Source organism: Xenopus tropicalis, chromosome 1 (genome assembly GCF_000004195.4).
Source record: "Xenopus tropicalis strain Nigerian chromosome 1, UCB_Xtro_10.0, whole genome shotgun sequence".
Lineage (NCBI taxonomy): Eukaryota > Metazoa > Chordata > Amphibia > Anura > Pipidae > Xenopus > Xenopus tropicalis.
The window spans coordinates 37,316,221-37,460,399 of NC_030677.2; the positions used below are offsets into that span (position 1 = coordinate 37,316,221).

Sequence of the window (144,179 nt, forward strand, 5' to 3'; positions counted from 1 at the left end):
CCCAACCCGAACCGGCTTCCTCCCTCTACTTATAGACCCGCGCCTGCCCCGCAATGATGTCACAAAAGGGGCGGGATGTGTCAGGCGCACGCCTATAAATTAGAGAGCCGGAAGAAGAAATCGGCAGTGTAAGGTTGTGGGCGGAGAGGGTGAGCGGAAGTGCGCAACCACTCAATCTGCAATTGATGTGGTGAGGTCAGCCTGAACGCACCCGACCTGCAGGTCCCACTGGTATCGGGCCGGCCCGCACATAAATAACGGAGGCCAAAAAATGATTGCTCTGTGAGGCTAAAATGTTAGAATTATTGATACTTTTTATTGCTTATCTTTCTACGTTGACCCTTCTGTATTCATATTCCTGTCTCTCTTTCAAATCACTGCCTGGTTGCTAGGTTAAATCGGACCCTAGCGACCAGATAGATGTAGAAATTAAGGGCTTAAGGGCTGCTGAACAAAAAGCAAAATAATAAAAAACAAAAACCGGCAGACAATTAAAAAATGAAAATCAATTGCAAATTGCCTCAGAATAACTTTCTACATTATACTAAAAGTTAATTTAAAGGTAAACAACCCCTTTAATGCATTTCTGTAATTTTTTTTTTCTAAAAAAGCAAATGTTTGGATTTTATCCCAGACCTGCGTATCATATTTCTATCTCCTGGGAACTGCACTGTCTTCTTTAAACACTCTAGGTACAAGGTTTTCCCAGGGACTGGTCCAATTAGCCCGCGGGGGTGATGAATGCATTATTTTCCCCTATGAGGATGGAGATGGCTTCAAAAGTTCTGCTTTCCTGCGGATCAGCGAGATCAGGCGTTTCACTTGGACAAAGGGTTAAACGTGACGGACCTCTGTCTTTTCTCAACATAATTAACTGTGTAGGGCAGGGAACCACGGGCGCAGCAGTTTCAATGCATGTTCAGCCTATCCAATGTATATCCCTTTCCTCTGTAAGCCTTACCCTATACCTTAGCTGTACCTCTGAGCATGTTTCAATAACCATATCCACATAATTAGCCATTAAAAACTTTCCCTATGCCTATGTATGGATAGGAAACACAACTTGCACATATTACTGGTTTCTTATGGACAAATTATAGAAACCCCTTCATGTGGGCATTCTGTATTAGTGGCTTGGTGCCACTGCATTCAGGCATCTCTGCTGCTGGGTTATAGAGGGGGCAATTATATACAACATATTTAAGGTATGGAGTACCGGCAGCTGATTGGCACCATGTTGCTATCATACATAGCTATATCCGTATTACAGCACTAGGGCTACTGGGGACATTGGCATGATCAGTGCTGAATCCGTTGCCTAAATGGCAAACATAGTACATTCCGACAACTGCTCATCTTGCACAATAAGCAGCACTGCCAATGGCAGCAGGGCCATTCCTAAGTAACAATATTGTAACTTGGAATATAATAGTGTTCATTTTTAAGGGCACGTGTAAGGGTCTTAAGTTGTGCATACACGGACAGACTTAAGCTGCCAATTGGGCCCCTTCAGATTGAGTTGGCATTTATATGCCCCTGTATTTGGGGCCTCTGATAGGCCTGCCTGACTGCTATCAGGTTTAAAAACCCAGTGGGGGTGAGGAAAGCATTGACTCGCTGATGTGGTACTTATCCCAGTAGCCTGCATTCCTGTAGTTGTGATCAGGGGGCCTGACCTGGTAATGGGCAGTATTTAGTGGCGGTGGAGTAGTGCCAGGGTAGGGACTTAGGCCTTTACCTCAGGTTTTCAAGTGGGCCCTAGGTACACCAGTCTGACACTGGAATTGGCCACAGCCAGTAATGGGTCCTGCCAAACATCTCCCTAAGGACAATGACAGAAGGGACTTTTGGTCTCCCACGATTATTCCTGGCAAAACATCCTGTTTTCTAAAATGCGACTTGCTGCAGTGGAAACATACGCTTGCCTGAAGTTTCCTCACGAGGAGCCTTGGGCTGCTTCAGAAAGTAACTGCGCTGTGTATGTTTCCCCTGGCCCCTTCGCATGTTAGCTGGCCGAGAGAAAACAAGGGATGTTGTCACCCACTGTAGCCAAGATTAATTTGTGGGAGACAAAATGTCCCATCTATCATCGCCCTAAATGATATCAAGTAATCCCTAGTCCCCCTTAAAAAATAAATAAAAGGCAGTAAACAGTTAAAGTATTACTTTAATTTGTTTTAAACAGAGACAAAACATTGAAAAATTCCAGTGTAATACATGCACATTCACCAAATATAAACAAGACAAAACACTGCTTTAAAATGTAAAGTATAAATAAAAAGAAAAACAAAAAAAACCTATAACAATAAAAAAGTTGCAACAGCCCCCATGTTGAATCCTTAAATTTCCAGGTTCACCATGAAACAAGGCCAAATATCAACATGAAAAAGAACTTTTGGGAGGCGGATACCACAACACAATCATCATTCATGCATCTTCACTATTCCACCTTCCAGCAGTGTGAGACATCAGTGCGAGACATCAGTGTGAGACATCAGTGCACAGGAGCATTCAGGGACCTCTCAGCTCTATTGACAACAAGAGAAACATTGGAAACACATATTCCTGTATGGCTTCTAGGGTGAGAGCAACAGAAACACATTCTACTCACAGAAACACAGGGAACTCTAATGTTGGCTGTGGAAGTGCAAAGACAAATATGAGATATTTAACGTGGTTGGATTAAAAAGAAACGCTATGTCCCAACACAGCTCCTATGTAATCCAATGCTCCATGAATAAGACAGGGCCCAAAGCATACAGTACTAGAGTGCAAGCTTGCAAATCAAGAGGAAACCCAGAGATGAGATGAATGTGAACCAAATAGAATCACAAAAGATGAGATTTATTCAATACCAAGTCATGCGGGGGGAGCACAGATACTGGCACCACAGGCACAAAGGGGTTACACTTAGTCACGGGCAATCAGGGCTCTAAAGAAGTGGAGGGACGGCCAAACAGACGCTCACCCCCTGAGCTGGACGGATAGAAACAATATAAAAGCAGCCCAGTCATAGGCGGTGTTTACTTATTGAAATGAGAGGCAATTCAGCAAATAAGTGCTGCAGAGTTCAGGGAATCTGTAACATTCCTTACCGTAATACTCAGCCATGTTTCCGTCACCTTCACTGACCTCCATTATAAATACGCAGAAAAATGAAAAAATACAACCTTAAACCACAGCCAAGTTTTGCATCCATGGTGCTAACGACACCCAAGGCACAAACAACCAATTTGTTTTAAGGAATTTGTCTGTCACTTGATGGTGTACAGACGCCATTTCCTAGTCACAAGCAGTTAAGGAGATATTTACATTTGTGGGGTGCTAATTCATGGTGCCAAAGGGCTGGTGATCCCGTGCCTAAGTGGATATGATGGGTTCTCCTCCAGCGGGGGCACCATTGCATACACACTAGTATTAAAGGGATGTTGTGGCTTCTCTCCAGCCCAACACCATTACACACTATAACAATACAAGTCCTGGAGGCCTATGCCAGGTGGAAAGGAGTTTCTCCCCTTCTCACCAAGTTCTTCTTCTGCCCAGCCAAGCCCAGCTCTCCAAGATGCTAAAAACGTATTGCTTTATGCTCTAACTTTTAACCCATATTTTCAAATCAATAAGCCGCCATAAAGTATGGCAGGGAATACTGAAAAACTGCCCTGGGAGAGGTGCCACTACCCTCTGCATTGCCTAACAATACCTTAGGCCTGAGTACTCCATAGGCATTTTCCCACCTATATGTTTGTACTTGTCACGGGCCTGATTAGCAAACTATTTCTCTCTGTTGTCTGACCTTGTAAAGAAAATGCTTTGGTTCTGGAAACACTTATTCCCATGACTGAGTAACAAAGAGGCAAAGTTTTAAACAACTGCCCAAAAGAAATTCCACTCTCCCCCTAGGTCATTGGTACTAAATATACCTGGAACTATGCCAGACCTTGCCATAACAAAACAATGCTAACCCAAACACATGGTAGAATTTATTCAGAAGTGATCTCAAACTTGTTCAACATGAGGAGAATCCATTCAAATTCACTAATAATTATAGCTCTAAATTGACAGGAAAAAAATAGATCAACTTTCCAGTCTATGACATAAAATTGGAACAACTAAGTTCCAATCTCCAGCTTTCCTACAGGAGACACCCCAGTATGACAGTCCATTCTGAATCAGGAATACATTAGTAAACAGATGCATAAAAAGGGTAAATTAAAAAAGAACAAATATTACTAGTATATTTACGTAAGAAAATATCAGCGTGCGACTGCTCCAATGGTAGGGCTGAAGAAAACGATGGAATGGTGGCCCTTTAGGTGCTTTGGGGAATCAGATTCTCCAGAATACCTAAATACAAGAGACTCTGCATGTCAATCTATTAATACAGCCAATCCGATGAGCTGAAGCTTCTGGACGTATCTGAATAGTTTTTAATGGTTACTTCATCTATTCACATGTAGACTCTTCTAATGGAGTATAATATATACTGACACCTCATTTGGACCAGATGCATTGCATCTGTGTACAGGCACTTAAGGGCATCCAGTAAAATCCAAGGAAACTATCTACACACATTCTTACAACCAGCTCTGACACAGCCTTTGGAGTGTGAAATACAGGCTGTATGCACATTAGTAGCTGTATTACACAGGTTTGCGTTATTGTAAGCTACAAACAGTGGAGTTAGCCTGTCGCCAATCATTTTATATACAATTCCATTTACATAAAAATATATCGACATTCTGCCAGGGGGTAAGGAAATCCCTAATCCTAATCTGGGGCCTTTTATAGCAAAATATTTTTGCCACATGTCATAAAATCTATATATAAATATTGATTAAAACTCACACCTCAATGGTAGAAGGGCCAGTTAATAGCTCTACTCCAATTCCCTTTCAAACTGGAAGTCACTACCACTACAATGCCCATGGGCTTGTCCAGCCTACTGCAGCTTCCATTCTGTATTCTGTACACTGGATGTGTGGCGGAAAGGTTGTAGTTGAAGAGTTTAGGAAGAATGTGCATTTTTTTCTAGACCAATCTCATTTCATTCTGACTGAATTGTGCCTTTAAGGCGACCGAAATGTTGAAATGGTATGGAATGGAGCAAAAACAGAAATAATCATGCAAGTAACATACTGTGGGTGCAAATATAACAAATAGTACCTTCATGGCCATTGATCTTTACAATGAATCTTTAGATGGAGCAAACCTCTCATAAAAGAGCTGATCATGCTGCGGTGCAAGTGGCAAAGTAAATTTGCAGAATACAAATATAACATATAAACATGCACAATTTCAACGTTTTATCTACAGACTTCATTAAAATGGTATCAAATTCAAAAATGTAAATTTATAAAGAATGTTGGTCAAGAGTCATATCAACCCCTCAAGTTTCAAGCACACAATGGACAGATCTGCGGCACAGTTGGTCTATATAGCATTCTAATCCTTCCGAATTCATCCTCCACGATACAGACTAAAACGAACACAACAATTTATATTCTTCACTACAAGCAAGTGCTTTTGTGCAGGAAACAACATTTAAAACAGTACAGAAATGAAGCTTAAATGAACTTAGGGAAAAAAGGCTAGAAATTGGAGTAAAGGGCATACGTTTATATCAATATAAATACCAACCTGTGCCAAACAACTTGACATTAAAAGAATTAAAAGAAAGAAAAGGAATTGCATTTCCTTCTAGTTAACGTATAAGAAGGGAAAGAGCAGAAGACAGGAGAGAAACAGGGCCAGGGTTATGTTCCTTAGCGACACTAACACTCCCATCTCTTTAGACACACACAAGCATATTAATGCATTCACATTTTTACTCTACGAGATTAATAGGGTAGCATGAATAAGGCGCAAGGTGTAAAATGTCACAGATAATAAAAACAAGTGTCATTAAGGTACAAGGATACAAGCTCACGGGGTGTAAGTTTGCCCCGTAGAAGAATTGGAGAATTGAGGAGAATTTGCAGGAAATATCCCCCAATCAGCTGAAAAGATCTTCCAAAGATATCCAGCAGGGAATAACCAGGGCAGGATATGTTTCTTTGGCAAACATTTATATGAAAGTAGTTTGATACTTGACTCTCTCTCCCTCGGATGATGCGGGCAGCTGATTTCACGTAGAATGCTGGTTCTGCAGCTCTAGTTTCACAGACCATCGTTCCGCCACGTTAAATACAGGGGTCTGGTTAGAAAAAGTTGTCCTTCATTTCTAAAGCTGGCAGATCACCCCAGGGCAGCAGGGTGCACTCATACCAGTAATACTGAAATGCTTTATTATTACACTAACTTGCCACACTCTACACTCTCAGGAGAAACATGTGCAACAGTTCTTATACATTAACAGTGCCTTGCTCAACGCTACTTTTTTTTTTTAAATGAAAAAAGAAAAAAAAATGACAAGTCAATTGTTGGACACAGATCTTTTTGAAATCACCAACCACGAGGTTTCTGACCAGATTTCAGGCAAGACCTAGTGAATTAACAAGTGAGGAACAAAGGCGTTCTTGTTCACGTCTACTTCCGTTCACCATTCTTCTGCTCTTTGCTTGGTGGTGTCGTAGGCTCTGATCATATCAGACTGAGAAACAATTCCATTTTCATCTTGGGAAAAGGCATATCCGTCTGAAAAACAGATTCCGCTATGTCAGCCTGTTATATTAACTGTGGCAGCAGCTTTACACTTAGATATAGGGGTATATCTATATATCTATTGTATATTTACAATATAGGGGTATATTTATCATGCTGTGTAAAAAGTTGAGTGAAGCATTACCGGTGATATTGCCCAGGGCAACCAATCAGCAATTAGATTTCAACTGTTAAAAAACAAAAGCAAAGCATCTGATTGGCTGCTATGAGCAACATAACCGGTAATGTTCTACTCCAACTTTTACACAGCATGATAACTATACCCCTTAGTCTATAAAAAGTAATCCATATACAAGAATCACAAAACACGATTACAGTACAGGTATGGGATCTATTATGCAGAATCCAGCGACCTAAAGCTTTTCTGGATAAAGGGTCTTTCAGTAATTTGGATCTCCTTACTTAATGTCTACTAAAAATAATGTAAACATTAAATAAACCCAAAAGAGTTGTTGTGTCCCCAATAAGGATTCATTATATCCTAGTTGGGATCAAGTACAAGGTATTTTATAAAATAAATTCGATTGTTTGTCTGAGCACTTGCAATTTACATTAATCTTCTATTTGTACCAGTTTCTGAGATATTTGCAGTTTAGACTTAAGAAATACCTGCCTGACGACTAAACTGGAAGTAGAACAGGGATACAATGTATTTGAGTTTTTGTGATGGCTTAATCTATTGTCGTATTTAATTTTTTTGAAAGTAAATAAGCAAACATTCAAATCTGATACAACTTCAAGTATATCTGAATCAAAACAAAAAACTTTTAACATTCACAAATTTGAAAATGGATAAATAAATGAATGTAAATTGCAAAGGTGCCTAAAAGAAGCCCCCTACATTACATCAATTCATGGTTTAGATTGGCTTGAAATGTCAGTGTAAAGGGTAATCAGATAAAGAATAAACACTACTTATTAATGGGGCATATTTTTGCTTTAGCTTATTTACAGAGCTTTAAAGGCTTAACTGTCTGGGGTTCAGCCCTTTTGCAATGAAATGCAGTTTACTCTGTAAAGCCCACCTAATCCTACAGTTCCCCCAATGGCGCATATCTAAGAAGCCATATAAACTTTTGCCGCGCGCCACAGGAGAGATGGATGCAACAAATCCGTTGGCTTGCTTTCACCTTCCCCCCGTCAACAACAACACAGAGAAATCGATCTGCTATAGTTAAAGCCCTGTGTAGTAATAGCGCTGCAGGAAAATCAATCCAAGTCTTAAAATGAAACATAAATGTTTATCTACACTTTGACTCTCTTGAGTCTCTTTAATTCAGTTTCATATCATATTACACATATCTGGGGCTCCAGTCTCTAAAACACCCCACTTAACAATCACATAATCTCCATTTGCTATTGCCAATATAAATCAGTCTGTATTAGGAACACATCTTCAGTGCAAACTTACCATGTTATTTTCTACACAACCCAAGGAATATACAGAACCATTACGTGCTGTACAAACAATCCAAGTGACTCTCTGCAGAGCAAGCCAGTCAGCCCTATATACCTTCATGGCGATAATAAAGCAAGATACTTACGCAGAAGGTTTTGCTGTACGGATTCAGAACGGTATAAATTCGCCGTATTCTTTCTAAAGACGTTCTTCAGTAATTGTGCTCTCTCAGTTAAGCTAAAACAAAACACAAAGACAATTTTCCCCATGTTTACCTATAAAGCAGGGAACCATAAAGAACAGAAAATAAGAAAAAAGGAAGAGATTCTAGATAACGCAATAACGTATTTACTAAAATACTGATCATGCCTATTAAACGCATACCAATGTTTTAAAACTTCCCCCTTAGTGGGACATTAAAATATGTGCAAATAATTAACTATTTATGAGAGGCTGCCACTGAGCAAACAATCAAATGTTTTCTTTCAGTGTTGAACCTGTAGCTGACTAAGCTTGGTTACTAGTAGTTACAGGCCATGGGCAAAGTTGCCCAGTGTTAATAAATGACCCCTACTGGGGTATCTCAGTGTAGTATCTCTACACAGAAGTTTGGAAATAGTCAGAGCAGCAAAACAAGCTGGAACTGAGGAAGTGCTGTTTAGCTATAGAAAAATACCAGCCACACTGGGCCCTTATAACACCATACAATGCGGCCCACACAGTATCTGAATGATGCCATGAAGACAGCATCTATATGGATAGTGTACAAGTGACTCTGCATGTACAAGTGACTCTGCATGTACAAGTGACGCCTTCCATTATTCTTTACCTTTAAAGGAGAAGGAAAGGCTAAGTCACTTGGGGGTGCCTAACATTTTGACACCCCCAAGTGACTTAGCCTTTCCTTCTCCTTTAATATCATTTGGGTTTCAGTCAAGGTTACACCATTATTAAGCATTATAATAAAGCAGTTATATTAATAAATAGCCTAACATTTTGGCATCCCCAAGTGACTTAGCCTTTCTTTCTCCTTTAAAGACTCATTTACTAACATGTTACACCAGGCCAGTTACTCAGAGCAACCAATCAGAAATTTGTTTTTAATAGGCCACTACAAGTGGTAGTAGTAATAACTGCAGGTAGTGGTTGTGTGGGTCATGGCAAAATTTAACACCTTTATTGGTGAATTACTCTTACTTATACCTGCATCTGAATCACCCTTCAAATCATTAGTGAAAGTGTTTTTCTTCTACAAAATAAGGGAATTATTCATATGCTGTAAAAAAGGGGTCACTGTTAGCCTCTATTTTTGGCCTATTATTATTATTAAAAAAAATTATTATAACTTTACTGATGCTTATACAGGTATGGGACCCGTTATCCAGAATAATCAGGACCTGGGGTCTTTTGGATAAGGGGTCTTTCTGTAATTTGGTTCTCCATACTTTAAGTATACTAAAAATCATTTAAACATTAATTAAAACAGATAGGATTAAATGTATCTTAGTACAAGTTACTGTTTAATTGTTACAGATAAAAATGTTTTAAAAAATTGAATTAGTTGATTATAATGGAGTCTATGGGAGATGGTAATCTCGTAATTTAGATCCCATACCTGTATCCCATGATTAGGCAATGTTTCAAATGGGCGCTGTTCTAGTCAATAGTTTTCCAATATACAAATTCAAATTTAAATATCATTGTTTTTCTGGTATTTTGTAACCTGAACAGAAGGCAGCTGAAGGAAAGAAGTGAGCGCTATCATTTTAAAAATCTAATGATACACTAATTGAATTGGATTTATTTTTTCTCCAAGATATTTGGAGATTAATCAAAACAAAATGACAAATGGCAACATGCAAGAATTGCTAGCAAATGATTTACTAGGAAGCAAAGCACTATTTTAGTGTTGGTTATATCTAAAAAAGAGATACAAATGGTTTTGTTTTACTGTTACACCAAATAACCATGTTCTGTTTGTTTTTAGTAAATTAACGTGACTGGAAATAAGTTTACAGAGTTTGAATTTACTAAAAACATAGGTTTTTTTTTTTAATAATATTATAAATATTAACTAACCACAAAGCTCAACTATTTTGATTATTTGCAAATTATAACAGGTTATGTATATATACTGGACAGCCCAGTGGTATAGATATCAGTATTCTGCCAAATCCCAATGGAAAAAATATATACAAAAAAATGATTATATATATATATATTATATATATATATATATATATATATATATATATATATATATATATATATATATATATATATATAGCCTTACCTTTTCCCATGTACAACAGCACCAGGATCCTGCGCTTTGGCTTCCAGTTCATGAACTTCATCAACTAAGGTTTTAAAACATGTTCTTTGGACACTAAAATTAAATAAAAAAATAAATAAATAATGTACACGACAGTCCATAGTTTCTAAATGTAGTTATTAAACTCAATTTAATATGACATTTAAAAATTACCACTCCACTGTGCAATACAGGATACATAATAGGAAGATTTCTCAGTTCTAGCTACAGGATACTGATTTCCAGTTTACTACATGCTCCCTTACTAGTAATCCCAAACTTCATTTTACTGATTGACAAGTAGAACTGTAGGTCTCCGTACTTACGCTTTGTACAAAACGTCCAGGAGCAAGGATGTGACGGGGATGAAGAAAAGACCCATCCAGAAAACTCCTGAGCTAAACATCATATCTGCCTAAAAAGGTATACGGCAGTTATTTTAGTCATTCAGTTTTATACATCATTCCGCTGTAACTACAAATAAAATCAAAAATTATTTTGTCACATTCTCATATCTTTATAACTTTTACCCAAATGTGTGTGTGTGTGTTTTTTTTAAATACACTAGGGATAAAAAAAAGGAATGTATAAAAACTCCCCTCAGAGAGGCTGTATGTGTATTATTGGTTGGAGTATAAATCCCTATTTTTATACTAATCCGTATTTACATTAGAAGCCCTAAATGCAAGTTATGAGTTCAGACACATTATTAGAAAGAACATATATGGACATAGATTATAGGGATATAAAATAACATTTTCTTCAATATTTATGAATTTCATTTTGCACAATTGAAAGCTGGGGACAATTGAAAATAATCTGCTTTGCTTTTAAGAAAATAAGTAAAATGTGGTTACGTGAAAGCTCAGTTAAATGTCTTGGTTTGAAATAATACAAATTTAGCACACTGAACATCCAAACTGTCATTTCCATCATTTGTACATTCATAGTTTTATAAGATAAAATAAATATAAAATAAAATTGAATGCATTGCTGAAACAGAAAAAGAGACATCTTAAATAAAAACAACCACAAAATATAAAAATGAACACATGATGATAAAATGAAGGAAATGTTTATACTAACAGGAAATGCAGTTGCTCTAAATGCCACAGAAATAATATTTTGTATAGGAAAGGTATGATTTATAAATACAGGAGCGATGAAGATTTAACAATAATATCATAAATACAGGACGGATGAAGATAACAATTAATATGCTAAAGAGCGGTAAAGCTAAAGTTAAGAGTTTTCTTTTTTTTTGTTAAATTACCTTTGCAATTTGTAGAATAATGTTTTCGAGCTTAAGGCTTTCCCTAGGCACCTTGCTTCTAATTCCTGCAAGTATAATGGAGCAGTAGGAATCATGTAGGCCTTAGGGTCTTAATGCTAACCATTGTAATGCTAACTATGACTGAAGGGACAACTGGAGCAACTATTCAGTCCATCTAGTCTTTGGCTTTGCAAATGAACATGAGTTGGGGGGGGGCTTGGAGGATGGAATTTTTTTTTCTGCGTCATATCTGAAAGCCCGTCAGATTTCTTTTTCAATTGCTGAGTTAATCCAAACCTGAAAGATTTAAAGCTGACATTCACATTTAAGACAGAAGGCCTCTTTGTATATTTTGGATCACGAAGGGGAAAAAGTAAAATCCCACAGAAGCATTTCCTTCCTTTTTTGTTGAAAAAAAAAAAAAAAAAACTAACCCTCACTCTGTAGAAACCATTTTGGTTACTAACTTTTCACATTTTTCTACAGAGAAGCTGGTCAGCTGGGAAATGGCACACCAATCCCTCGCAGACAATGGCAGAAACAGGAGCAGCCTGTTCTAAAGATGGACGCTGTCTGCCGATGACTGTGGTTTACAAATTGTTCCTAAAGTGTGAGATTTGCAGTCCATGCCAAGTTTGCTCTTTCTTATGAAACCAAATGGAATCTGCCACAAAAGTGGACCTCATGGGAATTCATAAGGGCTCGGAAATTAGACTTGAAAAGCCTGGAATAATGAAGGGCTAACAGCCTCTAAACAGGGGCGGGGGGAAGAACTAAGCCATTTCACTTGGTCCAATGGCTTTTTGTATTAAATAAGATGTGGCACCAATGTGACCAGTAGTAGGGCTGCAGAGCGGCAGGTCTCTCAATCCAACATCATTGGGCCGGGGTGCACAGTTATATCTAGCGGCAGGGCATCCCAGCATTCGAGTTACATTTATTATATCGGTCTATCCAGTATACAAAATATTTCTTCAAAATGCAATGTGTTTCCAGCATACTTGTAAGAAGTTTATCAGACTCAGCATCATATGTTCACCTCCACATACCTTCAGTAATATATCAAAATTGCAGCACCCCCATTTCATATTCATAAAATTCTTTATTTCACATAGACACTGCGGTTTTATGAATATGAAATGGGAATGCTGCAATTACTGATTTCTTGTCAGTTTGATCTGTAAATAAAAAATAGATCTCATTTTCATACAAAGTTTTGACCCTTACTGGAGCCTTTGTCTTTTGTTTTTCGTTATCTATTCTCAGCAGGTCATGCATGTGTGTTCTGTATGTAGTGAATACATGTACACGCAGTAAGTATGTTTTCATTGCTGACATCTAGTGAGGATGCATGGCCTGCTGCACACACATATCTAACTACAATTGCTTATGCCTTTTATTATTTATGGCTATTTACTTGGGCTCTGAAACTCACTATCATAGCCCACAATTGTTTAAAACACACGCTCATGGCTTAGCTTCAATTTGCCTGTGAATTTATGAATCCCTTAGGAAAGATAGCAGAAAACAGATGGAGCTTTAGGAACCTTTCCATTCCATGATGGCAGGCCTCATTTACTACGATAGGTTCCCAGATACTAAGCTCCCTGTAGTAACATGTTGAATCATTTTATACCATTATACATAACTTTTATTCAGTAAAGCAAAAGAAACAAAACAGCACAGATAACATGAAAGGAGCAGTGAAAATATGATATGAAGAAATTGGATTCTGAAGAATGATAGCATTTGAGATTATCACTTCTGTTTATAATGTGTTTCAGGTGGAATTAGGGAACAAATCTTCCCTTTCTCACCCTTTGTACCTGATGCCATGCTATTAAGGGCACAGCGAAGAAAGCTTAATAAGGCTAATCAAAAGAAGCTTGTACAACATGTAAAGCAATTGTTAGAATATTCCTTTGCCAGCCATGTTGAACCCTTGCCTTGGGTTAAGTGGCTCCATATGTATCGGTATGGGTTTGGCCAGCTTTATGCAAAGAGGATAACAGTTCATAATACTTAGTATGAGTCCTCTATAGTCACTGCAGTAGGCAAGGCCTTTCTTCCTACTGGGCATCATGTCCCAACTGGGCATCTTACTCTGTCTTTACTGGCCAGAGCTTGTGCAAATGCCTTTACCATTTGTTACCTGCTTGAGAAGCGACAGAGATGAAATTAAACCATCAGGCTTTATACTAACTTGGGGGCTCAGTGCCAAATGCATCAAACTGCCAAATATTTGGACTGTATTAAAGTTATTAGTCTGATGAATATTAAGGGGTTGTGGGTTAATTTTGGCAGAAATCATATTCTGGTCCTGGCTGGGGGTGACTAAGCACTGTAGCCATTGTTTGAAACAGCATACTTGAAGCTACAAAGTGTGTTTGTAAAAACAAAAAATGAGCGTGACCATGCATTTGCACATACATGATCCCAAACACACCGCTTATTTTGTGATTTACATTGTACACAAGCACATGCAATATACTGGTTTCTGTATATATACTGATTCACGAATTTTCCCAATACATGAAAAGAGAACCTTCATGGTCACGACTGAATTGCTTGTTACAGTTATGAAGGCTCTCTATGGTCCATTCAGTGGAGAAAAAAAAACAAAAAAAACCCCACACAAACTAATTCAATTTTACCCTTCCACTCTGACCGTTTTTAAAGGGGGTCAAAAAAGTTTCTCTTATTGAACTGAACATGACTATTATTGGTTTACTTTTGGCTCTCGCTGCATTATGTGATTTAACTTCTTTCATTGCTATGAAAAACTACAGGTAAATGTCTGCTCAATTATAGTTTCATCACAGCAATTAACTTGTGCACAGCAGAAAGCCATTGGCAGTAAAAGAAATATGTCAACCTTAAGTAGGTCTGCCATGCTATAATTTATGAGGGAAAAACATAAGCTGGTTAAGGAACAGTAAATCATGTTTGAAAAGGGCTGTCAAGGTAAGAAGGTAATTAAATTATATGTCACAAATATGTCAAGCAACATTCAACAGAAAACTGAATGGAAATCACTTAAAATTCATCTCCACCCCCCAAAAAAGATGCAATTCTATATAACTTTTCAATATACCTTTTTTAAACATTGCTTATGTTATGCTTACATAAAATTAAAAGCACTTTTTATAATCTGCAATCTGCCTGAAGCCAGCTGGTTACCAGACCTGGAGAGGACTGACTTCTGCTACAGTGTTCCAAGAGTTAGACCCAAAGAGCAGAAACAGACCCTGCTTTCAATTGCAATTAGCTTTCTAACTTTAAAATCATAATAATTTGCTAGGGTGGCCATACAAATTTAGATTTTAGTTGTTTCCGACAAATTGCCAGTCAACTATTGTATGAAAGTTAAGTCCTGGAAATAGATCACCTAAGGATATTGTCAAATAGACAATACATGCATAGGTATTATCCATATCCAACTGAAATCAACTAAATGACTGATCACCTTAGTGATGAAGATAATTCGGAGCCCACACACAATGATTATATTGGTGCGTGTATGGCTAGCAGAGTTTAATTCTATTTGATTGTGCAAAAAAAACCTAGAAATAGAAACTAAGCAGATATACAAGTGAGCAATATGTATAAAATTAACATGATGATTTAGAATATATATATATATATCATAACTTTTTTAGAAATGGGGTTGTGTATTGGATAGATACATATTAGTGTGGGTGAGATATAAAGCAGAGAATTAAACATTTAACTGGCAAACAGCATGGACCGATTGCTTTCTTCTGATTTCGTACATTATAAAAGTTTGGATTTATACAAGTTTAATGCGTATGAATGGAACATACTATGGTGCCATACAGGAACTCATAAAATGCCCATACAGTGCAACCAGCTGAAATAAACTACAGCATAGGTTCAGCCCAATAGATGTGCCTGTCTTTGTAATTATGCCAACGCAAAAACATTTGTGCCTTTCGTGATTGCACTGATATAAAGATATAAACATTAAGACAGAGACTGCCAGCATGCCTGAACTTTCAGAAACAGGAGTGGAAACCATTTTGAAAGAGGTACTTCTGTACTGATTGTAATTGCTCATTTAAAAGATACAAAACTCCACCAATTAATCTCTATTTTGACATTAGTACAAAGATGTTTTTTTTCATAAAGATGGCATGTAACATGCTACAGTGAAGAGATATTTATAAATCAATAGAAAAATCCATACCTCTCCTGACATGTCAGGCGCCAAGGGAATTGCAGGCCACAAAGAAGAATAGATTCCAAAGAAAACAATCCATAGCAGAATGCTCCCCCAGATTGCTATGTGACTGAACTGCACACAAATACAATATTGGTGTAAGTACAACACTGTTCAGAAAATCAATCTTAACATATTGATTAACTGCAGGTACAGGTGTAGGATCCCTTATCCAAAACCCTGTTAGCCTGTGAGTTTTGAATTAAGGAAGAACATCTCCCATATATAAGCAAAATCATTTAAATTATTCTTTCATGTTTTCCTTTTTCACTTGTAATAATAAAACAGTAGCTTGTACTTGATTCTAACTGAACTGTATGAATACATGTTGGTAACAAAACAATCCTATTTGGTTAATTAAATGTTCAATATTTTTTTTGCAGATTTAAGGTTAGGTCATCAAAATTACAGAAAGATTATCCAGAAAACCCCAGGTCCCAAGCATTCAGGATAATAGATCATATACCTGTAAATAATTTTAGCACTTTGGCCATTATAACAATTAGTATAAGTATTTCAAGGTTTCCCTTTTATTGGCTTACTGAGTTAATTAAAAATTACAAAGCTTTCGGAGCACCCAGGCCCCTTCGCCAGGCCTGACAAAGGGGCCTGGGTGCTCAAAAAGCTTGCAGTTAAAAGGTATCATCTAACCTTACATTTACTGCATTTATTCAATGGCTAACATGGTACAACATCTTAAAAACAAGGTTTCCCTTGAAAGCAGTCAGATACTGTGCATCTGATAGGGCTACTCCGTTAAGCCATGACATTAGTTCACATTCCCCAGGGTAGTGTATATGTTCTATCTTTTGGGAAGTAACAAAACTTCCTATCAGAGTGCACAAAGTTGGCTGCTGAGGATAAGACAGAAACCGCCAAGGCATTTTATCGTCTCCAAAGACTTCCCAAACACGTTGCCTCTGGTATGCAGCAAATCAAGCCCCTTGTAGAGTAGCTTTAGAATGATGGGTAGGACCTGAAAACTGCCTGTTTGGTGGGAGTTTGAGAAGCATAAATCCGACACAATATTGAGGGCTCACCGTCTGCATTTCACCACAAAATAAGGGATCTGTATACAGCCTCATAGATTTTCTTGAAAACATGGGAAATAGTTGACCCTCTGTCACTTAATTGGTACCACATACCTTAAAGCTAATTTATTATATGAAAGGGACTGCAAATTGTATTGTTTGGGAGAGTGGATGATTAGGGATTCAACAAATTTCCCCCATTTAAAAATTCCTACATAAAGTAGGAAAGGACATATGCACAAGGTCGGGAAATGCACCAGGTTCAAATTCCTGATATCAGGATGAAATACAGAGAGCATTTTAGAAGTAATTATTAAATTACACTGATCCTGTATGGCAGTAACCCAACCGGCTATTACAAAGGCTCTGCATTCCTGAAAAAGATGTGCATATGGGGGTGCAAAATCAATTAGGATGTGCTACACAGTTGAAGGCAGCTTCTTGTAGCCCCAGATGCATGCTGTACCCTCTGCCCAGGTAAGTAAATGCAAAAATGATGAAAACAGCAGCACGCTGGTTATTTTGAAAAGTGACTTTACTTAAAAATAACCGGTGTGCTGCTGTTATCATCATTTTTGCATATGGCGGTGTGATCTTTTGTGGCATACAAACTGCCAGTGTGTCACTTCCAAAAACCTTCATTTTATTTATGGAGCAGTAGATTGTAACTCACAGTTAGGATTCTAGAGCTGCAAAATATATAAATATTATCATAACTGCACAATACTAATTAGAATCAAACATTTTGCTTTCCATTACTAAAAGCTAAATATCCTAGTACATAAAAAAAAAAAAAAGTTTTAACTCAAATCATAGATTTTACTTACCTTTGTCCAGTGTGATGTTTCTAATCCAGCTTTCAAACATACAGTTATCACCACAAACTAGAAAATGAAAAAAGCACTGTTAAGTTCATACACGAGCAAAGTGAAGGAGTAAGCCTGCTTTGTGTCTTAGTCTATGTGTTTCTAGGTAAATAACTTACAAACCTAATACAACTGATTATTTTATTTACAGGAAGGATAAGCAGCATTACTATTAAATACACAAGATATTATTGTTGAGGACAAACTGATGCTTAGAGTGACATCACTTGATTTATTTGTGTCTATCAAGGATCCAAGCCGCCAGGAACAACAGATTTTAGATTGAGGATAAAAGGGAAATATTGTGACATGTGGGGGTGGCTGAAAAAAACCAGGACACAGCCAAAGGCATTAAGGTTAAACTTCTTCTAACCAGCCTTTTAACCTCTGCCTAAATGGCACATAATGATTGGTGGCAATAATGCTTTGCTATGCTGAGAGTCTAACCTTAACTACCTTGCATAACGGAGTCCCAGCACACTTAAGTGCCTCTCTCCCTTCTTATTGTGTTGAAGGGGTCGTTAAGCAGATGACCTAATAGTTATGCATTCAGAACATTTAGCAACAACTTAACAGAAAACTGCAATCAAGCTCAGATATTTTCTTTTTTTTCTGCCCTCATTATGTTGCTATTCAAAGTGAATAAATTGAAACCACATTCCAGGTTCCTAACTCCACGGACATTGTGTGGGAAAAGAATAGATGAAACTTCTTGCATAAGACTTAAAAAACAAAACACCTCAACACCCCCCCCCCCCCCCCCCCCCCCCATCCTTTCCTCTACTTTTAATTTCCATTGCAAATACTGGACTTTCTTAGAGACTAAGCTACGGAGGATTAAACTAGTAAAGAGAAGATATTATCACTGTCTGATTTCAATGAATGTATTGTGTGACAGTTTATCACAGAGTGTATATTATCACCCCTACCTTGGTATAAAGTTCCTCTAATACTCGCAAAGTAACATATCTGCTAAAGTAACTGTGTAGGAGGAAAAACAGCATTTCTGCTGAACCTCTGGACATCCTGCTACAAATGTTCTTTCTATTTGGCCCCTATAAGTATTAAATAAAACGTACCACTCACTTATACATAATTCTATTTAACTAGACCAGACTAGTTTATGTAGAATTAACTGGGGCAGCCATCCCTGTGACCTGTTATGCCAATATATGTGATCAACTGCTTGTTTCCCCCATAACTGTCCCTGTATAGTCTAGGACCATCCAAGCAAAAAAAACTTACTGTGTACACAATGTTACCAAGCAAAAGATAGTCTGAGGTTTTTCCATTCCCAAAAATGGTATCTGTAGAGGAGAACAAAAGTAATAAAGGAATTTGACATGCAATTGATGGTGAACTTCTAAATAGTCAGGACAGGCATGTTAAGCTGTTACAGGTGTGGGACCTGTTATCCAGAATGTTAAGACCTGGGGTTTTCTGGATAAGTGGTCATTCTGTAATGTGTAATGTGAGTCTACTAAAAAATTAAAACATTAATTAAACCCAATACGATTACTTTGCCTTAAAGAATTGATTATACCTAGTAAGAATTGATCAAGTACAAGGTACTGTTTTATTATTACAGAGAAAAAGGAAATAATTTTTAAACATTTGATTTATTTGATTAACTGGAGTCTATCGGAGATGGAGCTTTCTGGATAACAGGTTTTCGGATAAATGATCCCACATCTGTATAAGTAAATGCAATACATTTTTACCAGTTATAGCTAAAATAAAAGGAACATTTCTGATTTGCATTAAGGTGCAATGTAATTTTTAAAACCATAGGCTGACAAAATAGCAGTGACATACCTAGTTCAGGATGAACTAAAAACCATCCAGGGTATCCCCCAGTATTACTGGCCCAACACTGAAAGGGAACTACATGTTTCTCTAACCATTTGTTAAAACCTAGAGCATCCATCATTCTGCAGCATCGAAAAATGGATGTGGAACACTAGGAGCTGCAGTTCCCAACAGCTGCACACAAGCAAGTTTAACACCCCTCTAACAAAGCAGTTCTGAGCCTAATCTCTGTGTCACATTTTAAGCATACAGAGCAGATCTCACCTTTCCATAATGCTGCTTCTTACACAAATAATTTAGGAGACAAACTACTAAATTGCTTTGCAGTACACAACCAATCTGCATATATTACAGGCATGGGATCTACTATCTGGAATGCCTGAGATCTGGGGCTTTACCCTGGTACCTTAAGTGTAAATGTGAATGGCTCATAGTGTGCTAGATGTACCCTTAAAGTAGTTTACCTTTAGGTTATTTTAAGTATGTTATAGAATGTATATTTAATTCTCTTTTTAAAAGGTTTTGCCTTTCTCTTCTGCCTCTTTTCAGCTTCCAAATGAGGGTCACTGCTCCCAGGACCCCACCCCCCCACCCAAAAAAAAAAAATTAGCTCTGTGTGGTTACAATTTTATGGTTACTTTTCCAGTCTCTTAGGGCTCTGACACATGGGGAGATTAGTCGCCCGCGACAAAACTCCCTGTTCGCGGGCGACTAATCACCCCGAGTTGCCATCACCTGCCATCCCATCGGCGAAAGTGTAAGTCGCCCGTGGGATGGCACACGCGGCGGCGCGATCTCTGCAAATCGCTGAAGTTGCCTCGCGAGCCTTTTTCGGCGATTTCCGGAAATCACACCGCTGCGTGTGCCATCCCACCGGCAACTTACATTTTCGCCGGTGGGATGGCAGGTGATGGCAACTCGGGGAGATTAGTCGCCCGCGAACAGGGAGTTTTGTCGCGGGCAACTAATCTCCCCGTGTGCCAGAGCCCTTATTCACACTTCAGCTTGGTTGCTTAAGTAACTTGTGCCCTAGCAACCACAAATTGGAGAGCTGCTGAACAAAAAGCTAAAAACTACATAGAAAATAAAGAGTCCAACTGCAAATTGTGTCAGAATGTAACTGTCTAAATCATACTAAATGTTCATTTAAAGGTGAACTTCTTCTTTAGGGAAATGTACTCTAACCCTGGGTGATTTTCTTTTGCTAAGTGACAGCATTGCAGTGCTAATATGGAAAGATTGTTTTCTCATTTAAAAAAAGTATTAAAGGAACAGTAATACCAAAAAATGAAAGTATTTTAAAGCAATAACAATACTGTTGCCCTGCAACAACTGGTGTATTTGCTTTAGAAACATTACTATAGTTTAGTCAACAAAGCTGCTGTGTAGCCATGGGGGCAGCCATTCAAAGGAGAAAAGGCACAGGTTACTTAGCAGATAACAGATAAAAGACCATTGTATTGTACAGCGCTTATCTGTTATCTGCAATGTAACCTGTGCCTTTTCTCCTTTTTTCCAGCTTAATGGCTGCCCCTGTGGCTACACAGCAGCTTATTTATGTAACAAACAATTTTTACCAGTGCAGGGCAACAGAGCATTATATTATAACTACCTTAAAACACTTTCATTTTTTGGTGTTACTGTTCCTTTAATAATTCCTACAGATAACTCCTTGTGACATGAAAAAATTGACAATTCAGAAAGCAATCTCTTACCGTGCTGGAGAGCTTTTAATGGAAACCAGAACAGGATAACACTGTGTAAAAGGCCATTCAGACAGTGAACCCAGAAGACCTGAGATAATAAAGAACTGAAAGTGAATGGCTAATAAAGCGTTTGGCCACTGACCCATGGCCACACTTTATCCCTGCTCAGGAAGCACAGCCAGGCACAATATCAGAGAACCTTGCAAAACACATTAGGAAAATAATGAATACATTTATAGCAATCTAAATCATCAGACAAATGATAATGTATATGATGATGCAGCACATACAGGGGAAGGACCTCTACGTCTTGTGAGACAAAGCCTAAAAAACAGGCTCATTTACTTTGTACAAGAACAACCTTGAATTTAATTAAAGCATAGCAAATATAAATGCATTTTTAAACTGGCACCAAACTAGGCACATGAAGGACAGAACAATATTTCATCCAAAAACCCATGCTTACTATAATCTTAATACTACCCTATCTATGAACACACTGCACCATCTACATGTAAAACTGAATGTTAGTGCCTTTTATAGGGATGGGCTAACTTTTTGCACTAGAATTTTGCCATGCGTTTATTTCACTGGAAAAAAAATAATTTTTTTTAGTGTGGAGGAAAAAAGAAAGAAATAAAAGCTCACTGACTGCATTAATGCAAGAGAAAAATGCAGTGAAAACACAGCCACCTATTCCAAAGCATTTGGAAAATGTTGTTTCACCAATTGTTCAAGTGACCCAGTTTTGCTCATGATTGGCACCTAACCATTTAGTTAGAGGTGATAACTCTATATCTATAAAGCAAATCTACTCACAGTATATGGTAACAACGCTCACTGACAGCATTTCACATTTAGCAAGAAAGCCTTTTATGCTTTTCTGTTGCCTTTTAGCCTGCCAAAGATGCCTCAATATACAGCTTATTGTTACACAGTAGGGGCCACAGCAAAGAAACTTATCAGCCAAAAGGATCTGAAGATGAATGAATTCCCTACAATCATTTTTCTTGGATTATATGGTATTCTGTCAACTTCATGCTGAGAAAATACGTTGTCAAGCGTAATAACCTCCCTGTAGTCCCCATGCACTTGGTGCCACTTTGTGTGCTGAATTCATTGTGAGGTGAGCTGTTACCCTTTATTAACCCCTTGTAGAACAGAGCTGTCCAACCCTGCCTTATACAATTGGAAGTCCCAGAGTTTCTATGGCAAATGCACAGGTGGGTGTGAGATGAATTAGATCTGCTCCTCAATATTCCTCAGCAATGCTCATCACATCCTAATCCTATAACCCCTATGGGGCCCTTTTAACCTTTCACCCTCCTTACCATAACAAGCATCTCAAATACCTCACACCCTAAATGAAATGCAAATATTCCCTAACCAATTCGTTTCACGTTAAAAATGAAACACAAATAATGATCCCGAAGAGGAATATGAAATTTCAAAACTTAATCCAGAAAAAACATTTTGAACATCGCCGAGTGGTTTGCTGGAGTTTTGATTAATTGCAGGTTTTCCCACCGGTCAGATTGTCTGACTTGAATCACGTGGACGTTAACTACTTTTTCCTTCTTTTTTACAGCAAGTGTTACTCCCTGGAAAACTCTGATGGCACGAATGCCAAAGTAAACACCGTAATACCTTAATTTTTTCATCATTGCATTCACATGCAGACTACGACGTATAAGGAAGCTCCAGTCTCGGGAAATTTAAGAGACTTTGTTTTATGGCACAATGAAACTGTGACACTGTGTCTGACACAAACAATTCATACACACTGTTGTAAGAGACCAGAAAGCATGATTCTATAATCATTATTATTTTATCTGGATCATTTCTAGACTTAAATTATTTATTTTCAGTTCACAGGAGGCAGGAAATTACAAGCTAACATTCTCCTTCTTGCCTCCTTTTTAAAATGCTGTAGAGAGGATTTGTGTTCACGCTAATTGTTATTCAGAGCTTCTGCGGCTGCTAAAGCGGCTAGCATGAAATTATAATAAAACGCAATTCATTTAGCACAAGGCTGAAGTACTTTCCCTCCTGTGTTGGGGATGATATGCATTACAGAGGAGAAAAATTAAGGACAGAGTTTAACATGCTTTTTGACAACTGCTTTCAGTTCTTTCACGGAATTCTTTAAAGGGGCCAGTAATCCATTTCCACACGGAAAATGGCAAAAACAGAAGGCATGACATCTAAATAGACAAATAACTTTATTAAAGACAGCTTTATTTGACTTGTTTATATGAAATAAGGCCTCCTTGAAGGCTAGTGTAAAATAAGGGAAATTTTGAGTTGTTACAAAAATAAACCAGTTTATTATAAATTGCACCATTACTACATAGCTGTCAATGGGACCCACAGCTCCATATTGCCTGGAGATAACCAAAATAAAATGATGACTGAAGGAGTCATCAGGAGTATCCCTAAAGATACAGCACTTTTTCCAGTTTGGGGACATTATTTTAACTTGCAAAACACTAAAATATTTCAACATTTAAACATTATTGCAGGTGGAAGAAAAAAATACAGTCTGTGACTAATAGGAGAATTGATGGCTCAGTCATTAAAGGAAAGCTAACACTCCCTTTAAGCTGGCCATACACGTGGCGATCCGACGATGTTTCGTACGACCATCGGTCGCACGAAACATCGTCAGATCCGCCACACACCATTCAGGGCTGAATCGGCAGGTAAGGAGGTAGAAACAATAGGATTTCTACCTCCTTCTGCCGATTCAGCTCTGAAGGGAGAATTTTGGTCAGGCGCCTTCTATGGCGCCCGATCAAAATTTTCTAACTTGGCCGATCAGCGAGCCGACCGATTTCAGCAGCTTCCTGCGATATCGGTCGGCTCGCTGACATGCCATACACGCACCGATTATCGTACGAAACGAGGTTTCGTACGATAATATCGGTGCGTGTATGGCCACCTTTAGAAGTTAGTCTCCTAGTGCCTAATGACTTAGCAGTGGTAAAAAGGGAACAATATACAAATATAGTTTTCCTTTTTTTTAAAAAAGAAAATGATTGTACTAAAAGCCCACCCCTTCCTAAACCTAAAAGAAAATATTGTAATGTACTCCATGCAGCAGCCACCTACCTTTGTATTGAAATCAAGGGCCTTTTGAGATGTCTTGTACAACTCTGGGTATTTCAGCATGTTTTCTTTGTGACACGATCGTTCAAATATTCCGAGAGTTAAAGGGGGCATTGCTGTAAACATCTGAAAAGGCAAACAACATTTTTATTAGAAAATAAACATTTAGAGTTTTGAAGAATGAAGCAGACATACATGTACCTACCACATTGTACAGGCCGATGCACCATCTTTCAAAGAGGATCTGCCCAGAGAAACCATTCATAAATGCAAACCAGATCTGTAAAAGAAATAGGCAAAAAGTTGAAATTGTTCTGATGAAGGTTTACGCACGTGCAACTTCCTAAGTAAAATCATTTTCAGATCTTCACCCCAAAAACGGTAAATAAAAAATGACAGTCTGCTTAACAGGAAACACATTGGATTGGTGGAGGGGCTTGGCATTTTAGGGTCAACTTTATGGTGTATGCTAAACTGCCCGGATGCCCTGGATTTCAGGGACAGTGCTCATTTTGAGACTTTGCAGGAATTCAGGGTATTTTCCTAGCTGGCAGCAGAGGATACAGCATGTACACACAATGCAGGAAAATAAGGAGCTAACACAGCACAACTGCTAGGGGCAGCACATTTTTATGGGAGGGGGAGCAGGAGAAGATAGAGAGGAGCAAACTGAGCAGACCCGTGCCAGTGCCCTGAAGTATTTTTCTTACAGCAGAAAGTCTGATCCTGAAGAACGTGTACAAAAAATAAAAAAAATCCTGTGTTTCTTTTGATAGAGGAGTGTTTATGGCTGTATTAACATAGACCTTTCTGATAAAGCTTACTTAGTTTTTACCTTTTCTTTTATCTAAAGAAAAAAGGCAGAGATCGGTGAACTGGAATAAGATTACAGAGATGGCTGAATGACTGCACAAAACTTTTGCTACCCAATGGGAACCATTTAATGATTTTGCTGTAGTGATAAAAGGCAGACAAATAGTTTGTGTCTGTAGCAGACAAAGCAGATTTCCCCACAAATAAATGGTAACTTAAGGGCTCTTACAGACAGGTGTGTTTGACTCCTGTTTGAGTGCACCTAAATGCATAAGCCATTTGATTCCATTACACTTGTTAGTCCTCATGTTATTTTAAAACTGCATATTACTGAAGTGAAGTTTCACATGCTTGACGCATGTTTAAAAGCCAATAGAAGGTCTGCGTTTGGAACACACAGAAAATCACTTGTTGTGTTTAAGAGAAGCATGCCAACTTAATATATCATGCGTTTTGGCACTCTGAAAAAGACTAAAAAAGTTTTTGATGAGATATTGGAAACACTAACTATTGGACATCATCTGTTGCCCCTACCCACATATAGGGTTTTAAACTTTAAAGGATCTGGAGAAAATCAGCTGTGTTACATGGCAAAACACTAGCTTAAAGCCTATAACTGTGGAATTTCTTCATACTACCTGGCTGAAAAACAGCCTAAGCCTCTGTGCCACTGTCCCACTGACACTGCTACTACAATTACTGCCCATTAGAGCATTTTTGTGCCAACATTGCTTTTCCCAGCATTATCGGGTAGTTTACATAAAAGTGAACATTACACATGCCAGTTGTTTGTAAATGTTTCTCCACAAGCTGAAACACACAGGTGAAAAATGTATTTTTTTAATTTAGTGGTGAAAACAACACATTATTTAACACATGAATTAATGGGCAGATTTAGCAGTATCTAAGACATCATCTTTTTTCTCACTTGAACACAAAAGTTTGAAATCTCGATATGAAGTTGTGTAAGAATAGAACAGACTATTATTGAACAGATTTACTAACCCAATTCAGAATTCTTGATTAAGTCCACTGTTCAAATTCATTCATATAATAAATTGTTGGCGAATATATTGGATAGTTCTTAACATTATAAAGTTGCGTGAGATTGCAACAGGCTTCTACTGAATGGATTTATTGAATTGAGTAAGTTCACTATTAAAATTCTTTTATAGAATAAACTGTTGGCATGTTTATTGGATAAAATGGCTCTTGAGCTCCCAAGAAAAAAATGATAAAAAAAAAAAGGGAAAACATCTCAAATAAGTTTTTGGGCTGTGAATGATCTGTGGAGACTTAGCTCCCAAAAGTGTAATCTGTTAGCTGTTGTGCAGTATTCCGAAGCAGCCACTCCATTTTCTACTGGGATGCACAATGTAGAGTAAAGGTGGCCATACACGCACCGATATTATCGTACGAAACCTCGTTTCGTACGATAATCGGTGCGTGTATGGCATGTCGGCGAGTCGACCGATATCGCAGGAAGCTGCCGATATCGGACGACTCGCCGATCGGACAAGTTTGAAAATTTTGATCGGGCGCCATAGAAGGCGCCTGACCAAAATTCTCCCTTCAGAGCTGAATCGGCAGAAGGAGGTAGAAATCCTATTGTTTCTACCTCCTTACCTGCCGATTCAGCCCTGAATGGTGTGTGGCGGATCTTACGATGTTTCGTGCGACCGATGGTCGTACGAAACATCGTCGGATCGCCACGTGTATGGCCACCTTTAGTTCTCACCTATGCACTCCCTGCTCATTAAATCTCCAAGCTACTCATGCTGTTCGTATCTTGTACAGGTACAGCGCCATATTGCAATATTTAACTAGAAGCACCTATTCCTATAAGGAATATTTTGGATCAGAAAATAAATACTCTTCATATAAAGAGGAATCGCACAATACCATGGAAATTAGATGTATAACTATGAAACACCAGTTATAAGAGCAGGGGCTTCACAGGAAAAATTGTTTATCTCCTAAAACAGGTTTAAAAAAGACATTGCAAATTATGTTTTTAAACTTGTAATACACAGTGCTGACTTGATCTACATCTTGTTCAGAACACAGAATCAGGTTGGCGTTTTAAAGGGGGGGGGGTATATTAAAGAAAGTGATCTTTAAAGAAAATTATACAGTTTAATACACATTTACAAAGAGATTAACATTAGTGGCACTACAAAGGGGTCATTATAGTGTACTTCCTAACACAGAGTATATTTGCCCTTTAAAGCACAGAGTTAAAAAAAAAAATAAACACAGCAGCTAGTTTTTATTGATACTGGGAATTGTAGTCTAAAACAGGTGGGTGGAGGGTCACAAGTTTAGCATCCTTATGTTTGGAAATCCTTTAGATAAGCGCTCTCCAACATGGATAGAACCAGGTGTTTTACGTATAAACATGAAAAACGTATTTTACATAAAGTACTTGCTAGTCTTTTCTTGGTAATAAAGCTGTTTAAACCAAACTTATTTCTTCAAATTCCGACTTTTATTGAAGCTGGCCATCTAGCGTGACAGATTTATAGCACATCAACTGACTATTCCATGTAGCTCTCCAAAAACCAAAATCAGGGGAAATATACAAGTGCATCCAGAAACTTTGATCACATTTAAGGCAATCCTTGAGGTTTCCCCTGTTCAGTTTTTATGATCAATTCTGCTTTTTATTATTTTCTGTACAAATATGTTTTATTAAGTAACATTAAGAACACGCAATATTTCATCTAGGGGAAAAAATAAAACAGGGGTCATAGGACTATTCAGAGATGAAAGAATTAGATAATGGGATGAAAATCCCCCCCCCCCCCCCCCCCAAAGTGCATGACACGCAGTACAAATGAATTTTAGAAACAATGTCCCCAGCATTGTAGCCACTAGATGCTTCATTTAACCACATTACAGAAGCATGAACTGCTACAAATTAACCATTTATCAATATGTACCCAAGCAGGTTTCCACAAGACAAACTCCCAGGGAAAAACCTGGTGCTTCAATGGGAAACAAGAAAAGGACTGAAAAAACGGCATGCTATTTAATCTGCAGATTATACGCTACCCTGTGTGGCTTCTCTTCCACTGCAATATGGTTAAAATAAAAAGGCAGCAAGCTTTAATGTAATGGAAAAAGACAAAGAAAACACAAATCAAAGCCTAGTAACATTAAACATAACAAAAACATAGCAAATCCACGGACCAGTGTGGTTGATTGGCTACTCTAGCCTCCCTGATCAATTTCAAAATCAACACAAGAGAAAAAAGGCTGTACGCCTATAATATTGCTGCAACTGGGTTTGGTGTCTTCAAATTTAGCAGCTGGACATGCACAGTTAAGAAACTAACTAAAATTAAACATATTGCATCATTGATATTCCACTATGCATTAGAGTGCTTGGTCCTCTCCCCACACACCCTTAATTTACTTCCACTATATTAATCCACTTAAAGGGAAAATGTACCCCTTTCTGACTAGCTCAGTTGAGGCTAGGAAGGAAAGGTGCTTGAATACTACTCTAAACTCCCAGACAAATATAAATGTATTGTTTTTTACACACACATACCTGGTTCCATAGATTGAAAAGAAACCAAGACAATTTGTCTCTGACTTGTATGAACCATTTCCCAACTCCCCTAAGGCTCAGTGAGTGATTCAATCCCTCCCTCACCATGTTTCATTGTGATGGATTCTGTGACTTGACGTCCATTTGGTTTTCATAGTTGGGAGTGCACAGATTCTCTGGAAAGCAGAGGGGCTTCAAGTCTTAGGATCTATCGCCTCCCAATAGGAAAAAATAAGGGATGGATTGAATGAGACTGTGAGCCTAAGGGGGATTAGGAAATTCCTATGAGTCAGATGGTATAAAGAAATGGAGACTGAACACACAAATTATACCCTGGAGCTAATCCCATTTATTATGCCAGTGAACCACACAACCTCAATGTTTTTGGAGGGGGGGCACTCCCAAAACATTGAGCTTGTGTGGTTCACTGGCATTATAAATGGGGTAAGCTCCCCAGGTATAATTTATGTGTGTGTAGTCTCCATTTCTCTATCCCATGTGCTGTTTTGGACGTGGCAGTGATCCCTAACCAGATGTTGCCCACCAAGCCCTTGGATATTGCTCCCAGGGGCCTACAAGAAGGTGGTTATTTTTACATTTCTGGCTTAAAAGCAAGTTTTGGTTGCATAAAATCCAGACGTAGAGCTAAAAAGCTCTGTAAGCTGCCAGTGGACATAGGGGCTACCAAATAGCCCGTTAGAGCCATTATTTGGCACCACAAGAACTTTTTTTATGCTTCTGTTGCTCCCCAACTCTCTTTATATTTGAATATGGCTCACCAGTAATAAACATTGGGGACCCCTGGTTTAGGGGATCAAGCACCACAACATCATATCCAAGGAACTGTGCGGTTGTATACTTTGTTTGCATTCTGAGTCAGAGAAAAACTATCATATTTTCTTTTTAATCTATGGAACCAGGTATGTTTGTTTAAAATAAATAAATAAATAAATAAACATAAGCCAAACTGAATCAGCTTGTGTAAAATGCTCCACTTCCATAATTTAATTTATTATAAAATAAATATTTCAGTGTTTAGGGTCACTTATAAAGTATTTCATTTTTTATGTAAGCCTTTGACCTTTGTGCTGCCCCAAACAGGAACAGTAGATTTTTTTTTAAGCTCAGTTGACCGTAGGTGTATGCACCTAGACTTTAATCCTTTGCATTTCCCCTTAGCTGTTTGGTGGGTGGGGTAACAAGGGGTATGGTCTCACTGAACGTTGGAGCTATCCCCTATTAATAACAAGCTGAAAGATTAATATAGGTATAGTGTAAATATAATAAGTCTTAAAAATATAGATAACAATACAGATCTAGCCGCAGGATTTATATATAGTGTTTTCAGCAGCCTCAGCAACCTGGTTTCTAAATGTCAGGCTGGAGAACTGTAAAATACAAAGGCCATACAATTTTGTTTTTATATGTACATATATATTATTTTCACCTTGACAAAAGGTTCAAGGAAGACTGAAATTTAGGAATAACAACTAAACTTTATTTCTTTTTCACCATACTTGTAAGTCCTGTGAGTGCCCTGCTTATATATATTTTCTTTAGTTTTTTTTAATTAATTTGGATAGTGGATGAAAGGTGTTAAACTGTATTATTTTCAGAATGCACGGCATAGAACAAAATAAATTACTACTTGTGCATTGGACAGCTATTGGTCTGGTATCTGGGCAGGGAAACTCAATTTACATTGCTCCCTTACCAAAAAGAATAAATAATGCCATCCAGCCTAAAATGCACACGTAGCTAGACATTACTTTCCACTTCTAAAGCTCCAGGGAGGCGTGGTAGTAAAAGCCTCAAAGCCACTTGCCTGGTGCAGCATTTCTGCATATTAAATAGCAGCTTACAAATAGTCAATAACTCCCTGGCCCTTGCTCCCACGCCTGATCAGGACAAAAAGTGAAAAGAGATTCCAAATGGGCAGTTGTTTTTGCTAGACGCATTCCTTGATGCTCTCTCTGCCTTTTCACTTAAAGGAATGGTGTTTTCAAACATCTGCAAAACTTGTTTTCCTTGGCAAAAAGGCCCTATCTGGGAAGTCATCAAAACGCCACAGAATTGCACTAAATCTGTTTTCTTTGCTGCGTTAAAGAAGACGGTGAAAAATAGTCTGCAACTGACAGCCAAAGAGGATAATTTGTTAAATGCCTGTAAATTTGAACTCTAATGAAATACAGGCTGGTGGAAAGTGAATCGCCTTCAGAATATTAATTACCTGTTGAAATTAGTGCATTTCTAAAAGGAAAAAAACGAGGTTGAATTATTAGAACAAAAGAATGTTAACACTTAACATATTCCGGGTTAATCTGTGTGTGAGATTGATTTCACCTGGTGCAGTTTTTAAACAAATGTTGAAGTTAAGAACAGAAAGACTGTCATCAAGGGAACTAATCCTAAATAACAAACTCTAACCATACCTACTTTACTCACGTAAAGACATGTTTAGTAAGGGCCGATACAACAGGTACAAGAGAAAGCAAGGGGATTACATTTGTAATGGGAAGAAAAAAGTACTTTTAGCAAAACCTGCTCAGCATCTTCAACAAAATCAGAAAGGCACATGCTAATGTACTGAATGTGTCTGCGTGTATGTTTTAAAGAACAACTAAAATGTAACAAAGAATTGGGATAGATAAGCTATGCATTATTTTATGAGCTTCTGTACCAGCCCAAGGCAACCACAGCCCTTTACATAGTTACATAGGGTTGGAAAAAAGAGTCCATCAAGTTTAACCCATCCAAGTAACCCAGCACACACAAACCTATACTGACCTATATATACATTCATATACATAAACCTATGCTGATCTATCTATACACTCACATAAACCATATATACAAACATTAATACTACCTGTAGATATTAGTATCAAAATAGCCTTGGATACTATGCTTGTTCAAGAACTCCTCCAGGCCCCTCTTATAGGCATTAACAGAATCTGCCATCACTAGGAAGGGCATTCCCCAACCTCACTGCCCTCACCGTGAAAACCCCCTACGCTGCTTCAAATGGAAGCTCCGTTCCTCTAATCTAAAGGGGGGCCTCTGGTGCGCAGATTGTTTTTATGAGAAAAAGAACAGAGTAATCGAGTCCCCTCGCAAGCGCCTTTTTTCCATAGAAAACAACCCCAACCTCATAGTTTAAATCTTCCATCTCCTTTACCAGTTTAGCTGCATTCTTTGCACTCTCTCCAGCTGGCCCAATTAGAAAATGCATACCTCCCAACATTCGAAAAGTGTAACGAAGGACAAAAAGAAATACGGTGCGTAGCTCGGTGAATTTTTTGACTATGCCCATTTTTGTGACTACACCACCTAAATACCACTCCCATTCTTGTTTATGTATTATTACAGTTTTGCTAAAAAAAAAAACAAACAAAATAACCCCAAAACGTATAATTGCCCTTTAAGCTGCAAGTATCAGTTTTGCCAAAAGACCTATTTAGCTTATTAGTTACAATTGTATCTAAGTTCTGCTGTTTCTTGTTAAATTTTACCACCACTCTTTGTAATCTATCCTTCAGCCAGTTTTCTATCCAATGACAAATATTATGTTCTAGGCCAATATTCCTTAATTTCATCATTAACTGTCTGTGCAGTAATGTATCCAAAGCTTTAGCAAAGTCCAAGTAGATGACATCCACTGCCAGTCCAGAGTCAAGCTTCCTCATAAAAGTCAATTAAATTAGTTTGGCAAGATCTGTTACGCATAAAACCACACCGGCCCCCCTCCGCATCCTCTGTGAAGCTATCAGCTGAGCTTAGGGATCAAATCCCAATATATGGCATTCAAGCAATACTGGCACAAGGCTGATTAGTAATTATTTCAGATTCACATTATACTGCAGCTCAGAAACAAGTACATTGTGCTTCAGAAATCACTAATGATCAGTTCATCTGTAACAAATAGCCTTACTTTCCACTCTCCCTAAACTCAGTTCAGAGCAGCCCAAAAGGCAGTGTAAGTGTCACTTTCACTCAAATATTGCCTAATGCAGTGATCCCCAACCAGTTGGTTATGTGCAACATGTTGCTCCCCAACCCCTTTGGTGTTGCTCCCAGTGGCCTTAAAGCAGGCGGCTAATTTTTTAACTCCTGGCTTGGTGGTAAGTTTTAGTTGAACAAAAACAATATGTGCTATCAAACAAACAATATGTGCTATTAAACAAAGCCTTCTGTAGGTTGATAGTCTGCATAGAGCAGGGATCCCCAACCTTTTTTACCTGTGAGCTACAACTGAAAAAGAGCAACACAAACATAAAAAAGTTCCTTCAGTGCCAAATAAGGGCCAATATTGGTTATTTGGCATTCCCTATTTGGATTGACAGCCTACAGGGGGCTCTGTTTGCCAGTACACCGGGTTTTATTCAACCAAAACTTGCCTCCAAACCAGGAATTCAAAAATAAGGACCTGCTTTGAGACCACTGGGAGCAACATCTAAGAGGCTGATGAGCAACATGTTGCTCACCAGCCAATGGTTGGGGACCACTGGCATAGAGGCTACCAAATATACAATCACAGCCATTATTTGGCACCCCCATGAACTTTTGCGACACTTGTGCTGATAATTTTTAAGAATTGTAATTATTTGCTTAAAATGGAGTCTATGGGAAATGGCCTTCCTGTAATTTGGAACTTTCTGAATAACAGGTTTCCAGATCCCATACCTGTATATATGAATGGGGTATTTAGGAGTCAGTAGGGTGCACATAAAAAGCATAGCATGCAGGTAGTTGTTCAGTGCCAACTGATTCTGACACCCACAGGTTTTCAAATTGGTAATACACATATATAGATATAATTTTATTAGAATGGATAAGCGTAAGGGCACATTTATCAGAACAAGAACAATTTGGAGTTTAAGTCACCAAAATGTTTGCACACAATGCAGAATTTTCCCCCACTATTCCATGTAATTGGGGCAACAAGGTGGTGGTATGTTTGATGCAACTGCACTTGCACTGAAAATCTTTGGAGTTTGAATGATGTCATTCACGTTGCACAGTATCAAAACGATGCCTGTTGGTAATTCTTTAGGCTTATGTTAACTGATACAGGCTGCTGTGGGAACCTTGGATCAGTAGGCGCAGTTACACACATTTTTTTTTAAACAAAAGAAAAATTACACAGAAGTGCAAGGAGTCACTTTAGCCACAAGTAACTTTATTAAAAGGAGTGTATTTGTGTAGCAACTGCAGTAAAATTTACATGACTGCAACTGTGCCCTTTAGTCTTGCTATTTTCTCTATGACAGTGGATCACACACAAGCTTCCTTATAGACCCTATAGGCAAGACATTGAACTAATTTCCTTTTAGGAAATGCCTAAAGAAACAAAATATATATATATATATATATATATATATATATATATATATATATATATATATATATATATATATATATATATATATATATATATATATATATATATATATATATATATATATATATATGTGTGTGTGTGTGTATGTGTGTTATTTACCAAGAACTATTCTGCAGGAAAATGCAGGGATAGAGTGACCCAGATAAAAGAGTCAGAGAAAGAGAGTCAGATAAAATACCTGCCCTGTGGCTTCTAATGCAGATCTAAACCTGAATATTTTCCTAATGCCTGGCAAATATCATGATAATACACTAAGATGAGGCCCCCCAGCATCAAAGAGAGAATCAACTGTTTAAATAAAGCAGCAATGGAAATGTGAATTGTAATAGAGCTAGATCTGATCACTTACCTCAATAATATAGAGCACAATATTCTTATAGAAACAGTACAATATGCACTTTGCTACTCGATTGTAATTCCAAGCACCATGGACCAGAAGTAAGTTCTTCAAATACTTAAACTACAAAAAAGCGAACACAACAGATTATGCAATAGAATACAAAAATGCATTGCTGCAATTGTAGAATACACGGATGCATCTTGCCACAAGTACCTGTGCTATAGAGTAGTCAGAGGAGTTGGCAGCTTGTAGCCCTTCATTCCCACTGATACCAACACCCACATGAGCAGTCTGAATCATACTGACATCATTTGCTCCATCGCCAATAGCAAGGGTGATAACTTTGACTTGTTTTTTCACCATCTCAACAACTTCAGATTTCTGAAGAGGGGATACCCTATCATTTTGAAAAAGCAGAGTTTTGAAATGTGTACAGTGAAAGTGGTTGAAGGAAATAAAAAATCACTTTTGCATTTCTTCTCTTTAAGTAAAGACTGTACAAGTGATTTAGAAACATCCACACAGTAATATTTCCAAAGACACTAATATTCAGTTATATAACTCTGGAGAAGGTCACAGAGAAGCAAGTTTTGTATTTACTGTAGAGAGTTGATCTGTCTGAGCATCATATATAGCTAGCTGAAATGACCATTCATTGCAGTAACACTTAACAAATGAGAAATACCAGTACACTCCTGTTCTGAGAAGTGATCTGGTGTGGGAGTATTGGAACATACTGTATTTGTAATTACAGTACACGGCATAGTCACACATGACAGAATGTACATATAATGCTGTATTGTAACAGAATGTTTCCTATAATGCGCATGGGGAAAAATCTTGGGTGTCCAGATGAAGAGACAAATCTGCAAGGCTAAAGCATAGTTCAGACATTAATTACTTTGGCAAAACATCTGCCTCACATTCATCAACTAAATCTGTTAATTTTGGAAACCAAATTTCTTCTGGGATTTTCAGTTCTAAATGCGGTTTTATACTACACTGGTGGTGAGTTTAAGTTGTATGCGCTATTCCAGCTTTACCCTTGATTAAACCTTTGGGGGAAATTAATGTTTGTGTAGCATAAAGCAGTAAACTTAGAAGCACTAGGTGTACTGTTCTTACTGTATTAGGCATTAGTGCCAAAAGTAGGCTGTAAGTTATCTTTAGAGAAAAACAAATATATTCTGAAGAACCTGTTCCTAAACTGACTAACAGAGCAATAAGGATGGCTGCTATAATTACAGATGAAAAATGTCTGTATTTGCTGGCACAGATCCACCACCTGCGAGATGGTGGCCATTTATGTTCACACATTTACCCCAGTAACCATATCACATTCAAACTCATAACTGCACTAACATTCATATATTCTTCTTCACCCTTAATGAAACACTTTCTCACACTCATTCCTACACACATACCCATGTTAAATTTTATACTAACTCACACCGACATGCACTACTGTATATTAGACTCAAACTACCCCCACATTCACATGGCTACACTCATCAAGTTCACTTGTCACTTAAACACAAAATACACCCTCAGTAACACACAACTTACAAAAAAACATCATATACTTTCATACATGCTCTGACAAAAGAATGTACATTTACTCCCACATGTAATGAAAGGCACTAAGTTGACCTAGGTGCAGTAACCTGTGCCATACAATAAGATTTTTGCTTTTAACAAAGTCACTAGTAAATGCTACCAGCTGTTTGGCTGCACATGGGATAAGCTGGTCATACATGGGCCTATAAATGATACTGACATGGCAGCTTATTGGCTCATATGGGGTGCTCAGACTGCCTGTAAAACAGATATCCAGCAGGTTGGAAAATCCTGTTGGCTAAGAACTACATCGTCCTCACCTGACTGGTCTACATAGGCCCACAGTATTCAACTGTTATGTATTCACTCAGAAACTGCAGCTGAGAAATGAGTAAAGGGCCACCCAGTACATTAAACTGAAGTAAAGAAAACTGTTCTAATTTAGAAATTGCACAATAGTGTTTGTCTTATACTGGCATTCCTACATGTCTTGACGTAACCCTGGTGTTCAAGTAATCATAAAGAAAAGTAAAAAAATCTAGTAAAGCAATATAACAGGAGCAGCCCATACTAAGAAAAACATTCTTAGCTTCTGCTAGCTTGTATGGACACAGTGTCTGTGTATCCGAAATAAAAAAAAAAAAATAATGATGATGACCATGGGGTCTGAGCAAGCTCCATGCACATACTGAGCAACAGCATGCCATATATAAAAGTTCCACAATAACATGCAGCTAATCAGCATTATACAGATAGAAACAATTATCTATGCAGAATTAACATGACAGAATGGTTAGGAGATATGCTCATGTATGGTAGTTACCTGCAACAAATTACAGCTTTACATGAAAGAGCGAGGTCTAAGAAATACTGTCTCACTCCAAATGTCAAGGCATACTTCAGGGACTTGCCATCAATTATCAGAGCAAAGTCATTCTCCTTCCTCAAGGCATCGCCAAGAGTGCTACAGTGATGACTTAAAACTTCTCGTGTTGTCTGTAAAAAAATGAAACTGTCTCAGAACAAACGAATCCAAGGACTACATTTTTCTTTTCTTTTGGAAATATATATATTTCGCTTTGTACACAAGTGACATAAAAATAACATCTAAGGTTCTGGGAAACCATCAGATCCACACCGTGAAAAGAAGTACAATCCTTCCCTGGCTTAAAAACAAATAATACTCACATCAAGGGAGTCTTCATTAATAACAAGTAGTCCCATATTTTTTGTAAGAAGTTTACAAGAATGGCCTGTATTAATAAAAGAAGAAAAAATAATGAATATACATTTAGCTATTGAATTTTTGAAAGGAAAACTATAGCCTCAAACAATGTAGGTCTCTATAAAAATATACCACATAAAACAGCTCATATGTGAAACCCTGCTTTATACATATAAACAATTTTCATAAAAATGTACTTTAGTAGTACAGGTATGGGATCCCTTACCTGGAAACCTGTTATCCAGAAAGCTCCAGAATTACGGAAAGCCCGTCTCCCATAGACCCCATTTTAATCAAATAATTCAGATTATAAAATTGATTTCCTGTTTCTCTGTAAAAATAGAACAGTGCTTTGTATTTGATCCCAACTAAGATATAATTAATACTTACTGGATACAAAACAATCCTATTGGGTTTAATTAATGTTTTATTGATTTTTTAATAGACTTAAGGTATGAAGATCCAAATTATGGAAAGACCCCTTATCCGGAATACCCTTGGCCCCGAGCATTCTGAATAATGGGTCCTATATCTGTAGTATGTTAAGTACTAAGGACCGCCCTGTGGGATCATAGGATTCACGGTGCACACAAACAAACCAAGGGCACACAATTGTTAAGTCACATCAGCCAATTAATGGACAAAGTTCTTCATTTGCTCCCACACTACTTCCTGTTACAGTTAGAGCTGCATTATTTCTTGTCAGCTAATCTCTGAGGGAACACACAGACCCTCACAAAATGGTGGATCAAGGGAAAAAATGTAAAAGGATATTTATTGATATATTCCAGTTTGATAAGATTCTTTAATAGGTCTATGAAGATTTTCATTCATCCAGGTCATGGTATATCTAGTATAAATAAATTTAAATTTATTTATACTAGATATTCTTTAATAGGGCACTTTATATGAGATAAACTGTTGGTTAAGTATTCATTTTGGAGATATAGTTATTGCCATAAATTCCTGAGCTATTTTATCTTTATTAACAAGAAAATGAGAGATTTCACATACAATTTACAATACAAGACATGCTCTGTGTTATTTTCAAGTTCTGTCTACAAAGGAGCTATATACATTTTAAATTCATTCTTTTTTCCTTCCTTTTTGTATGGTTTAGTTCAGTATCATGTTTTCATATATAGGCCCACTTTGAATAGATTAAGATTGCAAAGCTTTTTAGATGACCCTGGAGAGCTAAGGTACAGAAAATGACAAGGCATACTTTTGCAACATATCCATATGTTTGTCATGGAAAAATAAGCATCACTGAGGGCAACAGATTTTGCCCAGTACTACATATTGGTGGGTGTACACCTTCATCTGAAGTTGTATGACCCAAAACAATGGAAAGACCAAAATAAACCTGTTGTGTGCTGGTTTATTATTCTTTCATTTGTGGGTACTGATCCCCCCGAATTATGCACTGGGCTGAACAATATGGAGGTGGACCAGTGAATCTTCCAGATGTGTCTGCTTGGAAGCAGCTGACTGTACACATAGGTGATATGGGGTACTTCCAGTGGTGATTGTTAATCAGTGTGAGGAAGCCTAGGCTTCTAGTACTAGGTATTGGCATACCTCAGCACTGGAAGAAAGTGCTGCTCTATTTCAGCATGAGGTAAAGAAGTAGAGTTCACCTCAAACAGCTGGAGACACATATCCATTATACCTTAATCTTTACAGCAAGTTGCTATGGGAAAGTTCGTCATGCCTCAGTTCTGGGCTTGCTGCCACACAGTATACATTTCTTCGACAGTTTGAACAGCTGTGGGTGACATTTTTAGGGTTATGTACGAAGAGGTGCTAAGGCAAAGTAAGTGCTATGCCACTGGTGCATGTAGCATGTAAATGCTGGGTACATGTCTTAATTCGTCAGTGAATATGACAAACAGCTAGATTTCCAGTTTGCTTGCACTTTGTGCTCCGTTAAAGATTTATTTTGTTACATGCTGAATTCTAAAGTTCCCTTTTATCTGCGTTAGAATGAGAATGTTTTGCACTAAATAAAATTTTATGGTGTTCCAGAAGAGCATGATGTTTGAAGTCCATTAATATTGCAAAGTACTTTTTTCCACAAGAGACAAAAAAAAAAAAAAAAAAAGACAAAGCATTTGACGGAATCATTAAATCATTTCTCAAGTTTCACAAGCCATATTTCTAGAACTTTAAAGATATGGTTGGGAACAAAAGACAAAGTAACCATCTTAAAGGCAATAGCAGTTGAAAGGAAAAGAAACATCCCCTTCAAAGCTATAATAAAACAAGAACCAGCACGGTGAAAGGAACCTGGTAATGTTTGTTAATGTTGCACCTATCTACAGTAGTTATATACAGGTATGGGACCTTTAATCCAGAATGCTTGGGACCTGGGGTTTCCCGATAAGAGGTCTTTCTGTAATTTGGATCTCTATGCCTTAAGTCTACTAAGAAATAATTTAAACATTAAATAAACCCAATAGGATTGGTTTTCCCTTAAATGAGGATTATTTATATCTTATTTGGGATCAAGTACAAATTACTGTTTAATTATTACAAATAAAAAGGATATATGTTTCTACATTTTGATTTGATTAAAACGTAGTCTATGGAAGAAGGCCTTCCCGTAGTTTAAAACTATCTGGATAAGAGCAATATAATGCATCCTCTACCTGTACTTGTGTAATGTTGCATTAGAGTGGCTAATTTGTTTTATGCATCAGCAATCAGAAACAATTGGAGCAGAGGAAGCACAGTTCCTACTGTAAATCAAAATTCAAAGGGCCCTATACCGCTTAATTAGCAGGCTTCCTAGGTGGTAAATGCAAACTAATAACTAAACTAAGAATAAGGCCCCAACGTAAAAAAAATATTATGTTGTGGGTTCTGTACAGCCCAAGGCAATGAGAGCCCTTTAGCAGTGCCACTGACGATGCCTCCAGTAGCTCCCCACCTTCCCACCACATGCTCTGGGGCTGCTGGCAGTTACATGAGCTTAGGGACCAACAATATTATGTATATATAGAATATAAAATGCATGATACAAGGCTAATTAGTAATCTATTTAGATTCTCATTACATAGCCAGTGCAATGTGCATAAGAATTTAATAATCGGCCAAGTAGCATCAGCTTCTATGGTACACTTCATTTTCATACCATTCCATTAAGCATCTCAAGAGCTGCCCAAAATGCCTTACAAAATATGGTGAAAGCTTGTGCCTGGATCATTACTTTTATATGGATGCTGGACCTTTAGGCTGGTACAGCCTAAAGCATTTCTTGCCATGTTTAGTGCACCTTTAACACATTTTCTGTATTTCAACAAGAACTATATTGCTGACACCACACACTACAGTTCTAATGACTGGCACAACCCTATGCAAAATCTGTTAAAGGGATAGGTAACATAATCCCTCATATGGTCCTATAAGGCCTCACCTTGAGTATGCAGTGCAGTTTTGGGCTCCAGTCCTTAAGAAGGATATTAATGAGCTGGAGAGAGTGCAGAGACTGCAACTAAACTGGTAAAGGGGATGGAAGATTTAAATGCTACACTGTCAAGGTTGGGGCGCTAGCAAGGGGACATGATTACTCTGTACAGGTACATTAAAGGAGATTATAGGCAGATGGGGATGTGTTTTTTTCCCATAAAAACGATCAGGCCTGCTGCTATTATATTACTGAAGAGGTGGGGAGTACACAAGTCACAGACATTTGTTTAGACAAATACATTGTTGCACTTTTCTAGGACTCACAATTCCTGTAGAAATAATTACGCACAATGTAATAACCAAAAATAAAGACACGAGTGATTCAACAGTAGTAAAAAGAGATTATGATATGCTCCTTCTGAAGACAGAATACGGAAAGTAAAACATGGTTTTTCCTAAAATAACTTATTAAATAGTGCAATAGGGTACTTCTTTAATGGAAATACACACTTCTAAAATAAAAAATGGCAAAATAACATTTTTGGTAGTTTTTCTGAATATTTAAGTTTAAATACTCTTTTTACTTGATCTACAGAAGCACCATCAGTCAGATAAAATGGTAAGCAACACTGCCACCTACTGGCTGATTTTAAGATAATTTTCTGAATAAGAAAAGCAGCATAACGTATCATACAAGTTATTCTGGGACACAAAAGTTTCTTATTATCCTCATTATAAACCAAGTGTATTACTTTTTATGTAGCCCCTCTCTCTCCTATTTTAATGTTTAATGATCTACAAAAGAAAATCTTTTGAACTCACATTATAGTGCAGAAAAGAGGAGCACTTTAGACTGGATCTACATGTACAAATAACAGCTAACGCCGTGTATGGGAAACACATACCTCACTGGATTTGTAAGGGGCTTTAAATGGATTATGGGAATCACTGTAACCTTTATACAATGGTGGGCTACACTGGAAATAAGTTATTGTACCTATATTAATAGCAGTTTCCTGCTTATCTCCTGTTAGAATCCAGATCCTGATATCTGCCTTGACCAATGTCTCTATTGTTTCTGGCACATTGTCTTGTAGCTTGTCCTCAATGGCTGTGGCTCCAAGTAAATGTAGATTCTACATAAGAAATAAAAAAAAACCAATCAGAAAATATATAAAACACTATCTTGCTGTAGTGCCAAAATTACCAACTGACACTCTATGCAACAATATGTCCCTAGTACACTACATGCAACCAAAAGTAAAATTATGCCTAAATAAATATTACTAGCAAAAAATAACTATAAATATTTGAACACTGAAAATATGGTTCCTGGAGAAAGCAATTGCTGGTGGTTAAAATATCCATTACTTGAGCAGAGCTGTGCTGTGTCCCTTATCAGCCTTTGGCCACCTGAGGGTAACAAAAATCACTGATAACCGTTAATAAAATGAAAATTCACCCAACAACAGTAAATAAATAAGAATAAATAACTTGAAATCTAATCATGACACCTGTACTTGTAAGGTTACATACATGCTTCAGGCCTGCATCTTAAAAACAGCCATCATTTGTCATCTGCAATACCCAGATAGTGCAAAACCACATTATGTCATGAAAGTCATTTGGCGAGAGGTGGATTGTAATGAACTGCCCTGTGATGTGAGGGGGGGACATGTTGGGCAGTAAGTACAGTAGCAACTAGTAGCAGCTACTTGTCACGGCGACTAAAACAGACAATACTGATCATTGCCCCTACATGTGTTTTAGCAGAGGCAATTCTCAGTACTCTCTATAGAATTTTCTGATGTTTAGTAGCCATGACAAGAAACTGCTACAAAGTAGCTCCGTGTATCTTCACCCTAAAGCTGGCCTGGATAACTAATCTGCTATGTAACCTCAACCCAGTGCTTATAAAACAGGTACTGCATCTCATTTAAGACTTGTGCCTTTTATCTTATTTACCATTAGTGTCACCCCAAATTTGTTTAGAATATGACCTGACCCAATGATGAGATAAAACCTATATCTTATCTCTCATTACAGCACATTAATACATGGTAGGATCTCTGATTAAGCTTTCAACATTTGACAAGGCTTTTTTGGTGCAATACATAAAAATCATGTGAAAATGTAGAAGAGCTTTTCTTTATTTTTCCTGGCATTGCCGACTCAGCATAAAGCACTGAGGAAAAGCCCTTTTCCATTTCAGAACTGCAGTTCTTAGCACCTCTCCTCCCGATGATATTGTTACATAGTGCAGGGTACTGAATGAATGTTTAAAATAACACTCGCTGTGCCATGGGATACAGAACTGGCTTCAGCATTACCTAAACCTTACATCAAACATGACATTAAGTCAGCCTTTAGTCGGTAAAGAAAAACACGCACTAAACAGCACATTAAGATTTACTAGTAAAAGTTTATTTTCAATACCATCTGCAGCCAAGGGATAGACTGGGAGGTTTAGGTGTCATTTGCAGGAAACTTTATAAAGAGCTTATAGTTGGGGACAGAAATAGCAGAAGGCACGGTGCAGGGGCACCACATCAAACTGCTATTTTGATATTTCTTTCTAGGTTCCATAAGTAACTACTTCTCCCTTATACACATCTCTACTACAACTGGCTTCTGGCTCAGTCTGTATTGGCTTCCATAGGATGTGTGTGTGGCTGCCCCAAGCTATCCCAATCCACTACATTAGAAAGCAGGCACAAGAACAACACCTTGAAGGAGACAAAAACCTAAGATAGAATATGGCTAGAAATGCTGTATCTTTTATGCTGAACTTACTGTACAGCCTAGACGTTCAGCAGCCCTATAACAACAATGACACAGGCCTTCAAAGTTGTCCACAGCAGCTGCCCATCTTGGACTGTTAGACCATCTTTGCCAGTGACACTACACATGCTGAGTGTACTGCTCTTGAAAAGTTTGTTGTTGCTAGGGTTGTTGCTAATTATGTTAGCAGAAAGCAGGGTCCAACTGGGGGGTGCAGGGCCCACTGAGGCTGCTGCCCCAGCGGCCCCCGCAAGGAGCCCCCGCCCAACCCCCTCCCCTGAGCGCTCGTAAGTTAAGCTTACTTTTATCTCTTATTGGGAGGGAGACCGGCGGCCCAGGGAAGCACCAGAAGGGATCGAGGGGAAAAACACGGTGGGCCCCGGCCCTCATTGGCTCCGCCGCCCAAGTCTGACCCTGGCAGAAATTGAGGTTACATCTGTCTGAGTCTGATGCCACAGGGCTAAATGCTTCTGATGCAGACTGCACTGATTTCTGTTGCCATAAAATGTGAATCTGAATTAAATTACTAATAAGCCTCGCATCATGAATGCTATGTTGTATTTATGTTCAGCCCCTAAACTAAGGTACCTGACAGCAGTTCAGAGCATAAGCTGTGAATATGCATATATAGATACTGCTAGCAGCTGCTGGGGCCACAGATCTTCACTGCTAGGGCATCCTGATAGCTTTGGGCAGGTACAAAAGCTCCATAGCAAAGAAACATCTAAATGAATTCTTTCTTGACCTTCAGTTATTCTTTAAGTGTGTGTATCTAAATGCAGTGTACCCTACTCCGCTATAAGACCGTTAGTGTAAGCATCCTGGGCAGTTGCATCTTTTGAAGGAGAGGAGCACCAGCTCAATGTAGAAGGTAAACATCTAGAATCAATAGGGGTGCTTAACATTTTGGCACCCTCCAGTTATTTTACCTTTACTTCTCATTTACTCAAGTAAGGCAGGGCATACAAGACAAACAGAGTCACTGATACAGCAGATGGTACTGACACGGGGTGAAAGTGCTGTGCAGCCATCATACTGAAAGTTTAAATAACCAATCCTTAGAATTCTTCATTACTTCTTTATTTCTATAGAATAAGAAATTGTTTAATTCATGATATTAACATAGGGACAGATTTAGTAACAGATATAGTTTTTAAAACTGTGACTAGGTAAGATTTATTTATAAGAAAAATTTAGAAAAAAAGAAGATTAAAAAAAGAAACAAAAACTTAAAAATTAAAATTATGCTCCCAAAAACCTGCCAAGATGCCATAAAAGTAAGCTGGAAGTAATTCTTCAGCATTCCAGCAAGTTGATAAGATTATTACGCCAGCTATGATTTCTCAGCTTGTTTGAAAATAAATAAAAATGTAATTTGAGCTATGAGATATTTTACCCAATTTTACCCAATTGTGATTAATCCTTTTTGCAACTTGATAGAGATGTACACAATCACAGAATTACTATTATTTTGCAGTGGGTGACAACTTTATAGCTGTAGTTTGTCATTATTCCTACTGTGTTGATGTTAACTCTTAACAATCATCTTTATGCGTCTTGGGCAAATGCCTTTCAGCATGCCAGTACTGGTTTTATGGCATGGAGATAATGCAGGGATAATCCTTGAGCCATGCAACACCATCTTGTCACTATTTATATTGGCCAGAAAGCAATGGAGAAATAAATGACTTGAATCCAAGGGGAGAAATAAAGCACACAAAGACAAAATCTCCAGCAGGGCTCTGCACACAAGCGCCAAGTGCTCTGAGCAGTTTTGCAAAGGATTTTCTTTTCATCAGGTGCTGCATGTGAATAACGCATACAACAGGAGATATGGCAATGACTTCATTTCATACGCTTGCAGAATCTGGTATTAGCTACTGCTTGCTTTTGAAACTGAAATGCCAGGCAGAGTGAGAATGAAGCCTGTGCCATAATAATGATTCTAAGCCGTCCAGAAATACAGCTGTGCAACACCTGTTAAATCAAAGGTCTATTAGGTGTAAAGATGGCAGTACATCACTGCCACCAATGGAGACTGGAAAAACAAGCAGCACATACTTCCTTTGGCAAACACTCTGCACATCACAAGGAGAGAGAGCACCTGCGCCAGTCACACCAACGCTAGATACAAAGAAATCAATCTAGGCTTGCTGGAAATGCATGTAAATGCCATGCCAGTGCATTGGAGAATTATTAAGATTGAGATTGCTGATATAGCAGTGTTGTATTTATAGAGTATAAGGGCATGTCCCCAGCTTGTAGTAAACAACACATCTCTGCTTGAAATAACCTTAGTATGAATTGAGTAAGTTCTGCAGCAAGGGTACAAGCATATGGAATGCAACTAATGTCTCAGAGCCCTGACACATAGCAGATTCTGATTTGGGTCTTACCCCGCTACAGAGAGGTTAAATTTGTTTTAATTACCCCTTATTCCCCAATGTTGCACCACACACCATTTCCTTCTCTGCATGTACCACTATGGATTCTTTCTCCATTGATATATTACAAAGATCCTATGAAATGTACAAACCTACACACAAACAAACAGGCTGAGATGAAGTCGGGGATTCCTTACTTTTTCTATAAGTTCATAGCATTCCTCCAGTTTCAGTGCTCTGTTCTGTACAGAAGTGGAAGCTCTATGATAGACATCCAACCATTCTTCATATGCACTGTCTTGGATACTAGCAACAGCAAAGCACAAGGTCCGTAAACCTAAATGGAAATACACAGGCATAGGAATAAATATGGTTTATAGGTGCAAGATTGCCAAAAAATGGAAAAGGTAGAAGTGTATAACGGTGTCAACCCACTGCCCTCATATGATTAACAGGGGCAGTTATACGGTAAAAAAGACAAGGCTCCAAGCATCACAGCAGAGTATATTAATTAGTTAAGATATTTTTTGTTTATACATAAGTGATTTCCACCCATACATACTACAACTGTTTAACTAACTTAACTCCAAGCATTCCAGCAACAGCCATCACAAGGGTATGCTTGAAGCTGAAGTTTAACAAAGAAGACTGGACCTTTCTGGTTGTGGCACTTATACAAAGTAGAAGTAGGTAGATAGAAGAAGGTAAAATTCACACAGAGCTTTTTAAGTAACACGCATATTCACATACACAAATTAATGGGGGACTGCTAGCACTCCAAATGTTAAACAAACTACATCTTCCAGTCATTGGGATTCTGAGAGTTGCAGAACAACAACACTTGCTGGGCTACTAGTTGGTCTTACCTGGACACTTAAATATTTATTCTCACTGTTTTATCTTTATTTACTGTACCCCTTTTTGTTTTTATACCTTGTAAAGCCTCAAATTTACTTGTGGTGTATTTAAATACTATACAGTATATAAATATATAGCATCATTTGCACTTTTCTGACCTCTGCTGGTTGGTTTTCAGTACTGCGCTTTTCAAACATGCACCAATGTTACAATGCTGACAAAGTCAAGATGTTATTTCTTTTGCATTACAATTTACAGAGTCATAGAGCAAACTTTGAACATGCCTTGGGAAGTGGTGACTCCAATGTTAATATAATATATATTTGTAATAATGTTTTAAGTTCTTAGTTAGCTACACACTTTTTCCCAGCACTGTCTCACCAGTCATGTCAGGCTTGGGAAAAAATAAATAAGCTGGGGCATGGTTTATGTTTGTTCTCCAGCCTATTAGGTCCTTTTACAACCTCTCAGTCATTGCATGAAACAGAACTGAGAGAAGACATATTGCTGACTGACAATGTAGCTAATTAATTAGTGTGCGGTGGCTGGAGGAGGAAGGGGTTTAGCTTTAGAATATAAAATTAGCACTGGGGAGTTGTGTGAAGTCACAAAGAAAAATTCTACTTAAAACCATGAATATGAAAATTAGCTTCCAGTAGAGTTTATAACTTTAAAACAAAAACACAAAAAAAGTACATTAAATATTTCACCCATGTCATTTTTGCTGAACTACAACTTCCAGCATAAGGTGTTTTAAAATGACACTGGGAGCTGTAGATCAACAAAAGCATTAGGGAATATCCCTATATTTTAAGGCTGATCTAAAGTCTAGATTTGCAAGAAAACAAACAAGCTGTAGCAAACTCACCTTCTGTCGCAAACTGTTCCAAATGTTTCAGTGTAATTTCTTTGTACTTTGAGGTTTCAGCCAGACGGTCATAAATAACAGTATCCTAGATCAGATGAGAAAGTGGCATGTCATATTGTCTTGCTTAAATATGAAAATCCAAGGAGCACATTTTAGTATACAGCGACACATTTTCCATTTTAGAAAGGAGTGGTAAAGCTGAAATGCAAATAAGTAAAGGCTGAAAGTACTGCATGTTAAAGTCTTGTGAAAAGGAATACCCATAGCACTAGTACACCACTGTGGTGCAATGGTGAACATTGCTGCCTTGCAGTGCTGGGTCGTCAGCTTGACTCTAGAGGGTTTATAGGGGCCATTTATGACCACAAGCGCATTTTGCAGTCATACTACATTGTCTGCAGTCGTTGCACAAATAAAACCCATTCATTAAAGGTACTTGCATCAAATGTCGCAACTTACACTTCCAAACTAAGCACACAGAGCACCTTATTTACAGAGGGGAACCGTGGAGCTACTGCAAACTCAGATCTCTTGATATGACACCAACTGGACTGTAAACATTTTCAGTCCAATTGAAGTTGGCTGCAATTGTGTTAGTTACATCACCCCTTTGCGAATGCAATTAAGGTGGAAACACTGCACTGTCAGTATAAAGCATGGTAACTGCATTAGACTGCACTTGCGGGTTGTGGCCCCTTACATGTTCTCCCCATGCTTGTGTGGGTTTCCTTCAGGTACTCTCCAGAAACATACAGGTAGCTTAATTGTCTCCTGATAAAATTAACCCTAATGTGTGTGAATGTGACTAAAGGTGGCCATACACTGTAACATCTGCTTGCTTGACGAGGTTGCCAAGTGAGCGTATCTTTTCCAGATATGACCACTTACGGCAGGCATAGGCACAGTCGGATTAGGGACAACTGACGGTAAAAATCAAACCTGCCTGATCGAGATTTCAGGCCAGATGTCAGTCGGGGAGGCCCATCATTGGTGCCCATACAGGGGACAGATAAGCTGCTGAATTGGTCTAAAGGGCCAATATCGGCACCTAAAATAGGCCTGCGCGTGATCACCTTAAGACTGTAAGCTCCACTGGGGCAGGCAATGATGAACAATCTATGTAAAAGTGCTATGGAATATGTTTATGCTACATAAAAAAGGACAATAATAATAACTTTTTCTTCAGAGGGCTGTGAAGAAAAAATTTAAATAGCAGAAATTTTCACATTCAGCAAATGCTGGAAGCCCAAAAACAAATAACTGATGCAGTTTAAATTGGTTCCCAGGAGTATTTTCAGAGCGATGTGAGCTCTGCACTTTACAGTAATGTTTTTTATTTGATATAAATGACAATATATTTATAAGTATTGCTGCAAAGCATACTGGCGCATGCAGACAGTCATTCTGTATACGTACATGTGTCAATGCTACCAGTTTTTTAATTAAAATGCACAATTTTTTCTTGAACTACATAAAAAAAAAATAAAAACTATACTTAGAATATTTACTGGATCCATATTAGTGCCCTTGTTTTTAAGACTGGGTGGACCTATTTAGATGCTCCATACTACCCTCCCTGAAGATTGTTTGCATCTTCAAACCTGCCTGATAGATATCCAATCAGATCTACGTGATTTGGCCCAGCGTTTAAGTGGTCAATTCAGAATGACTAGATTTGTTTGGCGACCTAAGTAAATAAGTGGTTCTCCACATGTATGGACAGTTTAAGTTGTCTGTTGATACCAACACTTAAGGATACATTAAAAAGATTGTATTCCTTGTGGTTACCTGATAGATAGGATGGCAATTTTAATAAAGATCTAAATGGGGAATCATGCAGGGTTCCTAACAATTCAATCTTGGCAGGATCTTTTCAGATTTATTGAAGACTGACCAAAATGGCTGATCAGGTCAAACAAAATCCTTCTACTTTATATTAGAATGCCATAAACATACTTTTTTAAAGCATTTTTGCGTGTTCAATCAATGTTAAAGGAAACATACACTTCCCTTTTACACTGGATTTACAAAAAAGGAGATTAAAAACTCTGAACTTCCAAAAATAAATATCTAGATTTTTTTTTTTTTTTTTTTTTTTTTTTACAGTGTCATAGCCGATTTATAAGAAACCCCTATAGCCTTTATCTGTGCTTGCTAGTTCCCATAGTGTAACATAGTTCCATTGTGAACAAAAATAAAGGCCGCTATATATTATTTTGTTAAAGTTACCAACTAACACATGTAGAAATAGAAAAGAACATATCCCAGTCAGCTGACAGTATTACAATAGTCCCCAACACATGGATATAAGACTGAATGCAGGGAGAAAGGTATGCTATTCTGGGGACTGTTTAAAGCCTTCTTATGGAATATTAAAATTGCTTACTTATCCTTTAAATAACACTGTACAATTTAAGAGTGCTGCAAAAAAGTAATAAAACACAAATTACTTACTGCCCCTTTACAGTACAGTCTCAGTTTTCCTGCTGAATTTCGAACAATGACAGACATTCGCTTCCGATTACTGTAAAATAAAGGAAATACAAAGATTTAATCACCTTGCTAAAAACATGTTTTATTTTTCTCTCAAAAACTACTTTAGCATATTAATGCAAACATGCCCTTGCTTGTAAGGGTTTAAGAAGAGCTTTGTTGGGCACGCGGACGTATCAGCACAGTAAAATGTACAGCTTTGCATATTTGGTTTCACTGCATCTAAGGCCAGTTCAGTGCAGTTTTTTTTTTTTACTGTATTGCACTGTAGAAATATAGATTTTCCATTAATCATGGAGCAATGTAATAGGGTATATTAGAGCAAATCATATTATAAAAATAAAGAAAGACTATCTTTCAAATCTCTTTTGAAACCAGTTTTAATTAATTCTGCCTGTATTTGGTTATTAAAACAGGTAGGAAATAAAAAGTGACTTACCTTGTAAATTCCAGAACATGCAGCAGCTCAAATCGCTCTTCCTGACCAAGCTATAAAATTCAATTAATTTAATTACACTTATGCCAAAATCATGAATAGCAAAATCAATTTTAAGAATACACCTACATCCGTTAAAGATAATTTTTCTAATCTGCTCAAAACCCAGGAGGAACATGGCAATAACCCAAATACTTTCAGTGGACAGCCTTTGCCAAATGCACAGACCTATAGCAGATTAGTGCATCTTTAAGGGGCCCTGTAAGTGATGAAATCAAAATAGTTGCTACTTGTGCTGATTTATTTTCTGGGCAACCCCCAGTTAACAGTGGCTAACCTGAGACACCAGGCTTTTCCTCCTGTTCCCTGATTATTGCACTGGCCTGGGATACCTTCCATGTGAGCACTGCGCCACCATCTTAATTCATTCCCCAGGTATTCCTTGTTATATTCCAAACTAGAGCGTAGTCAGGTACTTTACTATACTGTGCATCTCATCCTCGAGCACAGAACAGGATGTACCAAAGGTAACTATAGGGCACATTTATTATAGTGTAAGCCCACATGACCGGTGATGTTGCCCATAGCAACCAATCAGATCTTTGCTTTAGTTTTCTAACTTGTAAGTGACCGTTCAAATCAAATTGCTGATTGGTTGCTATGGACAACATCGCCAATGATGTTTGCTTAAAAACTATAATAAATATGTCCCTTAGTGTGCATGAGCAGCCCAGAGAGATCAGATCTGCCAGCCTGGGATCTAAGGCTAGTGACTACATTCACTGGGGGTGCCTAACAAAATGGCACCCCCCCAATAAATAGCACTTTTACAGGTCTTTAAGGGGAATCATTATCATCTTGACAAATAGAGGACTTATTAATTAATTGCCAAACTAGTTAATGTAAACAGATTGAATAAACCTTTGAAAAAAGAAATTATACTTTGGGGGACTTAGGAACTACAGTCCCCTCTTGTTGGCAGTGTGCTTTAGACTAAAGAACGGGGTTTTTGAGATCTTCTAGGTGTATTACATCCTTTGCCTTAAGTGTGATCAGCCCCACAGTGGACTGATGGAGTCTAACCTCTTTTAAAATAGTTTTTTAACCTTTTTCACTCTGTTTGAAAAAATCAGACTTAGGGGCACATTTACTAACCCACGAACGGGCCGAATGCGTCAGATTGCGTTTTTTTCGTAATGATCGGTAATTTTCCGATTTTTTCGTATCTTTTGCGATTTTTTCGTATCTTTTGCGATTTTTTCGGCGTCTTTACGATTTTTGCGTAAAAACGCGAGTTTTTCGTAGCCATTACGAAAGTTGCGCAAAGTCGCGATTTTTTCGTAGCGTTAACACTTGCGTGCAAAGTCGTGCCTTTTTCGTAGCGTTAAAACTTAAAAGGCGCGACGTTTCGCGCAAGTTTTAACGCTACGAAAAAATCGCGACTTTGCGCAACTTTCGTAATGGCTACGAAAAACTCGCGTTTTTACTCAAAAATCGTAAAGACGCCAAAAAAATCGCAAAAAATACGAAAAAATCGCAAAATTACCGAAAAAGTCACAAAATGTTCGTTTCCAATCGGAATTTTTCCAATTCAGATTCGAAATCGTGTCTTAGTAAATCAGCCCCCTAGATAGTGAAGACCTAGTAAAAGCACAAAATAGGATACACAACCAGCGTTAGCAGCAATTTTCATTGAGGAACCAAATATTTCTGACAGGTCTTACTACTGGTAACTGGCACATAACTTATAAGTCTCTCATGATTACTACTTAAGAGATTATTAACACAATTTGATCAAATAACTGAGATATAGGGCATAATGTACTCTGCACAGAAAAAAAAATCTGAAGCCACAGAGGAATTTGTTAAATACTGTACTGTACTACTAAATGTGCAGTTCTGTTGTTGTGGGTTTAGCCAATACATGTGCATTTGACATGTACACACAAATAATCTTCCACAAATGTGCATAATTATATAATAACACAAAACTTACTGATTCTATTATGACAGAATTTGGTGTCCGAGCGGTAAATACAAAACGTAATTGCTTTGCTGCTCTGACTAGAGCACCCTCATCTGTAACAGAATGAACAGCAAAATAAATGCTAGTCTTACACAGAGTTTCATTGCAAAACATATTGGTCAAAATGAATAAATTAAATGTTGCTAAATTCTAGAATCCTTGTATACAAAGATACATGGAAAAATCAAAAGCATGCATAAAGTAGCTAGCGGGACAGATACAGTCCTCCAAATATATGATATAGTGCTTTGCTGCCACTGACTTGAATGAAATGTTTTAATTGACTCACAAATCTGGTGCAACAGATGAGTGTCGATAATTTCTTAAATATTATTTAACATGAAGGTGATGGTTGCCAGCAATACAGGCCAGCAAGAAGGGCCACAGACTAGACCAGGGGTCTCAAACTCGCGGCCCTCGGTACAGTATTTTGTGGCCCGCACCAACGCCTTCTCAAAAGCAATGAATGGATTGCGATTTTTATTGCGATTCAAGGGATAATGCAAGGCACGGCGGGCGGGAGCTGCTGATTGCGGAAATGACGTTATGCCATCATAACAGTTATTATGGGAAGACGTTCTGTGTGCATAATTAGCTGCTAAGGAGCTAATTGTGCACACAGAACGTCTTCCCATAATAACTGTTATGATGGCATAACGTCATTTCCGCAATCAGCAGCTCCCGCCCGCCGTGCCTTGCATTATCCCTTGAAAGCCAATTTTTTGTGAAATCCCTTATGCGGCCCAGCCTCATCCTGACTTTGCCTCCTGCGGCCCCCAGGTAAATTGAGTTTGAGCCCCCTGGACTAGACATTTGTATTTCAGGGAGGCCGAATGCCATATTAGGGTGAAGACGCACATAGCTACTAGTAGCAGCTACTTGTCATGGCTGCCAAAATAGACAATGCTGATCATTTACTGATAACTTTCTCCATGTAAGTTTTAGCAGAGGCAATTCTCAGTATTGTCTATGGCAGGGATTTTCTGGCTTTTAGTAGCCATGACAAGTAGCTGCTACTAAGTAGCTCAGTGTGTCTTTGCCCTTATACCCATTAAACTCTGTTAACTGTTCCAAACAGTTCAGCTGAACAGAAACTCTAAAAGCTAAGCAGTTCTTGCTGACTTGGAGATCATCTCATTCAAGCAATAAGACTTACACCTTCTTAAGATTTACACCTATTTATTTTAACCAAATGCCTTGGTTTGATTGATGTAAAATCAAATCTAACATTATGATATTCAAACAAAGCTCCTATTTTCTCATTAGAATGTGAAACTTCTATCTTCAGCACAGATTCTTTATTAACAGCTAAATACATCTATAGGGATACTACAGTTATCCAATAATGTTAATCCCCACAAGGTCAAAAAAAAGGCAAGTCCTCTGTATACTAATGAGATACAAAAAAAAGTGACTGTTCCAATGCATTCAGTTAATTCAGAACACCATCACCCCAGTGGTCAGGATAAATAAAGAAAAGTATGTAAATGAAAATGCAATAAAAACATAACACTAAAAATTTCATGCAATAAAAACAATTAAATTAAACTTTCTATAATAAAAGAGATGATGCTCTTAAAACAAATGGCATGGGGCACTATGCTAAGATCTAGCCCCCCTTTTCATTTCATAACCTCCATTATCAATATCCATTAGTAACCCAAAAAACTAGTAATGTTAGGACAAGTGGGGGCTAATTGACTGCCACGCCCACCTATGCCAGCCCATAGGCACATCCTGATGGATGGTGTTCCAGGATGACTGAATACATTAGGGAACAGGTTTATTATGATGTGTAAAACAGCAACAAAATTCAACAGGCTTCAGCGCATAAAAAACGGTGTAAAATCAGCATACATTTTTTATGCGGTTTTTCTTGGGCTGGAACTTACGTAAAATAATGGCATAAAATCTGGCGTTTGAGCGGCGAACTTCTCCATTTACTCTATACAGCTTTTTTTTCCTGACAAATTTTATTTTACAGAGCATAATAAATAGGCCCCTAGGTCTTTAAGGAGTCATGTCCTAATTTCTCTATTATTACTATATTTAAAGCTACCTTTATAAAGAATTGTATTTAAAAACAAAAGAGCTATGATAGTATAACCTCATCTTGGAAAAATATCTGGCAATGAGGAAATCCAGATCATGAAAATCTTACCAGGTGAAGATGCCTGATAAATGATCTGATCTCCATCTCGCTCCGGCACAGCAGTATGACATATCGCCATCATGGTAAGAAACTCACATATCACTGGTGCAGTCGGCTAAAAATAATGCAAATGTTTGAATTTGTTTGCTTATTTGAAAACAGAGAATTACAATATATAGCTTATTATAAGGCACAGAATGATCATGCAGCAGAGTATATGGACTTTTGGGCGCATCATAAGTTGGGTCTCATACAGAGAACAGTCTTTTTTTTTTACAGAGATTAGAACTTTTAATGTTTGTTTTAGAAATATATGAGTGTGCATGAGGCATCAGGCTTCATGCAGCATTTTATTTTAAAAACCTGTCACAGAGACATTTGGCATCGATCTCACTTTGTTTACAATTTTTTTTTATTTTCCAAATAAAACCAACAAATGTATTTTTTTTAGTTTTAATATTGGTGTGTAAGGGCCATCTCAGTGCATTGTGCCCGAGTCTGAGCTTTCAGAAGGAACCAGCGCTACACAGTAGAACAGCTTTCAGATAACCTATTGTTTCTCCTACTCCCATGTAACTGGAGGAGTCCCAAGCCGGACTTCTTACTATTAAGTGCTATTCTTATACCTACTGGGAACTGTTATCTTGCTGCTGATCAGCTGTTGGGAGGGGGAGGGGGGGTGATATCACTCCAACTTGCAGCTCAGCAGTAAAGTGTGACTGAAGTTCATCAGTACACAGGTCACATGGTTGTGGAACCCTGGGAAATGAAAAATATAGCTAGCCCCGTGTTAAATTTTTAAAATTAAATATAAAAACTCTGTTTGTGTTTTTAAAAAATGGGTTTTAATGCAGGATTCTGCTGGAGTAGCTCTATGAACTGATGCATTTTGAAAGAAAACATGTTTACCCATGACAGTATTCCTTTAACCATGTTACCATTCTGTAAGCTGTTTACGTATTGATTAAATGGTACTTCTAATTATATAGCTTATTTGCTAGCTGCTGAACGAAAGCCCTCAGAAGCACTTCTGCTGGCCCAGAGGCCTGCCTTATTACAATTAATTATACTGTTATTGCAAAACATCAGATGACATGTCCCTGTGTGCCCAATTTAATTTGTACCAGCCACATAGTCTTTATTATGTTTGGAGTAACAACTGTATTCTTCTGTAGCCCAAGCTACCCTTAGGGCATTTTATATTTACAGATGTCACAAGCAAGCCATGAATCAGATGCTAAACATCCAGAGGTCAAAAGAAAAAAGCAGATATTTAGAAATATTTTTTTCTCATTGTATCAGTATTTTGGCTTAACTTACTACAAGGACATCAGTTCCAAAAAGTGATCTGTTATTAGTATTCTTAGCCGTTATTTATATAGCACCATGTTATGCATTCCTCAGGGAGGTTACTTTCAAAGTTCCTTGCTGCATTCACACAAACAAACTAGGGTTGGTTCCATTAGGGGCTAATTATCCTACCTGCATATATTGATGATAGACAGTCTTAATGTCTTTCTACCCTATCCAATACCTCTTAAAAATATATGCTATGCAGCACATTGTCAAAATAATAGTGGTTTATACAACCAAATAGAGTAGTGGGCCCCCAACCTTTTTAACCTGTGAGCCACACTGAATTATAAAAAGAGTTGGGGAGCAGCACAATCACAAAAAAGTTTCTGGGGTATATTTGGTAGCCCTTATGCATTCTTACAGTCAAAAGGAAGCTCTGTTTGGCAGTACATCTGGTTTTATGCAACCAAAACTTGTCAAGTCAACTGAGTACCTAACTGCAAGACTTTAGCAACTTTGAAGAATTCCTCAACAGCACAAAAGGGCATTTAAAAAAACTCAAACAGATGTCTATAACTAAGTCGTAAAAGCATGGGTATCCATCAGTTTTTTGCTGGGATAAGTGGGATCTGCTGTAGATAATATTTTATTTCATTCAAAATGAACAATAAAAGGAATGATTACATGATTGTTTTCCAGATTTTCCATCAAAGATGGATCTTGGAAGTCACGGCCTTCTTCACTATGCGAATAATGCCTAAAGAAACAGAAGAAAGGGGTTACTGCTGACACAAAATAACAAACAACCATTTGTAAAGCATAGTGATGCATTGGTGACTTGTCTAAAACAATATGTTTAAGGCATGTAACAAGAAAGGCTTATCCCTGCTGATAGGTGCTTTTCATTTTGTGTTGAGAATTTATCTTAGGGAGAACATCCTATGGTGTATGCCACTCCCTATTTGCAGACAGAAAAACAGCATTCCTACTGCTTTGCTGCAAATGTTATCATACTCGCTGAAAACTTTATAGGCCCAATATTCATCTTTTATGCTATTTAATGCTGGTATCCAGGGATTGTGATCAACAAATATAAATATTCAGTCTGGGGGCATGTCTAGTAATATTGAATGAAAGACATTTCTACCAAGTGAGAGAATGCTCAAGACAAAACCTACAAATTGTCTAGTGCCAGAGCCATTCTGGAAATAGAATCACATTTTCATTAGCCTATAAAACCCTATAAAGCAAATACTCACATGCTTTGTTTTTAAAGCCTAGTAAGTTTATATGAATGGTAGGAATACAGAGCCTATAACAAGCATTTAGCCCTGTGAAAGTTTTCATGTTTTACGGTCATAATCTTTGGAATCACAGTAGATTTGTTGTGTGTTTTTTTTTTATATCAACTGAAATATTCTTTCATGTCTTTTATATTGTACGTTATTTTAGACTGTAAACTCTTTTGGGCAGGACCCTCTCTACCTCTTGTATAAGTGATTGCAGTTTTTTCGTATGTAACCTGTATGTTCAATGCATACGTCCATCTATTGTATATCACTGCAGAATATGTTGGCAGTGTATAATTACTTGTTAATGATAATATCAAAGTGAAGCCTGCAAAGTAAATAAAAAAAAAACCCAACAAAACTCTAAATTTCCAAAGTTACAAATGAAATCCTCTTTGATGTGATGTCATATGAAAATGAAACATGAAAATGTCCAAAGAGTGAAATATTTTTTATAGGCATAATATTAGAACCTGAGTAACAATTAGGATAATAATCTGCTGGGTTTAGGATTTCTCAGTTGGGGCTGCCTGTCACCCCCACATCTGCCTTAGGCAACACATTTACAATCTATCACTTTGGAATGGGGTTGCAGGAACAGGGGCATTCTGACTGCTGCTGTTTTTGACCTGATTAGATGGTGGTCAAAATGCCCCTTGTGTTGCATTGCAGCCTTATTTGCTATATAAGGAGTGTTAGAACTTCTGTATCAAATGCAGAAAATTACAAGAATGAGGTCAACAGTGCATTATTAATAAAGGGCTTTCAGCACAGGAAATTAAGAAACCTGATATGTATTAACATGTAATGATCACTTAGTCTCTTTGCAGAGTTTTGGGGCTAGGTGATGGATACATGTTATTTAAGGCTCCAAAGAGTACAATTAACTGAATGGGGTCTGTTTTGACAAAAGATAAAAGGTGACTGAACACAGCAGAGCAAACTGTAAACTTAAGGGTAATGTCACAAAGGGTGTTTTGGAGTGACATTAGTAACCTAAAGAGACCAAAACTGAACTGGCACAAAAGGTGCTTACCAACCATCGTCTGAATACCTGTCCTCTTCTGGCTCTGGGCAATGGCTACAAGCAAAGCAAGGGGAAAGCAGAAAAGTGCAAAATACTGTGAGCAAGAGAAAGAAAAATTAGGAAAGCAGAAATAAGAGAGTATAACTGGAAAAAGAGCATAACCGAAAACTTCCAATTACATTCAGATACTTTGGGGAGAACCTCATAATTAAGTCTAGAGCGGTGGGGGGCAGATAAATGTAGAGGGCAAATCAGGCAAAGAGCAGAGGGCACACAGAAGTAGGGACTGCATTCTGGCACAGGTCGCTCACTTTGTGCTATCAGGACAAATAGCAGAAGCAATGCGGAGGATGTAAGCAGGTCAGTACAAATATATAGGTGCACCACTTAAAGAGAGGCTATATGCAGCAATTAATTCAAAAAGTTTTAAGAAATTGCAAAGCAGACTTACTTGAGGACTCTGCTAACAAACAACCATGATCACACACACACACGGGGAAAAAGCAGAGGGTGATTTTAAATGCTTTTCAGCAGTCTAAAAATAACCTTGGTTGCCATAATGAGGTTTGTTGGACAGCATGATCTATAGTCCTAACCAAGCATGACAGGTAAACTAGATCTAAATAACTTACATTTTTCTTAAGATGGCTCTACTATAAGGGTCATAAGACAACTTTCTTACAGTGTTTAAATGAACTAAAAATGCAGTCCATTGCCACAGTGGTTGCTGCCAGCCCCACCAGTAAGTTTTACAAACAAAAGAGAGGTTGTTTCTAACGTGCCAACAAACTTGGTGGCACCCCTTTCTTGTTAAATCTAAATAAAAAAACATAAAAAAAACAATACACATATACACAATACACTATAGCCCATGTGAAGTACTCAAACAGAACCTCATGAGCGACATTCATAAGGATTAAAAAAAATAAAGGGGCTGTAAATCATCTTGTCTTTTGAAACTTACAAATGCCTTGAAGGGGGTAGCTCACCTTTGAATTTGAAAGTGATAAATGAAGACAAATGCAAATGGGATTTAATTTTTTTATCTTCTTGCTGTGAGGAAGCTCAGAGCAGATAAGCACCAAGATAAAAGATGAGGTAAAGCTACACTGACCAAAAAAAATAATTATAACACTAAACATTATTTTTGTTATGTTTGATTAGTTTATATGATAAGTGATTCCCTGGAATGAACAGGTAAGGAAGTACACTTGCCACACTGATTAAACATCTGTGATGATCCATGACGACAGTAAATACATGAGGATACATTATACAGAACTATACCTCGCTTAGACCGTATAGCTTAAAATATAGTATTTTTTACATATAGTACTGAATAAAAACAGAGCCTACTACACACATCTGAAATTAAACTTACCCATAGGCATTTCCTGCTATAGTGCACTTCTTAAATTGCATTACGTTGCAAGTCAAGGTCCCAGTTTTGTCAGAAAATATGTACTTTACCTATTAAAAATAACAAAATTAATTTAAGATTCAAAAAGCATTACATTTGCTCTTTAAGGATGCTATAACCCCAAATGTTGTGCCTATTCGACCCAGAGTAGCTCAAAGCAGAGAGTGGGGGCATAGTTGAGGTACATGCTTATCTACCTCACTGTAAACTTCTTAATGACGTTTTTAGAAAATGTCTGTAACCTTGCAATGAATTGGGGGGTGGGGGTTGTACCATTTTTGTACCACAATGGCAGTTCGAGCCAGGAAAAGTCTAAATAATCTTTATGTGATGGTCAAAACCTCTTATTTTTGGCTTTAAGGAATGCTTTGTGTGTAGCAATGGGAATGTTATGCTATAAGAAGGTTACTGCATTTGCTGCATAACAAAAGGGTTCCTTTAAGCCAGTGATCCCCAACTAGTGGCTAGTGAATAACATGTTGCTCCCCAATTCCTTGGATGTTGCTCCTAGTGGCCTCAAAGTAGGTGCTCATTTTTGAATTCCTGGCTTGGAGGCAAGTTTAAAAACCTAATATAATGCCAAACAGAGCTTAGTGTAGGCTGACAGTCCACATAGGGGCAATTAAATAGCCAATTATTGCTCTTATTGTCACCATCAGGAACCATTTTTAATGCTTGTGTTGCTCCCCAGCACTTTTTCCATTTGAATGTGGCTCATGGGTATAAAGGGTTGGGATCCCTGCTTTAAGCTGTCCTTACATACAAGGGAAGTTGTAGTTCTGTATGCAATTTCATAAGGTTGCCTAAACTTTTACTGGATTAGAACAACACTTACCTGCCCTAGCTCTTCATTAAGATTTGAAGTTCGGGCCATAGCAGCAGTATCTGTAGGTTCATAGAGCATATCTACATCCTGAAAAAAACATGAAAGAAACATCTTAGTTATAATCCTTTTCAAAATATCAGATGCAGAGGCAACATGTTGTGTGCAAATCTACTTATTTGGTTTTCTTAAATATTAATTTTGTAATCACTTATAATACAAAGTCTTGCTGTACTCTACCATATATTATGAAACATGAGATACAATGCTGATACCTACCCAGTTTATGAAATACGCCTGGATAAATTTCACCACCTCCAAAGTAACCAGCAAACTGATAGGTATGAGATTGTTGAAGAGAATGATGAATGTTAAAAAATTCAGTCCAAAGTTGCTAGCTCCTCCATCTGTTTAGGGGTTATAAATAAAGGAGAGTCAGATTTGCTTCCTTTGATAGAACAATGCTTTGCTTCTCATGGAAACATTAATGCTTGTCAAAAATACACAATTAATTGTTCTATGGCTCTAATGAATACAACGCACACTTAAATCACATAAAATATTGTTTTTTTTCCACACAGTGTCAACTCTTTCCCACCAGGCCCATTTTTTAAAGGAACTCTAAATGGAACATTCAACTGCTTTATTATTACTGTGACTTCACAAAATATAGGTACAAAGGGTTTCATAAATGAAACTAAATGCAATTTAGATAGATAATGCATATAAAACCAGTGGCTGGTCACGCACGGGTCATACTAGCCCAAAATCTTCCTTGTGTAGGTGTAACGCTTTACAAAAGTCCAATACCGAAACTTAAAAACTGAAACACTACATGATGGCATGTTCATTGCTAGAGTAATGCCTATACAGAATTTAGTTATTATGGCAGCAACCGCTGGAAGCAGAACCCTGCCTTTGCATGGATTAATGGCAGAGACCCTGCAGCACACCTGACTCACCACCCCCAAAGAATGGCTCAGAAAAACAGGGAGGGATGAGTAAAAAGAATAATTATTAGAGAAAAGAGGGCTTGCAAAAATTGTAACAAGGAAATGTCAGACCAAGCATTTTTTTACATGAAGCACATTTAAAGAAGAAAAAAAAAAAGGTTTCTTACAGTTCAAACTTAGATACCAGTCTTTATCACCATGCCTGGAATTCCATATAGAGCAGCCAATGGAGCAGACTAAAGATATCGCGATTAGTGTGCCAAACAGAAGCAGTATCTGGATGTTGGTTATACGTTCCACATTTGACAGTTTCAGAGGTGGCCTTGTGGAATTCTAATGAAAACCAAAAATTAATTTTGCTATCTCATATTTAGTCCAGATATAGGTAGAACAACTTTTACCAGTTCCACAGTGAAAAACATAGAGGAACATACAATATATCAGTGTTTCAATGCATTATACAGTATTTTGTAATATAAGAATTTGTGCAGCAACAAAATATCACATTTTTCCATATTGCCATAAGTGACTTGCTTGTGGATTACATAGAAATCCAAACCAGGTTGCTCCGAGCCAGTGAGTCTAGTGATTTTACAACAGAGAATATCTTTCTAGTGATTTTACAACAGAGAATATCTTTCTTTCTTATTTAAAAATCTATTGGAACAAAATCTGTGCTTGAACCTTTCAGAAAAAATTCCCACAGGAGGGTAATTTAACTGGAAGTGGGATGTTTCTCGATATGTGAAAGCCTTCCACCATGCTCACATAGCTCTTCTGAGACAATTTTATGACAAATAAAGTTCTAAAGTATAATTTGGCTACAAAATGGAATAATGTACAATTCTTACAAAAATTATGCTGTGCATGATGTATTTCAGATGCTTAAAGGGAACCTGTCACCCAAAGAAATAATTCAAAATCGTTTTTCATCACGTTAGTGGAGCAATATAAACTTTACATACTCCATATAAAGAATTAAAGGAATACAGTCATGGGAAAACATGTTTTTTTTCAGTTTTTTTCAGTTTTAATGTTTAATTTTCACATGGGGCTAGCCATATTCTTCATTTCCCAGGGTGCCACAGCCATGTGACCTGTGCTCTGATAAACTTCAGTCACACTTTAATGCTGCAAGTTGGAGTGATATTACACCCCCCTCCTAGCAGCTGATCAGCAGAACAATGGGAAGGGAGCAGGATAGCAGCTCCCAGCAGGTATCAGAATAGCACTCAATAGTAAGGAATCCAAGTCCGGCTTGGGACTCCTCCAGTTACATGGGAGTAGGAGAAACAATAAGTAACCTGAAAGCAGTTGTAATGTGTAGGCTCTTTCTGGCAGCTCAGACTCAGGCACAATGCACTGGCGCCTACACACCAATATTACAACAATAAAAAAAAATACATTTGTTGGTTCAAGAATCCAATTTGAAATGGTAGAGCGAATTATTTGCTATGTAATCAGTGTAATTTAGAAATAAAAAGCACACCACAAAATAACAAAATTCTTTTTAATTCTTTTGTGGGCACTGTTATTAAGGCAAGTTTTGTATAAGGCATGAAGGCAGGGCAGGCAATATTGTATTGACAGCTCAAATTTTTAAATACATTTATAACAGGTATGGATGTTTTAATAATAAAAATAATTTGGGTTCTGTGTTTACTTTGAAAAGGGCTGTTATTATACAGCTTTTTATGTCTGGGTGACAGGTCCCCTTTAAAGGGAAGCATTATAAAACTCATCCCTAACTTCATGGTTATCTGTAAATGACACAACTTTTATATGCAACACCTAAGGGAGAAATATAAAGTGGACAAGAGGATAAAGGGAGAAATGCCATTTCATTTCTCTCGTCCCAAGTATATTGCTCCCATTATGGCAACAGGCAGGCAATTCTATCCCATTATTTTGAATGGACAGTATTATAAAGATAATTGTAAGACTGCAATATAGTCTATCATTACCTACTTAGGGAGTGACAACAGTTAATACACATATAGTGATTGTCTTTTATTTACAAAAAAAAAAAAAAGGAAATTAAGGTCACACCATATTACTGGGCACCACAAGCTTTCAGATCAGCTCAACAATGACGCGCAAATGTCAGGTAAATAATAATTTAAGTCTGTTAGAATATACATTAAAGAAACACTTATACCCTTGTGAGGGTCAGTGAGCACATCACTCTTGGGATCAAGTTTGAGCTAAAGGATAATCTATAATTTAAGAGCAAGAACTGACACAAGGGCTCAGGAGAATAGAAAACTTGGCCATTTCACCTACACAAAACATGTTTTCGGTAATATAGCAAAAATAATGACTGTTTAAAAAATATGAACAAATAAAACCCAATACACAACAGTACCTGCATGAGCTTAGTATCATGGCCGGTATAGACAACAATTCCATGCACCCACTGTGTGTTTCTCAACTGAGCCCCTCGTAACAGAATCTGATCTGGGCCCAGTGGGACGAGCCTGCACAAACAAGAATTATGAAGCACAATTTTTAACATCTATTAAATGAATACTTACAGAAATAAAAAACTGCTGGGTTATTCCTAGATTTTCTCGAAACAACTGTAAAATATTTTTGAGCGTTGTATTTATTCTGCTAGCTACAGAATAAATATAAAACCAAACATATTACTTTGAATATGTTCTGGTTAAGATTTAAAGGAGCAAAGACTGTCTATATCTACCTTTATTCATAATACTGCAACCTTTCCCAAATATCTTGGATTTGCTGATACATCAACATTTTATGTTTACAGAACTCTTAATTGACTTAATGAGTTTTTCTGTTCTGTTTATGTACACGCTCAGTTTTAACTGCTATGGCAAATTTAATGATAACACCAAATTCTCTAATGAAGCAAATCCACCTATAGAGGAAATTAACAAGCATGTATTTTGGCTGTTGTTTGGAACACTGCAACCGAAGCATACACAGATGGTCCTGTTATACTACACATGCACCCATTGTATAGAAACCAGGTAGCCCCTACTGCCCCTCCAGATTAAGCAGCAAGTATCCAACAATGGGCCATGGGGTATTTCCCCTGTGAATTTTTATGCTTACCATTGCTACACCAAAAAGCTTTATTTGAACTCTCTAACTGAGATAAAGAGTTTTTTTTAACAAAAGTATGTATTTTGGCTGTTAATCCATTTAGTGCTGTAAGAAGGGCTGTATTTCGGGCTTTTGCTGCCATAGGTCCCTTCCATAAGTGATCAATGCATGCACAGATGGTCCGGTTGTACTACACATGCACCAAGCATTGATTTTTCTACTTGGTGTGTAGTAGAAAAATCAATGATTGGTGCATGTGTAGTACAAAAAAAGTACTATTTAAAAAGGTATCCCCTAACCTTCACCACCAGATTAAGCTACAAGTTTTTTTCCCATGAACTTTTATTTTTAGCATATTTACAACAAAAAGTTTTCTTTACATTGTCAAAGGGAACTAAAGCAGATCCCTCTCTTTCTACATTCTTAACTTTTTGCACCACATACCTGTCCTAAAGAGGTGAGTAGAAACACACCTCTTCAAAACACAGCAAGCAGAAAAATCAGTTGTCTCTCTGGGTATTAGAGGAATCAAACGTTTAGTTTGCTTAAACCACTTTTTTTTTCATAGCAAAATTAACAGCCCTATCTTTTCCTTTAAATTGCTTACTGAAAGCAATTGCCCTTTAGAGGCTGATAGGCAAACCAGGTAATACCAAGACTGGCTAATGGACAGCTTACATTCATGGTTTCAGAGGAGATAGAGGAAAACTCTTCAGTTATTTATGTTTGCCCTACATTTGTATGTATCAGTGTGACACAAGGAATAAAACAAAACACACAGAGCAGAGTTCTTGACAGCAGGTCAAAGCAAGTGAAAGTGTTTATCTGATCTATATTGTAACAGGGCATGGAAAAAACACAAAATGTAGATGCTAGAATATCAGAACAGAAAAATGTTTCTGTACATATAACAATCTAAGAAAGAGAATTGGTAATGCCATAATATGTGGCTATTGATGTCTGATAAATGGAAGAGAAATGTTGCAAGTCACACAAGCCATTTTTATGCAAGTTGTGCAAATGTACTTACATGTCCTGGACATGCTAACTACAACCCCCCCCCCCTCCCCACCAAACTAAATAACCCCTCCTTGCTTTACTTGCACAGTTTGTTACAATGTCCCATTAAAGGACAAGGAAAGGTTAATATAAATTGAAAGTAAGTCTAAAGACTTACTTTTAATATCTAAATTCCCAGATCCCTGCTACACATACCCACGAGCCAATCAGAAGCGGATCTGCGGGGGGGGGGGGGGGGGGGATGAAACACATGTGCAGTATGAAGCAAGGAGGGAAAGGAAGGGAGAATACCTTTTTAAAGATAGCTGCCTGTTCAAGAAAACAGACAGAAAATGTGAAGTAAGTGTGACTGAGTAAATATTTGATTAGGTGAGCCAAAAGTGTGGCGTTTTTACTAAACAATAGGAGAACTATTGGGCAGTATGCTTTTTAAATTTTGATTTGCATTCTCCTTTAAGGATGACCTAGTTTATTCAGTAAAGTTTACACTATCACTTAGGTAAATTAGGTAAATTTCAAAAGGCAACATGGAGAAGCTCACAGATTAAATCTGTCATCTAGTTACGTGGAGCATTCGCTATAAAGCAAGGAAAATGGAAAATGCAGCTTAGTGTCTTATCTGCGCTGCTAATGTAATTTTTCTGCATTATGGGACCATTTTAAATATGCACAAGTACAAGTAACCCATTCTCTCACTTGAAATCCCCTTTGTTCATTAACACAAAGTGTGGTTTGTGCTGATGAAGCCATGTTACTAAGGAATGCAATGTAGACATTCTCACAATCATTTACAGTATGTGGATGATACTCCGTGGGAATGTGTTCATGTTAGTGACACCATCTTGCCCTGCTTTGTTCGTCTTAAAAACACCTGTTCAACAGTCTGTTGTAGCTTTAAAACTAAAGCCCAGTGCAAGTGTTAATACATAATGCATAGCTTCACAGATGTGTGGTCACCCACTTTCCCTGCAGGGAACTTGATACAAGCACAAGTTTGCATGAGTAACCCCTTTAAACACTTTCCCTGTTTAAGAGAGCTGCCGTTTAGTTGTATTATGATGTATTATGAATTAGTTTTGTTTCATAATTGCATGTATGTATGAGTGTTTATTTGTATCTATATATTAGTGCATGTATATTATAAATACATATTATACATATATGCATGTATTTACAGAGACACGAGCAAAGCTACCAGATTTTCTTTTTATTTCTTATTGTGGGCTGGTCATGTCGGTGGATCATGCACAAGGGTTGTGCTTGAAGGTTATCTTTTAAACCCAGGTTAACTATGTAACTACGAACAGTTATAAATGGTTTTATACCATACAGACCTTTAAACCTGGAAACCATAAAGGTGCAAGTTTTACAAAAGCGTTGGATGCACGGTGCATTTAAAAATGCTAAACTGTAAATACTGTCTTTTTGGATATTGGAAACTGCAATAGATTTAAGTGACATTAACAGCTTAAAGGAGAACTAAACCCTAAGAATAAATATGGTTAGAAATGTCATATTTTATATACTAAACTTATTGCATCAGCCTAAAGGTTCAGCATATCTACAGTAGTAATGATTCAGTACTTCAATGTTGTCACAGGGGATCACCATACTGGAATCTGTTAAAGTGACAGTGACACTCCCATGCTCAATGTGCTCTGGGCAGCTGTTGAGAAGCTGAGCTTAGGGGTCGTAGCAAATTATCAAGCACAAAAAAAAAAAGTTAATCTGTAATAAAGGGTGATGCTACAGGGCTGATTATTTTTAAAAAGTGCTAATTGCACTGGTTTCAGAGCTGCCATACACTAACAATCTGTATTATTTAATAATCAGCCTTACATTGTGACATTTATACTCTATATATACAGTATTTTGTGAATCAATCCCTAAGCACAAGTAAAGGTCCCCATACACGAGTAGATCCGACTTATGGGTGGGCGATATCGGGGAGTGTTTAGGTAAAAAAAATAAAATAATTAGATCGTTTGGCCCTGGGGCCAAACGATCAGATTATGTGGGCGGCAATGGGGCAGTCGGTTCGGGGACCGCATCAACAAGCCGATGCGGTCCCCGATCAGACTGAATTTTCTTACCTGGCCGATCGATATCTGGCCAATTTTAGGCCAGATATCGGTCAGCCATGCCCCTCGGTTCTGCCCCTACACGGGCCGATAAGCTGCCGAATCGGTCCAAGGGACCGATATCGCCAGCTACTATCGGCCCGTGTATGGGGACCTTTAGAGACAGCAGCACAAAGCATGCACAGGGAATCATCCGAAAAGATGATGGGGAACTACTGGGTGGCATCTTTAAAAGGTACAAATCTTCTCTGCTAAAGGGGCTGTGGTTGCCTTGGACTGCTGCAGAAGTCCAAATTACATGTACACACAATTAACACGTACCCCATTTCAAGCCCACCTCTTTTGTTAAGCTTTAGTTCTCCTTTAAATGATCACAAACAGTGTTGAACTGCGGGCCACTGAATTATATGACTACTACCCTGATTGCCACCACCACCTCAAGCCCACACCCTGAAGTTCTGAACTTGATTTTCACAGGAGAAGCCAGTGGCATTAGGAGAGGGGACAGCCCAGCAACCTGAATTGGTAACAACTGGCAGGTAGGATTTTTTCTGGTACCGTAGTGGGCTAGTGCAACCCTGATCTCAGCCCAATAGAAAAGCTATGTTATACCGCCGAGGGCTGAGTGGTAGATCCTGAAACATAGGTTATTGGAATCCTAAAATGTTTACCAACCCATGGCCATCCAGTCTGATGTTTCCATTAAAATCATATAAATGTCTGTTAGGACTTTCACATTCAATTTTGCCAGAGAGGCTCATCAGTGTATCTATGTCCTTCATTTCTGCGGTTACCGACAAACCCTGCAATAAAATAAAAAGACATAACGAATAAACTGCAGATAAATAAATGAGCTGCTGTGTTTTAAAATCAACTTTACAATAAAAGTGAAGAAACAACTTCCAGCTCTACAGAGCAGGAAGTGAGGAGTAGAAAAATAAGCCCTCTGTAGTTACAGTGCTACTTGTAGCCTTCTAACCTACTAAAACTGGATATATTTAGAGTTTGTTTTGTTTTTATGAGCTTGAGAGTTCTGGCCTTGTAGTTGTTGACAGGCAAGCATTCACCCCAAGGGGTAACTCCCAGGATATTCCTGACCCTCCCTAGAACAGATTTCAGCTGTGTGGTGTGCCATACAAGTTGTGAAGCTTGCAGAGGGCCTTGGAGAACTGGTATGCTAGGAAAACAGCTAGACACACCCCAACACAAACTGTAGCCTCATCAAAGGAACAGAATATACTTTTCATAAATGAAGGTTTCTTTACAGGTAAAATCTTTAGCGTAATAATAGAACATCTGCAACAAAAAAAAACGCATGTGTTTACCTGTCGTATTTTAAGATTGGTTTCTCCATCTAGATTTGAGGTTTCAATGTAGCACATTGCTTGAGGTTCACTAACATATGAGAGAAAAGTATTATTTTCTTACAAGCATGGTTGATTAAAAAACAGTAGTAACAAGAATAGTTTAGGAAACAAGAAATAACTGACCCATAAAAAATACAAACACAAATTAAACGTTGGCTGGTAATCACTGAAGATACTAACAATATTTGAAGAATAGAGAGTTCTAATTCTATTGTTAGCTTCAGAGGGCAAGTTTGGGATGGCCTCAATTATATTTTGCAGCAGCTTTGACTAAAACTATTCATTTTTAGAGTTCTGGTGAGATGCTGGCTACATACGTATTGCCCTGCATCTCAGCAATAAGAATAATTTAAGACTTGGTAATAAACTGAACAAACAGTTGAACGATAATTGTAGGGTAACCACTCACCACATAAAATGGTAATGGTGAAAAACGGAGAAAACGTTTTAGCAAAGCTTCTACTGCACTATAACAGTGCCATGGTACATGGACTGCATTTTCTATCGGCAAAGCCCACGCACCTAGGGAAGGCTCACACTGTTAGCTTGCTGCATGCAAGAACATGTTTCTTTAATCAGCTCAGGAAAAAAAGCAATATTCAAGGCAATGTGTAAATCACACTTCACCTTTTGTCAGACACTTAGCAAAGAAACATAACAAGGATATAACAAGCAGAATATAAACACACGAGGAAGACAGAAAAAAAAGAAAAATTGAGGCTAATAAACAGCAGGTGAATTCAGCCCAGCAAGAGATCTGTAGCGCAAATGCTGCACATGCAGTTACTAGTGCCAGAGAGTGGAATTAAAAACATCCGTGGGCATGCTACAGATTGTGAGAGCAGTTTCTGGGCTTGTGCAAGGGATCCTCTTTAAGTCAAATAAAAGTTTTGTTATTTTGTTTTAAGTGAAGGATACCTTTGATAACCTTTACCTGACTGGCAGCTTTCTGCGGCTTTGGTTATAATAAATACGGCCACATTTGCCATTTCATAAATGCTAGAATGCTTCCAGTTATATCTTCATATCTCTGCAATTTAGTATTCCATAAATATGAATCTGGGTATTCTCATAATCGAAGAAAAGTCAAAGAATTCACCGTAATTAATCCATGAATTTAGAAACACCAACTGTATTATATTTAACAATAATTTCTTCGGGGTGCTCAGGTCTATAGTGATAATAACCTCACATTGTAGTTCTAATTTATGTGACAGAGAACTAGTTTGGCCAAATGTTATAAACACGTGAATGAAAAAAAAAAACGTTTAACACTATTATTTAATGTGAAGCAAAAGTGGGTTAAATACATTAATACACATGCTACAATGCTGCATATGTTGTTGGTCAGGTCTGACACTGCAGACCTTTTAAATGTCTCTCTAATAGTAGTTATGTTTGTTATATTTTCTAATTAATCCTAAATAAGTGCTATCCAAAGCTTGCATGTATTTGAATTTTTAGGAATACCATTGTTACCTTAAGACATATTTCATATAACAACTGATTACTACCACATGTGGATTCCCTTTATAGATATATATGTATTTTTACTTTATTTATGCTGTATATATCCATTTATATTGTATATATAATATGGAAATTCCATTCCAATCTGCTCCCCCAGAGGTGATTATGCTACAACATCCTGGAATCCACAAAAGCCAGACTGTAGATCAAGAGCAGATAAAGTAAAGTCGTCTCTACATCTTACTAGCTGAATTATTTTCCTATATCTATAGGAGGATAGGAAAACCTTTGTTTGTTAGTTTATTTGTTAAATCAAGACTTTATGCCCCAAATACTTCAACACCACTTAACCCACTGCAGAAAATTGGGTTAAATTATTATTTTTTGTTTATTTTTTAACAAAAACAAGAGGATCCCGGTTGCACATGTCCTGCACATCCAGTTTTCTGACCTTGATGACAGACTGATGAGATCAGCTGGGAGATGCTCCCCATTGGTCACTTTCACTATTTCCCCTACAGACACCTATATATCCCAATGTGAAAAATTATCAGGAAAAAAAAAATGAGAACATAAGGGAAACAGAAACAGACAGACATACATGTAGAGAATAAGTACAAAGGTAAAAACAGATTTATAAGATACTAGCTGCAATTTTCAAGATCTATTTTTAATCTGGCCATAAAAATGCGACCATATGATGCTTGACAAATTTAGGAGTATGTCAGCAGAAGAGGAGGACAATGTGTGTCACTTGCTGTTTACAAATTGAAGAAAACTATATTTTTAATTACTAGGTTATAGTTTACAATAAAAAAATGGTTGAATTTTCTAAGCACAGCGGCTAAATTGGGAATTTTTTTTATTAGTGAGCATTTACTTTGATGCTTAACTCCAGTACAAACCTAAGAAAAATAGATAGTGAAAATCTGCATTACCATGTGGGTGGACTTAATATTTTCCAAGGAAATAATGATGAACTTTGGTTTTTAACATAATAACAGCTGGAAGACCAGATATAGGCAATCTCCTGTTCTGTATATGTTATTTACTACCCCAAACCCCCCTGATCTCGACATGTTACCTACTACTCCCAGCCCCCATATCTTTCAGCTCTCAGTGGGAGTCTGGAAGCTTTAGTTTAATAGAGAGATGCTGGCTGCCCTATGAGGAACATCCAAACAAAAAGTGAAATAATTATGAATTGTGCTGAAAATGTGGCACAGCATTAGGTTTGTGTTAAAAGTTAACTTTTTTTAAACACAGTTTGGCTTAAAATATGAACATATATGAACCAGCTCCACCCTTATTTCCTTGAGACAAATAATATTATAGTAGGGGTCTCCAAACGTCGATCTTCCAGCTGCTGTTGAACTTCTAGCATCCTGTGAGTTTACCAACAGGTGGAGAGCGGCAGGTTGGAGGCCTCTGCATTGCAGGGTAGAGAAACCAGACTTTAAAGAGTTTGCAGCAATAGGCATCTCTACCTTGATGAGAGAAGTATAATGTCAGCAGGTATATATTCTGTGCCAATTATTTTAACTACATCTCCAACCTCTGTCTGCAAGAAAACTGGGAACTGGTTAATAATCTGCAAATAGAAACCTTTAGATATGCATACATTCCAACATACATGACTGAATGCCAGAGTTGATACCTCCTTTGTGCTAAATAAGAGTGCTGTATTTGCTGGCATCCATGGCAAACATGCATATATTGTGACAAAAGCTAAAACATGTGATACCCTATGCAGTGCTGTCCAACTGGCGGCCCTCGACCCCCCTCTCTGTGCCCCCCCCCCCTGTCTGGCTGCTTTGATGGCTTACCTTTGAGTAAACTTTAAATGGTATCAGTACTGAGATTAACTGGCCCCCTGAATGGTAATCACCTCAGATTCAGGCTATAATCCCTCTGTATTGTTTAAAAATGTAATCCCCTGTGTTGTTCACACCTTTTAATCTCTGCATTGTTCACCCCCTGCAATGTTCACACCTCAGGCTCAGGCTGTAATCACCCCTATTGTTCACCTCTTCACACCTCAGGCATTTTATGTACTGTGTGTATAGGCAGCATAGGGTAGGCAGAGTATGGCACATAGGCAGCATAGGGCAGGCAGAGTATGGCACACACAGGCAGGGTAGGGCAGGCAGAGTATGGCACACACAGGCAGCATAGGACAGGCAGAGTATGGCACCCACAGGCAAAAAATAGGACAGGCAGAGTGCTGCCTGTGTGTGCCATACTCTGCCTGCCCTACCCTGCCTGTGTGTGCCATACTCTGCCTGTCCTATGCTGCCTGTGGGAGGTGAACCTGGCAGGGGTTTGTTCTGGGAGTTTGTGCCATACTCTACCTGCCCTATGCTGCCTGTGTGTGCCATACTCTGCCTGTCCTATGCTGCCTGTGGGAGGTGAACCTGGCAGGGGTTTGTTCTGGGAGTTTGTTAGCAGTTTGAAATAGCCATTAAATGGTCCCTAAGGTGTGTAATTATATGCTGGGAGTTGCTGTGCTATCCACAGGGGAGGAAGAGGCATATGGATTTAAGGATGTGTCTTAATATGACATAATATAATTCTTTAACATATGAATGATGGTTGATATCCCTGCAGCGACCATTGTGATAAAATGGGTGTGGTTTGAAGTGGGTGTGGTTTAAAATGGGGGAGTGGCCAAAACTGGCTTCCATTAGCGGCCCTCCACCATGTATACGAGAGAAATTCCGGCCCTCGGCACCGCAGAAGTTGGACAGCACTGCCCTATGGGTTTGATTTTGGAGGCTGATGGGGGCAAAACATTATTCTCATCACTTCATTGACAATGGCACAGAGGGGCTTTACTTTATGAAACCCTTCTTTCTCATTTTGATGACCAAAATTATATCTCACTATCAAGATTCCTGCTGATGATGCATGAAGTGCCAAAATTATCCCTTGTTACCTCCCACTGACTTGAATGGCCCCCAAATGCTTGACATTAATGGGGAAAAAGCCTGACAGTGCCAGTACTAGAGGTATTTTTTTTAGGTATATAAAGCTAAAGATTTTGATATTGACACGTTCACTGAAGGTCCAAAGGGCTGTAGGACTTTAGGTGTCTGTGTTATACCTTAAGCATAATACCCAAAATCAAAAATAAAGAAAATCAAACAGCTCCAAGCAGTATAAATGAACTGCAAGTGTTTTTATTGGCAGTGTAAGATCACTGATTTTTTTCTTTTTGATTTTCAGTTATATATTCAGCTATTTCTCATTAAAGTTAAAGGGATGTTGCAGGGCAATTCTGGGTGCTTTGGGCTCTATACGATCTGCCAATCACTGCCAATTTTTTTTTTTCTTCAAATATTCAGTTTATATAGCCCCTTTTAACATTAAAGGCTTAGGGCTCTGGTACACGGGGAGATTAGTCGCCCGCGGCAAAACTCCCTGCTCGCGGGCGACTAATCTCCCCGAGTTGCCTTCCCTCTGCCATCCCACCGGCGAACATGTAAGTCGCCGGCGGGATGGCAGACGCGGCGGCGCGATTTCGCGCAAATCGCCAAAAAAGACTCGCGAGGCTTTTTCGGCGATTTCCCGAAATCGCCTCGCCGCGTCTGCCATCCCGCCGGCGACTTACATGTTCGCCGGTGGGATGGCAGAGGGAAGGCAACTCGGGGAGATTAGTCGCCCGCGAGCAGGGAGTTTTGCCGCGGGCGACTAATCTCCCCGTGTACCAGAGCCCTTATGGCACATGGGGAGATATGTTGCGAGGAAACTTCCAGCAGGAAAGCATTCTGGGGAGATTTGTTGCCCACAGTAACAACAGTAGAAGAAATTTTACGTGACACATAATTGATGAATATTTGTGGGGCAGAGTTAAAGTTGCGGTAAATTTGCTGAGACATGTAATCTGATGGTACAGTATGCTGTAAATGAGATATGTCTAAAAGCAATACATTTGTATGTCACAATCCCAATAGTCACACAGATTCTCAGTGTCAACTGGTACTTAACTCCTGCCCTGTACAATAAGCTTTAGCTTGCCAGTGACATTCTTAGGATCCTGCCAGCTGTATTCATGGCCACGGCCTGTGTACAACTGCTGTTGGATTAGCCCTAGTATTCCTTGCATGCTTATTTACATGCCTATTAAAAAGTGAATTTCTAATAAGCTGTTTTTAATAATCCCCTAAAACATAGAACTAGTAACCCTCTCTTTTGCCAAGAATGGAAGCAGCTTGCATTGCGGTTAGCAGGCCAAGTATGAGGTCCAACCTGAATAAATATCAGGCATGCCCAACAGAATGCCTAAGGTACTAACAACCTTTCTTAGGTGTTGATTTATTAATGTAACCATCTATTAATCAGGACTTTAAGTGACAAAACTACTCCATATGCATCAGGTTAAATCAAGGAATATACATTTTCAATGAAAATTCCAATCCACACTACCAAGCATAATTGTATGAAGATTGTATAAACAAACGTTGCCAAGCTATTTCAGCATTTTTTAGTGCTAAAAAAAAGTCAGAAAAAAAGTTGCAACTTTTTTGGGATTTACCTCTCAACAAAATGAAAATCCAAATCAGACAATTCACCAGCTAAAACTTGTTAAGATCATGTAGAAATCAATCACAAATGTTTCTTCCCTTCCCTGGAGCATCCTTCTTTGCTTTGAAACTTTTGAGGTACAGGTATGGGATCCCTTATCCGGAAACCCGTTATCCAGAAAGCTCCGAATTACAGAAAGCCTGTCTCCTATAGACTCTATTTTAATCAAATAATTCAGAATTTTAAAACTGATTTCCTTTTTCTCTGTAGTAATAAAACGGCACCTTATAATTGATCCCAACTAAGTTATAAATAATCCTTACTGGATGCAAAAAATCCTATTGGTTTTAATTAATGATTTATTGATTTTTTTAGTAGACTTAAGGTATGGAGATCCAAATAACGGAAAGACCCCTTATCCAGAATACCCTTGGTCCCGAGCATTCTGGATAACGGGTCCTACACCTGTATTTGGATTTTTGATGCTGGTTCTTTGTGCGACAACTCAAAAAGGTTGCAGTTTTGTGCCTTTTCTGCAAATTTTTCAGTTCAGGCTATTTAGTAAATGTCAGTAAATGTATTTCATTTTTTGGTGTTACTGTTCCTTTAAAGACTGGGAGGATTTACTTGATGAAGTATGGTCCTACTGCAAATACTTCAGGACTTGTCTTGGATTGCATTTTTTAATAAAGACTATAGCTGTTCTAAAGGCAAAGGGTAGGATGACTATATGGTTCATTAACATCCACAAGTGTAGTAAGCAAAGTGCTTTTTTGAGCAACATTACAGTGTTTTTTCCAACAATGATTTTCTCAGAATTCCAGCATCATTGCAAAAGCAAAGGGGCTTTAAATCCGACGCAAATGCACTGCGTCCGGTGCAACTGTGCCTGATTTGCCAAAATTAAAAACCACAGTGGCGCAGACTATTTTCAAAGTCAGTCTAGCCTCATTTCTTCACATTCACAGAAGCCTGACATGGAATGGAGGGCAGGAACGCTGGCAACAGGTACAACTACATGGATGTGCAGCTACCTTTAATGTGCTTGCAGTCATAAATCCCTTATATATAAGTCTTTATATATCTATATATAACAGGGCAATGCTGATGCAGGCATAAACAAGAAAGCATCATGCAGGTGAAAGAGCTTAGTTTCAGTGGGACAGTAACCTGCAATTAAAAGGGCAGGATGAGCCTTTGCATTTAGCCAGCTGAGCCCTATCAAAGTCCTATTCACTTTTTACACAAAGCGTATATGGGAGACTGTAGAAGGCTGAATTCCTTCTATCTAGGGCAGTGCTGCCCAACCTCTTAGAGAAAAGGGGGCACATATTGTTCAACAAATGTCAGAGGGCCAACTATGTTAAGTTTCAGCTGAAAGGCCACTTCACTTTTCCCAGCCACACCTGTTTTTCTTATTAACAAACGCATCCACAGTAAGCACTCCTCATATTTATTCGGGAATCAGAGGGATACAAGTTTAAGTGGTTTTTTTTTTACGTCTCTCTTTTGCTGCCCTCACCTGACCCCTTTTGTCCTTCTTTCATCCCTTCCCACAATGTAATACAGTAATCTCAACTGCTTCTCTTTTAAACTTTTCTTTTTGTTTTCTTCTCTCTTCAATTTCTTGTCTGCACATTTGAAGGGGTAGATCACCTTTAAGTTGACATTTAGTAAATTATAGAATGGCCAATTCTAACCAACTTTTTAATTGGTCTTCATTATTTATTTTGTATATTTTTTTTTATTATTTATTTGCTGCCTTCTTCTAACTCTTCTAAGCTTTTAAAGAGGGGTCAATGGCCCCGGCAGCCAATAAAATATTGCTCTGTGAGGCTACAGTTTTATTGTTACTTTTTATAACGTATTTTTCTATTCTGGTACTCTCCTATTCATATACCAGTCTCTCATTTAAACCACTACCTGGTTGCTAAGGTAATTTGGATCCTAGCAACATGATCGTTGATAAAATTCCAAACAGGAGAGCTGCTAAACAAAAAGCTTAATAATTCAAAAACCACAGATAATAAAAAATGAAAACCAAATGCAGATTGTGTCAGAATAACACTCTCTACAACACACTAAAAGTTAACTCAAAGGTGAACAACCCCTTTAACGTTTTCACTCTTCTCTTCCTTTCCTCTTGCATCCCACATTCATAAGTTTTCTCCTATATGTAGCTTCTGATTAGCCATCATTCCTGTTTTCCTAAGCTTTTAACTCCTCATTTTGTTAATTCCCTTAGTCCCACTGTGGTTTCCCATTCCTGTATTTCACACTTTGCCCATCTTTTTGTATTTTCATCTACTAATAGCCCCATGTTCTCTATTCCTTAATTTATTATTTATCCAAATTAATCTTCTGCTCCCCCAACCTATACCTAAACCTCTTCATTTTTTGTTTGTGCCCTATGCACTTACATGTTCCCATTAAATACTTTTACTTTTCTTTTATCAGGCTCCCCTTCTATCTTTCCTTTTCAATATATTTTTTTGATCTCACCCCCTTTTGTCTTACTTTCCCTCTGCATCTTTTTTTGCATGTTTTACTCCCCAACCAGTCTTACTACACTGGTAGTTTGGGATAGAGGCACAGCCGCTAGACACTGAGTGAGCTGCACACCACAACTGGTGCATCTAAGAGTTGCATGATGTCGGTGTGCCACCAGCTGAACAGCCATCACTTACAGAAAGAAATCTTCTCCAATATAAATCAGGACTGTTGCTGCCATAGAAAGAAATGAATTTGGTGGTGCCAAAGAGATACTGCCTGTTGCAGTATACAACATGCAGTATATGTATGCAGAAAAAGAAGCCCAATGTATATATTAGAATGATACATATGTTGGCTGCTCTCTAAAAGAAGACCAACAAAAAAAAAAAGGGATCAAAGCACGCAATGAAAAAAGCCTAAATAGTTAATTGTCATTACGATCAATTATTTCCACTTAGTGAAGTTAGAAAAACACATTAAAGATTTATAACACACTACCATTAACATAACTGCATTACGATCAGTTTCCCTTTCTCAGTTCGTTTCCTAGCACTCCCATTCTAAGAAATAAACACCAAGGAATTCAAGTATGCCACTGAAGGCACCACGTGTGCTTTAAAGTACCAGAAAATAAAAATGGACAATCATATAAAAAAGAAGAAATAAACTTCCATTAATGATATTGGTCAATAACGGTATCATTATCACATCCTTTTAGTTATATACCACCAACTTACTGCAGCACTTTATAAAGATTATATGCTATGAGTGTCTGCCCAAGTGGCAACCTTAGATTGTAATCACATTCAATTGCTATGAACATTTTATTCATTAGGAAATAAACCTTTCTGTAAGTTTTGGAAGTGGAAGGAAACATATGCAGACATGGGGAAGAGCATATAGAAGGTATTCAAATCCTACTCTGGTTCTAATCTAATTAGATGGCCACAACAACTATATGATATGGTGTCTATAAATGCAAGAAAAAAAACCCCCAGCTGTGGTGCTATTAATGCAAAAGTAAATGACTGGCCTTAAGAATATGGTTGGTTATTTAACTTCTTTTTCCTTCTCTCATTTACCCCTTGTATAATAAACCTCTCATTATTCATTATGCCGGAGACTACTGCCAGCACAAAAGAATAGAGAAACGCTCATTCATTTTCTTTGTTTGTCCTGATACAGACAGTGAAAGGAAAGCAGCATAAAACAATAATAATGCATGCAACATCTGCGCGGTTTCATTAAATATATAGATTTAAGTTAAAAGTCAAACAACATTTTCAATACACGTGATGATTATTAGATCAAAGTTGAACACAGAAATACAGCTTATTGCTTATTTAGTATGTTACACAGCTCATGGGTTTTTCTGGGTTATTGTGACACATTTCCATGCAGTAAATAATTATATATTAAATGCACTTGGTCATACGTGCATTGTGAACGGTATACCTATGTTTTACATGCACATTTGAAAACAACAAAAGGCATAATATGGGCAACAGTATTATATTCTCTAGCATTTTTCTTTAATGCTTTGGATGATCTAGCATATTAACTTGTTGTGGGATATTTTAGGCAGTGCCGTGCTGCTATACACAACTTGGAGGAATACGGTCACGGGAAACCATGTTTTTTTTTTTTTTTTAAAAGACATCAGTTAATAGAATCCTGCATTGAAATCCATTTTTCAAAAACACAAATAGATTTTTTTTATATTTAATTTCAAAATTTCACATGGGGCTAGCTATATATTTTTTTTCTTATTTTATTTCCACCCCCCCCACCCCAGCAGCCGATCAGCAGAACAATAGGAAGGGGGCAAGAACCCCTAGTAGATACCAGAATAGCACTCAATAGAAAGAAATCCACGTCCAGCTTGGGACTCCTCCAGTTACATGGGAGTAGGAGAAACAATAGGTTACCTGAAAGCAGTTCTAATGTGTAGCGCTGGCTCCTTCTGAAAGCTCAGACTCAGGCACAATGCACTGAGATGGCGCCTACACACCAATATTACAGCTAAAAAATAAATTTGTTGGTTCAAGAATAAAGTTTTAAATGGAGTGAATTATTTGCTATGTTAACAGTGTAATTTAGAAATAAAAAGTATACCATAAAAATCATGACAGTATCCCATTAACAGTTGTTAAATATATAAACCAGAATTTGTGACTGTCAAAATGATAAAAATACATGTTTTACTTAATGTTATGTATTGAAGAAATCAATATTTTCATACTGTAGCCAGAGAAGCTTGAAAATTGTCAGCTCTGACAATGAATCCCATTATACAATCATGTTCTCTTTATCAAATGGCTTCATAAGCACTGCCAGGGTTTGACGCCAAATAAGCACTTGTCGTTCACAATACTGCTATTATAAGGTTTTTACAGATTAATAACCATAGGCTCCAGTGGAGGGAAAAACACATTAAAGTATTTTCAGATGTAAAAGAACTGTATATTCAGATTTCTATTTTCTTGCTTTTCATCGCTCTCCAGTATTACTTCCTCATATAATTTGACAGCCATTTTTTTTAGATTTTCCCTGCTTCATCATTTATACCAATTTCTGCATCACTCGCTCCATAAAAATCCTTCTTTTCTTTAACATTAGTCCTCTTATATTTTCAGTTATTGTTATAGTCATGTGAATTTCTACTCCGCTCACTAATCACATGCACAGAATTCTGCTTGAAGTTCCTATTTGCTTAAAGGAACAGTAACACCAAAAAATTAAAGTGTATAAAAGTAACTAAAATATAATGTGCTGCTGCCCTGCACTGGTAAAAGTTGTGTGTTTACTTCAGAAAGTCTACTATAATTTATATAAATAAGCCGCTATGTAGCCATGGAGGCAGCCATTCAAAGGAGAAAAGGCACAGGCACATAGCAGATAACAGATAAAACACTATTGTATTCTACAGAGCTTATCTGTTATCTGCTGTGTAACCTGTGCCTTTTTCCTTTTTCCCAGCTTGAATGGCTGCCCCCATGGCTACACAGCAGCTTATTATATAAATTATAGTAGTGTTACTGTAGCAAACACACCAGTTTTACCAGTGCAGGGCAACAGTGCATTATATTTTTATTACTTTAAAGCTCTTTCATTTTTTGGTGTTACTGTTCCTTTAACCCATGGTTTTGTCTTCTATTCCACTAATCATTTCTGCCTCTGCATTATTTCCTCTACAGATAAGAACTACAATGTTATTCTCCCCTCCTTCAGTCCAATATCCACAGCTGACCTCCCATGAAAGCTAAAATTTTGGAGACTTAATATCAAAGATGGTTATATTAATGGAATTATGTATCCAAAAATGAGTATTTGTTCAATTTCATTGAACTGTATAGCATGTATGCCTGATTTGTGTAATTTAACAATAGCCAGAGTGCCAAAGGACACAGACATACCTACTCTAGGACAGCTTTCAAGTTTTGGGCCATAAGGCACCAAAATGATTTACTTGAGCTGGAACATTTAAGACAATAAAATATACCAAAGGCCTCTTTGTGAAAATAAGAGACACTAAGGGGCAGATTTACTAAAACTCTAATATTTCCCTTTTTTTTTTTCATTTTTTAAAAATTCAACTAAACACATTTCCACAAATGTCTGCCATTTACAAAAAAATCCCAACTGAAAAAGTCAGTGCAGGAAAAAGTCACAGAAACTGCGCGTTTTTGTAACTGTCGCTCTAATTTTTCCAATTGTTGCACAAAAACCAGCCTCAAATATCCAAAACATCTAAAGTTTTGAGGTAATTGAAGGACCTTTCAAGAAAAGGGAAGGGGCATCTGCTATTGACTTCTACAGGATCTCAGCACGTTTTAGCTGGTGAATTGTCAGATTTGGATTTTTTAGCCGTTTTATCACGCAGTAATTCTAGAAAAAGTTGCAACTTTTAGTGCTAAAAATCTGAATCAGGGGAAAAAGTACAATTTAGACAGTTAGTAAATGGCCCCCTAAACCTTCATTTTTTAATACTGGTTTGATATGTCCAGGGAAACTATAATTCTTATCCTTTTTCTTTTGCCTCTATGATAGTGTTACTGGCTCAGGTTGCAGTTTAAATGGTTAGTTCACCTTAAAATTACATTTTGAATTTTGACAGCAATATGCAACTACGGTGTTTGAAATATTCCCTTTTTTTGTTATGCTGTTCTCAGGCTTGGAATTTCAACTGCTATTTGGTTGCTAGGGCTTGATTATGCTAGCAGTTGAACAGAAAATTAAAAATAATGAACAATAATAAAATTAAACGCTCACAATTAATCAATGTCAATTTTGTTGTGTGGTCAGCAGCAACCCCAAAGACCAGATAGCTTTTTTCAGTTACAGGCTGGTAATAGGGAGAATCAGGATGGTAATAATTTAAAAACCATACAAGAAAAACTATAAAGACTAACTTAAAACTTGTTAATAGTCCCATCTATAAAAGTTAATATAAAAGTAAACATTTTGTTTAAGCCATTCCTAAGGAATCTTGCCTGACTCAGCAGTGTTAACTTTATTAGCACTTCTACTGTGTTATAAAAAATCCAAGAGAGAGTGTGGCATACCAGTCCAGGGGGGAGTGGGTGACATTATTAGAGCACAGTCATATGAATGGTGCTGCATTCCACATACCAGGGGCTTTTGAAATTTTTCAGTTCAGACCCACTCTACATGGTCAAACAATTAGTCAAGGATCTCCTTAGCTCATATGAAGATTACAGAAACTGTATATGGAAATGGTGTTTCAGCCACTCAGCCATCATGTCAAGAACATGTTGGCAAGCATATAAGAGTACCCCCCAAAAGACATTCAATTTGCAACTCTAGAAGGATCAAGAAGAGCAAATGATCACCTTCAATGCCCTTCACATTGGGCCACATTGTTGCCAATTTACACAAATTAATTGGTAACATCAACATAAACTTCATTGTTGCATGTAAGTACAATAAACTGAATATATATATACTGAAAAATGATAAATATATACTGAAAATCTCTTCTTTCTGTCGTTTCAAGATTACATAGCAACATGTTCCCTTTCACACTAAAGCTGAAACTGTAGGACCTAGTTATTTGACCTGTTCATCTAATAACCAGTTCCACCTACCAAACTAATAAATACCCAGGGAAGAAGATTTGAATTTCATAATTTCCCATTTCTAGTGAACTCCTCCCTAATCTTTAGTTCCATTTGTACTGCCTGAGTTATCAGGTAAGAAAAACAAAGGGATTTCACTAGAAAGAAGTCCCCTATTTTAGAATTAAACACTAATATATAATATCATTAACTGCCAAGAAAACAAACCAACAATATTTACCCTAAAAAAACTGTTAGATCATAGAAACACCACTCTGTAAGAACAGATTAAACTTATTTATTAATACTATTATTGTTATTAAGTTTTTTTTAAAAACATGTACAAAATATACCTTTTCCCAGTGCACAATCTCCCAAGCACCATTTCGCAATACTGAAAGAAAAAGAATATTGTTTAGAACTGTTTCATCTTTAACAAACGGATAGTCATATATTGCATTATGAAAAGCAGATCACAAAAGGAGGCTTCCCCACAAAAGGAGCAACCAAAAGGGTTGTCAAGTGACATACAAGAGTCACAGCTAGAAATGGCTACTCTTCCGTACATCATGGGAGGGAAGGGGGCATGTCACATAAAGGTATAATCTTCTTATTCACCGAATAAACAAAATCCTAGGTTATAATTAACAATAGTTTGTATTATGGCACAAGGGCTGCTAGGAGCCCTATGTTTGTAAGGTACATCCACACTGCCTTCTTTTCTGTGTTTAAAAAGGACAGGAGAAGGAACCCAGGTGGAAACCCTTCTAGAAGCTGGTCTGTACCTTACCATGCGAAGGGCTGCTAACTGTAAAAAGGACACACAGCTAATCTATACCTTCAAACAATCTTTTACAACTCAATTTTAAATAGGGGACTTCACTCTGCTTGGTATATTTTGTAATGTCAAGTTCTAATACATTGCTTCATTTTTAAAACGGGTAAAGCTCTCCTGACTCCCTCCAGGGTACACCATGTGCACTGAGCACCTAATGTGAGCTGCTAGCACATTCCTTTCCTGAAACTGACACCTATTAAAAATATTACAGCAGACTGCAATTCAAGAAAGTGAGCAAGATGAAGCTTACCTTGAGTTTTCTTCTTGTTTACAAAATTATCAGCTTTATGCCTTTTCTGTCAAAACACAAAATGAAGAGCTGATGTAAGTCCTGCCAGTAAATGCTAAACAGCACACAAAGAGGTCCTCCCCTTGTTGTTCTATATTGCATATATTTCCTACAGTTCTATACAGAATCATATACAAAACTGGCATGTTTCCTTTTGCTAATACTAACAATTGTTTTTTATAGGTATAGGATCTTTGCATAATTTGGGTCAGCATACCCATGGTGAACATACAGAGTACTCTGAAGTGGTATACATTCATTTTTTTCACTTTATTGTATGCCAAACAACTGATACTTTGGTTATAAACTAAAACCTTTTTTAAGACATGTTGCCAGTTGTGGCAATAAATCTGGAAAAGGTTTGAGATTATAACTGAAATGTCAATTGTTTGCTGTACAATAGAGTAATTAAATATGACTGCACCATCTCCAAATACTTTCGTTCTGCACCTGGAATTGCCACATAACAGTTTGAGGAATTTGAAAGGCATACTCAGGGATACAAATACTTATATGTCCGCATTTGCAGGCTAAACACCCTTGAATTTTGCCCTATTCTGTCATATACTGAATCATAATAGGGTTAGTGCAAACATTTATCTGCATATCTGGCTGATCGCCAGCCTGTCAAGCAGGTTGTTGGTTTGGCTACTATGCACATTTGGTAAGTTGCCAACTTGGTCTGGCGTCAGCAGAAAATGTCTCTCAGCTGTAGTGTGCAGAAAAAGAAAAAGAAAGCAAGTAAAGCACAAGTAGCAGCCTTGGTAAAGAAATTTTAAACAGAGCAGCATGATAGGAGGCCTCTCTCATCCATATGTAGAACTCCAAATAATAAAGTATACTGTGTGAACATAATAAGCCACAATGTTTTATGTACATAATAAACTTTAAATAATGTATATTTTCACAGTAATTCATTTACAAGTAATACTTACATTTTATTGTCCCAGCCAAAAAGTCAAATATTGTGTTTATGTATTAAAAACCTTAATTCTAAATGTCAGTCTTTCTAATGGCTTTAGCACAACTAAATCTTAGGCTATGGAACCAACAATATGCAGATGCAAGGAAGATTACTAAATTATTTATTGAAAGCAGGGCAAACTGTGAAAGAAATGAAATGCAGAAAGATGCAGCTGGGTCAGCTTAATTACAGATGACTTTACAAATCAATTTCTAAATCAGAATATAAATACAGTATAGTTATAGTACAGTATTTAGGAGACGTGGCTTTTGGAGCAGTGATTTTGAATAATGGCATACATTATAGGTAACTATACATATACAAAACAAGACTAAAACAGTGTACAAATTACCATTTATATAGAGTCATCATTCCCCACAGTACTTTACAGTGAAAAGGGATCTGATGTTTTATTTACCAGTAGATCCTTTCAGCAGAGGCAAGGGTATCCATTTAGATTTTAAGAAAGGATTTTGGGGTCGGGATGGGAACTCTTGGGATGGGAAATTCTTTTCCCAAAGCCGCTGTACTTGCAGATGCATTATCTAATCTGATTAAAGGCTTGGATGGCTTTTTAGAGTATTATCCAGAATGCTTGGGACCCGGCTAAGAAAGCCGGGCAGGGGTGATGTCATGGGGGGGAAGTCTAGATGTTGCAGGGCGGAGGCAAGGCCATGATGTCACAGGGGGGGTTGATCAGTGATTGGCCAAACGCCGCGTCAATGTTACCGAGTCCTGCCCAGTTTTCCTAATTAGGGAAACCGGGCAGGAGTATTTGTAGTGTAGTTACCATCAGGTACAAGGTGTTGCTTTATTAATACAAAGAAAAGGGAAATAATATTTAAAAAACAGAATAAATAGCATACCGTGGGCTCTATGGGAGATGGGTTTTCTGCAAGTCTGAGCTTTCTGGGTAACAGGTTTTCAGATAAGGTATCGCATACCTGTACAAAGTAGCTCAAGGACAGAATTTTTTTCTTTTACCTTTGAAGCAATTTGAACCTGCAGGGTTTCACTTAGACTAAAAGGTTAAACTTTACAGGCACAAATCTTTTTTTCATCCTTCTAAAAGGAGTTTGAGTGTGTGCAATGTTTGTTTGCACTAAGCATTTACATTTGAATGTACAATAATGAATGGAAATAGAACAAAGAGTGAGTATGCCATTTCTGTATGGAAATGTCACACAATGAGAATCAAGTTTCAGTAAGGGGAACTGCATTTAAGCCGCCAGATAACACTTCTCTCATTTTTTTTTTATTTTTTTTTAACGAAAATGCCACTGCAAAGCTAATAACACTTTGTTTTGCCGAGTTTTAATCTTATACAAACACTCTTCATAATCACTGAATTTATTTGGAATATTTTTTCATTCTGTACCATGGGCACATTTGTATCATAGCACATTTAACTCCTTGTAGAAAGATAAAAGATAAAGTTAACAAGATAAATAAACAATCTAAGAGGTCCTGTAGTTAAGGATGCATGTAATCATCCAGACTTATATAAACATGGCCTAGTTAAAAAAAAACCAAACCTCTAATTATGTATTGATTATCTCGGATCTATTAAGGCACTCTAGAAACTACTCAGAGACAGCTGCATGACTGCAGGCATAGCACTGACCCCCACCAACAGAAATGGAACTACAATGCTGCTCTCAGGGCCTGCCCACGAGGCATGTTTTCTACACCCAAAAGAACATAGACAGCTCTGTTAATAGACCGGGAACTCAGATTAATTTGTGCTCTACTACAGTCTTTAGAAACCTGTTTTTTTTGCCTGTTTAAAATAAAACAAACAAAAAAAAAAACAGGTTTTAAATGGAACAAAGATAGTTCTTTTGGGTTCAAGTTTCAAACTGCAGCCCAGAATTTAGTCAGAACCAGATGGTCTTATAGTAAAACTAAATTTGTCCAAAATGGCAGATGAACGCAATGAGGGACAGTAGCCAACAATTCAATTATGTTGCATGGTCCCAAGATGTGTGCAACAGTCATTCTCTTTATCCCCCCCATCTATTCTGTTTACCTTTACAATCTTAAAGAAAATATATGTACACTTGATCTTATGAGATCTACATTGAACCGTTGTAGGCAAAGTTAAAGCTGTGTGAAATTAAATAAAATCTGATTGCTTCATTAATATGCTATCCTTCTGTTGCGGCACCATGCAACATCATAAGTGTAGTAGGTTGGAAGATAAGCTGTGGATATTGCACAAAGTGTTTCCTCCCTTTCGACTCACTGGCACATTCATTTCAAGCACACATCCGGCCAGCCAGGAAGGAAGCTGAGGGATCATCAAAGAAAAGGAAGAGCCAGTCCAGAGGATTCCGTAAGTACCTTAGACCACAATTGCTTCATTGACTGACTGGCAGGTCATTTTTTAGAATGATATTGTTGTAATGAGTCCCCTGACAAACATTAAGCAAATGATAGCTCTAGATATATGTTAGCTATAAATTTACATCAAATTAACACTGTGGCTCACACCCTAGTAGAACTAATATCCAAACAATGGTGCTCAAATGTAATTCAGATGTAATTTAGGAAATAACAAATACACTTAGAAGGGAAATCATAATAGTTAGGCTTAGTAGAATGGCGCGCATGAGTTTTTGATTCCATTCCCAAATAATATTTCAGCGCCAGTCTAGACCGATGTGTCTGGTACACAGAAACATTACTGTCCTCTATATTCCTAATCTTTTGGTAATTCATTATTAAAGCAGGAGTTGCAAGACAAGAAACTTCAATGTTCTGTACCAAATATCCTTTCTGGTTATGGTTATTCTGGTTCTTATTTCTATTCTCAGACAAACAATGAGCCTGATTTTGAAGATGGATGAAAGATCTTGCATAATTTAAATAATCAAAATCCTAAGAAGGTTACTGTACTATCGCTACAAAATGCATGCTCAGCATTTTCAAAGGTCTCTAGCATGTTTATACCCAAAAATTTTTGCAAAATTCCAGAAGCTCCCTTAAAATTGCAAATTTTATAGGAACTTACATGAGCTTTTCTGACCGCTTAAAAAAAACGCCAGCAGATGGTATACCTCATGTGCCACAGGCCTTAGAGCAACACCCCTGGTTGATACCATTGCTTTTAGTTGAGACTGGTGATAGAAGACTCTGTCTATGGCAAACAGTGGTGTTACAATGTCTTTCAAACTGAATTAGCAGTAGGCAATAGTTTTCCCTTACTCTAAGGTGGTCAAAATGCCATGTGTTCCAAAGGCTTTATTTGTTATTTTTGGCTATTACAAGGCACCTCTAAGTGATTCTAGTGACTTACTTCCTTACCCTCTTCAAAATATGCACTGGCCCCAGGTACTGTTTCTCTGAATGGCACAACACCAGGCATCCCCTTATATAAGCTGGGCATATGCACAGTACAGATACTGCTGAACAAGCTCTGCACTGGGTTCGCATTCACTCGGGGCTGTGGAGTGTATGCCCCAAAAGCCTGGAACAATATGGGCGTGAAGCATTTAGAGTGCATCAGTCTGGGGTAGGAAGTAAGCAACAAGAATCACTAAGGGGTGCATAACAACTTGGCACTCCCCCCAGTAATTCAACCTTTTATTTTCCTTTAAATATTTATATAATATGACTTTTTTGAACAGCTGTTATGCTAATCCCTGTTTATCAGGGTCCTCAGATGCTGCTCGTCTACAACCCTCAAAACTGAAGATTCTGGAAGCTGTAATCTAACAACACATCATTAAAACAGTATAATCTTTAAACAAATGTATTACAGTCAGATGTCCAGCAGTTTAATGTAACATGATTTAAAGGACTGGCATCTTGTTTGGTTTTAAGATAGTATTTCACTATAAATGAAGGTTCCAAAAGGCTAAGATTTGACCAAATTCAATATTTGGTGCCCTACCAATTTTAAATACAGTAGGAAGAATACAGCAGGTGATAAGCAAAGTTGTTCCCAATTAACCAAGAGAAAAAACATACAAAAAAACAGCAACCCAGAAACAGAAAATATATGTTAGGCAAGGGGTAAAAGTTAAATTTTTCAAAATAATGCTAATGTTAATAATACTGCATTGTAATCAGTGTTATATCTGCTACATATCCATAGGTGGCAGAACTATTATAGTGCTGATCTCTAAATTACGATACATTTTTTAACTTAGCACCCAGAACTGGCAGCCCAATTAGCTGGCTTAGCTCCACAATATGTGTAATTTTATACTTGTTTTTTTAAAGAAAGGACTTAAAAAAAAAAACTATTCAGTACAGAGAAAAAAAATTTGATATCAAACACCATATTCTTCCCTTTGGTTTATGACATGTACTTTTATATACTGCTGTATAAAGCAAAGATGTCTGCTGGTAGGCAGGAATCACTAGGGAATGTGAATAGCAGCATTTGCAAGCAATAAATGTCTACCAGAAATGTTTAATGGGGGTTATGTAACATAAGGCATTGAGATTGCCCAGGAGCAGTAACCCATAGCAACCAGCAGGTAGCATTTACTGGTCACCAGTTTAAAAGCAAACATCTTATTGGATGCTATGGGTTACTGCTCCTGGGCAAACTTTTTGCCTTTTATTACATATGGGAGTAAGTGTCTAAAATAGATACCATGCTTGTCAATGGAGACAGGCATTTAGACTGGCATGGTCTTATGAGCGGATCTTGGAAATGAATAGCCATCTTGACTGAGAGGATTTTGGCAATCACCAATAAATGTGCAGGGGGGGGAACATAATAGTAGAATGTATTGACCTATTCTGCTACTTGCAGTGTTTATTGCAATTAACTGTCATAAAGTAAACATTTTGGCCAGGGGTCCAAGGAAAAAGAAAAAAATCCCCACCAGTGTTCATATATCAACATAAGGACAGAAACACTACCCAGAAGTCCTTTTTTTAGTCACAAATTTAGTCAGCCCCAATTGAAGATGTTGTTAAGGAGGTTATAAATTCCTGCTTTTATGGAAGTCATTGAACACTTTGGCGCAGTCTAGATGCAGTTTTAGTGGAAAGTCGCAACTGATAGGAAGACAGCTGGGGAGCATCCAGATCAGTGATCCCCAACCAGTGGCTCGTGAGCAACATGTTGCTCTCCAACTCCTTGGATGTTGCTCCCAGTGGCCTCAAAGCAGGGGCTTATTTTTGAATTTTTGGTAAGGAGACAAGTTTTGGTGCCATAAAAACCCAGTATAATGCCAAACAGACCCTTCTATAGGCTGCAGTCCACATAGGGGCTATTAAGTAGCCAATTATAGCTCTTATTGTCACCCCAGGAACCTTTTTCATGCTTGTGTTGCTCCCCAACACTTTTTACATTTGAATGTGGCTCACGGGTATAAAAGGTTGGGGATCCCTGATCCAGATTATAAAGCAAACGTGGGTAAACAAAAGGGTTATTAAAAATACATAAAGAAAAAGACAAACCGCTTTAGCAATAAAGAAGTTTAGTATTTGTTGAAGTGCTTATCAGTGTGCTGACTTGCTGCTTTATTGCCATCATATACAGTAGCAGTTTCAGTAAAGTGAGCAACACTATTCAGAGCTCACGTAGGCCATACTTGTTGCCTGGCAACACTTGAATTTTGTCAGTAACCAAACAAGAGAACGAAGAACAGCTTAACAAAGCTGTAAAAACCATGTTACAGTGATAAAGCATGCCTTATGCAAAAATATACTTACAATATCTTCTATAATTTCTTTGATTGCTGCCACAGTTAAAATAAACAAGAGAGGAACCAGTGTTGTATAGCGACCTGTTGGTGACACATCTGGAATTTGCTGCAAATTAAAAGCAGAATTAGAGTTTACAAATTGACTATATATTAAACTATACAAATGAACATTATAGGATGATTACATCTGCTATCTAAAGGAATTGAACACAAGATAAAAGTTATGTTTGCAAGTTAGTAATGGAAAAAGAGTTGAAAACGGTAAAATTTATTTCTGTAAAAGTGATGTATCCCAATCAAATCACTTGCCAGCTTCAATTATATGGTAGAACCAACAATATTGTATAAAATACTTCTCGGAAAAGAAATATCTAATTGATAAGAGAAAACATTCTTACCTTACACTCAACAACATTATTTACCTAACACACTAATTATATGAATACTAAACTGGAAAGAATTATTCACTGGAATTCATTACCCTACGATCAAGCTATAGGCCATTCTGACATTGGAACACAGGTTGGCCCATGGTGCTTCCCATATCAAATGAAAGATTATTAGTGCAGGCTAAACATAAATGCTGTGTGTGCATTAGCCCTTGTTGTGAAAGGTAATACACTAAAAGGAAGAGTTTAAAATATGTAAAAAGCACATACAATAAAATAAAACCATCTGAATGGTTTAGTAATACTTATTACCCATGTGTGCTTTTCCCCACTGTTAAGCTCTATTTATTTACATAGCTAATAGTGGTATAAGCTTCACAGTTTTTGAGAGACCATTTGGTAGCCAGCAGGCTTAGGTATGTGAAAGCAGAAGCAATATAGCACTATTTTTAAAAGCAATACTGTCTGTAACATATTTTCTTTATATGTAACTAAATACAGGTATGGGATCCCTTATCCGGAAACCCATTATCCAGAAAGTTCCGAATTACAAAAAGGCCATCTCCCATAGACCCCATTATAAGCAAATAACTGTAATTTTTTTAAAATGATTTCCTTTTTCTCTGTAATAACAAAACTGTACCTTGTACTTGAACCTAACTAATATATAATTAATCCTTATTGGATGCAGAACAATCCTATTGGGTTTATTTAATGTTTAAATGATTTTTTAGTAGATTTAAGGTATGGAGATCCAAATTACAGAAAGATCGCTTATCAGAAAAACCCCAGGTCCCGAGCATTCTGGATCGAAATGAATTGCAGATTACAAAGGAAGAGAATTCTGAAGTGTACATGCCAGGATTATGGTCAGCATGGCTTGTAATTCTTGACCATCACAAAGCACATAAGAAGTAAAAGACAGCACACCCCAGGGAGCCTCATGCCTAAATTGCTTTTGAAGAAAATTAATCCTATTGATTGAATTAATTGAAAGGGTTGGGAGAAAGTAGATGCCTATTTGCAAAGTATTACATGTGGACAACAGATTCTAAGAAGAGTGAAAAGACAGATCTACATTGTTGTGCAAACCCTAATGTGTGCTGTAGCCCCTGTAAATAGTGAGCAATCGCACTGTGTACAACATATTTTAAGCAGAATGTAAACATTTGTTTTAATTACACTGAACAATATTTAATTTGCACCTATTTAGTCATGGTAAGTGGCTGACATATTAGCCATAGCTCTTGTGAAGTAGCAGCCTGCTGGGAAAGAGTTCAGCAACTGGACAGCTCCCAGTGAGTTAGAGCAGCTCTGAGCACTGTAAGGCCTGTGAAATGATTACAGTTATAATGTTTCCTTGCACAAACAGCCTTTTTACATCAACAATAGTAAAATGTGTGACTTGCAGCTTAGACTGTGCTGCTTTAATAATTCTCAACAGACTGGCTTTATAAAAACAAATACCATGTCCCTTTTTATGCTGTGTATGCAATAAGGACCTCTACGATCATGTTAGGTGGCAACTATTTCTATGTAGTATAGAGGTGTAGTGGGCTATCTAGTGGGCGAGGTTGCCAAACAAGCAGATCTTTCCCCCAATATGCCCACCTTAAGGTGGCCAATGTCTGACTGATCCGATCATTCAGCCCCCCAGATCACATTGACGTTGATGGGATTTTTAAACCTGCCAAATCGACATCTGGTTAATTTTTAACCAGATATCAGTCAGGTAGGTCCATCTGAGGGTCCCATACACTGGCCAATAAGCTGCTTCTGACAGCTTTTATATGACCACCTGTGTGATGGCAGCCCACTGTGTCACACAGGGAAGGTCATTTCCCAATGATGACAAAGTGCAGAAAAAAGCATTTTTGCACAATTACCTGACACACAACATGGAAAGTGTGTTATATGCGATTTTCATTCATTATGGGAAAAAGGTGTTTTCAGGCAGTAGTTTTTGGTAGGGTTGCACCGAATCCAGTATTTGGTTGGGATTTGGCCTTTTTTTGGCTGGATTCTAATCTGACTGGATCCAAGTGCCTTACCAAACCAAGTCCTTAAAGGAGAAGGAAAGGCAAAGCCACTTGGGGGTGCCAAAATGTTAGGCACCCCAAGTGACTTAAATCGCTTACCTTGTACCCTGGGCTGGTGCCCCTGTTGGGAGAGAACAGCACCAGCCCGGGGTTCCTGTAGCGCTTCCTTCTTCCTGATTCGCTCGCGCGCATGCGCAGTAAAGTGAAAGAGCCGAACTTTAACAGAGAAGTCGGCTTTTCACTGTACTGCGCAAGCGTCGATCACTGGCATTTGCCAGAAAAGGAATCGCTGCAGCTACCCCAGGCTGGTGCTGTTTTCTCCTAACAGGGGCACCAGCCCGGTGTACAAGGTAGGCGATTAAAGTCACTTGGGGCGATTAAAGTCACCTAACATTTTGGCACCCCCAAGTGACTTTGTCTTTCATTCTCCTTTAAAATCACGTGACTTTTGTTCATATGAACACATAAGTAATTTAAGCCCTCAGTTACCTAATTTGCATATACAGATTCGGTTCAGTATTCGGCCAAATCTTTTAAAAAGGATTTGGGGTTCTGCCAAACCCAAAGATAATTCATTTCGGTGCATCAAGGACTCCAAATGATAAGGCTGGCCCAGTTGTTAGGCCCAAAACACTTAGTTACTGTAGGGCTATGGAAACCCGTTGAGCAAGGACTGCACCAACAAGCCAATGTGGTTCGCACCCAACATGATATTCAAATCTGCCTGAAATTTGAACAATTTTCACCCTGGTATCCTTTGAATGCCCCCATACACAGGCAAATAGCCTGCTGAGCTGGAGAGACCGAGTCACCAGCTTTTATCAGCTTATCTGTGGCCAGCTTTAGCTTCAGGGAAGATTATCAATATTTGACTTTTAACCTGATCTAAATGTTAAACTTGGTTGATACAAATCCTGCCAGTATCCACCAAGCAACATAACTCATATAACATGTCTCTCCTTGCGGAACTGACAGCACAATTACTGTCAAGATCCCTTCAGCGACCTGCAGCTGCTCAACCCCCATCAGCAACCCCCTAAGCACACACTCATTCTGCAGAATTGTCATTAACCCATTATTTATTTCCTATAGGTTTTGAATTAGTTTTCATATTCTGCCTGTTTCCAGCCTGCAACTGAGAATGCTCTCTGGTTGTCAGAATCACACAGATTGGCTGTGAGGGTTCACATATATTGTAATTTTTAACAGATTATCTTTGTATTCATGCTATCTCCTATTGATTATTTAACCACTAGCAGCCAGACAGCATTTCAAACACTATGCCGCAGAGTTGCATAGTAAGTTAAACTACACCTTTAATGTGAAAAGGTGGCTGAAACACCAATCCTAGCACTATTCTTACTACTGCATGTGGCTCTTGGATTCTGTAACCCATTGCACTCTAGTTATTGTTGCTCTACAACTCCTAACATCCCATGGCAGCTTTTTGAAGTTGGGCTCTGATGCATTCTGGTTGTAATGATTGGCCAGTGCCTTAGTCTTCTTTAAAAGGGACCTGTTACCAAGACATAAAAGGCTGTATAATAAATGTCCTTTTCAAATTAAACATGAACCCCAAATTCTTTTTGGTATTAAAACATCCAAACCTAGTATAAAAGGTATTTAAAAATTTCAGCTGCCAATCATATATTGCCTGCCCTGCATCTATGCCACAGGCATAAAGGCGGGCTGGCAATCACTTTCACTTCTCATTCTGCACTCCCTAAATGCCAATGCACTTCAGCCTCCCCCTCCCTCCTCACCATCTATATCTGTGTAGCCTGTGCACAGGCATGTGCATTAAATGCCAGATTCTGGCCACAATATGGCACCTCCCAGTTTGCGGTGATTGTAAATTGAAAGACTGAAGCAAACAAGATTTAAATAATTTATATAGTGTAAGTTTGTTTTGACTGACAAACACAATAGAAAAGAATGTTATCTAATTTCTTAGGGTGACGGGTCCCCTGTAACGAACAATTAATCTATTCTTATGTCAAAGTAGCAGACATGCCCACAAGCTGCAAGCCATACTGTACCAATGTATCTTTGTGTTTATATTACACAGCAGCTCAAGTCATTAAATGAGCCAATGTTGCCCCTGGCAAATTTGCATTGCTTCAGTGACCACATGTCATTGTCTGACTAACATTCTATTGCTGCCGACACATTAGCATTAGGCACTATAGACATTATAACCTTTTCTCTATTAGCTGTGCAGAATTATCGGCAGTTTAACATATGGTCCCAGAAATTATATTAGAATTCACTATTATATCCTTTACCCATTGCAAAAGAGGTACGAGCTACATACCCCATGGACTCCACACTGTGCTACCCACTGCAGCCAATGAGAATCAGTCTTCAGAACTTTTCAGATTTAGTGGTTGTTCTGACACTTTCTGCTTTTTTGTTCCTATAAACAAGGTAAAAACAAAGCAGCAATCTACTAAAAACCCTTCTGGAAAATAAGCTTCAGGTCCTTTTTACCTAAGAATCTTACAGTCTGCAAATGGGGAAAAGAGAAGGGTTCTTTTTTTTTTATATAAAGAAGGCTTTTTAGTAGACTGCTAATTTATTTTGACCATTTTCAGATTTTTTTTCTTTTGTTTAGTGCAAAAAATAACAAAAACCTTAGATGTTTCTTTATTTCAAAAATAGTCAAAATGAAGATATTGCAGTAGTCCTATTCACTGAGCTAATGTTGAAAAAGGGGGTACACTGCCTCTTTAAAGGGCCCCTATCACCCTCAAATTGTTTCCCCCACCAAAGGTGCAGGCCAATAGAGCCCACACTTCAGTTGGGGGAGACAATAGTTTTTGGTTTTTATTTTTTTTTTTACACAAGTGTGGGGAATAACAAAATGAGTGAGTGGGGAGCTACGCTCATTACGCGCATGTGCGGCAAGCAACATGGCTAGGTGTGGGCAGCCTAGCAATGGTGGAGCTGTATTTTTTTTAAAAAAATATTGTTTTCCCCAAGTGGAATGCTATTAGCCTGCACCTCTGGTATGGGAAACACTTGGAGGGTGATAGGTACACTGAAAGTTAAATACAGTCATATGAAAAAGTAATTTACCAGGTTTCACCACAAGAACTACTAATTGCAAAACAATTGGTATAGTGGTGGGCAGCTCACCATCACAGAATCCAGTTTCATTTTACCAGAGGGTGCTTGAGGATAATATCAGACAATCTGTCAGAAGTTTAAAGCTCAGCTAATAGTGGACCTTGCAACAACAATGACCTCATACATTCCAGTAAATCCACAAAATGGCTGTAAAAAAGTAATTGAGGATTCTGGAATGGCCACGCCAAAGCCCAGATCTAAATCCCAAAGAGATACTGTGGAGAAAATTGAAACAGGCCATGCAAGAAACTCCCCAAACAAAAAATGTCTTCTAGTTGAAGAGAGACTGGTAGACAATTATAAGAAACACCTATTTGATGTCTGTTCTGCCATGGGGGCAATACCAAGTTTTTGTACAGATAAAAAAGAAACAAAAAAATCACCTAGAGGTTTACAGTGTGCAGCCAGCCTATATATTTCAATGATCAACCCTGCAGCTAGCAAACTGGTAAAAAGCAAGCACACCAGGACAGTGCCTCAGAGCATAAAGGTTATTTCAAACAAATACGTGCAAACACTACTTAATGGGGAACTTGGCAGGCAGTAAGTCAGTACTGTATGCTTGTGCTGGATTTTCAGCCACTGAAAGGTATAAGATACACACAATCAGGAATGGAGTGAATAAAATCAGATCTTGCTAAACAGAATATGAACAAGTGGTTTAAGAAACAGTTCAAGTTGAACATATTAGTTTTATAAGAAATGTATAGCTCACCTGAAGTAGCGCTATAAACAGAAAAAAAGCGTTGGCAGCTCTTCTGAACTGAGAATAGAGAAATCTTGGCAGGAACGTGATGGGATTGTACTTTGCAGTGCTTGAAAATAAAAAGGGCAGCAGGGTTTTAATGACAATGTCGATTTCTTTTTGGAAACATGAACATATTTGAAGAGATTACTCCTTTTACAAACCTACACTAGCCACTGGTTATATTGCTGCACAAAAAAAGCCAATTCATTGTGTGAACTGGCTGCTCAAATAATGTAAAACATTATTCTTTGTCTGATTGGTCAAGTGACATAACAAATATCACTTTATAGAGTAAAGTGGAAATGAGAAATCAGAGATTACCATCTGGTTCAGTTTGGGTTTAGGTGACAGATATGGTTAAACTCTGCAGATCAGTGCAGGTATAAACTGAAAAAGGTCCAGCTCACATTAAAATGTTTTTTCTACAAACATTCATTGCTAAACTAGCCTCTCACTGCTTACATTGTTATAGTTATGAATAGTACTCCATAAACCACATTTCTTACCTAACATGGTTGTTGCAGAACTTTGTTAGCTGTGGCTGGTTGATAAAAATTATTCGCATCTCTTCTTGATCTGCAAGTGAGGTCTTTTCAGATACATCATCTGTCTTCTCGTAGCCTAAAGAGAAAAGGATACATTGAATATTGTATATTATATATTGTACAATATATATTGTATATCATGCACAGTAGCAAGAGTGTTGGACAAGATTAACAGCAATTGTCTAGAAGAAGCCCCACACTTGAAGGGCCGATATACATAATTGTGTGTGTGCTGCATACCTTGCAACCCCTTAACCACACAAAGGCTAAGCTTTAAGAAGCCAGCAAGCCTGTCACTCAGAGTGTGAACATTGAGATGATGGACACAAACATTAAAGTCTATAGAAAAAAGGATCTATGACTACACTGCTGAGTTTGAAATGTGTATCTGCACAATAGTATCTGTATTCCTTTTTATTCAAGCATTTTAACCTTAACAGAAATGGCAAGTGAAGGTAACATAAGTATTGCAAGACATGGGAAAATTAAAGACTACCACGGCATGGAGACAATTCAGTCATTTTACACCAAGCATTCCTATAATGCCATCATCTTTAGTAGACCGTAGTAACCAACACATCAGCAAGGTAAGAAAAAACATTTGAATTCTTTAACACATTTTATAGCATTGAATACTTTTTTTTGTTTGCTCGTGATTGCTTTTTTCACAATTTCCACAAGTTGTGTTTCTGAAAGAGGTTGAGGCTAGTTATCATCCTCTGCCCAGATATACTTCAACTCATTATACTTTAAAGTCTCCTTTTAAATGGGCCTAAGTAGCAGTGATCAAGATGGTGTGAATCACATAATCTGTGTTGCCTCGTTGAAAGAATTAGTTATATTTCCACATCTTTTTAATGTTAAATAGCTGCAACCTATTTAGCTTATAAAACCTACCTTTCGTATGTGCTACAGCACCATAGCAGTTTAAATGGTGCCAAAGGAGGACATACCCCATTATACAGCTGATCCTGTTTATTTCACTAGCAGAAGGTTGTGTCAGTGTGTCATAAGCCTAATTAAAGTATTTCTCCATGTCAGTGTGTTATTTTGTTCCCAGGGGAACAGTTAGTATGCCTGCAGAACTAGGTAACAATGCATAGCTATTCTTTGCCAAGAACTAATCATGTGGCTTTGTTTTGGGGGGTATGAAGGTGTTTTCGGGTGTTGCGCAAACTTGCAAGTACAGTAAACAACTAAACTGAACTGATATGACAGTATTGTTTATGGAGGATTAAACAAAGAGCTAAAATTGATGGAATAGTGCCAAACAAGAGAATAAAATCATTAAACCAATGTATATCAGTGGATTAATGTAAAAATGATGTACCCTAAGGAGTGCTGAAAGAGTGTTTAGGCACTGATTGTGCTTATTATGCTTTTATGGGATGAAGTAGATGCTTAGTGGGAATGTGCGAGTGCCACAGAACAATGCCTGACAACCTTACCAGGAGGGCTAAAGCAAGATTTGGAACTTTGATGCAGGAACTCCAACCCCATAAACCAGGGGGCTCAAACTCAATTTACCTGGGGGCCGCAGGAGGCAAAGTCAGGATGAGGCTAGGCCGCATAAGGGATTTCACAAAAAATTGGCTTTCAAGGGATAATGCAAGGCACGGCGGGTGGGAGCTGCTGATTGCGGAAATGACGTTATGCCATCATAACAGTTATTATGGGAAGACGTTCTGTGTGCACAATTAGCTCCTTAGCAGCTAATTGTGCACACAGAACGTCTTCCCATATTAACTGTTATGATGGCATAACGTCATTTCCGCAATCAGCAGCTCCCACCCGCCGTGCCTTGCATTATCCCTTGAATCGCAATAAAAATCGCGATCCATTCATTTCTTTTGAGAAGGCGTTGGTGCGGGCCACAAAATATTGTACCGAGGGCCGCAAATGGCCCGCGGGCCGCGAGTTTGAGACCCCTGCCATAAACATATTTTATTCACAGTGTAACCCTTTGCAGGGATAAGACTGTATTTTTCATGTATGTCTTTAGAAAAAATTGGAAAGGGACATCGGTAATGTTTCAACATAACGTTGCCTACACTCAGTCAAGAGTTAGCACTAGATTATAGGCTTTCCTATAGAAAATTTGTCTTGAGAAACAAAACAAAAAAAAAACTATTATTATTACAATTGGTTACCCGAGGAATGTCTAAATCTTACAATTAGAGATTTGCCAGTTGGGAACATCCAATCTCACTGGGAAGATGTTGAGAAAGGATTTCAACACCCAGCCGTGATAAACCCTACAGTATATGGAGATTTCAGCGATTATGTACAGACAATGTCAATTATGCTTCATCTTGAGTGTTTTTTTTTTTTTTTATATATTAACCAATGCAAGGCTGTATAACTTGAGTCCTGTGGGTCAGATATGGCCTCTAACAGATTCTTGGTGTTATTTGCCCTTTAAGTTGGCAATGAAGAATCCTGTTACAAAGAAACCTGCAAGAAAGAACTATGAAAGCCATACGGAAGCAGGATAAATGGGAATTTTCTTCTCATTTTAGAATGACACCTCTGGTACCTCTGTTTTCCTCCTACAGAACCAAAAAGGAAGAGGCTGTTATTTTGGTTGTGTTGTGCTGTGCTGTTTTTTAATGTGTTTTTAGAAGTTTCAGTGCTTAAGGACAAGGAAAGTCGTATTCACAAAGAATGGAGGGGGGAGTCCATTTTTATACCCTCCATGAACATAACCACTAATCTAAGTCCCCGGCACCCAGTACAGTAAAACATCCAACTTCACTCTGCTGAACATGGGCCAGTACTGGATAATCACAAGAAACCCCTGGCGACGCAGTACACAGATAGAATGTACTTTGGGCTGGCACATAGCGATTACATTAACTGGGAGGAGGCTCCTAACAAATTGGCATCCCCTAAGTGAATATTTCTTTTTGTGCCCTTAAAAAATCTACAGGTATATGATCTGTTATCTGGAATGCTTAAGATCTGAGATTTTCAAGATAAGAGATCTTTCTGTAATTTGGATCTTCATACCTTAAGTCTGCTACACATCATTTAAAACGTGAAATAAACCCAAAAGGATTGTTTTGTCACCAATATGGATCCATAGAGAAATCCGAAGAGATCCCATTAAAAGGGGTAGTTCACCTCACAAAAATATAGTTTTCAACTAGCATACCAAAAATAATGACTTTTAAATTTTCTTTTTTTCTAAAATGTAGGTTTTCAGAAATGTTAAAAAATTAAACCTGCCAAATTAGAGTGCTACATGCAAACAGGAGACAATGAGAAAAAGGATATACCTATATAATTATATATCAATAAATATCTTGAGAACAATGTTCTGCTTACTCTAAAATAAAAGGATATTAAGTCACCTAGGAGTTCTGTGACAGTATAAAAGGTACAACATAGTGTACAGGTATAGGATCAGTTATCCGGAAACCCATTATTCTGAAAGCTCCAATTTACGGGAGGCCCATCTCCCATAGACTCCATTTTAATCAAATAATTTAGATTTTTTTTGTTGTAATGATTTCCTTTATATCTATCATAATAAAACAGTAGCTTGTACTTGATCACAACGAAGATAGAATTAAACCTTATCGGAGTGGGTTTATTTAATGTTTAAATGAATTTTTAGTAGAATTAAAGTATGGAGATCCAAATTATAGTTCCTAGCATTCTGGATAACAGATTCCATACCTGTACAGCATTACAAGGGCATAAAATAACTGTAGTTGTGCCAGTTATGAAGACAACCACAGTTCTACTGTTAAAAGCACAGTAACAATATATACAGGTATGGGATCCGTTATCTGGAAACATGATATCCAGAAAGCTCCAAATTACAGAAAGGCTGTCTCCCACAGACCATTTTAATCAAATAATTAAATTTTTTAAAATTGATTTCCTTTTTCTCTGTAAAAATAAAACAGTACTTTGTATTTGATCTCAACTAAGATATAATTAATCCTTACTGGATGCAAAATAATCCTATTGGGTTTAATTAATGTTTTATTGATTTTTTTTGTAGACTTACAAAAACTTGTAGAATTTGGAGATCCAAATTACGGAAAGATCCCTTATCTGGAATACCCTTGGTCCTGAGCATTCTGGATAACGAGTCCTATACCTGTAATAGGAATTCTCACACCAGACTACACCTGAACCATAACAAGTACCTTAATATAGAGATCACTTTTGTCACTATAACTCTCTCTTTTTCCAGGTAGGTTTGATGGAATATATAGTTTTCAACAAGGAGCATTGAACAAAAGGAAAAATGTATGATATCCTACATCACTAAATATAGTTAGAATGTGTGATTTTATTAAACACAGTTATAAAGATATATTTTACAGGTTATTCATTAAAAAAACAAAACAAGCAAAACAAAGATATCAACTGCAGACATTTGCTGAGCGACACATCTTTTGGCTTTTTTGTGAGGGGGATGGAGGCTTGACATAAGTGCAATGGTACCTATTATGAGGAGAACTATGGTTCTAATGATAACAGCACAGCAAAAACTTAAAGCACAAATTCTCAGAAAAGCCAGACACTGTACCATTACACTGAAACTACCCTGAAGCTTAACAAGTATATTTAATACATACTCACTATAATGACATAGAATCCTGTCTTTTCCAGAGAAGTTTGGTGTAATATACTATTAAAAGTTTCAAATTAGAAACATTTGACAAAAAGAAAAAAGCATAACAGTTTTATCTACATTGACAGCCCAGCCAGTGACCTACATATTATATATATATATATATCCTAGAGATTGTATGGATACTTTATTAAACAGTTTCAAGTACAGGTATAGGACCCGTTATCCAGAATGCTCGGGACCAAGGGTATTCCGGATAAGGGGTCTTTCCGTAATCTGGATCTCCAAATCAAATCTCTACTAAGAAATCAATAAAACATTAATTAAACCCAATAGGATTGTTTTGCATCCAATAAGGATTATTTATATCTTCGTTGGGATCAATTACAAGGTACTCTTTTATTATTACAGGAAAGCAGGTTTCAAAATCTGAATTATTCGATTAAAATGGAGTCTATGGGAGATGGGCTTTCCGTAATTCGGAGCTTCCTGGTTAACAGGTTTCTGGATAAGGGATCCCATACCTGTACAGGTATAGGACCCATTATCCAGAATGCTCTGGACCAAGGATCTTCATACCTTAGGTCTACTAAAAAAACCAATAAAACATTACTTAAATCCAACAGAATTGTTTTTCCCCCCATAAGGAGTAATTATACCTTAGTTGGGATAAATTACAAGGTACTGTTTTATTAATACAGAGAAAAAGGAAATACATTTTAAAAATCTGAATTATTTTAATAAGATAAGTAATTAGTTGTACTGCATCTAAGTAAGTAGCAAGTACAAGCAGTGTACTAGTAGATGTATTAGGTAACTTCAGACAATTAATTTACATGATATAACCGCAATACTTTTATAATAAGTATATAAGACAGGACTATAAGATATTTTATATATATATATCTTTTTTTTTGAACATTGATCGTCTGAACGCATACTCACACCTGTCATCTTTGTTGGGGGATGAGTGGGTGTAATCGATAATGAATTTGTTTGCCAGCCTATGCACCAATTGTATTAGCACACACCTTTCGCTTGCATTGCTAACTAATTAATCCTACACAAGCTGTAAAGCAAACATTCAAATCTTCATTCTGTGTTGACAAAAAAATCCATGCTCTGATTCTAAGTGAACAGAAACCTTCCTTTCGCTACAGAAACAAACTGTATACAGTACAGTACTGTATATTTGTATACAGTTTTGTCAATATATACAAAAATCATTGCTCCGAATGAGAGCCTTTTTTTTTTCAACAAAAACTAAAGACCTTTTTTGACCATCTGCTTCATATGTTGTACTGTACCATAGGTACTCAAATTAATACATTGGTGGCATTATGGAATTAAACGTATGAGGGTCATGTTTACTAAGGCTGATCTCACATGCAACACTTTTCAGACAAGCGTATTTCCCCAGAAAAGCTTTTTAAACATATGGACACCCCATATAATATTAGCCTTAGGCTGATGGCCAACAGGGAGATCAGTGTCCTGTGGTTGAATCTCAGCTACCGCGGGCAACTAATCTCCTCAAAATGCCTTTCCACCAGCAATAAAGTGAATCACCGGTAGCAAAAATGTACTTATTAAATATCAACCCCCACTAAGAAATCTCTAAAACTTGCAAAATATAGCAAGCTGCTTAGATAAAGGATACTTTTTATATTTGTTGACATAGGCAGCAGCTCAGGGCTAGAACAGAACTGTACTTTGCACACTATAAGAGTGATATGATAAGGCTAGCCTGGAATGAACCTAGGGAATGCGGATATATGCCATAGACAGTCACTAATTAGTGGGCTGGGGGGGAGCTGTTTGGGCCTCTGTGTACTTCCAGGGCCAGTGTTTTATCAAACAGACTAGCCCACAAACCAGGTTGGCTTTTGTTCCTGGTTGAAAATTAGCCGCCTGCAGCTAGCTCACCTCTGCTGCCCTGCAAAATCTAGATCCTAAGTTTAATTCTAAACATGGTGTGGTGTCACCCAGGCATCTGCAAATCCTTCCTGTGTCTGTGTGGATACCCCAGTTTCTTTCTACACTCCAAAAATAAATACGCATGTTAATTGGCTCCTGATGAAATTGACCATTGTGTAAATGTGCAAGGAATTTTTTTTTTTAAATGTTTTTATTTTCCTTTTTTCCAAACAAATAAAACAAATATAAGAGAGGGAATGTGCAAGGAATTTTAGACTGCAAATGTCACAAGGGTAGAGAATGATGCACATCCTATTTGACAAATTTGGAAAGAAATGTGTGTTCTTTAGAGTTCTGCACTGAACCAATTTTTGAAACCCAGACCCGGACACGTGGCCTGCAACCCGCAACTTAAAGCCCCAACCCACATTTTATCCTGCTTGGACTCACAACTGCTGTATCCACAACCCGATCCGCTGACCACCATTAAACAGAAAGGGCTGTTGCTGCAGACTGGAAGTGCTGTCATCAGAAGTCAGCAGGGGTAGAAAAAACATTTAAAAAGTGTTTAAAGGAGTAAAATATAGATAATAAAAGAAAAATAGATAAGACTGCAACTCGACCTGCGACCCGTATATGCACTGCTCTGCATCTATACCTGCATCTGAAAATCCTACTTTTCCTTTTTTGATGGGCAACCTGACCTGATGCAGGATTTCCAGCTGAACTGAGGCAAAGGAAGCAGCGAACTGGGTCTGCCAAAAAAACTACCTCCCTAGGAGCAAAAGTGCTGCAGCTTTGGTACAGTATATATCAGACAGACTGTCTGTATGGCAAGGTTTTGTTAACCTTTTTTATTGGTACAGCTCTTTGTATTTGAGACCAATTGAGCTTTAAGCTGGCCATACACGTGGCGATCTCACGATGTTTCGTACGACCGTCGGTCGCACGAAACATCGTCAGATCCGCCACACACCATTCAGGGCTGAATCGGCAGGTAAGGAGGTAGAAACAATAGGATTTCTACCTCCTTCTGCCGATTCAGCTCTGAAGGGAGAATTTTGGTCAGGCGCCTTCTATGGCGCCCGATCAAAATTTTCTAACTTGGCCGATCGGCGAGCCGACCGATTTCAGCAGCTTCCTGCGATATCGGTCGGCTCGCTGACATGCCATACACGCACCGATTATCGTACGAAACGAGGTTTCGTACGATAATATCGGTGCGTGTATGGCCACCTTTACAGATACTAAAGTCACGCCTCTACTCATACTAAAGAATTGTGTCTGACTGGTTTGTTTGCTTTCTGCAATAACCTTGCCAAGATTGGCACACTTAAAAGGGATAGATTGCTAAATTGTAAAACCTCCTCCCCTTTATCAAGTGCAATAGACGTGCTGGCAGACACATCAGAAAGACTTCTTTACCTAGCAGTGAGTAGTGTCGGGATTGAGAGCTCATAAACAGGATTATTCACTGGAACCAAAAAAAAATGCTGTGCCAGCTGCGTCTGTAGGAAATGTATTTAAGTATAATAATGAATATATACAAAAGGACAAAAGTGGTTGCTTCCTATATGCTTTTGTGCACAGTCACAAGTAGTACTAAAACTGGGGAAGCATAAGCTCTTAAAATACCTAAGTGAGTAGACAAAAGTAAACACACTTTATTATTAATAAAGCACTCACAGGGCACTCTTATGTAATTACATCAATGCTTCTTTCTGCACAGAGGCCTTCACCCAAATAATTTACAGATTTTTAGATCTAAAGAAAAGATATGAAGTATGCATATATTGTATTTATAAAAAGTGCTGTAACAAACCGAAAATTATTTTTATTGAATGTAAGCACTAATTAGGATTGAAGTTGATGAGTTATGTAAAATTTACCAAAAAAAAGGTCACCAGATGATTTAGCACTTCACTCAAGGCCTATAAATATTTATGGGCTAGGTTACACAAGGAAAATTTTGAGTTCTTCCAACAAAAAGTACCCAAACACACCGCAGCAATGTACCCAAACTGCCTGTTCTGATTAGTATGGAATAGTCTCAATGCATTTTTGGTGACAATCATCCGGCAAGCACTGGCACAATGGCTTTGGGGCGATTCTCACACACAAGTCAATGTGGGTGATTTCAGATGCCTTGGGAAGCATGTAAAGCAGTGATCCCCAACCAGTGGCTCATGAGCAACATGTTGCTCCCCAACCCCTTGGATGTTGCTCCCAGTGGCCTCAAAGCAGGTGCTTATTTTTGAATTCCTGACTTGGGGGCAAGTTTTGGTTGCATAAAAACCCCAGTATAATCCCAAACAGAGTCTTCTGTAGATTGCCAATCCACATAGGGGCTATTAAATAGGCAGTTATAGCTCTTATTGGCACCCCCAGGAACCTTTTTCATGGTTGTGTTGCTCTCCAATACTTTTTCCACTTGAATGTGGCTCACGGGTATAAAAGGTTGGGGATCTCTGATGTAAAGAGAGCAAAACTGCCTATGCTTGCAGTGCCAGCTATACCACTTGCAAATCTTTAACCAACTGATTGAACAACAGCCTCTAATAATTCAACAACCACATTTCCAACTCTCTTCCTTAAAGAGAACACCATTTATTAAAAGTATATTATATATATATATATATATATATATATATATAGACAAGAACAAACAGGAGCACACCCTTCAAGCAAATGCCCTCGGTGCTGGTCAAAAAATTCAATAGACAGACAGAGTACCGCACACATAGGGACTTTATGAAAAAACAAAAAGGGTTTATTGAAAAAGATCCGACGTTTCGAGCACCAAACTGTGCTCTTCTCTCTCTATATATATATATATATATATATATATATATATATACCAAATCAAACACAACCAGCACCAAGGGTCCTGTGGTTCAAACAAACACTAGTGTATTATAATTGCATGTACAACAGACGTTTCGGTCCCTTTTGGGAAAAAGGTCCCAAAAGGGACCGAAACGTCGGTTGTACATGCAATTATAATACACTAGTGTTTGTTTGAACCACAGGACCCTTGGTGCTGGTTGTGTTTGATTTGGTGTCTGTTTGGTATTCCGTGCACAGGGGCAGCTGCATTGCGGCAACTTTCGGAGTGTGGTGCTGTCGTGTGGACTGTGGTCACTGTTGAACCAATGTATTATGTACTATCTTGCTACAGCTGAATTAAAACACACATCCACCTTATGGGGCCCAACAGTACAATAATGTTTGCAACACCTTTCAGCCCAAAGGCAGTATCTTTTTAAACTTGACAGCTTTTATTAATGGCAAGACAAGCACAGTGTACATAAACCAATCTATCATTTTAATATTTTCATAAAAGCAACCCATTGGCTTATTGGCCTAGGCTATATACTCTGATGGGAAGACCTTACAAAACCCAGTAACTGAAACAAGAATTAATGAACATTATAGGCTTGTGTGAGTTTTGGTCATCACCACAGCAAAGACTGAATAGAAAAATAGAAAGGCAAATCATTTATATATCAAAATTCATCTCTTCATCATACTAAATGTATATTCAAACATAAATCACATTCTTAATGGGCGACACATTTATATTCCGACCTACACCCTAGGTATTATCACTGTAACGCATCTTTTGTAGATATTACTGAAGCCAGTGTCATATCATATGTGGCAGATATTAAGCTCTCTGAAGAATAAAAACTAGACAAGAACTGCATTCAGTACAGTTCATGTCTTTGAACAGAAAGGATTATGAATTGCAAGGCTGTCCAACTAATGTGCTTTAGCAAGCCATGTATTAGGTTTACCCCGCTGAGACAGTGGAAAGGCTGACGCAGTACTGACTGATTGTGGAATATATCTATCTATGCACAGAAAGGCAACCAAGGCCTAGAGAAAGCCTTGCAATAGGTATACTGGTTTGTGTTTCTATAAAAAAAAAAAAATACTGTTATATCAAATAGGCAACTTTTCTGAAATCCTTCAACCCCTCCAATCTGTACTGAAACAAATCTGCACTTCATAGATGCCACTGCAATCCCATCCTCACATGCCCCCTTCTTTGTCATGGTCTATAATGGCATAGCTTGGGCATCGGTTCCCCCATTTTGACATATACACACACAAAATTTGGAAGTGATACAAAACTTGCCCTAATAATAGTGCCCACAAAATGGCGCCTGCCTGCCTTGCTGCAATTGTGAATTGCAAGACTGGAGGAAAAAATGTAATTATCTATACAGTGTAAGTAAAGTTTATTTTGCTTCATTAACATGATAAAAAAAATGATTTGGAATGATTTTTTTAGGGTTAGAAAATTATTTCGAAATAAAAATTAATCTCTCGTTCTGATTTGTTGAAATCCATTATAACTTAAGGCCAACATTTTTTGCAAACCAAATTCTATTATGTCAGCGGCAATTTATTATGACTGTCTATTAAAAGTTTCACAAGGAAGAACATTTTTATTCACCCTTTTTGGAACATGGAAATAAATGGAAAGGGTTGAAAATTTTTCTCCAGTCATTCTACATTTAAATTTTACACAGAGAGATAAAAGCTTAATGTCATTCTGATTTGTAAATTAAGATGACTGCAGAGCAATATTACACATTAAATCCTCAAAAGTGAAGCCCTTAGCCAAGTTTATAAATGATCCCTGTATAACATAGCTGTTCCAAACACCAAGTGTTGCTTTAAATAGGTTGCTTACTTCCGTAACAGCTATTAATATCTGCTGGTACAATGACAAAATTGAAGGGACAGACTTAACAAGACATAAAACCAGTTGTAAACAAACAAGACAAGAAAACCATTATAAAATGTATAACTTATAGGAAATCTACAGCAGAAGTATTCTCTGACCTCTAAAACACATTGGACATTAAGCTGGATATGCTTGATTAAACATTTAACATTTCTCATTTTTTTAAAATATTTTAAAATTAGAATATACTCGTTGGGGGCCTGCTTGGGGCCTGGGGTTTTTCCCAGATAAGTCTGGAATTGGATATCCAAAACTTATTTATTTCCTGTTATTTATATAATGCCACATATTGCTGCAGGACTTTACAGAGATTATACATCATTCATGTCAGTTCCTGCCCCAGAGGAGCTTACAATATAACATCCCTATCAAATTCACACACACTGTGGTTAGTTTTAGTCAGAAGTCAGTTAACCTGCCTGTATGTTTTTGGAGTGTGGGAGCAATCCGGAGTACCCGGTGGAATCCCATGCAGACACGGGAAAAAACAAACAAACTCCTTGCAGATATTGTCCTGGCTGGGATTGAACTTGGGACCCTAGAGCTGCAAAGCAGAAGTGCTACTTACACTTAAGACTAGTTAAAAACATTTAAACATTAAATAAACCCAATATAAAATGTTCTGGGTTTTTTTTTTTTTTTTTAAATGTAGTCTTTGTGTTGTGGGACACTGGCTTTGACCCCGAGTGTACATGCTGAATAAAGCAAAGAATGACTGCTGCTGGCCAGAACAGAAGTTAAAAAATACTAATGAGTGCCAGGAAATGGATTCCTCCATGCAAGAAGATATGGTTACAAAAATATCCCCCAAAAACTATACTACAAAATATTAAACAATGTTTGCTGGCAAAACAAATACTTACTTCATACTTAATCTCTGAGACACAAAAAGGATCAAATATGTGTATTTTTGTCCATCAGTCGGGGCATTCAATTTCAATATAAAACATGATCAGATGGCTTAATGACGAATAATTTGCACACACTATGCTTACACGTGTACAGTTATTTGCAGTTTAGAAGTAGCCATTCTTCACAAAACCACATAGTGTTCGGTCTCTAGCCAAGAGTTTATCATATATTTCTGGCGCAGAGAGGGAAACCTGAATCATATCCTATGTATTGCCTGTGGCATAAGATCTATTGAATTTCTATTATAAATTCTCCTGTTGTAATTGCCAGCCGGATAATCTGTTTTAATAACATAAGGGAGTGTGTAAGTTTGCTATATAATTGTGTAGTATAAAAGATAGAGGTTTAACTCTCTGTGCCAGATATATACAATATAACTTGTCCAGATACAGAAACCTATATGGTTTTCCGATGGATGGCTACTAGCTAATATACAAGATTCCTTTTCAACAGACTATGGTAGACATACATGTAACAATACTGTTGTGCATTCTGGCTTTGATTTTGGACCAAAGGTGCAATTTGCCATGACTGTAATAGCCTGGAAACACAACTAAACACAGTAAATGGATGTGAGCCCTTAGTACTTGAACTTACAATGTTTAAAGTAGAACTAAAAATAAATATGTTTAGAAATGCTGTATTTTAAATGCTGAACTTATGGAACCAGCAGAGAGGTTCACAGTTATGATTCAGGAGCTCAGCATCTTGTTAGGCCATCTTTTGTGTGTCAGTGACACTGCTCATGGTCAGTGTACTTTAGGCTGCTCTTAGGCCATAGAGGCTGATACTACAGGGCTGATTATTAAATTCTGATACAGAATGCACTGGTTTCTAAGCTGCCAGGTATTGTACATCTAAGTAAATTACTTATTAACCTTGTATAGTGACTTCAGATCAGCAGAAGGAAGTACGGGTTTTGATCATTAAGCATTAAATGCAAATATGCAGCAGAAGTTCAAAAGAAGACATTAGCAGCAAGAGTCTGAGAAACTGGGCTAAAAACCAAAACAACAATAAAAAGTGTCTAGGAGACAGCAACAAAAAATAGTGATAACAATTTTCCATCTCTCATTCTGCCCTACTTTAACACAGTCTAAAGCTCTGAAACACTATTCAACAAGTCATTACAAGGCTTTTTAAAAAAATCTAGCTGCAGGGAAACCAAAAAGGGTAGCTTGTGTGCACCCCATGCAAACTGTTATAGGAGAAGTATAGCACATCAAAGAATTAGGGCTTCTTGCCGTCTGTTTTGAGCTTCTGTACCAGCCCAAAGCTACCAAACACCTATAGCAATAAAGATCTGTGTGTCCACAGTAGCTTTCGGTAGCACCCTTTTTTCTTTTTGCAGCCTAGTTAACCGAGTTTAGGGACCAACTCACAATAAACAGTACATATACAAAATAAGATTTTACAAGTTGGTAGATAAGAAATTCAGGTTCAGGTTCCATAACAGAATAGAAAACAAAGCACCCTGTATCAGACAAAGCCATCTTATATTTAGTCATCCAGCATCAGCTTCTATGATAAAAGTAACCTTCTTTTCTACTTACATTTTTATGATTTCTGATGACCCCCTAAACTTAGAGCAACTGAGCATGGACAGTGTCACAGAGACTCAAAAGACAACAGAAAAATATATCCAAGATTGGGAGTTGCTGTGGTCAAATTTAGGGCAAGGATTATTACTGTTATAGGGCTGCTAAACCTCTTGGTTGAAAGGTATGTTCAGCATATAAAACAGAGCTGTGGAGTCGGAGTCGAGGAGTCGGAGGCAATTTTGGGTACCTGGAGTAGGAGTCGGAAAAAAATTAACCGACTCCTACTAAATTTAAATGGGAATAAAAAAAATAAAAAATAAAGCAAGTTTAAATGTCCCAATTCACAAACAGTCATAATTAATGACTTCTCTGCTATAAGAATAAAGCCCAATGCACGCAGTGCATAAACGAACACGTTGAGTGACCATGAAGCTTTTCATTGGCTGTATGCTTCACTAAATGGGACGTAACGCACAGTTAAGGTGCGGCAGCTCCACTGCATCGGGTTCCTCTGTTACAGGGAACCCAATGCCCACTGGGAACCTAGCCTAACTCTCACTGTTAACTAATTAAGTAAAAAAAATTGGCAGGACTAGAAATACTTGTATACGTGAAGGGAATGGATAGTCAATAGTTTAAGACTGAAGCTTTAAAACATTTGAAAAACTGCTGTAATGTTAGCTTAAACTTTAAAGGAACAGTAACACCAAAAAATGAAAGTGTATAAAAGAAATTCCAATATAATGTACTGCTGCTCTGCACTGGTACAACTGGTGTGTTTGCCTCCACTACTATGGTTTATATAAAGAATGCAGCTGTGTAGCCATGGGGGCAGCCATTCAAAGGAGAAAAGGCACAGGCACTTAGATAACAGATAAAACACTATTGTATTCTACAGAGCTTATCAGTTATCTGCTATGTAACCTGTGCCTTTTCTCCTTTTTTCCAGCTTGAATGGCTGCCCCCAGGGCTACACAGCAGCTTATTTGTATAAACTATAGTAGTGTTTCTGTAGCAAACACCCCAGCTGTACCGGTTCAGGAATGGCTGCCCCCGGGGCTACACAGCGGGGTATTTATATAAACTATAGTAGGGTTTCTGTAGCAAACAAACCAGCTGTACCAGTGCAGGAATGGCTGCCCCCAGGGCTACACAGCAGCTTATTTATATAAACTATAGTAGGGTTTCTGTAGCAAACACTCCAGCTGTACCGGTTCAGGCAGGGCCGGATTTCACTTGGCGGCGCCCCGAGGCCGCCCCCGCGAGTGCGTATGTGCAATCGCACGGCGCCCTCTCCCCCTGAGTGTGCATGCGCGATCAATGCGCATTCGCGCATTTAAACTCCCATACGGAGCACTGGGGAGAGGTCCCGACTGCTCCGTATGGGAGAAACTTGTGCCGCCCTAGGCCCGGCCTTTGTGGCCTTTCCACAAATCTGGGCCTGGGTTCAGGAATGGCTGCCCCCGGGGCTACACAGCGGGGTATTTATATAAACTATAGTAGGGTTTCTGTAGCAAACACCCCAGCTGTACCAGTGCAGGAATGGCTGCCCCCGGGGCTACACAGCAGGGTATTTATATAAACTATAGTAGGGTTTCTGTAGCAAACACCCCAGCTGTACCAGTGCAGGAATGGCTGCCCCCGGGGCTACACAACGGGGTATTTATATAAACTATAGTAGGGTTTCTGTAGCAAACACACCAGCTGTACCAGTGCAGGAATGGCTGCCCCCACGGCTACACAGCAGGGTATTTATATAAACTATAGTAGAGTTACTGTAGCAATCACACAACTTTTACCAGTGCAGGGCAACAGTACACAATATTTCTTTTACTTTAAAACTCTTTAATGTTTTGGTGTTACTGTTCCTTTAAACATGACTATGGGATTCTAGGGAAATCATTAGAAGTAGAAGTATAGATAAAATTGTCTATCAGTTTATTATCAGTTCAGTTGTGTTTAAAGTGCCCCTTCCCCCCTGCTCCTTCCTGGATGTATAAAATACATTAGCATATTAAAAACAGAGGAGTCGGAGTCGTGGAGTCGGAAGTATCAGAAACTGAGGAGTTGGAGTCGGAGAATTTATCTACCGATTCCACAGCCCTGATATAAAATACAAAATTTTTAGGCACATTTGTTTTTAGACTTCGAAAAGGAATTTAATGTATAGGGCTTATCTGACCTAATTGGGGATATTAAAGCTACTCCATGTTTGGTCCTTGAGAGGTAGATAATTAGTTTAGCAGTGCACAGTTGAAGAGTAAGGGCTCTGGCACACGGGGGAGATTAGTCGCCGGCGATTAACTCCCTGTTCGCGGGCGACTAATCTCCCCGAGTTGCCTACCCCTGCCATTCCACAGGCGAACATGTAAGTCGCCGGCGGGATGGCAGACGCGGCGGCGCGATTTCGCGCAAATCGCCGAAAAAGCATTTCCGCAAATCGCCCCGCCGCGTCTGCCATCCCGCCGGCGACTTACATGTTCGCCGGTGGGATGGCAGGGGTAGGCAACTCGGGGAGATTAGTCGCCCGCGAACAGGGAGTTAATCGCGGGCGACTAATCTCCCCCGTGTGCCAGAGCCCTAAAGGTGGCCATACACGGGCCGACTATAGCTGCCGATATCGGTCCCTTGGACCGATTCGGCAGCTAATCGGCCCGTGTATGGGGAGAGCAGAGCGGCCTGGCCGACCGATATCTGGCCTGAAATTGGCCAGATCTCGATCGGCCAGGTTAGAAAATCTGGTCGGATCGGGGACCGCATCGGCTCGTTGATGCGGTCCCCGATCAGACTGCCCCATTGCCGCCCACATAATCCGATCGTCTGGCCCCAGGGCCAAACGATCGGATTATTATTTTTTTTACCTAAATGGTCCCAGATATCGCCCACCCGTAGGTGGGGATATCGGGGGAAGATCCGCTCGCTTGGCGACATCGCCAAGCGAGCGGATCTGCTCGTGTATGGCCACCTTAATTTATTATGCAGGGGGAATTATTTACCTTGCAGGGACCAAACATGGAGTAGCTTCAATCTCCTGTTTAGCTCAAAAAGAAACATATAATTTTCATGATTAAAACAATATGCAAAAATTATTCTCAGACAAATTGACATAAATTGACAAGCAGATATCAGGCACTTTGGAATAGTAAAAATGACAACCTAACCAGTGGTTCTGTATGAATTACAACTGATGTGTTTAACTCTTAACATGCAATACAAGATGTAATTCACCACTGTTATGTGTGAGAACTAAAAAGGGCATATTTTCAAAGTGAAAGTAATATTGATCAGGCAGGGTGGAATATTTTTGCATGTGGCACTACGCTGACTGTCCAGTATTGCCTTTGATGTGGCTGTTGGTACAAGGAGCAAATAATCCACCTGTCTGATATACCTAAGAAAAATAAATTCAAACATTTTTAAATTACCAACACAGAGCACAAAAAAAAACTTTAAAAAACACAAATTAATAATATTCATATTAACATATTATGTCCTTGCGTTCTACAGTAAATTCCAAACGTCGGAGTGCACCATATGTGTGTTAATCAACACCTAGTGGTATTCAACACTTTTCTCATCCTCTATGTAAGTTTCTAATTATACTTGCTAGGTGTGATGCATAATTCCCGCAGTGTTAAAAAGTATTAAATCTCTGAATTATTTCAAGATAATATGAGTACATTAAGAATACATAAAGCAAATCTGGAAACTTGTGATATATGAAAGTGCAAATCATCATTCCAGCAAACCATCTCTTCCCAAAGAGAACTAGAGGTTATTTTACAAGCAGGAAGAGAAACTTGCATTCAATCCCAAACTCAAGAAAAAAAAAAACCAGAACTATACAATATATGTACTTTGACCTGATTTAAAAAGGCCTCTATGTGCAGCTGTTCCTGCACTGCGACAAACAATTGGACATAAATTAACGCATTATGTGAACTCTGTACCACCTACCATGCAAGATACGTTCGTAACGTAATTACATGCAAGGGAAGGAAATTACAATAGCTCTAGTATTCTTTTTTTGCTTTCAGCATAGCAGTTCCTCTAAACATCACAAGCCCCTGAATTTCAGTTAGGGTTAAACACTACATGTATTTCAGTTTAACAATCTGTACCAATGTTGTATCAGAGTGAAACACATTAGTATTTAGAAATACTGTAACATTCAAATAAATTAATATGACAGAAGGGAACATTTCTAACCTTAAATAAATACTTTATATGTATGTATATCTTTATTTATAAAGCGCTACTTATGTACACAGCGCTGTACAGTAGAATAGATTAATACAAACAGGGGTTTATTAAAATAATAATAGATAAACACAAAGTATAACAATAAATACAAGATACAGTTGCAATAAGTTAAGAGTCAAAGACACAAGAGGATGGAGATCCCTGCCCTGTAGAGCTAACAATCTATATGGGAGGGTAACTTACAGGCACAAATAGGCAAGTTAAGAGAAGGAGTGTATAAGACAGGGGTCCCCAACCTTTTTTACTTGTGAGCCACAGTCAAATGTAAATGACTTGGAGAGGTACACAAGCATAATAAAAGTTCATGGAGGTGCCAAATAAGGGCTAAGATTGGCTATTAGACAGCCTCTATGCACACTATCAGCTTACAGGGGCTTTATTTGGAAGTAAATCTTGCTTTTATCCAACAAAAACGTGCCACCAAGTCAGGAATTTAAAAATAACTACATGGTTTGGGGGCACTGAGAGCAACATGTTGCCCGCAAGCCACTGGTTGGGGATCACTGGTGTAAGATATTCTTTGTTTAATGGGAAGCCACGATAAGGACTTTAGCAGTGGAAGGGCCCGAACTCTCCTGGATGAGAGGAGGAGACTTCTGGCAGCAGTATTTAATATAGACTGTAGTAGTGCTGGGCGGTATACCGGTTTAACCGGTATACCGGTTTTTTAAAAAAAAACGGTATGGGTTTTAAACATACCGCTATACCGGTATGCGCGCCTCCTGCTGTTTTTCTCCAATCACATCCGGGTTGCGCCCATGCGTACGTGACGTCGGCGCGCATGTGACGTCAGCGCGCACGCAACGTCGCTAGGACGCATCGCTGGAGCTGGAGGAACCACAAGTTGGGTAAGTTCTGCTGGGGGGTTGTGGCTGGGGTTGTGGCTGGGGTTGGGGGGGCTGGCTGGGGGGGTTGTGGCTGGGGTTGGGGGGGTTGTGGCTGGGGTTGTTGGGGGGGGGCTGGGGTTGTTGGGGGGGGCTGGGGTTGTTGGGGTTGTTGGGGGGGGGTGGGGGGCCACCAATATTTATTATTTATTTTTTATTTATATACCGTCAAATACCGTGATACCGATAAAATTTGGAAAAATACCGTGATATAAATTTTTGGTCATACCGCCCAGCTCTAGACTGTAGGGGGGAGAGATGTGAGTGTAGGGAGGCCGGTTAGTAGCAGGATACAGTAGTCATCTGGATAGGATGAGAGCATGCATGAGCAGCCTAGCTATAGCAGTAGAAAGAAAGGGACGGATTTTGGCAATATTGCGTAAGAAAAAGTGACAGGTTTTGACAGTTAATATGGTCAGAGAAGGAGAGAGAGAAAAGATCATCCCCAAACAATGTGCTGTGTTGACTGGGATGATGAGCATGCCATCGATAGAGATAGTAAGGGGGGGGGGGGGGTAGGCTTAGGCGGAAAGATTATTAGTTCAGTTTTTGTTAGGTTCTGTTTGAGGTGGCGTTGTTTCATCCAACTGGAGAGAGCTAGGAGGCAGTTAGAGATTTGAGTCTCAGTTTCAACAGTTAATGAATACTATATATAAACAGAATTGAGTGTTTACAGTTTCAGCCACAACTTTCTTTGAGGTAAAAAATAAAGTAACACACTAGAAAGAATTGCAAAAAATGAAGTATCATAACTGCAGATATATACCACTAGGTTAGAAAAGACCCTAGTGGTCATTTCTACCGTAGATTCTCTACTTTTGCTTCCAATTTTAGTTGTAAAGGAGTTTTCAGGTGATCAGAGATGTACAGATACAGCTATCATTATCCCAACTTTAATGATGTTATCTTGAGCCATTTCGCTGAAGATAGCATACAAATGTAGCAATAACTACATGGAACAGGATGGCATGTAACTTTGGGATACTCCTAGCTACATCTGTATGAGGAAAAAGCAAATCAATGCTGCCTTTAAAAGCATTCTGAAGAGCTAATTTTAAGATGCAACACAGCACTCACCTTCAGCTCTCGTACGCATATCGGACACTGTGGTTTGTACAGTTGACATGTTGCGTGAAGTGGTCCCTTTCCTCTTCTTTAAGTAGAACTTCTAAGATCCCCAAAAAAGATGAATCAGAAACCGAAAGGAGTTGAAATAATAAGGAACATGGCGTTTATGTGCAGTTGTCAACTAAAAGCCTAACCATCTATACTAGGTGAAGACATGTGACCAAATATACTATCAGAGATATAATGATGGAGAAGCAAGTATACTGAAACCTCTGGATCTCAAGTGGTTTTTGAAGTATAACTCATAGAACCCTCTAAAGGGTGAAGCAGGGAGCTGCAGGTATGACATTACTGCTGCAAAATATATTCCAGTGGAATTAATGTACCTACAGTAAAGGGCTGGCTACAATCGGTAAATGATAAAAAAAAAATATGTCATACTGTAATAATTATAATGTGACAGTGCAAGGAGGAGGTTGGGATAGGCCCTCACGAGATGGTGGGCACTAGTCCTTATAAAGAATCAGGTTTGTTTCTTCTAATTACCAAGTGTACTGAAACAACTAGTGTTAATCCACCTCCTTGTCACGGTGAGAAAAGACTTGCATGGTCAGAGAGCATTTTGTTTGAAATCTGTCTTCATCAACGGTTCAAGAGAACATTGTGTGGAGGCTCCAGACAGGAGATATATTCACTGGCAGGCACATGCTGAAAAACGTAGAGCTGAATGAGGTAATGGTATAGAGCAGATGGGATGAGAATCACATCAACCGCAAAATAGCTATTAAACAGACCGGATCTCCAGAATGCTTTGAAATGTTGACAAAAGTAAAATGAGGTTGAATTATAATGATAGTGTGGGGGCGGATGTCAGATTTTTTTCAGTTCAAATTCAATAGAAATGATAAATTGATTGCAAGCAATAAGGAATGGCAGGGAAGAGGGGAGGTAACCAGGTACCAGCTCCCTACATCACCCGAAAGCCAAAGGTGCTGAGAGTTCTACTTCAAAAGCAACAGGTTGGGCACCTATGTGTTAAAACCAATGAGCTGGAAAAAGCTAAAGTGGGGCAGAGAGGGCAGTGTATGGGTGGCAGCTGGGGGGGGGGGGGGCAAAAAGAAGCCACAGGGTTCCCCTAAGGGGCCAAAACTGGGTAACATGCTGTCACTGATGACAGAAAGTTGCTGCTCCCATACATTTGTACAATTAATGTATCTTCATGGCTGCAGCATATTGTCAAAATGATGTGACACATAGAAGCACAGAAGTGACAACACACGAGTATGTGGCTATTGCCCAACCATTAACTATCCCCAGAGCCGGGTCAAGGGGATTATGGGAGTTGTAGTATAATCCCAGCAGTAGCTGACGAATGAAGACAATGTGAGGGGATGCCCGGCAGAGGCTGACAGCTATGGGGGCTGGGGGGGGGGTGTATACTACCGGGAGCGCAGATATATGAGGCAGTGCCTGGGCAGCAGTCTCTCAGCTCACCGCTCCCAAGCGCTCAAGCAAAAGTCCATCAGCACCAGCCTCACGGACGCTTCCTTTCTGCGACTGATAGTTTGTAATTCCCTTTCCCTCTTTAGGCAGGTGTATGTCATGAGGTGAGTAATCCACAGACGCGACCCCGACCCCTATACACTCTCCACACCGAGACCCACACACACCTCTTCCCAGCTCCCTTCTCAGCAAATCTGAAGAACTGGCAGCCCGGCCCGCTCGCACTCAACCTGGAACCTACCACCAAACCTGGAGGAGGCACTGCATTAAATTTAACCAAATACTGTCCATCCACCAGGTGCGAAGCTACCGTTATAAAGGCCTTCACGTCTATTACTACCATTGCCACTTACCCTCACCAGCTAAACACAGCCAAAATGAAACGGAAACGAAGCCGCTTTCACGTCTCCCCCCCAGTTGTTTTTGCTAGTTGGAACCGCCCACAGTCGAGTTCCTTGTAGCTGCTGCGGGCTCACAGAGGCGGTAGAGTGAATGACAGGTTCAGGGAAGCCCTTTGCGTCAGTTGCATTATTCCCCTTATTGGGTTTTTATTCTCTCACAGGGCCGCTGTCATACAGAGCGTCGTCACTGAATGAATATGGGCGCTCAGCAATATCAGCAGCGTTATTACTCTGTCATTAATGTTACTCAAACCGGAAATCAAATCGCTACTGTATGTGCCAGTGCATTTTTATTAGGGACCGTGTAGTCCACAGTGCTCTAAATTGGCTTGGGCAGGGTGATTACACAAATACAAAAGTTAATGGGGCATTATGGGGACGTACAGTCTGGGAATAGTGGGTTGAAGAAAAGGATTTTTGACTCCCTGAAATATGTGTATTATAAAAATAATCTGCCCCTTTGTAAAAGTATGGGGCTGTCGGAAGTCATTTGGTCTGTGGTGCTTTTATATAGACAGGGGATGCCTGAACCAGTTCTAATAGCCTTGGCTTTTACACTAGGTGATTTATTATTCCCTGGATAAAACCCACACTCAAGCTGCTATGTGTGGTGGTTGAGCCAAATGGACAGACTCTTTACAAGGGGTCATACAGGGGTATGGTTGCCTTTCAGGGCCGCTGCTGGCCAAATGGGTGCCCTAAGCAGAAATTTACTTTTGTGCCCCCTCCTCCAAATATTACAGAAGTAAAAATAAAATAAAAAAAACACCTACTATAGGGGCCCCACACACAGTGCCCCCAATTGCCCCCATAGACAATGCCCCCATAGTAAGTGCCCCCAATAGCCCCCATAGATTGATTGAACTATCCGGGACAGCGGGATGCGCTATAAAAACCGGAGGGACAGTGTTGGGGGGTATGTTATAATATATAAAAAAGGGGTTTTTTTGGAGCAGCTGGGATGGTGCCCCCCTGGGAGTTGGTGCCCTATGCAGACTGAGTACTCTGCTTATAGGGAGCGGCGGCCCTGTTGCCTTTGAATTGTTCCATTTGGTCTGAACATCAGGAAGTTGAGCCTCTGAGTTGCAGCTTCTCATCACTTCCTTCCAGCCGACTAATGGGAATTTGCTTTCCTGGTTGACAATCTTCTAACCAACTAGGAAAACAGGATTATCATTCAGAATTATTATTATTTATTTATAAAGCGCCAACATATTCCGCAGCGCTGTCAGAATTACCCTTCTCTTACATGCCCGGATGGTTAGGCGGTTTGGTAGAAATTGGGCAAACCTACCAACCAAATCTGGGTGTGTATTGCCAAGTGTTAGCATTTTAAAAATGACAGTAACATTCAGAATTCTTATTTTGTTAATGGGAAAAAAAACATTACTTTTTCACCATTTATTATGCTTTAAAAACTAAAACTATGCCAAAAGTTAAAATATGCAATCTAAAAGCTGTTGAGGCAATGTAGAAGTCAATGGCAGCTGTTCGTTTTACAACTGGCAGATCTTTCTTTGATACCTTCATTTGTGCAATAAATTGCTTTTTTGTTCATACTTTTTTTTAAAAGGCTGTTTAAATAAATCACTTGGCATTCATTGTTTTAGAGTAAATGAGTTTTTTTGTGGTTTCAACAACCTCTTAAACTATGAAACTGAGAATGTCGATAATTGTGCCTCTTATTGTCCACACCACTAGCAAATGGAAATGGAATCAAGTGGGGTCACTTGATTCTGAAACGTCATAAAAAATTTTTCTACTTTAGTAAATTTTTACATGACATTATCTTTTCTCCAAACGGGCCCTTAGGGCTCTGGCACACGGGGAGATTAGTCTCCCGCGACAAAACTCCCTGTTCGCGGGCGACTAATCTCCCCGAGTTGCCATCACCTGCCATCCCACCGGCGAAAATGTAAGTCGCTGGTGGGATGGCACACGTGGCAGCGCGATTTCGGGAAATCGCCGAAGTTGCCTCGCAAGGCTTTTTTGGCGATTTCCAGAAATCGCGCCGCCGTGTGTGCCATCCCACCGGTGACTTACATTTTCGCCGGTGGGATGGCAGGTGATGGCATCTCGGGGAGATTAGTCGCCCGCGAACAGGGTGTTTTGTCGCAAGCGACTAATCTCCCCATGTGCCAGAGCCCTAATGGGGGCTTCATGTGTAATTTGATGTCCATATTGTTCCTGCCCATACTCATTAACAAGCACCTTTAACTACTTCACCCCAACTGTAATTGACATATTCCCAGATGCATTAACATGGACTTGCCTACCTAACTTACTTTTGTATCTATATATCAATATTTTTCTTACTGCTGTACAGCTCTGCATACATAAGTTGCGCTATATGTATAAAAATATATATATCTTTTATATTTATTTCAAATAACATTTCTGTCAGTATATCTACAATAATAGTAGGCTGCATAGTGATGTGGTGCATACAGCATAATCACTTCATACACATAAAATATTGCTAGAATTACTGTCACATTATCCCTTCCCCCAGTGGTCTGAGCAGCCTGCCCTTTGTGTGAGATGTTTGTGCTGGAGACAGCTCTGTGAATAGCTTGTGTAATTTACATAGTTATTACAGAGAGTGTTATAAGAAGGGAATGAAAGGGATAAGCTCAGTTACTGGAGATAGCAGTAACATTTCTGTTTAACTACAGTAAGGGCACAGCTGGGGTTACAGTCACGTTCAATTATGCATGGAGATTTCACCTTGTAAGTGTAAAAGAGTGACAGGAAAAGTAATGGTGGGCCAAACTGAGCTATGGCTCCCATCTTACTCGGTAGTGGACTGAATTGAGCTGTAGCTACCATTTGCTGCTCTGTTTCTCCTCTTTTAATAATGCATCTGCATTGACATACAGGTATGGAACCTGTTATCCAGATTGTTTGGAACCTGGGGTCTTCCGGATAAGGGCTCTTTGCATAATTTGGATCTCCATGTTTTGTCTACTAAAAAAATTAAATGCATTAAATAAACACTATAGGATTGTTTTGCCTCCAATAAGGATTCATTATGTTTTTAGTTGGGATTATTATGCATACCTTCTGTGGCTGGGGGAAGTACAGCTGGGGAGGGGGAATTTTATAAACCATTTCCTCTATAGTTACGCCAGTGGCATTTAACTTGTAGATGAAACAAGGTGTTAAGTTGGAATGAGCCTTCATTAGTTGTTTTGATTATCTTGCTGCTAGAGTCAGTGAAGGGATATTCTATTATCAGCTTTTATTCTATCTTTTTATTTTATCTCCTCCTAGACTGTACTCTTATTTATCCTTTGTTTTGACATTTAGACAAATGCCTGGTAACTAGGGTCTTGTCCATAACAACCATATAGAAGTTTATTTACCAAAATGGAAAACTGCTGAACCAAAAAAAAGAAAACAAAATGCAAATTGTATTTAAAGATTATTGCCTTATCATGCAGGTATGCTAAAAATTCTGGATAAGGGGTCTACACTTATCTATACACCTCCATGATATGGAACTTCATGTCTTGCTTTTTTACAGTATAGTGTTAAATATCTTTGTAAAATGTAGGTGCAACTTCAGGTTCCTGATGAATTCACAACACCCATAACCTTAGCTCTTATTTAACACAACAATTAACGCCTCTTATAATGCACACCTCTTTTCTTGGAAATCATTCTCCCTTGTATAATACATTTCTGGTACTGGTGCAGTTGCCTATGGCAACCAGTCAGATCTTTGTTTTTATATTCTAACTGGAAGTAGACTGATCCAAACTAAATGGTTAGGTTGCTATTTCCCATTCACTCTATACCATTACCTCCTTCAGAGCTACATTTATCAACCATGTACCTGCCACTGATATTTGCTATGTTCTATGTAAAGCAGGCGATTGCAGAAGCTGCCCAGATTACGCATTAACAGCATATTTATGTGCAACCTTTCTAGCTTTATACAGGTATTGTGGCCATTCAAAAGCTACAATAAAGTGTGAATACAGTATAGACTGTACCAAATAGTTTGCAGTCTAATGGGGTTAAGACACATGGCACATTGGATGATATAAGGTAAGATTGTACACACAGAATATCTATAATGCCATTTGTCATATGGATCACAATCCACTGGTCAGTCACATTATCACACAGCAAAAATGTGTCTTCTGGAGGAAATAGCACCATCTAGGGTTGCTTAGCATTAATACACATGTTAGATCCAAAGAGTTGCTATTTTGACAATTTATCATTTATTTGACAATTTTAGTCTAAAGGATTTGTCTATTTCTACCAATCAGTGTTTCTCTGGGTTAACGAAAAGCAGAGTCACTCTACAGAGCAGAAGAAATTAGGATCACTATTTCTTTAAGTAGGTGGAAAACATTTTATCTTATGTGATGTTTTTATTTTTGCTACAAATCAGCTGTAGTTCTCATGAGAGATAAGGAGTCTTTGGAATAATCACAATTCTCGCTGGAAATGTGGGACTGAGAGTTTAAGAAGTCTTCGTTTTACTGTCATTCTATTTTCTTCTTGCATTCAGCTGAGATGATTCCAATAGACCAACATCGTGGTGAGTCTCATGAGATGCACGGGGACAGAAAGGTATGCAAATTTTTACCTCTATGAATAAATCAGCAGGTCTAAATATTTCTCTGTTGTGCAATATGGTTAAAAATAACTTTACCTGGCAAGCAAAAAAGACATATCGTTATCCAGACAGAGAACAAGCTTGTTTCTAAGAATAGTTATTTAAAAATAATACTTGCACATTGAATACAAACATTTTTTGAGACCTGGAGATTTATAATATGAGGTGTTTGTAAGTATAAGTGGAATAAGTGCTAGCATGCAGGAACCTCAGGCCACCCACTCATACCTAGGCAGAGCTATCTGCTCTCAGATTTAATTGTTTGCCAGCACACTACTCTGCAGGTTGCTAACGCAATCAATGGAGAACAGTTGTTCTACAGTCCTATTCTGAACTGGTAGAACTGTAGTATGGGTCAACAAAGTAGAAAAACTATAATGAAGCAGACCTGGACGTTAGGACTAAAATAAGGCATAAACAGTTGTACATGTGTGGGAGAATGGTACATGTATGAGATCCATTATCTGGAAACCTGATATTGAGTATTAATTATAGGAGAACCTTCTTCCATAGAGCCCCTTTTAAGAAAATCTACATTTTTTATTGATTTTCTTTTTCTCTGTAATAATACAACAGTACCTTGTAATCTGCATAAATCCATATTGGGGACAAACATTCCTATTGGGTTTATTTAATGTTCAAATGTTTTTTTGTAGCCTTAAGGTATAATGATGCAGTTTACAAGAAAAAAACCTAATCTAGAAAACCCCAGGTCCCAAGCTTGATCTTATATTTGTATCATCATTATATGTAAAAAAAAAAAATTAAAAAAATAATCCTTACCCAAAAGGTCTTATGCATTTCTTTCCTTACCAGCACTAAGCCATTCCTACTTTTAAGTGCTGTTAAGTCATGAAATGAGTAAGGCTTTTTTTAATGATTTTTTTTTAAATCATCTTAAAAATGTTTATTTTAGAGCAGCGTTTTTCAACCACTGTTCCGCGGCACACTAGTGTGCCGCGAGATGTTGCCTGGTGTGCCGTAGGCAGGGCCGCAATTTTTACTTTCAAAGGGGGCCCGGCGATGCTACAGTTTTTCTTAGTAGCTCGGGCCCCCTTTAATAAAATCCGGGCCGTCATTGGTTGCGCCCCGTGTGTACGGGTGACGTCAGTACGCACGGGGCGCAACGTTATAAAAGGGCCTGTGTGCGGTCACGTGTAGGCAGAAGTGCAGAGGCGGCGCGCGTGAGGGGAAGATGCTGCTGAAGCCGCCGAAGAGCAGAAGTAAAATGCTGCTGGGCACCAATGTATTAGGGGGGGCCACGGGGCACACTGACTTATGGGGGCACTGCTGCTGGGCACCAATGTACTAGGGGGGCTGGCTCTTGGCACCAATGTACTGGGGGGCACTGCTGCTGGGCACCAATGTACTAGGGGGGCACTGCTCTTGGCACCAATGTACTGGGGGGCACTGCTGCTGGGCACCAATGTACTAGGGGGGCACTGCTGCTGGGCACAGAGTTAAATTTTTTAACATTTTCTAATGGTGGTGTGCCTCGTGATTTTTTTCATGAAACAAGTGTGCCTTTGCCCAAAAAAGGTTGAAAAACACTGTTTTAGAGTATGTCCCTATATTCTATCATGCTAAGATTATATTTTCATAAAAGTGTAGCATTAACAAAATTAAAAGGGATGTACAGGTATAGGATCCCTTATCCAGAAACCCGTTATCCAGAAAGCTCCGAATTACACAAAGCCTGTCTCCCTTAGACTCCATTTTAATCAAATAATTCAGAATTTTAAAACTGATTTCCTTTTTCTCTGTAGTAATAAAACAGTACCTTGTAATTGATCCCAACTAAGATATAAATAATGCTTATTGGGTGCAAAACAATCCTATTGGGTTTAATTAATGTTTTATTTATTTTTTAGTAGACTTATTGTATGGAGATCCAGATTACAGAAAGACCCCTTATCCGAAATACCCTTGGTCCTGAGCATTCTGGATAATGGGTCCTATACCTGTACTCTATTTAAAACAGGAATTTGTTTTACCTGGTTTTCTATGTGGATAGTATAATATGAAATATAATCTTTATTTATAATTTGATATCAGAGGCTAAATTATCAGTATCATGTTAGTATCAGTTAGTATCAATATTATGTTAGAATTCTGGTAAGTAATCATTTGGAAGAAAGTTTACTCAGAAAAAAGGACATACACGTTTTCTCTTGGTTTTAGTAGTGTAATGCACCTTTAATGACATATTTATTAAGTTCCCTTTAAGAAGAAACGTTGAAAATACAAATTTGAAAATAACCAATTAGGAGAAATTTACATAGGATTTCATAAAATGTTTTATTTACGGGTAATTGATAAACTTTGAAAGAAAATTGACAGTACTAAAGCAATCACATTACTTAGGGGTATATTTATCATAGTGTGTAAAAAGTGGAGTAAAACATCACAGGTGATTTTACTCATAGCAGCCAATCAGATGCTTTGCTTTGATTTTCTAACTGTTGAAATCTAATTGTGGATTGGTTGCCCTGGGCAACATCACTGGTAATGCTTCACTCCACTTTTTACACAGCATGATAAATATACCCCTAAATGTACTGTGTGGAGAATGTGTCATTCTACCAAAAGTTCTTTACTGAAAGAAAAAAGCTTTATAGTTTACTGCAAAATTAACAAATATTTCGAACCGATGACTGGTATTTTCAGGAAAATGTAATGCCCTAGCTGAAATAATACAGGAAATTGGTTTTAAAACAACTTGAGTAATTTTACTTTGCTCTGTTTGGGGGATTTTTAACATTTTGTTTCCTCCTTTGTTGTTTTGCTTCTTCAGCATTTTACAAAATACTCTTTCATGTAACAGAACCATTGCTTTTTGTTACCTGTTTGGTATCCGAAAATATGTTTGTTTTTACTCAGTATCTCCCAGTACCATTTCTCTTTCAGCAGCTTGTGAGGATGCAAACACAACCTGGGAAACATGCCTTACCAACTTTGACTGCAATGGATCCTTTTTCACGCTGAACAATATGGGATTGAATTTCTGCTCTAAAATCCACCCACATCATTGGTGCCAGTTCTTGTTTTTCCCATAAAAAAGTCAGTTTCCATTGTTCCCACTGGAGTTCCTGTTGACCAAAACAAAAACAGAAGAATACGAGGCAGCCCTAAGGCAACTACAGAGGGCTGACTGCATGGAACTGCATGAACTTCAGTAAATAAATATAAGTATACGGTAGACAGAATTACATTTTTGACAAGAATGAGATAAAGCATTACTGCAAGGAAATACTTGTCTTCAATCAAAAAGGAACATTTTGATGTTAATTACCCTTTAATGCATAATTTGAGAAGAAGGAGTAATCAATTCACACACTAAGCTGTGCCCTCGTGCCTTTTTGTCTGTTTAAGGAAAAGTAAATAGATGATAAACCCAGTGTACATAAATGGAGCAGGTTTTCCCTTTAGCTCAATTGTTTTAGTCTCACGGTTAAAAAGGGAACTGGGTTTTCAACACTGTAAATTCTTGAGATAAGGATTCTGACAGCCTGTGGTTTAATTATGTCATCATATGCATATTTGTACCACATCTGATAATATATCATAGTGTTAGAAAATGTTTTTCTTTCTTTCTTGAATTGGCATATTAATTTGGGTGCATTTAGTGGCTAAACAAAAAAAGGGCATTCTAGTAATCCAAAAACAGGCCATTCCAATAGTTAAAAGGGAAAAACCTTTATTATACCCTCATCTCATAAAGCCTGACGTGTTTCGTGTCCATCTGACACGTAATCATAGGCTTAAATGTACATACAGCAGCATCAGTATTTAAAAGGCTGAACACCAACAGGAATCAAGATACTGGGAAGAGGAGGAGGGAACCAAACATCAGTAAAGAGATTAAGAGAGTAAGAGAAAAATCCAAATCAATATGTTGATATTATTATATGATGTATATTTGGGTACATTGGTATGTTTCTTCATACTTATTCAAGTGTATTTTCTACATGCCCTGCCTCTTACATATGTGCTGTTCCTTTCAATTCTTTACTCTGACAAATACCTGTATTTCCTGAACAACCTGTATTTGAAAGCACAATATGTATATGTATATATAGATTGCTTTTAAAGCACCTAAAACTAATCAAAGTGGAAAAGCCAATAAAATCAAATAGTCATAAGGTTTTTTCAATGCAAACATGTTCATATAAAATCCAAGAAAGGAAAGACATCCATGTCAATGTGGTCCTTCCACCCAATCCCATGTCTTTAGTACTAATCCTTTTTATTATTTACATATGTAACCCTTTCTTGGCACACTCGCTTCTTTGGGCTGTATACTTGCTTACACAGGAGATTTAGCTCTCTTTGCAATGTGAAAGATACTAGGAACTGGGATTTTAGCGCAGTGCCGCCACCTAGTGAACACTGAGGAGCACACTAGGAAAAATAATTAACACACACTTTGCGGCAAGGATAACTTTTGAAAAAGAATAAAGAACAACTTTATGGATAACTGATTATCCTGCCCTGAGGAACCTTTTCAGTCTATCCACTCCTGGCACAGTATTTTTGGTGCCCAACACACACAAATATATTCCACAGAGGACTTTGTAATCACAAGCAGACATCTGTCTCTATACTATAAACACACAGTAAGTGATACTGGCTACTTACTCTGGATCTCTCTTCCCAAAAGCTGACAAAACAAAAGGGGCTCCCTTTATAAACTGCTTGGCCTGCCCCTGATTTTTGGCTCCAAACCTAGGCACCCCTCCTCTCTCCCAACAGTGTACTGGGGCATCCAGCCAATCATTTCTCCCCTACACATACTGTGTTGTGACCTGGCCATGCAGGAAGGGCATTACAAAATAAATCTTTGTACCATGAATGCCTTATACAAAAATGCTTCTGAAACCCAGTGAACCTTTCAAAGGAAGAAGTACCTAAGTATATTGTTTTACAGTTTCTGTACACATACAACATTCTGTACTGCAGGCAGTGTACTGCCACTGGCTTACCTTTACCTTCCACAATACACATGGTTCTGTCTATAGCTACTAGAACACCGCCTTCTGCCAAGCAGCATCCTAATGCAGACCCCCATCCTGGTTTTTTATTTGTAATTAGTTCAGTCATGGTGACCCAGTAAAAGCTTTTACTTGTACCAAGAAACAAAACTTTAATACCATGTTAAGAAGTAATTTATTTTAACAAAGGCGTATGGAAAAACTGAAGCACACACCTTGCCCTAAATAGATTGTCCTATCTTTAATGAAACATTATGCACCTGTAGTTTCTGGTTAAATTATTTAATTTCAAATTATTTATTATTTTCCACTACAGAGATTTGAGTTTTGTATTGCTTTTGTCCAAAAATAAAAATGAAATTTCTCCCACAAATAGTAAACCTCTCATCTATTTCCTAAAAAAAAACAAGTTCATTTTTAGGAAATTAGTCACCTGCAGTAGTTCAGATATATCACGGGCATCTAATCTCCCCGTGTGCCATCTGCCTTATGCTTTGGATTCAACTTCTGCTCCCAATGTTTATTTTCTACTTTAAATTTGTTTCCATAAGTTCAGGGGAGTACAGAGATGCAGAAAGAGCCATTGCCAGATCAGCTGAATCCTGCAGCAAAGAGTTGGACAGTGTCCTGCTGGAGAGTCTTCAGAGAGTTTATGTGGATATTAAGTCTCCAACATTAACTCTTTTGTATCATTGGCAAGTTAAAGAAAATCATTCTCTTAATGCACTTTTTGGCAGAAAAGTTTGACAAGAGATAAAATTTAAAGTTGCATTGTAATTCTCCATACAGGATAGTCTGCACTGGAGACTGGTAATAGCAATGCTGCGAAATACCACAACCAAAATGAATATCAGAACCTCTGATTCTACTGTTATAACTGTGGTTTAAAATGCAAATATGTAATAGGGCTCATGTACATTTGCAAGTGCAACTGCAGTCCCTGCAATTTCCCAGCAGTCAGTTGCACATAAATCTATTTTAATTACTTGCATCAAAATGTGCTCCTTGTACTTCTGTATAGTTGCTCTTGGTGCTGCTCACTCCTTTCTGCCTTTCATTCTGAATCAAGTGTTGCTATACCTATTGATGTGGGGTGGTAGTTCCAGGTTTCCCTTCAAGCTCAGCATCAATAGGCACAGCACACTTGCACCTAAAGAATGGGGAACAGACTTGCATGCCAAACACTGGAAGTTATGCCAGATGGACCTCTGCGCAATTAAGTCCGATTTGCAACAAAATGTACATGCAGTTGCAAACAAAACTGTGGTAGGCTCAGCACAATTGCGCAAAGAGCCCTGTCACTTTGCAATGATGCTGGAATTCTGGGGGAAAAAATAGTGATTGTGCTCAAGAGTGCACTTTGCTTACTGCACTTGCGGACACACGTTCCCTATTATATGTATATAGTTATATTTACTTCTTCAGGGATAATCTCTAAGTTAGCACAAGGCAATTACAAATACAGTTAAGGTAAAATACAGTTAATGCTGTCATCATCTTTTTATCTTTTTTTATTATTTTCAACTGTTGGGCAAATGTTTTTTGTAGCTTGGGTAAAAGTGCAAAAATGGGCACAAAGTACAAACACATTCAGGAGAATTTACATATCCATCAGCTATGAAAAATGTGTACCTTCATTAACATTGTCAAGTGTTGATAAGTCAAGTGTTGGGAAAAACATGAAACTGCTCAGAATCCTTTGTAGTTTTTGAATCTGCCTCTTAGTATTGAGTCAGCATTTACAAGCACTGGGTAGGCTGAATTGTGGATATCATTTTAAGTGTAGAGGTAAATTGCACAGTGTAAAGAAAAAGATATCTGCTTCACATTAATAACACAGGAACTTTGCAAGGTCTGCTAAACTGACATTACTAATGTTAATTAAAACTCCTGCCCATCAACCCACAACCTGACTTTGGGCTAAAAATGACCCTGCATTCACACAAGCAACGACAGGCTTCAGTTTCCTATCAGGTCAGCTAAACTACAGTGCAGTGTGCTGAGTGCCGCCGGCTCCCCTGCACAGCCACGGAAAGGAGGCAGCAGAAGCTGGTGCAAATTTTCAAAGTAGACATATTGGATCCTATAAGTTCACTGTCCCTGTTTCAAATGAAAGGTGGGCGTGTCCTTACAGTCCCTGCCAGAAGCACAGCAGGAAGGGGATAGCCAATCACTGCCTTGCACTCACACAAGCAAAGACAGGCTTTAGTTCCCTATTAGGCCAGCTTAGCTGCTGATTGCTTTCCGCCGGCTCCCCTGCACATCCAGAGAATTCAGCCAACATGAAGTGGAACAGATGGGTGGGACTAGTGGGGTTTTCAAAGAATTTCTCAATAAACCAGTCCGAAACAACTTTTTTTAAGCACAATCTTTCTATATTTAGAGCTGTATAATTTACTGATACATTCTTAATTTTTATATGATATGTCTCTTTTTTTTTTTTTTTTTTTTTTTTATATTTTGTTTTTATTTTGCATCATCTTACATATCAGTTACATTTTTGTTATCGTTTTTGTCTTACATTTGCGTCTTATAAACAATATGTATTCATGAATAAATCTGGTTTAACATTTGTAATAACTTTTAAACTTTAACTTTCAGCTCATACCTTTTATTTTCCTGGGCCTTGTGGGAGTAGGTTTTCACTGATAACATGTTGCCAGCATTCTATTTGTTTGTTGACTCCTGGGGGATCCGTGACTTTGTTGATCAAGTTCTTGGTTTTGTATGTTTTGGAGATATTGGGATGCTTCAACTATAAGTGGGTGTTCTCTAAGTGTTTCCATATCATACCATGCGGTTTGTCTAAATGTGTTGACTATGAGGTGTCTGATTGTTTGGGGTAAGGAGGATATATAAATGAGCCACGTGTCAAAGAATTTTGCGGCATTTTGTTCTTTTTTGGTTGTTGCCTCCAACCAATCCATGTAAAAGATTTGGTGTAGTTTTTGTTTTGCTAGTGCTGTGGATGGAGTGTCAGTTGTTAGCCACTGGTGAAGTATTGTTTTCCGGGCTGCCGCCGACAGTCTCCCCGCCAACATTTTTTCGGGTTTTGTTAGGTGTGTATAGATCTTAGTTGTACTGAACAGTGCCCATTCTAGTTTTATTTGGAGAGGTTTTCCGGTTACCTGTGTCCAATATGAAGCTATTTCTTTCCAAAAATTTTGCGTTTTGGGACATAACCATAGGTTATGTATTAAATTAGCTTTTGGAGAGCGGCATCTGAGGCATTCGTCTGAGGGTAGGCTGCCAATTTTATGTCTTCTTTCTGGTGTGAGATAGGAATTGTGGAGTATTTGTAGTGACATGTCTTGGTATTTGCTAACGGGGATCAGCTTCATTGCCTCCGTATGTAATTTTAAAATGTCAGATGTGTTCGTGTTGGGGATGTCATTCGTCCATTTAAAGGTATGTGACTTTTCGTTGTCTGGGTTGATTAAGGTTCTAATGGTTTTGTATATAGCTGATGTGTTTTTCATTGTTTTCCTGTCTTTCCAGATTTGGTTGATCGGATTATTTTTGTCTCCGTCTGTTAGTTGTTTTGTGATGTGAGTTGCGTAGTGGGCTATTTGCATACGGAGGTATATGTGTGGGGTTGTAAATGGATACTTTTTGGACATTTCGGTCTGCGATATTATTTTTAGGTCTTTTCCTTGCAAGTCGTAGATATTATGTAGTCCGTTTTTGCTCCATTGAAGCAGTGTGGTATTATGGATACCTGTGGGAAAGTTTTTATTTCCTATCCATGACAAGTATGGAGAGATGTTGAGTGATATGTCATGCCTTCGTTTCACGGAATACCATGCTTTATGAGTGTCTATGAATAGAGGGTTGTTTCGTGCGGTGTGTGGGAGTTGTATTGAGGGTATGTGTAGGAGATAATTAATAGAATAGTCCCCCGTTAGATATTGATCTAGTGATGTTGTTGTATAGTGGTCTCTGTTTAATAGCCAGTCTCCTACATATCTGAGAAGTGTCGCTTCGTTGTATTCTTTGATGTTTGGGAGGTTAAGTCCCCCTAAGTGTTTGGGTTGTTCCAGTTTAGTGAGACTTATTCTGGGGCGTTTTTTATTCCAGATAAAGGTTCTAAGAATGTTGTTCAGCTGTTTTAAGTCTGTTGCTTTTATGTAGTATGGTAACATTTGCATGGGGTATAGCAGTTTTGGAAAAAGGAACATTTTTATGAAATGTATTTTGCCAGAGAAGGTTAGATTAGCGTGTTTCCATTCTTGTGTTTCTTGTTGTAGAATGTCTATTGTTTTCCTTATATTTAGCGTGTATGTTTTCCTATGGTTTGAAGGTATAGTTATACCTAGATATTTAATGGTTTGTTTTGCCTTTTTAAAGGGGAAATGTTTGGGCCATGGTGTGGGTGTCGGTTGCGTGAGTTGTAGTGCTTCTGATTTGTCCAAGTTTATTTGGAATCCTGCTACTTTTCCAAATCTTTGTATTATCTTCAGGATTGTGGGTGTTTCTGTTTGGGGTTGACTGAGAAATAATAGGATATCGTCTGCAAATGCTGTCACTTTAAGGGTCGTTTGGCCTATGTGGATTCCTTTCAGATTCGGTGAGTTTAGTATATGTCTTAGTAGGGGATCTATGGCTAGGTTGAATAGGAGAGGGGATAGGGGGCAGCCTTGACGCGTTCCTCTGCCGATGGTAAATCTACTTGAGTTGCAGTTATTGACTGTTATGTATGTGGAGGGTGAGTTGTATAGGTTTTTATATAGATTAAGTGTTTGTATACCGAAGTGTTGGAATTTTAATAAGCGACGTAGGTGTGCATGTGATATCCTATCAAACGCTTTGTCTGCATCTAGGTTTATTAACATTTCTTGTTTCCTATTCTCTAGGTTGCTTTGGTAAACTACTGCTAGTATTTTCCTGAGGGCTTGGACGGGGTGGCGTCGTCTAAGGAATCCAGTTTGTTGCTCGGTAAGTATTTTTGGTAAAATCTGTTGTAGTCTGTCAGCCATTATTTTAGATATTATTTTATGTCTTGATTTAATAGCGAAATAGGTCTGTATGAACTTGGTTCTGTTATATCTCTGCCTTCTTTGGGGATTAATATGATTCTAGCAACATTGGCTTCATGCCATAGTGGGTGTCCCTGTAGAGTTTCATTGTAAAGTGTTTCTAATGTTGGGGTTATGTCAGGGGCTAGTTGTTTGTAAAATTCGGCTGGAAGGCCGTCTGGTCCTGGCGTTTTATTGTTTTTTAGTTTTTTGATTGTTTCTAATATTTCTGATTTTGTTATAGGTGCGTCAAGGATGTCGCGGTCTTGTACTGAGAGTTTGTGAAGTCCAGCTTCTCGCAAGAATTGCAAGCCGTCTTGGGGGTTGTCCTCTACTGTTTGATATAGTTTTTTAAAATGTTCGGTAATAATATTTATGATTTGATTTGGGTCTTGTGTACATCCATCTGATGATTTAAGTTTTTGAATGAATGTGTTCCTTGTCTGTCTTTTCGCTAAAAGTGCTAAGAGTTTTCCTGATTTGTTTCCATGTCTATAAAATTTATGTGTTGTATAGCTCAATGTTTGATATGCTTTCTCCGTCAATAAAGTATCAAAAAGCTGTTTTGTGTCTGTGTATTTGTTTTTGTCTTCTTGTGAATTAGTAAGTTTGAAGGCTGTGTAGTGTGTCGTTAGTTGCTTATGCAGAAGGTTATATTTTTCATTGTATTGTTTTTTTTTCCTAATTATATATGAGGTTATGTGACCTCTCAGGACCGGTTTTGCCGCTGCCCATAATAGCTGTGGGTTGTCCCAATGAGTAATATTATCGTCAATGTAGTTTGCCCAACTAGATTTTAGATATGTTTGGAAGTCTCCATTGGAACACAGGTATGTCGGGAATCTCCAGTTGTATGAGCGTGGTTGGGGTGTCTGTAGTTTTAACTTAATGGAAACTTGGGCGTGATCTGATATATCAATATTTCCTATGTTGGCTGTTGAGACCGCCGGCAACAATGCCCAGGAAACGAAAATGTAATCTATTCTCGAGTGGGATTTATGTACTCCCGAGTAGAATGTATAATCTTTGGCTATAGGATGTAAGTATCGGTATGTATCATGTAGTTGTAGGATGTCACATAGATTATGTAAGGGTCTTGCTCTGTTTTTGGAGTGTGTGGTGGCTTTACCTGATTTATCCATGAAGTCATCCCAAGTCACGTTCATGTCACCTCCTATTATGATGTTAGTGGTCCCCCAGGAGTCAATCTTTTGTAGTACACCTGTAAAGAAAGATTTGTTTTCATTATTAGGCGCGTATATGTTAACTATTGTGTATTTGACACCATATATCTCTAGATCTACTAGTAGGTAGCGGCCATTTTTGTCTTTATGGGTTTTTAAGAGGGTACATGGTAGGTCTTTGCTTATTAATATTGCTACCCCTCTAGATTTGGTTTTGTAAGATGCTTCTTGCACAATTTGTAACCATTTATCTTTAAGTGTTTGCTTATCTTTTCGGCGCCAGTGAGTTTCCTGTAAGAGGATAACTTGGGCTTTTTCCCTGCGTAATCGGTCTAGTATTTTTTTCCTTTTAATTGGGGTGTTCAGACCACCTACATTCCAGGAAAGTACCTTAAATTCAGTGATGTTTTGGGCCGGCATATTGGGTGTTTCAGTGGTATTTACCATCTAAATGGTGGGAAGGGGCAAGGTTTTACCCTATGCCCTTCTTTGGGTATTTAATTGCGGTTGTATAGGTTGTTTGGGGGGTTAGCCTGTCCCAGCGAGCAAGCTTACCACTCCGGTTTTTGTTCCCACAAGGCCAGGGAATGGTTTGTTTGTAGTGAGTTATCTTGCTAGAGGTATGAGCAAATATAATTAACTGTAGTTGTATTTGTGTCTTAATAATCATAAACAGAATCATTATGTTACACAGGTAAGAAAAAAAATAAAATATAAGAAGCATTTCTAATTGCCTGTTCTTTCTATATAAACATTATGAACAATAGTTTTAAAGAGGGGAGGGGACGTTGAAGCTAGCACAGCTTGTAAAGGGGGGGAAGGAAATAGATGGGAGGGAGGGGAGGTGGGGAGTGGGAAGGAATGGGTAGGGGTGGAGGGGGAGTATCTGGTTCAGGATTGTCGGTTAAGGTTCCGACCAGTCCTTGAGGGAGTTGTTGTTATTTGTATTGTTATATAAAAAGTTCTATGTTGAGGGATGTTTTGATTTTCCAGGTCTTCGCTAGAATAATGGTAATCTTGTTACTTTATGTCCAGTTAGTTTTCGTTGTTTCAGGTTGTCTGATTTTGTTCATCTTCTCTTGAAGTTGTTGTTTTGTAGTATTCCATGGCTTGTTTGGGGTTTTCGATAAAGATGTTTTTCCCATTGGTTCTGTCCACTATCTTGAGTTTTGCAGGAAATAATAAGGAAAATCGGTGTCCTGAAGCATATAGGAGTTTGCATACTGGTGCGAATTCTTTGCGTTTCGCTGTTACAGCGGCTGAAAAGTCTTGAAAAAGTAGAATTCGTTGCCCTTGGTAGTTAAGGTCTTTAATTTTCCTATATGCTGCTAGAATGTTCATTTTGTCAGCGTAATTAAGTAGTTTGAAGATCACTTGTCTTGGTCTATTTGAGTCTTGAGGTGGTGGGGGTCCAATTCTGTGGTGTCTTTCTATTACGTAGTGGAGATGTGGCTCTTCCATTTTGAGCATTTTTGGGAGTTCTGTGGTTAGAAGTTGCTCGAGGTCTGGCCCTTTTATGGATTCTGGAATTCCTACCAGCCGTAAATTGTTTCGTCTGCTCCTGTTTTCTAGGTCGTCTAGTTTGTCTGCCATTATGGTGATCTCGCGCTGTTGCAGATCTATTGATTTCTGGGCTTTGTCGAGTTCGTCTTCTAGTGTAGAGATTCGTGTTTCGGCCTCAGTCATTCTTTGTGTTTGATTGGTGACTTGTTGTAAAATTTCTGTCATCGACTCTTTTATGCTCGCAAGTTTTTGGTCCAGGAGTGGGCCAAGTAACTGTGCTAGATCTTGGGCCTGGGTGGTTTGTGGTTGTTGGCTATTTGTGGTGGTGTCTGTATCCATTTGTTCTGGGTCTTGTGTTGTTTTCTTTTCTTTTGTTTTTTTTGTTTGTCTTTGTGGCATTGTGGTAGTAGAACCCAGGTATTTTTCCATTCCTGGTAGGTTGAAATGTTTTAGCGATGTATCCTCTGATTTGGTGGGTAGAATTGTTTCGTACTTAGGTTAAGCTGGGTTAGGTTTATTCTTGTCAGGTAGATGTGTCCCCTCTGGTTAGGCAATTAGAGTTACTGGGTTTTTACATTTGTCTTGTTTTTGTGGTTGTTTCCATTCGGAAGAGTAGAGTTTTTCTTTCAATAGAGAGTAATGTTTTAGCACACTTGAGTATAATAGTAGATTTTCTTATCTTAGAGTAGGTAGGATCAGATTTCCTACCTGTGATTGGTTGAGTTATTGTTACAGTTCTACTGTGGTGCTATATTGGGCCTTATGTCAGGATTTGTTCAGGGTACAGAGTCTCAGCCTATGTTTATCCTGTTTGGATTTATTTTAGGCAGATATGAATTTTGTGCCTGTTTCCAGCAGGATATGTTGCTGCCTGGGTTATAATGTTGTCGCCAGCGTTTTTGTGGTGTTTCTGTGCTGGTTTAATTTCGTGAGGCAGATTTAGTGCTGGGCGTAGCTGTGACTTATTGTGCGTGTGGGGTTCGTGTTATTAGATAACCTTTTTGCACTTTAGTCACAGTGGTTTATTGTATCCTTGGCACAGGCGGATCGGGGGTTCTGCTAGGTGATTAGTGCAAAAGGCGCTTGCAGTTTTGCTGCGCAGTCAGTTTTGAAGGCCTTCGGCCTGTACTTCCTGTTATGCGGTTTTTACCGCTGTCCCAATCTTATCGCCCTCCCGTGGCCGGACTTACTGCTTTTGAAGGTAGGATTTACCGGTGCGTGTTGGTCTGTCACCGTTCTGTCCTGCTGTATTTAGTCAGGTTTTATGGTGCTTTGGCGCGGCTGTGTCCGGTCCGGGTCCGCGAGGTGGGTGCGCTATTCTCCGGGGTAGCAAGGGAGGGAAGAGCTGGGCGGTGGTATTTGCCCTTACCCCTCTTTATCCTCTCACCAGGCTTTTTAGTGTGGGTTATTATTGCGCTCTGATAGGAGATATAACGAGCGTTATGGGTCCTGGTTTGGGAGCTCTCTTAAAACGCGGCCATCTACTGGGTCCGCCCCCCGGAAGTCGATATGTCTCTTTTAAATAAATTAGGCCAAAAGACAACATTTCTCAACATCTTTTCTGGCACACAATATGTCTTCTTTGAAAATGCTACAGATAGTTATCACATGTAATAACAGCCCTGTTCTGTAGGATAACATTTTTTTCTTGTGCCCTCCTTGGAGTATATATTTTCTAGTACCTAAAACTCTCTATTGCTATTCATTAGAAGCTAAGATAAAACCACAAATGATGGACTGCACTTTGTCCATTGCCTTGGAAGTTGTAAATGGCCCCTTTTATCTCCCTGTATAACACTTACATTAGCTTTTTAACATGCCTCCCAGGCCTATATCCCCTCTTTCTGTGTTACTGTTCAGTTCTGGGCTTATTTTTAAATTTGCTGTGTCCATGGAATTGTGAATAACATGAATAATTCAGTGTTTGGACAGGAACTTTCTATAAATGTCTTCTGTGAAGTAGAAAAGAAAAAGAAGATGGATTGGCATAAGGCTGATTTGGCAGGATGGGGTTATTAAAGGAAAAATATAAACCCCCTAATCTTGTGAGCAATAATAATACTATATGGTGCTGGTTTTATTCTGGGCTAAAAATCTAATTTTTGGAGCTTCCTGTGAACCTGCTATAATCCCTGTCTGTGTTTCATATTAGTGGTCGGCGTGTCCTAATAGTTCCAGGACTAGTAGGTTTTTTGGAGAAATGTTTAACATATTAGCCTAAAACACAACTTTTTAAAGCACATTTTTTCTGTATTTATAAGAGTATGATGCACTGGTACATTCTTGTTTTTTTGCACAATATGTCCCCTTAAGCAAGGGGATAATATAGTTGGAACTCCAAGGCACAGCTGACATATAGACTGCAAACATTTTTTCTCACCTTTTTTGTGTAGTAATATTGGCCCTGGTTAGAGGCCTCTGGCAGCATGGGTCCCTTTGGAAAGGCAAGGCAATATGGGCCCTAGCGATGTTAATAAAGGCCCTTCTGTGCTGGTCTTGGGAGGGGGGCCCCTAAACTGTTAAGTGTTTCTGATGGCTGCCCTGCTGTTAAGTACACAGGGGAGCTCATATTGGCCACAAAGGGCACTGGTATTCCACTGGTATTATTGCCTTTATTATATTGATCAAAGAATATGATTAGCACACAAATCACAAATCTATATGTTATAGGTTAATGTACCGACAAACATTTTTATGTTGTGATATTTGAGTGGTGATAATAAAAAGGTACAATTTTAGAACATGAACTACATAACTGTCTATCTTCTAGAAGTTGCAGGCGGAATGCATCCCTTTTATAAATGTTTTTGGATTTATATAGACTGCCAAACGGTACAGTATTTTTCCTTTGGTCACATGGCCATTTTGGGGGTTAAAAAGCATGGTCCAAGCAAGTGCACTACAATGCATGATAGTCACAGCCTGTTTAACTTTATAGTATGACTTTTTAACTTTATAAAACTGCTGAATCAAACTGTGGTGTATTCAATTATAATTCAAGCTGTGCTGTGTACAATTTTAATTCTATTGCTGGCCACACAAGGGCCAGCTTTAAGACAGAATTGTAGTAGGAGATATGTTTGTTCAGTTTAACCCAAACCCAAAGTCACCTAATTTTAAAACCCTGACAGGGGTTTATTCAGAGAATAACAGCATGGGAGAGGCTCAACAGGACTTCACTGGGGTGTATGGTGAGCGTGGCCAAAAATGACCCAGACCTGGTAACCAAACACAGTCAATTTTCACTGACCTTACTGAATCCTGCTCAGTTTTAGGTTGATCATGGTGTTAGCCATTTTTAGATTAGAATTTTACCAAACTGTATGGAAAATTGGTGCTTCTGGGTGTCCAAACCTTCCTGGCACTTCCTACTGAATACAGAGAAATACATCTTTTTACTTCTTGTATACTGTAGATAAAGCTCATTCTGCCAGTCACGAGTGATATTCATGTGTCCTTTGAAACCGTTCATACCTGTGATCAATAGATGATACCATTGTGATGCTATTATCTTCAGTTTCCCAGAGTGCTAACTTCACATGATAACATTAACTTATCCAGTAAGTAAATACATTTTACCCAGAATAATATTTTCTGGCTCTTTCAGTTCCTTGTTATATATTTTCTGTGCAGGTTAATCCAATGAGCTACAGAAATGTGTACTCCGAGTTTTGACAGTATGCTCAGAATGGACATTTAGCCTATCAGCTGCATAGCAGTTTCACTATATGAAACATATTTAGTTACCATAAAACTACATGATTAGTGAAGAGCGAATCTGTCCCGTTTTGCTTTGCAGAAAAATTTGCGACTTTTTTTGAAACAGCAAAATTTTCACACGCAAAAAATTTTTGATGCAGACGACCAATTTTTCCGACGCGAATTTTGTCGCCCGTTTCACGAAAAAATCCACCAATGCTGAAACTCAGAAATTTGCCATGAATCCATGCCTGGTCTGCTATTCCAGGCCAAGACCACCACAGGCCATTAGCAGTGAAGATCTGAGCTTAGGGACTAACCCAATATATATTTACATTGGCTTGTTATTAAAGGTGGTTGTTCAAATAAAGACCAATTGCAAATTGCAGATTAGGTTCTACATAATAATAAAAGTTAATTTAAAAGGAGACCAAACTTTTTAATTCACAGTACATGCCATCACATAACAGTGCAATCTGAATCAGAACTGATTAATAAGCACCCTTGCAGGAATAGTTTCCATGACCTCAGATTCTGCTAATGCAATGACTATTTCCAATAAACAGTAGGCTAGACTGCATATGCTCATCAGACTCGAGCACACTGAGCATATGCAGTGCCACTCGCACTTAAAATGTGGCCCACAAACATCACAAGATAGGGGACTGCTTGAAGGCCTGGGTCGTACTTGATATAGGGCTCCCGGATCACTGGTTTGGCTAATTAGGTAGTCAAGCTTTACATAACAATTTATTGTAGTTTTACCAGCATTTTCCCTTCTCTAGCTATATGTGTTTGGTAGATTCTTAGTTGTATTTATTTGTTCTAAAAGTTCTAATGCCAATGTTTTATGATTATCAATCAATTGATCAGATTATGTTTTTTATATAATGAAAAAACAGTAATGTAAATATATAATTATATCTACATATGGTAGAAATAATTATATGCCCTAAAATAATGAAGTTACATTACATACTACTTATTGAGATACTCAAAGTATATCAGGATCATTAATCAAATAATTGCAACTTTTGAGAGTGGGAACACAGAGACTCCCACAAGAGAGACAAGTGAAGGAACCTGGTGGATCACATATGTAATAAATGTAACAATGTAAGCTTATGAATCTATATTTTGATTCATTGAACCTGTCATATACAGCATAGTGTTTGGCAGAAGCTGCTAACATTTGTAAATTAATACAAATTAAATTAAACGTTAAACAAATCCAAAAACTGGGAGTAACCATTGCAAAATATAAGTGTCATTTGTGGTGGTTTTTCCACCAAATTCCCACATATTTGTAATTTTTAATCTAACCGCAATAATAGTAAGCACACAGGTCTACTTTAGACATATTATGGTTGCTCAAAAAAATGGTGACAAAGCTAGAAAATTAGCACCCCTGTAGACTGCAAGATATTTGACTGATGAGAGATGTAGCGAACTGTTCACCGGAGAACTAATTCGCACCAAAATCAGGTGTTCGCAAGTTCGTGAACTTTTAGCGATGTTTGCAATTTTGGGTTCGCCTTAGCTGGAGCCAAATTTTGACCTCTCACCCCAGAGCCAGCAGATACATGGCAGCCAATCAGGCAGCTCTCCCTCCTGGACCACCCCCGGACCACTCCCTTCCATATATAAACCGAAGCCCAGCAGCCATTTTACATTCTGCCTGTGTGTGCTTGATGAGTTAGCATAGGGAGAGAGCTGTGCAGGGGTTTGAGGGACAGTTTAGGTAGCTTTGCTGACTAGTAATCTACTTTCTACTGCTCTGTATGTAGCTGCTGGGGACAGCTGTCCTTCTGATCTCATCTGCTGTAACCCAATAGTCCTTGTAAGGACTGCTTTTATTTTCTGATTACTGATTACAACAACGTATTTTTCAGAGAAATTTTTGCCCTTGATCCCCCTCCTGCATGCCACTGTCCAGGTCGTGGCACCCTTTAAACAACTTTAAAGTCAATTTTCTGGCCATTAATGGCTTTTCTAGGTTTCAAAGTTTGCCTTCCCATTGAAGTCTATGGGGTTTGCAAAGTTCGTAAAAGTTCGCACTTTTTGGAAGAAGTTCGCAAACGGGTTCGCAAACTTTTTTTGTGAGGTTCGCTACATCCCTGACTGATCCCCAATCTGATGTTGTTCAGGCAGGGCAAGTCCAGAACTCTTCAAGACAGATCTGTTTTTGCTTATTTGACAAGTAAAACTGGAAACCTATGTGGCAAAAGGAGTGTTATTAAAATTACAGCAGTCTCAAACCTGCCCTCTGCCCAAGTGCAGTCTGTGTTTTCTGAATACAAAAACAGAAATTATTTATCTTTTGCTGTTTCTTATAGAAAGAGTGGTGAACAGTAGTGGCTGTATATTCCCACACTCTATGGAAGTGGAAGATATTTTGGCAGATTTACTGTGGAGTGTTCTGTATTGTAAATTCAATGGAAGTCATAGCTTTTGGCTCACAGTCCTCTCTTGAGTGTGCCCATAATGCAGTAAATGTCCTGATGTACTAATAGCAAAATGCTTGTCTTGTAATGTCAATAGTAATAATACATTTGTTCAGCTTGCTGGTGGAAGCATTTTGCACAGCTTCAACAAATGAATCAGACTCTCCCAGTTTTAGTTAAAGGGTAGCATAGTGGTGGGGATTTTGATCCATTTGTAAACTACTGAACTAGAGATTCTGTACTGATTCAGTACAATATGTAGTGTAGGCATGAAGAAGAAATAATTCACTAGAGGTTTTTGGGAAGGGGGGCAGTTCTGATCTATTACAGGGCACTGCTAGTAGAAGCAGGGTTTATCTTATGACAAGGTATTGGCTATGCTGATCCATTATGCTGGGGGTGGTTGGGATTGTTAGAAGTAGTGTTGATCTATTGTATGGAGCCACTATAATAGGAAACAAGCATTAAAGGAGAGATAAAGCTTAATTTAATAAATAAGGCAGAAATGTTGTCAGGCCCGGATTTGTGGAGAGGCCACAAAGGCCCGGGCCTAGGGCGGCAGAAGTTTAGTGGCGGCATGCCGCCCCGCCGCAAAATTTCTTTTAAATTTGGCTCCCATACGGAGCAGTCGCGACCTCTCCCCACTGCTCCGTATGGGAGTTTAAAGGAGCGCATGCGCACTGGTGGGGTCGCTCTCGCGCATGTGCACGGGGGGGGCGCGCTTTCGCGCATGCGCACTGGGGGGGGGGGGCGCTTTTGCGCATGCGCACGGGTGGGGAGGGGGCGACCCACAGGGGCGGCCTCGGGGCGCCCAAAACAGAAATCCGGCCCTGAATGTTGTACATTAGAGATTGAGATTATGTAGTAGCCCAAGGTAACCACAGCCCTTTAGCAATAAAAATCCGTGCCCCCAAATATTCCCCCACTGCAGCTCCCCATCTTCTTTTCTGCTGATTCACTGCAGATGCTCTGTGCTGCTTTCATTTACTTGATCTAAGGGACCAACTTACAATAAACTATATATATATGGATTGTAAGCTCTTTTGGGCAGGGCCCTCTTCACCTCTTGTATCGGTTATTGATTGCTTTATATGTTACTCTGTATGTCCAATGTATGTAACCCACCTATTGTACAGCGCTGCGGAATATGTTGGCGCTTTATAAATAAATGTTAATAATAATAATAATAATATATGGGATATAAATGTTATACTATAAGGCTGATTCCTAAATAATACAGATTATTAGAAAATGGCAACTCTTTTTAGCAACAGCTTATATGACAGGCCAACCTTATTTTCTGATTGATAATTTGCAACAACCCCTAAGCTCAGCTTCTCAACAGCTGCCCAGAGCCCACTGACCATGTGCAGTGTCACTGACACTCCAAACAAAATCCAAGATGGGGAGCTCCTGTAACAACATTGAAAGCCTGGATCATTGCTTTTATAGAGATGCTGAAAATGTAGGCTGGTGCAGTAAGTACAGTATATAAAATATGGTATTTCTAGCCATATTCATTTTTAGGGTTTAGTTCTCCTTTAATTGAATTCAAATGTAGTGGCTACTGGAGAAGTTAGAATATTTAGCTGTTCAAGGTATATTATTCCAATCCACTAAAGAGGGTTTCTGAGAAGCAGTGCTAAT

At 38.3% G+C, this 144,179-nt stretch overlaps 1 protein-coding gene and 1 long non-coding RNA gene across 10 annotated transcripts; one reads left to right on the forward strand and one right to left on the reverse strand.

Annotated features, from left to right (window-relative positions):
- Positions 1–2,149: 2,149 nt before the first annotated feature.
- On the reverse strand, positions 2,150–119,178 carry atp8a1 (ATPase, aminophospholipid transporter (APLT), class I, type 8A, member 1). Of its 9 annotated transcripts, none has more exons than XM_031895393.1 (38): positions 119,016–119,178; positions 117,169–117,259; positions 97,189–97,303; positions 96,650–96,749; positions 90,385–90,483; positions 83,706–83,751; positions 82,971–83,011; positions 70,974–71,047; positions 69,011–69,080; positions 68,361–68,488; positions 63,878–63,989; positions 61,680–61,845; positions 60,839–60,966; positions 60,572–60,649; positions 59,698–59,786; positions 58,326–58,370; positions 56,685–56,757; positions 54,714–54,819; positions 52,523–52,605; positions 50,530–50,579; positions 50,052–50,121; positions 47,598–47,682; positions 46,069–46,208; positions 41,704–41,842; positions 37,259–37,323; positions 36,894–37,066; positions 34,727–34,910; positions 34,523–34,633; positions 24,609–24,683; positions 24,407–24,529; positions 21,305–21,383; positions 19,026–19,087; positions 17,742–17,798; positions 15,851–15,958; positions 10,697–10,785; positions 10,353–10,445; positions 8,205–8,296; positions 2,150–6,633 (listed from the first exon to the last, which is right to left on the reverse strand). In XM_031895393.1, the coding sequence occupies exons 2-38, from the start codon at positions 117,215–117,217 to the stop codon at positions 6,536–6,538; spliced, it is 3,495 nt and encodes a 1,164-aa protein (XP_031751253.1). In that variant the 5' UTR covers positions 117,218–117,259; positions 119,016–119,178; the 3' UTR covers positions 2,150–6,535. The 9 variants fall into 9 exon arrangements, with proteins under 9 accessions (XP_031751253.1, XP_031751249.1, XP_031751255.1 ...); XM_031895389.1 differs by lacking the exon at positions 70,974–71,047 and adding an exon at positions 72,010–72,083; XM_031895395.1 differs by lacking the exon at positions 119,016–119,178 and adding an exon at positions 118,830–118,928.
- Positions 119,179–133,490: 14,312 nt separating this feature from the next.
- On the forward strand, positions 133,491–134,262 carry LOC116408460. Its single transcript, XR_004220947.1, has 2 exons — positions 133,491–133,622; positions 133,947–134,262. It is a non-coding gene; the product is annotated as an uncharacterized LOC116408460 (long non-coding RNA).
- The last annotated feature ends 9,917 nt before the right edge of the window (positions 134,263–144,179 follow it).

What these genes read in the sequence shown, in the direction of transcription:
- atp8a1 (XM_031895393.1), bottom strand. Translation starts at nt 117,217, where the DNA reads ATGTCAACTGTACAAACCACAGTGTCCGATATGCGTACGAGAGCTGAA. An exon ending in ATCAGACTGGATGGCCATGG is followed by an intron (nt 63,990 to 68,360) that starts GTTGGTAAACAT and finishes TTGTTTGTGCAG; the next exon opens with GCTCGTCCCACTGGGCCCAG. An exon ending in AAAATCTGGAAAACAATCAT is followed by an intron (nt 54,820 to 56,684) that starts GTAATCATTCCT and finishes CATTATTTTTAG; the next exon opens with CCGACTGCACCAGTGATATG.